The sequence below is a fragment of the Thamnophis sirtalis genome, unplaced genomic scaffold, assembly GCF_051295495.1.
Source record: "Thamnophis sirtalis isolate CommonGarterSnake01/CBP01778 unplaced genomic scaffold, rThaSir2_p1.2 scaffold_6, whole genome shotgun sequence".
In the NCBI taxonomy this organism is placed as follows: Eukaryota; Metazoa; Chordata; class Lepidosauria; order Squamata; family Natricidae; genus Thamnophis; species Thamnophis sirtalis.
Genome location: NW_028261386.1, coordinates 129,810,455 through 129,954,633, shown reverse-complemented (window position 1 = coordinate 129,954,633; position 144,179 = coordinate 129,810,455). Strand labels below are relative to the sequence as shown.

Genomic DNA, 144,179 nt, shown 5'->3' with positions numbered 1-144,179 from the left:
TGTTGAGGGCTCGGGGAGCAAAAAATGGCCTGTTTTTTGCTCATTTCTGCCCTCCACATCCCCCAGGAGCTTTCTGAAAGCCTCCATAAGGGTATGCATGGCCATTTTGGTGAAGGGGGCGGGGCTTCGGGTGGCAAAAAAATGCTGTATTCGATGTATAAGACGCACCCAGATTTTCAGCCTCTTTTTTTTGAGGAAAAAAGGTGCGTCTAATACTCAGAAAATAATATTCTGCTAAGTGTATGGCAGTAAGAATAGCAATAGCAATAGCAATAGCAGTTAGACTTATATACCGCTTCATAGGGCTTTCAGCCCTCTCTAAGCGGCTTACAGAGTCAGCATATTGCCCACAACAACAATCCGGGTCCTCATTTCACCCACCTCGGAAGGATGGAAGGATGAGTCAACCTTTGAGCCGGTGAGATTTGAACCTCTGAACTGCAGATAACAGTCAGCTGAAGTGGCTGCAGTACAGCACTCTAACCACTGCGCCACCTTGGCTCTTCGGCTAATCTAAGCCTGAATTCAGCAGCTATTACTTCCAAGAGAGCATGTTCCAAATCAGCCTGCAAAAATATCTATCCCATCTTCTTCTTCTCAGATGCTTTCCATGAGAGAAAATTGGTTTTTAGGTGAGATTTTGCATGTGGAAGTGACTCACTCATTCAGTTCCCGATATATGATGCAACCTAAGTGAAAGAACACAACTGAGGGGAGGGACTGAGTTGGAGAAATGAGGATTGGAACAGCAAAAGAGGCAAACGCATGAGGACATAGACACAGAGTCAGAAGAAGAGGGTGGAGTTCCTCCATGGAGATTTTTGGAAAGCCAAGAGTGCAATGAGGCAGCTGGTGTGGAGGCTGGCAATGAAAACAGAGTCTCCCTCAACAAGGAAGGACTATTTAATCACCACTTATTGCAAGCCCTCACAAAACCTTTTCTCAACCACAGAGCCATTCTGGGGGAAAAAATAGGTAGAGTACAATGTGCATTTGTTGAGTAATATGCACACTGTTTCGGTAACTATACTGTAAAATGGATGGGCAATCTTGACTCTACCATGAATTCACTAGGTGATCTTAGATATCCCACAGGGTGGGCCTTCTCCGGGTGCCGTCAACTAGACAATGTTGTTTGGCGGCTCCTCGGGGGAGGGCCTTCTCTGTGGCTGCCCCGGCCCTATGGAACGATCTACCCCCAGAGATCCGGACCCTCCCCACTCTCACGGCCATTAAGACCTGACTTTTCCGGCAGGCCTGGGGCTGTTGACCACTTGAATGAGGTCCAGCCCCATGAAGGTTGAGTGTATGTTGTATCTGTTTTAATTTGTCTTCTCCTCTACTTTTTAAACTTTTAGTATTCCTTTTATTGCTTTTATGTAAGCCGCCCGGATTCTTCGGGATTGGGCGGCATATAAATTTATTAAAACTTAAACTTAAACTAGATGGGCCACCCTCTTTGAGCCCCAATTTCTATTCCTTCTTCCACTGCTGCAATGTGCTCTACATGGGGCAGCCCTTGAAGAGCATTCGGAGACTTCCGCTTGTCCAGAATGCAGCCGCGCGAGCGATTGTGGGTGCACCTCGGTACACCCACGTTACACCTATCCTCCGCGAGCTGCACTGGCTGCCTATTGGTCTTTGGATACGCTTCAAGGCGCTAGTCATTACTTATAAAGCCCTTCATGGTATTGGACCTGGGTACTTGAGAGACCGCCTTCTGCCAATCTCCTCCAATAGACCGATTAGATCCCACAGATTAGGCCTCCTCCGAATTCCATCCGCCGGCCAGTGTCGACTGGCGACTACCCGGAGGAGAGCCTTCTCTGTGGCTGCTCCAGCCCTCTGGAACGAGCTCCCCGTGGAGATTCGGACCCTCACCACCCTCCAGGCTTTCCGCAAAGCCCTTAAAACCTGGCTGTTTCGACAGGCCTGGGGCTGATGAGTTCTTGTCCCCGCTCGAATGGTGTGGCTGTTGATTGTTTTTAAATTGTGGTATTGTTTTGTCCATGTCTTTTTTTCCTATTTGTATTCCCTCCCCACCCTGACTTGGTTTGTGAGCCGTCCTGAGTCCCTTCTGGGAATAGGGCGGCATAGAAATATAATAAATTCAATTCAATTCAATTCAATTGCAATTTTGTGATCTGTCCAAAAGCTACTTTTTGATTGCAGTTAGATAAATCTCTGATTGAAGTAATCTGAACGGCCACTAAATACAATTAATAAATTTGGATTATTCAGAATTTGTGGGCTGTGATGTAAGGATCATCTGGGTTTTTACAAATCTGATGTGTCTACTCACTGTTGGAATAGGGATGAGTGACAGTTGCCTTACTGAACCGTACGTTCCAGCATACCTATTAGCTAGGCAGTCTGAGACTGAAGAAGCTGTAATTCCGCAATGTCCTTAGGTCAAAAATTCCAAATCCTTGAGAACGTTAACATAAGTGAAAAGCTTTGAATTCTTGAAAATGCAACAAATATCTTCAGCATTTTTAAATAAGACGTTACCTTTCCAAGATATTCTCAAATGGTTCTGCAGAATTATCTATTGCTCCCCTGGCTAATCACATAATTCTGAACACTCAACCTAAAAAGAGATTCTTTCACCATAGCCCCATTTATGCTCTGATTATCACTGAAGAAGTGGCAATTAATATGATGTACTCGGGAAGAACCTCATGTGGAATACAGTGGGCCTTCTCCTTAAGTACTTTTAAAATTGCACCGTGGGCTACACATTGAACTCTGAAATAGCTCTGGGGGCAAAGTTTTGCTACAAAGACATGCATTTCAGTGGTGGGATTCAAAGTTTTTTTATTACTGGTTCTGTGGGCGTGGCTTTGTGGGCATGTGAGGTGGCGCAGTGGTTAAATGCAGCACTGCATTGCTGCATTTAACTGCAGGCTACTTCAGCTGACTGCAGTTCTGCAGTTCGGCTGTTCAAATCTCACCGGCTCAAGGTTGACTCAGCCTTCCATCCTTCCGAGGTGGGTAAAATGAGGACCCGGATTGTTGTTGGGGGCGATAGGCTGACTCTGTAAACCGCTTAGAGAGGGCTGAAAGCCCTATGAAGCGGTATATAAGTCTGACTGCTATTGCTATGTCAGGGGAAGGTTACAGCAAAATCCCCCTTCCTTCCCCACCCCACTAACCTGCTTTCCAGTTCTGTTCTCCTGTTCAGGGTAACAAAAGAAGATAGCAATAGCAATAGCAGTTAGACTTATATACCGCTTCATAGGGCTTTCAGCCCTCTCTAAGCGGTTTACAGAGAGTCAGCATATTGCCCCCAACAATCTGGGTCCTCATTTTACCCACCTCGGAAGGATGGAAGGCTGAGTCAACCCTGAGCCGGTGGGATTTGAACTGCTGAACTGCTGATCTAGCAGTAGCCTGCAGTGCTGCATTTAACCACTGCGCCACCTTGGCTCTGCTGGGAGAGCCAGCTGGGAGGCAGCAGGGGCGAGGCCAGCCTATTTCCTGATTCTCCGAACTACACAAAATTTCCGCTACCGGTTCTCCAGAACCTGTCAGAACTGGCTGAACACCACCTCTGATACATTCCACAAAACCCAGAGCCTGAACATTGGCCATATTGACAAGAAAAAAAAATGAACAATTATCCCTTTTTTCATATTCAAAAGTATAGAACTCATTTTTGGAAGAACTAGGGAAACCAGATTAAGGGCCATATTCAGCCCTGGGCTGTGCATGTCTATTATATATTTACTGTGCAGCAGTCCTACAATTTTAGGATCGATCATTCAGGACCAAACTATCTACAGGTAGTCCTCGACTTATAACAGTTCACTTAGTGATCGCTTAGTGATCATTCAAGTTACAACGGCACCGAAAAAGTGATTTATGACAATTGTTCACCCTTATGAGTGCTGCAGCATCTCTGTGGTCATCTGATTTACATTCAAATGCTTGGCAACTGACTCACATTTATGACGATTGCAATGTCCCAGGCTCATGTGATCCCCCTTTTGCAACCTTCTGACAAGCAAAGACAAGGGAAAAGCCAGATTCACTTAACGACCATGTTACTAACTTAACCACTGCAGTGATTCACTTAACAAATGTGGGGAGGAAAGTCACAAAATGGGGCAAACTCACTTAACAAATTTTTCACTCAGCAACATAAATTGTGAGCTCGTGTGGTTGTACGTTGAGGACTACCTGTATTTCATAGGGAAACCTATGCTAAAATTGTAGGGCTTTTGCATGGATATAGCAATAGCAATAGCAGTAGACTTATATACCGCTTCATAGGGCTTTCAGCCCTCTCTAAGCGGTTTACAGAGAGTCAGCATATTGCCCCCAACAATCCGGGTCCTCATTTTACCCACCTCGGAAGGATGGAAGGCTGAGTCAACCCTGAGCCGGTGAGATTTGAACCGCTGACCTGCTGATCTAGCAGTAGCCTGCAGTGCTGCATTTAACCACTGCGCCACCTTGGCTCTTATGTGCATGATTGTTGAACAGGGAATATGTGCTATTAGTTTTTGCAATATTTGTATCATAATTAGAAAGACCAAAATGCTACGAAAGCAAACTAAAAAAAAAAGGCATTGCAAAATGTATTAAATAGAGGTGAAGAAGTCAACAGCCATGACAGTTCAATAAAACAGTAAACCAAAGGAAATGTTGTAGGCAGGAAGGACATAGCTTTGCTGGGGGGAAAAAAATCTGTTTTTCAGGACTGTTTTTTCTTGGCTCAGAGGAGAAAGAAAATAGGTAAGTCATAAAAAAGATTTCTGTGAACTATTTATGGAAATAATGCCCACTGTTTCTGCCGATTCCCAGTAGCAGAAGATAGGGAAAATTCATGAGATTTATGGTAAACTAGATGGTTCATAAAACTAATTGCCATGACTGTATTGTCATTGTCTTGTGTGAATCCCACTGAGATTATTTTTTCTTACAAAAATAGTCTGTTCCCCCCTTGCTTTGAAAATATCCCAAGGAAAGGGGAAATGAAGTTCTTGGGTGATTGATCATTGAAGCACATTCCGAACTCCTTACAGCGGGGATGATATGCTCATGAGCTACCAATGCCTTTACTTTTGCAGAGTCTAGAAATGTTGCATGCTCCCACCCCCCCAATGGAAAGGCTTGTCGCATTGAAATAATCCCAGCAAATCCCAGAACTCCATATGATTTCATTGCTTTGCCCATTGGAACTGTTAGTGTCTAACAAAAACGAAAGATTTCCAACCCCTTTCCTCAAGTTAAAAAAAAACACACACTCAAAAGCCATGTGTGGAAATATTCAGTCACAAAGTGCTCCCAATTCATACTCGTATTTTCACGACATGGCAATTAAAGCCGGAATTCACGCAGGAGATAGTTCAAACAACCATATAACCAATAGCAGTAGCTGTCATTCTGGATCCAGCCAATTTTATCCATTCTGCAAATTCAATGCAACAGCCCACACAGTATCCGACAGCAGGAGACTGTGGAGCAATCCCCATAAGCATCTGAAATAATTTTGCTAGACAATACTTGGCTAGTTCTCTGGTGTTACAGACCTACAATTTCCAGCATTACTGCCGCTAAGGCTTTAAACTATGCTTGGTTGGATTTGGCATCTCTCTCTTCTGCTGCTAGAACTCCAGCTGGCTGCTTTGCAATGTTATTACCCAGAGCTCCTCAAAAAAGGAAGAGAAACCTCAACACCAATATATGTGGAGTATTGAAGAATAGCCACAACAAAACCTAGGATCTTTCATTCCAATCGTAAGCAGGCAAGAGAGGGGAGAGCCTATCTATCCAGCTTGGCTTTTTGGAAATAAATCTATCTCCACAGTGGGTAATCTGCACAGATTATGTGTCTCCGTGATTTTAGCTAGATCCAATACAGAGGTGGGTTCCTACCGGTTCGCACCGGTTCGGCAGAACCGGTTCGTCAAATCTACCGAACCGGTTAGAAGAGGTTCCACCAGTGGACCCGGAAAGCAGGCCACACCTACAGAAGAGGTTCCAAAAAATTTTGAAACCCACCACTGATGCAATAGTAGTCCATTTGTTCATAGCCATGGCTATTTTAAAAGAAAAGAAAAGAAGAAAGAAATAGCAATAGCAATAGCAGTAGACTTATATACCGCTTCATAGGGCTTTCAGCCCTCTCTAAGCGGTTGAAAGAAAGAAAGAAAGAAAGAAAGAAAGAAAGAAAGAAAGAAAGAAAGAAAGAAAGAAAGAAAGAAAGAAAATCACATATCATCTGGATTTAAATCCAGATTCACTTGAGCCAGACTGAATATCAGATTGCCCTTCTGCATGTGAAAAGATTTCTGGAAAGGCTCCACACTTGTCACGCGATACCAGCTGAATTTGATAGGCAAATTCAGAAGAAATGCTTCCAGGAAGAGATTTAGATACATCCCCAAATCAACTTTGTTTAGTCCCCAAATGAAGATACAGGAAACCTCCATGATTGCCATTGTTTTGAGAGCTGCTGCCACGACAGCTTGACTATTTAGACAGATCGGATTTAAAACACAACAGATGGCTACAATTACATGCTTGGAACCTTTATGTGTCTAGAATGCTGAGGAAAGCACAATAAAATAAACATATTTTTTTCCCAATGAATTTGTCTACAGTTTTAATGTATGTTAAATCCAAGAAATTTATGAATGAAGCATAAAGTAGCATTTGTGGAAACAGACTGCAGATAACTGGCAGTTTGGTGATTCGTATAGTTTGATGTGGATGTTAACATTTAGTGATTTGGTTTCATTTGTGTTTATTTACATACGTTCTCTGCCTCTCATCTAGAGGTGACAAGTTAAAATGCTAAGAAATTATTTCTAAAATAATGATTCACAGCCTTTCTCTGGAAATCATTGCCGATCCTATAGGGAAGGGCGTGTTATAGGGAGCCCCCCAAAATACAGACAATTTTGAGAGACATAAATAACACAAGCTTTTGCCACGTGACCCGTCAAAACCGCGGAGGATAAAATCGCGCTCGACGAAAGCGCGCATTTGACGTCATCACAGCGCGACGAATTTTTTTTTAAAAAAAAATACAATTAAAGCAAGCTGGTTCACATAAAGGTAAGGGTTAGGTTTAGGGTTAGGATTAGGGTTAGGTTAAGGGTTAGGGTTAGGTTTAGAGCGTTAGGGTTACGTTTAGCATTAGGTTAAGGGTTAGCGTTAGGTTTAGCGTTAGGTTAAGGGTTATGTTTAGGCTTACATTTAGGGTTAGGTTAAGGGTTAGGTTTAGGGTTAGGTTTGGGGGGGTTAGGGTAAGGTTTTTGCTTTATTTTTACATTTTTCGATCACAGCGCGATGTTTTCGTCACGCTGTGATGACGTCAAATGCGCGCTTTCGTCGAGCGCGATTTTGTCCTCCGCGATTTTGTGGTAGAACCCTTTTGCCATTCTAGCTTTTGGTAGTATTCCAATACAAGTATATTAAAAGTCCACAAAATCACCAAAAATCAAAAGATTCTCTGCTGTGACTATTGATACTGGGATAATGTCTGTAAAAATGTAAGATTTCACTGGAGTACCCTTTGGCCAAAAATTGACTTACATCTAATCTTTTAAAAAAAGAAAGGTCCAGGAAATTTAAAAGCTGGCCATCAATTTTTATTATCCTACTAAACGTGTTATTTTCCTCCATTTTCTCATTGTTGTTTAACTCAAAAATGTGCTTTGACTCTTTGAATCCTAAAATAGATTAGGATTCCTGAAAATAATTTAATTTCTACTGGCATGAGTGAAGAAAAATAACTTCTGCAAGAGACTGTTTCTCATAACAGTGGGATTGGTGTCCCCATGTCTTAGCATTGCAGTGAGCATCCATTTTGGACAAAATCTGAAAAACACACCCAAACTGCCTACTTTGGAGGAGCAAACTCTTTCCAAAAGGACTTGGATCTTTTTCAAAAGGATCTAAAGGGAAGTAAACTGTTCCCAAAACAGTAGGCAGCTTCAGATTTGCTTGGCTGCTAATTGCTTTTTTTTTTAATGCAAGCCTACACTTGATACATTTTCCCCAAGGAGACGCAATACAAAAATTCATTTTATGACAGACATCGCTACATTCCAATGAATCCTTCTCTCACCAACCAGTGAGAGCAATTTTAGAATAACTTATCCAAAACATTTCAGCATTTTCCACTGTTTTGCTAGACCTCTCTTTTGCATCCATAATTCACGAATAATTTGAGTTTGGATTAAAATTTTCTCTTGTTTTACTTGTGTTATATAAATGTATTCATCATCCCATTCCAGAGGGCTGCTCTCTCAAAATGCTTTCATAAAATCCAGACCTTAGCTCATGGTGAATTGTTTTTCTTATTTTTTTATGTTGTAAAAATATATGTAAGTCACTGCTTCTCAATTTATTATCCAACCTAGGTCTATTCCTTGTACCAAACTTGTCCACCAAATTGCTAAAAACTTTATTAACATAAACTTTTATACCAGTGGTGGGTTTCAAAAATTGTTGGAACCTACTCTGTGGGTGTGGCCTCCTTTGTGGGAGTGGCTTGCCACCCATGTGATCGAATGGGAGTGGCTTGCCGCCCATGTGACCGGATATGAAATTATGAATTAGTACTTAGGTCGGTCCGAGTAACTATTCAGAAACTCTGGCATTGAAGCATGCAAGTCTTAAAGCTGTCAAGTTACAAGATCCTTGCCAGTGGTGGGTTTCAAAAAAATTTGGAACCTCTTCTGTAGGTGTGGCCTGCTTTCCGGGTCCACTGGTGGAACCTCTTCTAACCGGTTCGGTAGATTTGACGAACCGGTTCTATCGAATAGGTACGAACTGGTAGGAACCAACCTCTGTTTTATACCCCACTGATGATCTCTACTTCCTTCAAGAATGATTCCGATTGCCCTTGTTTATAGGGCATAAGGGACATTAAAGGCAGGGATTGGTGGATTTCCCTGGTTTCATTTTCATTGCCTTCTCACTAATGTTATAATCCAGTAATCACTCTCATTAAGTGTGATGGGGCAGCCAGGGAAGAGTCAAGTTTCGACAGGTGGTTAAACCAACAAGTTTAGCAATGTATTTAATTTTTTACACTGTTTCTGTACAAGGCTTTGTGCAGATAAATAGCTTCTGCCAACAGCAATCCTCAAGCTCCATATGGACTAGAATAGGGGTCTCCAAACTTGCCTGCTTTAAGACTAATAGACTTCGCCCTGTGGAACGATCTACCCGTAGAGATCTGGACCCTTTCCACTCTCTCGGCTTTCCGAAAAGCCACCAAAACCTGGCTGTTCCGGCATGCCTGGGGCTGCTGAACAATGTCCAGCCCCATCTAGAGACAGAATGGATGGTGTGTTATTTTTAAAAACTGTATTTTTTTATTCCTAATTTTTAACTTTTTATCTTGTCTCTGTAGGCCGCCCAGAGTCCTACGGGATTGGGTGGCATACAAATTTATTAAATTTCAAATTTCAAGTCCCACAATTACTCAGTCAGCCATGCTAGTTGAGAAATTTTGTGAGTTGAAATCCACAAGCCATAAAGTGCCCAGGTTTGGATTTGGATTTGGATTTATTGCATTTATATGCCGCCCTATTCCCGGAGGGACTCAGGGCGGCTCACAAATCAAGGGAGGGAATACAGACAAGGGGGGATCTCTGGATTAGAATATGGAGTTAAGCAAGGACAGTCGCATATTTGTATACAAATTTCACTCAGTTCTTTCTACTTGTTTTGTTTTTGTTTTTGTCTTGTAATGCAGAAGCAGAAACAACAATACAAGAAGCAGAATGAAAACCAGAACAATTTCTTTCAATTTGTAAACATGTTTCCTTGTTCCATTAAAAAAAAAAAAAGTCCACTGAAGCTTTGGAATTCATGAAACTTTGGAATCCATAAATTCTTATCTTGAATCTAAACTGAAGGAGATAACACATTCAGATGGTAGACTGAAGCATCTTGGTATCTGGAGCACAGAATCGGATCCCAAAATTGTGTGTGGGGGGGGGTTGCCTTGTATTTTCACTGTAGGGAAGACTGGTTCCACCACAATACCGCGAAGCCCTTATCCGCGGAGACATAAGCGTGAGTGCTAATCCGCGCCATCCAAATTGCTAAAGCAAATGCGACCTTACCACCTGACATAAGGGCGGAGGGCAAATCCGCGCCTTCCGAAGCACCCTAAACCTAACCCTAAACCTAACCCTAAACCTAACCCTAAACCTAACCCTAAACCTAACCCTAACCCTAACCCTAACCCTAACCCTAACCCTAACCCTAACCCTAACCCTAAACCTAACCCTAACCCTAACCCTAACCCTAACCCTAACCCTAACCCTAACCCTAAACCTAAACCTAACCCTAAACCTAACCCTAACCCTAACCCTAAACCTAACCCTAAACCTAACCCTAAACCTAACCCTAAACCTAACCCCTAAACCTAATCCTAACCCTTACCTTAATTTAAATCGGCTTTCTGCCACCGCGCTGTTTTAAAGCGCCCTTCTGTCGCCGCGCTGTTGTCACGGCGGTGATGACATCGCGGCTTTAGCAATGCGGTTTTATCACCACTATTTTGATGAGCGCGGCTTTGTCGTGCCACGGGGAAGACTAGTAGATTCTGTGGGGGGGTTGGGGGAGGGGGGTAAATAAATCATAATGAATTTACCTTCGCTTGCTCAAGCCCTTCAGGAAAAGAGATTAGGTTTTTTTTTTTTTAAATTTAGCCAGCTAACTTGTGTGCTATTCCTGGAAATCACTTTTAAGTTTTTCAGTTCCTCTAATTAAGTCTAAATGTCTATGGATACTATATCACCTGAGACTATTAAATCTACTAACTTGGCAGATATGATGGTGTCTCCGCAGAAACTATTCATTTTGGTTTTTATATTCTATCCAGCGGTTGACTACTTATTAGGGAGAAGATCTTGGGGGATTAAATAAAGTTCTTATTCTTATGAATTTATTATAAGTTCTTATGAACTTATTCCCAGCATTATCAGAAGTCGTTAACACAAGAGAGATATAGTTTCGGTTTCCTTTGTTCTGCTCTTAAGTTAAACCAGGAAGCATGCACTTGATCCATTGGATCAGCTTGAGAGACCGCTTGCTGCCAATTACCTCCCAAAGACCCGTCAGATCTCACAGGATCGACCTCCTCCGGGTTCCGTCCACCAGCAATGCCATCTGGCTACCACCCGGGGGAGGGCCTTCTCTGTAGCAGCTCCGGCCCTTTGGAATGAACTCCCCGCGGAGATCCAGACCCTCACCTCTCTCCAGGCCTTCCGGAAAGCCGTCAAAACCTGGCTGTGCCGGCAGGCCTGGGGTTGATGAGTTCCCCTCCCCTCTCGACTGGTATGGCTGTGTGATTTTTGTGTATTTTAATTATGTGTACTGTTGTTTATGTTCCCTTTCCCCCCTGAGTTGTTCACCGCCCTGAGTCCCTCCTGGAGAAGGGCGGCATACAAATAAACCAAATACAATACAATACAATACAATAGTTTGTTGAGCTACTTCTGTTTTAGCCTTCCAGGAGAGAAGATGCATTTTTTGCTAGTATCCAGAAGAAAATCACAAGGTGACTCCACGCAACCCCTCCTCCATCACTAGCCCCACTTGATTTGTATTATATGCACCTGTTGATATGTATTGTAAATGGCAATGATGTGGAAGAAAATGCTGCTGTTAAATACTAGAATATTACAGGTAATCAAAATCAGATCTAAAGTATTACTGATAAAGGATTAGGAAAGGGATTTTTCTCTGTTCTTATATTCCTAGTCATGTGTTTTTATTCTGGGCTACAGAACATTTGTACTAGCTTGTTGGTTTTATATACCAACTATATGTAACCGATTAAACAGCGTGACCCGACAAATGCGCGCATGACAAAAGCGCACCGACGAAACTGCGGTGCAAAAACTGTGACGTCATCAACGCGCCCACAACAACGCACCGACAAAACCGCGCCCACAAAAGCGTGATTTAAATTAAGGTAAGGATTAGGTTTAGGGTTAGGTTTAGGGTTAGGTTTAGGGTTAGGGTTAGGGTTAGGGTTAGGGTTATTAGGTTGTTATTACTTGTTTGTTGAAGGCGCGCTTTTGTCGGTGCGCTGTTGTCGGTGCGCTTCTGCGCTCATTCGTTGGCGTGATTTCAAACTCACGGTTTTCTCGCCACGGTTTTTGTCGGTCGCGCTTTTGTCGAGCGCGGATTTGTTGGTGGACCATTAAACAGGACCATTACTAGTCATAGTGTGCCAAATATGCAAATACCTGTTGTTTATTTAAAAAGGAGTGGCAATTGTTTGCCTCATACTGATACTTTTGCAATACTTCACTAAGCAATTTTACCTTAACCCAGTTAAGATAGAAAAAAATCTGTTGCTCCTAGACAACAGCATTTCTGTCCCTTCTAGCTTTAACATTTTTAGTTGGTTGAATTAAACAAAAATAAAATAAGGAAGTTGGTTACAACAAAACAAAGTGGCAACCAATAGGATCATCTTTATTTCCAATAATGCCACTCAGCCCTACATGTGCCCTATAAACAGTCTTAGGAAGTACAAATGGTGCTTTGCTTGGATTCTTTGGAAAGAGGTGGTGCAGTGGTTAGAGTGCAGTACTGCAGGCCACTTCAGCTGACTGCTCTCTGCAGTTCGGCGGTTCAAATCTCACCGGCTCAAGGTTGACTCAGCCTTCCATCCTTCCGAGGTGGGTGAAATGAGGACCCAGACTGTTGGGGGCAATATGCTGACTCTGTAAACCGCTTAGAGAGGGCTGAAAGCCCTATGAAGCAGTATATAAGTCTAACTGCTATTGCTATTGCTATTGCCAAGTGTGTGCCCAACAAATATGCTGGAGTATTGAATGGGCTGAGTAGAACATACTGAATAAATAAGCAGTTCACTAATTTGCAGAGGGGAGGGGGAGAGAGGGGGGAGAGGTAGATGATTGATAGATGATAGACAGACAGACAGGCGTATTACATGCTTAATGACACCTTTTTGTAACAACTGCTATAAATACCCTCAAATTTCAAATGTCAAATCAATGTCCAAAGGTAGTCAATATAAAATATGATACTCTTGTGGATTTGCTATTATTATCTCACGTGTAGGCATTTTATACTTTAAGCATGAGCATCTGATTCATTTGAAGAGCTGAGGTGGAGCAGTGGTTAGGGTGCAGTACTGCAGGCCACTTCAGCTGACTGTTATCTGCAGTTCAGCGGTTCAAATCTCACCGGCTCAAGGTTGACTCAGCCTTCCATCCTTCCAAAGCCCTATGAAGCGGTATATAAGTCTAACTGCTATTGCTATATATGGAATTTGATAGGAACCCAAGTTATATTGATATGAGAATATTTGGTTTACTTATTGATTCTTTCAGGGGTTCTTTAAAATAATTAAAACAAAGTAATCAACATTGAATAAATAATTTTTTTTAAAAAGGATTCTTCTTTTTTTATTGAAAATTTTGAAAAAAAAAACTTTTACAAATATTTACCTACCTCCCTCTACCCTCCCCACCCAAACCCCAACCCCCCAACTCCCCCCCCCGACTTCCCAGAACCAATACAGGGTATAAATCTTTAACAAAGATATTCTAAGATAAACTTAAAAAAAGAAGTTAATATCATCTTTCATTTGAGCTTTAACTCCTCTTTGCTAGGCTAGCTCTAAACAGATTATATCATTCCTTGTTTCTTCAGTCGTAAACTATCTGGAATTTCTTAGTCCCGTATTTGTTTTGAGTATAGTCAATCCATCTTCTCCACTCCAGTTTATATCTCTCGTTTGAGTGATCCTTGAGATATGCTGATATTTTAGCCATCTCTGCTAGGTTTGTTACTTTCAATGTCCATTCTTGAATAGTAGGCAAATCTTCCTTCTTCCAGTATTGCGCCACCAACAGTCTTGCTGCGGTTATTAAATGCAAAATCAGGTTAGTCTCTATAACTGTACAATCAGTAAAATATTCTTCTTGTGGGAACAATGCCCCGCTTATTTGTACATACACCCGTCTAAAAGGGGATAAGCTTCACTTGATGGAGATGTCATGGAATTGTGTCTGGGTTTGAGCCACTGCAAGTAGATAACAAAATCAAGGCAATGTACTTTTCCCAAAGGTCTTTTGTGCTTTTTAAAAACAATTTCCAAAATAAATCAGCACAGAGGAATGACATTTCAATTCAGGAGCCCAGGCAGGGGATGACATGAAATATAAGAATCTGGGCACACAGTAGCAATTCAGTTTCTCTGATTTTCTCTTGGTATGACTTTGGATTTGCAAAATTGGCCCATCACCCTGAGTCTGTTAGTATCATTGCTACAGAGAGGGGAAATTGTCCTTCCATCCGTGTAACATGGTGTTTCAGTCCATTTTGGCATTTTGCCTCTTTGACACGGTAGAAGTAGAATGGGCTGGATTTTATTTTTCCCACCAGCCATCCATTTGTGCAGTTCCACTATAGAAGTTTTACACATCCTTCTGGGTTTTTAATTATTTACTTGGGGAAAAAATTCTTTCGTAGTCATTTTTTCATTTGCTATTCAGCTTTTCTAGAAGTGAATTTGGAATTCAGCTTTTCTAGAAGTGAATTTGGAATTCAGCTTTTCTAGAAGTGAATTTGGAATTCAGCTTTTCTAGAAGTGAATTTGGAATTCAGCTTTTCTAGAAGTGACACGGGCAGACTGAAATGCTTGGACAATTGGATTAAATCAGAGAAATGAATGGAGGGGGACTGCTTGATTTCCCCTTTTCTCTTCTCCTTTGGGAAGGGAGGAACATGGTTGCCAAACAGTGGTGGGTTTCAAAAATTGTTCAAACCTACTCTGTGGGTGTGGCCTCCTTTGTGGGAGTGGCTTGCCGCCCATGTGACCGGATGGGAGTGGCTTGCCGCCTATGTGACCAGATATGAAGATGCCGACGACACTTGTCAGAACCACCTTAAATCACCTCACACACAGCACTGGCATGCATAAGAATATGATGTAAACTTGTTTTTTAAAAGGCAGCTTTGGTTTGCGTTAAAACAACTTCAACACACGCAATGTTCTGATTGCACCACAAGCGCAGTAGTCATCCTTACCTTTCACAGAGGCACTGAGTTTTATAAATATGAGCATGATAGTGTCGAATAATCATATCCAAGGACCAGTGGTGGGTTTCAAAAAAAATTTGAACCTCTTCTGTAGGTGTGGCCTGCTTTCCGGGTCCACTGGTGGAACCTCTTCTAACCGGTTCGGTAGATTTGACGAACCGGTTCTACCGAATAGGTGTGAACTGGTAGGAACCCACCTCTGTATCCAAACCATATTTAAATTCAGGATTATTAATTATTTTTTAAAAATCAAGATAAAAAAGTCCAGTAGAGATGGCATAAAAATGTTACATAATAAAACAATTAAGCTGTTATCAATACTACATGCAGGATAGACTAATGTTGGGTTTGCCAGTATTGTAAATAGAAATAGCCAAGATACTAGTACATCTGTACTATAAACTTGAAATGATAATAAATTCTATTGTATTAAATGTAATTAAAAATTTATTGTTTAGATCAGTGGTAGTCAACCTGGTCCCTACCGCCCACTAGTGGGCATTCCAGCTTTCATGGTGAGCGGTAGGGGTTTTGTCCGATATTGAAGCACTTTCCTTTTTTTAAAATTTAATTGACTTTTTAAAACAATTTCATAGCATTATTTAAAAACATTTCCATTAGGTTTTCATAAAATCACCATGACTGTGGAACCGGTGGGCGGTTAGAAAATTTTACTACTAACAGAGATACAAAAGTGGGCAGTAGGTATGAAAAGGTTGACTAGCCCTGGTTTAGATGCTTAAAGTACATGGTTAGAATTGATAAAAACTGCTTGCTAGCCTTTAGAATAAATTTTAGGTCTTCTCAAAAGCCAATTCCACTAAGTTCCAACTGGATTTACTTCCACTTAAAAGTTTTATAGGATTTTACTTTTAATCCATGTGAGTGACTAGAATTTAGGGGGGAATAAACATAAATCAAGCTCTAATTCTAGTCCTAAGCATTTCTGCCATCTAGTGATAATTTTGGTGCTCTCTGAGTTTGGTTATTTTCTTGTAGACATCTGCTAACTTGAAAACATCCAAGCTTAGATGGATGTCACAGTTCAGCTGTAAGCTGCATCATATATTATCTTGAGCTATTAGCGATAGCTTTTTGTAGATTTAATCATCCTTTTCTTTGTCTTAAGTGTTCGTGTTGTTTTAAAGATTCAGTTATTGTCTCTGAAAGCAGAAACAAAATACTACCTATTTTTCTAAGGCATAATAGTTAAGTATATACCATAATGGCTACTATTCCTTTTTAATTCGTGGTAATGATGGGGAGAGAACCAATATGCTTCAGATATAAGAGTCAAGGATGCTGTGCATATCAAAGGCTAAAAAAGGAATCATTCACAATGAATAAATGTAATTACTATAAGATTGAAAGCACTTTTCATACTTCCACGTTGGTGTGAAAACTGATGGGACTTGGATCTGATTTTTCCCTCAGTAATACGGATTCTCGTGTTATTTCAAACCTTCCTTGCCTCAGTGGTGGGTTGCAGGCGGTATGCCCAGTTACGGTCGTACTGGAACCTGTCTGGAGCACTGGATACCGTTCCAGTACGATGTCCCGGAGGGCCCACCCGCCTGCCCAAGCTCCATACCGGTCTTTGGCGCTTCCGCGCATGCACACAACATATACAGCGCCTGCGCGATGCTCCACTGAGTAGCTGGAGCATCGTGGAGGCTCTCAGAGGCGCTAAGAACGTTCCAATCATATCGGTTGGAATGAGATCTGGAACCCACCACTGCCTTGCTTATATAACTTTACCTGTACAATGTTCCTTGTATACATTTTGTTGAGTTGTCATATACCTTGTCAACATGTGAACAATGGCCGATGTCCTATCCTTGCCTTGATGAATTTAATAAGTACATAGAGAGGAAGATTTGGAAATATTAGTGGTCCGATTGACATCAGGATAAGAAGTTTCCCATTTGTTGGGCACATAGTCAAAGTTAGAGTCAATTCAATTCAATTCAATTTATTAGATTTATAGGCCGCCCAATCCCGGAGGACTCCATGAGTCCTCCATGAACTCTGAATATCAGAGTTCATGGAGGAGTTATGGTGAGTCCCAAGCTGAATATAGCTTGGGACTCACCATAAACACTGGATTTTAACATGTGTATCCCACAGTCAATATGACTTGTTGTAATTGGAAATTATGGCGCTTGAAGTCAGACTCAACCAGATGGAAGAGGATTCGGTAACACTGTGCTTGTATTAAGAACTATGAAGGCAAATTCTTAACCGGAAACTAAATAAAATAGGATTTTGAACGTTTATCAGCTCCTGTAAAGCCTGTTTAATTTTTTTTTTTTGTTAAAACAGCCAATCGCAAGAAGTAGACCATTCATTCTCCAAAGATACTTCCTTGATCCTACCTTGTCTGTTGACCATATGCTGAACTCTATATAGGCAGAAATAAAGAACAGAAAAGCTCGTGAAATGAAGGTCGATAAATGTCCATCTTGCCATTGTTGTATGAATCATAGCCATTTTTCCTCTAGAGATGTCAGATTTCAAACAATTAGTTGAGATAAATGGCAGGTGAATAGTCTCCTACTTCAGCCAATTCAGGAGATATCTGGTTACTATCTTACTTTGAAAACAGGCAGCAGAAATTGAAATGGCTCGGTTAAGGAAACACAGATCAAAAGTAATAGGCCCATTTCACTACAGACATTAATTTTTTTGCTTCTCCTAACATGAAGAACTTTTGCATGTATTCTCTCCCTGCTTTAGCTATTTCCTTAGAAACCCTTTTGAAAAACATAGAAATTTCAGTGATGTCATTCTTGGTTCCATTAATTTACCAGATGCAGCTTTTTACAACATAATGTCTTCAATATAAGTATTTTCTTCTGGGATGGTCCAAAGAATGCTGGCAGTTAAATTTTATACATCCGTAAGGCAGCACAGGTCAAAAGATGCACCAGTTGATTTTATACCATTATGCCGAGAGTTCATATCTTAACTCACATGTTAATCTCTTAGCACATGAACTAGGATTTTAATTCTAACTTGCACAATTTGCACACAGCAAAAGTTTCATTCTCTAGATCTCTTAGTCACACAGCAGTCCTTACAACAGAGGTGGGTTCCTACCAGTTCGCACCTATTCGGTAGAACCGGTTTGTCAAATCTACCGAACCGGTTAGAAGAGGTTCCACCAGTGGACCCGGAAAGCAGGCCACACCTACAGAAGAGGTTCCAAAAAATTTTGAAACCCACCACTGGTCCTTGGATATGATTATTCTACACTATCCTGCTCATATTTATAAAACTCAGTGCCTCTGTGAAAGGTAAGGATGACTACTGCGTTTGTGGTGCAATCAGAACATTGCGTGTGTTGAAGTCGTTTTAACGCAAACCAAAGATGCCTTTTAAAAAACAAGTTTACATCATATTCTGATGTATGCCAGTGCTGTGTGTGAGGTAATTTAAGGTGGTTCTGACAAGTCCTTCTTTTAATTGAACTAGAAATTCCCAGTTCCTGCAACCGTTCTTCCTATGCTTTAGTCTCCAGTCCCCTAATCGCCTTTGTTGCTCTTCTCTGCATTCTTTCCAGAGTCTCCACTACACGTAGGCCCCTCAAGGTCCCATCAAGTAGACTTCCTTAATAGATGGGACCTTCAAAATACCCTGCTACCCTGCTCTTGAAGGCCAGGTAGATGTAACTGGGGAGATGTGGTCCTTCCAATAGTTTTAGAGACATAGATTTAGATTAAGATAGATTTAGAGACAGAAAAACAGTAATAAGGAACTGTTCCGAGGTGGTGCAGTGGTTAGGGTGCAGTACTGCAGCCACTTCAGCTGACTGCTAGTTCTGCAGCTCGGCAGTTCAAATCTCACCGGCTCAGGGTTGACTCAGCCTTCCATCCTTCCGAGGTGGGTAAAATGAGGACCCGGATTGTTGTTGGGAGCGATATGCCGACTCTGTAAACCGCTTAGAGAGGGCTGAAAGCCCTATGAAGCAGTATATAAGTCTAACTGCTATTGCTATTGCTATATTTGCACAGAAAGGAAAACTCCATGTCTGCTTGTGGGCTGTTCATGGAAAAACTAAAAACATATCCTGGTGCATGGGCTATTCCAGGGAGTATGGCTCAGAATCTGTGGCCAACCTATGCTAAATCCAGGTGTGTGTTTTTTTAAATGTGTGCTTTATTTAACAAGCCAATAGAGTCTACTTCACTCAGCATGCAATCCAGAGTTTGGATTTATAACCTGCTTATTAATATCAGAAGAACTGGGAAACTCTACTGGTAAGATTTGCTTTCTTCTGGACGACGTGATATACAGCGAAATCTTGTTTTAATAATAATGATTTATTAAATGTATAGTCCACCCAACTCCCAATATCTCTGGGCGATTTACAATGGTTAAACCATTCATAAGAAAACAGAGAACCATACAACAAATATGAAAACAATGCCAGACAAAGGAAAGAATGGAAAGAAAATAAATCTAGAGGAGAACAAAGAGGAAGAAATAGGTATCCATCATTTTCTACAAAGGGATGGTCTTTAAGTCCCTTTGGGGGGTAGGAACCATTTTCAATTTTGGAAGAAAACCTCATGTCAGAAAGCAAGTGGTGCTACAAAGATGGTGTATTTCCAGGGTCCAATAGGTGACATTGTTTAATTATTACCCTGGAGCTTAATAAACTCATTGGAGCAGCAGGAGGCTATTAGACTGGACTACTGCAACGTGCTCTACATGGGGCAGCCCTTGAAGAGTATTCGGAGACTTCAGCTTGTCCAGAATGCAGCCGCGCGAGCGATCGTGGGTTCACCTCGGTTCACCCACGTAACACCTATCCTCCGCAAGCTGCACTGGCTGCCTATTGGTCTCCGGATACGCTTCAAGACGCTAGTCGTCACTTATAAAGCCCTTCATGGTATTGGACCTGGGTACTTGAGAGACCGCCTGCTGCCAATTACCTCCACTAGACCGATCAGATCCCACAGATTAGGCCTCCTCCGAATTCCATCCGCCGGCCAGTGTCGACTGGTGACTACTCGGAGGAGAGCCTTCTCGGTAGCTGCTCCGACCCTCTGGAACGAACTCCCCATGGAGATTCGAACCCTCACCACCCTCCAGGCCTTCCGCAAGGCCCTTAAAACCTGGCTGTTCCGACAGGCCTGGGGCTAAAGAGCTGTTGCCCCCGTCTCGAATGGTATGACTGTTGTATGTTTTTAAATTATGTATGGTTATGTTTCGTCTTTTATTTTTTGTCTGTATCCCCCTTCCCTGGTTTGAATTGTGAGCCGCCCTGAGTCCCCTTCGGGGGGAAAGGGCGGCATATAAATGAAATAAACTGAACTGAACTATTGTCCATAATCTGGATAATAATATGTGTATGTAATACAAGTGACACAAATTGTGACATTTGTTCAGTGATGTCATAATATAAACCCAAAGGAGATACATTGCAATGGAATTTGGTCTATTGCTAGGAAAATCAACATTTCCCTGGCTCTACAATCATTGTTTATATTAACAGCCACTAACATTAGAAAAAGGATGTTAGATGAAATGGCTGTAAACTAGATGGATGATTCACGGTTAAAATGTTTTATTCTGTGGAATTGCAATTTTATTTTTTATTTTTTGGGAAATGGAAAGATTTATAACATTGGTCTAAACAACAAATTAATTGCTGGGGAAGAAGTCTTCTCCAGCAATTAATTTGTTGTTTAGACCAATGTAATAAATCTTCTCGAGTTTTTTTTTAGGTTTTTTTTAGTTGGAGTTTAAAAAAAAAGCTCAGTATCCTAGTGATCAATGTCAGCTTTATATTAATGTATCCAAAAATCATTTTACAATTTATAAACTAGGGGGCAATGTTTTCCTTAGGATATTTAGCAGAAAGAAATTTTCAGAGGCAAGTAATTCTTGCTTGGAATCCAAAACGTACAGTTATTTCGGTTTAGATTTATAAAGAACACACCCACTGCCCTATACAGACAATCCTTGACGTTCAATCATTGATTCATTGGGTTCCACCACAAAACCGCGGTAGACTAAAGCACGCTCGACGAAAGCGCGTACGTGACGTCATCACAGCGCGACGAAAACAGCACGCTGTGAGCGGTAAACTTAAAATTAACGCGTAAATCTAAACCTAACCCCCCCAAACCTAACCCTAAACCTAACCCTAAGCCTAACCTTTAACCTAACCCTAAACCTAACCCTATACCTAACCCTTAACCTAACGCTAAACCTAACGCTAACCCTTAACCTAACCCTAAACCTAACCCTAACGCTTAACGTGACCCTAAACCTAAACCTAACCCTTAACCTAACCCTAACCCTAACCCTAAACCTAACCCTTACCTTTATGTGAATCGGCTTGCTTTAAAAGCGCTTTTTAAAGCGCCCTTTTTTCTCCGCGGTCGTATTTGCTGATGATGTCAGGTACGCGCTTTAATCGGGCGCGCTTTAGTGGACCGTGGTTTTGACGGGTCATGGATTCATTGACCATTCAAGATCACAACAGCATTGAAAAAAGGGATTTATGACTGGTTTTCACACCATCGCAGTATCCCCATGGCCATGCGATCAAAATTCAGGCGCTTGGCAACTGACAACGATTTATGACAGTTGCTCTGTCCTGGGATCATGTGATCTCCATGTGTAACCTTCCCAGCCAGTTTCCAACAAGCAAAGTCAATGGGGGGAGCCAGATTCACTTAATGACCACACGTTTCACTTAACAGTGATTTGCTTAACAACCGTGGTAAAATGGGGCAAAACGCACTAAACAACTGCCTTGCTTACCAACATATATTTTTGGTTTAATTGTGGTTGTAAGCTAAGGACTACCTGTAGAGGCATGTTTCTCAACCCTTAGCATCTTTAAGATATGTAGATTTGCAGAATTCTTCAACCAGCCATGTTGGCTGACAAATTCTGGGAGTTAAAATCCACACATCTTAAAGTTCCCAAGGTTGAAACAAAATCTTTATAAAGTCAGGTGTATACAGCATTTTTACTCTCTTCGATCCCTCACCCTCAATTGACAATAATCTAGGATTCAAGAGTCAGACACAGGAAAAGTTCTCTTGTTCTTTAAGGCTGCCACCACCTGTATTTGCAAACACTGCCCGTGATGTGATATTCCATTGCAAAGCAGAGCAAGCTACTGTAGATACAGCAACAAATTATTGCTTTGTGCTGAAAGAAATAGGCTGCCCTTCCATCAAAGGATATGCCTGTCTCCCAACTCCTGTTGCAGTGGTAAGCCACTATGATCTGAACCAGAGGTGGGTTCCTACTAGTTCGCACCAGTTCGGTAGAACCAGTTCGTCAAATCTACCGAATCAGTTAGAAGAGGTTCCACCAGTGGACCCGGAAAGCGGGCCACACCTACAGAAGAGCTTCCAAAAAATTTTGAAACCCACCACTGACACACACACACAGAGAAAGAGAAAGAGAAAGAGAAAGAGAAAGAGAAAGAAAGGAAGAAAAAAGAAAGAAAGAAAGAGAGAGCTGAAAGAAAAAAAGGAAAAAGAGACAGAGAGACAAAAGGAAGGAAAGAGAGAGAGAGAGAGAGAGAGAGAGAGAGAGAGAGAGAGAGAGAGAGAGAGAGAGAGAGAGAGAGAGAACACGTGACCGGCAAGCCACTCCCACCAGGTCACATGGCCGGCAAGCCACTCCCACAAAGGAGGCCACACCCACAGAGTAGGTTCAAAAAATTTTTGAAACCCACCACTGATCTGAACATTCAATTGCTGCAATGCCTGCATTATAGTTCATAGGGATTTGGAAGACAATAAAGGTTTGTTGCTATGGCAAGTTTGTTTATTCATTTATTTATTCCTCGGATTTATATATCCACCCATCTCAGAGAGTGTGACTTTGGAAGCATACAATACAGAAGTCTGGAAGCTACTGAAGGTTTTTAATGCATTTAGAGGTGTGTAGTAGTAGTAGTAGTAGTAGTAGTAGTAGTAGTAGTAGTAGTAGTAGTAGTAGTAGTAGTATATGGAACTATATTTGCAGAGACCAGCCAAGTATGGTATATGTGTGTGTAGTAGTGGTGGTGCCATTACAATATAGATTATCTAAAATATTTAATCAACTTTAGGATTTTCTTTAAAAGAAACTGGTGAAGAGGGTAAAATTGATAATTGTGAAAGTATTCATAATTTAAAATATTCATTTACTTCAGATAACAATTGGATCAATCTTTATTATGGTCATATACCAGCACTAAAATACCAATCAAGATTTCTTAATGGATGAAAAATTTGTGAACCAGACTATAAAACCACATAGGAGGAGACACAACGTTGGGCAAACATTCCTGATGGGGCTGGTCTTCCTTCCCACCAATGGCTGATGGTAAAAGTTGCTGGAAATTGTCCACTTAGATCTGGACCTATTCTCAATACTGAAGAAAGAATCCCGTGCCTCGTTCTTCGGATTGTGCCACTCTCAGATGTATCCTGGCTTTTATTTTCACAAACTGTTATTTTATATAGAGAGATCTTTATTTGAAACACTGGCTGCTTTTAAGAGACAACAGGTCAATTATAGAAAGCATTTTCGGTTCACCAACAAAAGGGCGACCGACAAAAGCGCGCCCGACGAAACCACGGTGACAAAAAAGCGAGTTCTAAACCGCACCAACGAATGAGCACTGAAGTGCGCCGACAACAGCGCGCCGACAGAAGCGTACTCTAACCCTAACCCTAACCCTAACCCTAACCCTAACCCTAACCCTAACCCTAACCCTAACCCTAACCTGACCTAACCCTAACCCTAACCCTAACCCTAACCCTAACCATAACCATAACCATAACCCTAACCCTAACCCTAACCCTAACCCTAACCCTAACCCTAACCCTAACCCTAACCCTAACCCTAACCCTAACCCTAACCCTAAACCTGACCTAACCATAACCATAACCATAACCATAACCATAACCCTAACCCTAACCCTAACCCTAACCCTAACCCTAACCCTAAACCTGACCTAACCATAACCATAACCATAACCATAACCATAACCCTAACCCTAACCCTAAACCTAACCCTAAACCTAAACCTAAACCTGACCCTGACCCTGACCCTGACCCTAACCATAACCATAACCATAACCATAACCATAACCATAACCATAACCATAACCATAACCATAACCATAACCATAACCATAACCATAACCATAACCATAACCATAACCATAACCATAACCCTAACCCTAACCCTAACCCTAACCCTAACCCTAAACCTGACCTAACCCTAACCCTAACCCTAACCCTAACCCTAACCATAACCATAACCCTAAACCTGACCCTAAACCTGACCCTAACCCTAACCCTAACCCTAACCCTAACCCTGACCCTAACCCTAACCCTAACCCTAACCCTAACCCTAACCCTAAACCTAAACCTAAACCTGACCCTAACCCTAACCCTAAATCTGACCCTAACCCTAACCCTAAACCTGATCCTAACCCTAACCCTAAACCTGATCCTGACCCTAACCCTTATCTTAACTTAAATCGCGCTTCTGTTGGCGCGCTGTTGTCAGTGCGTTGATGACATCACGGTTTTAGCCCCACGGTTTTGTTGGCGCGCTTTTGTCATGCACGCATTTGTCGGGTCACGAGCATTTTCAGCCATGCCATAAACAAAAGAAAACTTCATCAAAGTGTGGCTAATTCTAATGGCAATACATGGCAATGTTTGACATTAAGCATAAGGAAGACAACAATAAAAGATTACTGGATTACTTCCAGGTTTTTCTGGCCTGGAAAACCATACAGGTTAAGTGCAAATTATTCCCTGTATTTTCCATCTGATTGTTTTATCTACTGTTTACAATTACCCGAAGGATTATTTTATTTAAACATAGGGCTTTGATGAAAAATGTTACTTAATTTCCAGATCAGCTGAAATTTTATTTAATTGTGGGATTTACTTTTACTTTAAATCTGGGGCAACACATGTTCTTTGTTACTGAATTAAGACTCCAGCTCCCATCCAGGCAAACCAGGGAAGAAAGAGGATTTGCTAGGAACACAATTGTCTGGAACAATCTTCTCTGAAAACCCATTGAAAGAAATACAAGGTTGTGCAACAAGATACTTCTGGCTTCGATCCACCTGGAAAATCTCTGCTCTTTGAAATTAATGGGAGGCAGGCAGGCACCAGGTCAATTAATTTTGTTGTTGTTGTTGTTTCTAGGAAAATGCCTGATGGTTTTTGCTAATTTTTGCTCTTTGTTCCTTTCTATTCGGGGGGATATAACAAATTGTGGTTCAAGGCAGAGCAGACAACATGGTGCCAGCCAGGCATTAATATGGACTATAACTCCCACAATAATTTCCTATTGATCATGCTAGTGAGCCTGCTGCTAATGTAAAGGCAAGCCATTGGGAGAGCATTGGGTGGTCTACATTTGTATTACCTGAACGAGAAGAAGCCTTTTGCAAACTCCTGTTTCCTTCATGTTAATTGTTCGAACCTACTCTGTGGGTGTGGCCTCCTTTGTGGGAGTGGCTTGCCACCCATGCAACCGGAGGGGAATGGCTTGCTGCCCATGTGACCGGATATGAAGATGCCGACGACATTTGTCAGAACCACCTTAAATTACCTCACACACAGCACTGGCATGCAGAAGAATATGATGTCAACTTGTTTTTTTAAAAGGCATCTTTGGTTTGCGTTAAAACAACTTCAACACACGCAATGTTCTGATTGCACCACAAACGCAGTAGTCATCCTTACCTTTCACAGAGGCACTGAGTTTTATAAATAGGAGCATGATAGTGTAGAATAATCATATCCAAGGACCAGTGGTGGGTTTCAAAAAATATTTGGAACCTCTTCTGTAGGAGTGGCCTGCTTTCCGGGTCCACTGGTAGAACCTCTTCTAACCGGTTCAGTAGATTTGATGAACCGGTTCTACCGAATAGGTGTGAACTGGTAGGAACCCACCTCTGTTTCTAACCCTAATCAGCTACTCTCCCATCAGCTGTCCATTGGGACCCTGCCTCTCTAGGCTCTCCTGCCTCTCTAGGCTTTGGGGGAAGGACCCTTGCACAAAAGGTAGCTTCAGAACAAGCATCCCAAAACCTTTCCCTTCCTTAACACTCCCTCAAAAAATCACATGTATGGGTGTAATATAAGGGAATTGGATGTAAATGGTAAACAGGGATTTGGAAAGGAGGATTACAAAATTTTGGTATTAAACATTATGGATGTTTAGCTAGAATAGGATAGGAGGATTTAATGTTAATGGAGGATTTTATAAATAAGTAAATGAAATGCCAGTAGGTGGTTATGGATTAAATCTTGGTATATTTTATGATGAAGGACGTTTAAATAATCAAAGTCAAATAAAAGTGGAGGTATGATGATGGTAATATAATAAATATCCGAGTAAAGAAATTAGAGTTAATATGAATTATATTTGATGACGGTGGAAGAGATGCACAAAAGCCTTTTGTAACCAACTGATAGCCTTTCTACAGTATGTAAAGAAGGAGGATTTGTATGTTTGTTTTGAAAATAAAATATATTTTTTTAAAAGTCACATTTCTTCAATTTCAAAAAGAAACTGAGAGGGACAGACTTGTTGGTCTCTCCTTCCCCTGCCCCAATTAGATGTTAAAATTAACTCTCCCTATGACCTCCAATCAATACCCCTTTTACACTGACACCTTAGTTTGACTTCAGGCTGAAGGGCAGAGGAACAAAGTGAACAGAGAGAGAAAGACTCTCTGCATTTCCCCCATCCCCCAAAATTGAAAATATAAATTTCTAAAAATTGTGCCAGAAAATGGAGGATGCTGGGTCTTTGCAACCTTTAGCTGACTGCCCGTAGAAGTCAATAGCAATAGCAGTAGACTTATATACCGCTTCATAGGCCTTTCAGGCCTCTCTAAGCGGTTTACAGAGAGTCAGCATATTGCCCCCAACAATCTGGGTCCTCATTTTACCCACCTCGGAAGGATGGAAGGCTGAGTCAACCCTGAGCCGGTGAGATTTGAACCGCTGACCTGCTGATCTAGCAGTAGCCTGCAGTGCTGCTTTTTAACCACTGCGCCACCTTGGCTCAATCTGAGTCTAGCCTTTATATCCTAGCTGGACTCCACAAGCAAGACAGATACCATTAGGGTCGTAACTTTGAGGAGTACTTGCAAATTAAAAAAAGAATGTTCACTTCTATATTCAAAATTTAGGTTATCTTTTCCTTTGAAGGCGTTGAGCAGATTTACAATCTAAACTATATCCATTTGGATGCAAAATTGAGATGGTGTTTATAGTGCTTAGAGAATAGGTGAAGATAGGACAGCAATAAATATTCTTGAAATCCCTGCATTCACAGCATGTGCTTTCAAATGAAAAATGATTCTGAAGCCAAAATGCAAATTTTTAAAACTCTTGAGTTTTCAAGATTTAGTGTTTTTGCATGTTACACCAAAACCTAAGGAGCAAGACTGCTGTGATTCAATTACCACTTCTTTCTCCGCAGCAAAGCATTCTAACCCCAAGCATCATGCTTTCCAGCTTTATTAAGAACTTGATAGGTCTCCATCATTGGTGGGTTTCAAAAAATTTTCAAACCTACTCTGTGGGTGTGGCCTCCTTTGGGGGAGTGGCTTGCTGACCATGTGACCTGGTGGGAGTGGCTTGCCGGCCATGTGTTTTCTTTCTCTCTCTCTTTCTCTCTCTCTCTCGCTCTCTCTCTCTCTGTCTCTCTCTCTCTTTCCTTCCTTTTGTCTCTCTATCCCTTTTTCCTTTTTTTCTTTCATCTCTCTCTCACTTTTTCGTTCTTTTTTCTTTTTTATTTATTTCTTCCTTTCTTTCTCTTTCTATCTTTGTGTGAGTGTGAGTGAGTGTGTGTGTGTATGTGTGTGTGCGTGTGTGTGTGTGTGTGTGTGTGTGTGTGTGTGTGTTTGTGTGTGTGTGGTGGGCTTCAAAAAATTTTGGAACCTCTTCTGTAGGTGTGGCCTGCTTTCCGGGTCCACTGGTGGAACCTCTTCTAACCGATTCGGTAGATTTGACGAACCGGTTCTACTGAACCGGTGCGAACCGGTAGGAACCCACCTCTGGTCTCCATATAGCATTGTTCAAGCATGGATTTTAACATTTCCTAAGAGTCAAGCCAATAAACTAACCTTTCATTTGCCACATTATTTTCTTAGCTGAATATTGTTGCAACAATACTATTTAATTAACAGGTCTTATCTAATTGATGTCCAACCAACATTTACCGTGATATAAAACCTAAGACTACATTAATGGCTTATCAGAAAAAGAGGTTTCCATTTTTACTTTCTTTGTTTATAGCAGAAACTGTCATGTTTTAACATTAAGCAGAGAAGTCAGTTTCCAAATGCAAAGCCCACAGCAGCAAGATGCCTTTTATTAGCCAAGACATATGGTCCTTCTATCACTACACAGGTTATCCTTCAAAATCAGCTGCGTCCAGAAGTTCCTTCGCTTCGTTTCAGCTACTAGTCTTTTATTTTCAGTTCCATCCTTAGTGCAAATAATTTGGCAACCCATGAGATGATTCCTGGAATTTAATATTCCTGGAACAATGTACATTAAAGCATCCCTTTTTTATCAATATGTTTGAACAATTAGGAAGAAAAGAAACCACAGAGAAAGTTAATATGTCAAAATGAAATTGAAGAGGGCTGGACCCATCCAAGAGAACTTTGCAGACTATTCCACAGAGGCAATTTACCATGAAATTTGGAGGCCTACGGTCTGACTGAACTCCATGCGGTTGCACATCATGAATTTAAACTTGTCCAAAGTCTTCTTTCTGCCTGGCATATACCAAGAGCCTACTCGGTTAACAAGGTTCAGGCCTTGGCACTGAAGGAATTCCTGGTCAGGATTTGACGAGCCTCGATTGTCAATCATACAGGGTGGTTTACACTGGGAATCTGCAAGTTAGACTCAGAGGCTCCAAATGCCCACACATACGCAAAGCATGAATCAATTGGGTTACATACCCTTATGTAGAGTCACAAAGCCAATGGAGGGGAAAAAATCTCCCTTCTACCAGAAAGGACACAGTTAAGCAATGGTCTTTGGAAGCATGGTCCTAGTACAGTTTTAACAAAATAAAAAATGATAATTCTTCCCACCAACGCACATTGTAGAGCAGTGGTGGGTTCCGGATCCCATTCCAACCGGTATGACTTGAATGGGCTCGACGATGTCTACATGGACGCACGCAGCGCATGCGCACATGCACACAGCATGCATCTTAACACCTCCGTGAGCCTCTGCGACGCTCCAGCTGCTCAGCGGAGTGTCGCGCAGGGGCTGTACATGCCATGCGCGTGCGCGGAAGTGCCAAAGACTTAAAAGACCAGTAAGAAGCTCGGGCGGGTGGATAGGCCTTCCGGAGCACTGTACCGGAACGGTATCCAGTGTTCCGGGCAGACTCCAGTACACCCGTACTGGGGCATACCGCCTGCAACCAATCACTGTTCATTTTCATTTTATACAATCACTTATATACTGTGCGATTAAGGAAACAATAAACACAACTCTTCTTATATTCCAAAATACAAAACCAACATGACACTTCAACCCTCCATACACCCTTTCTTTCTCGCCCTCCAACTTTCATTTCTCCCCTTCAGCATTCCCCTCTACTACTTCCCCTCCCCCTCTAACGTTCCTTTCTCCCCCTCCCTCCATCTCACCCTCCTTCCATTCCCCTCTCACTCCCTCTCTACTCCTCCCTCTTCTTTCCCTCTACTCCTCGCTCCGGTGTATTTCTACTATTCATTAATATATTCGGTTTGTTATTTTGTATACTGTTGCTTCCTATTTTTTATTTATTTTCTTTTTTTTCTTTTCTTTTAATTTTAGTATTAAAAAAAACCCAATCACTGTTGTAGTGGTTTATCGCATATATGCTTCCAGTGTTCCTAAAGGAGAATAGAGGAATAATTTAAACACTTTAAATTAAAGTATTCTCTTTTTTTTGCTTTTTTTTATTAAACATTTTTGGAAAAAAACCACAAACTTTTACAAATGTTTAGTTCCCCACCACCACCCTCCCCCCCCCAACCTTCCCCCTCCCACTGACTTCCCAGAACCAATACAGGGTATAAATCTTTAACAAAGAGAATCTAAGGTACAGTTTTTTAAAAAAACCAAAAACGATAGTTAACAACGTATATCCATTGAGCTCTAGCTCCTCCTTGCTGGACTAACTCTAGATAATTTATAATTCCTGATCTCTAATCATAAGCTATCTGGAGTTTCTTAGTCCCATATTTGCTTTGAGTATAGTCAATCCATCTTTTCCACTCCAGTTTATATCTCTCGTTTGAATGGTCCTTGAGATATGCAGATATTTTGGGCATCTCGGCTAGGTTTGTTACTTTCAATGTCCATTCTTGAATAGTAGGCAAATCTTCCTTCTTCCAGTATTGCGCCACCAACAATGTAGCTGCAGTTATTAAATGCAAAATCAGATTAAATGCAATTTAAATTAAAGTATTCTCCAATTCTCCTAACAATTATTCTATTAACTAAATTAGGTTGCAGCTGGGTTCTGTTAAAATTGAATCTGTTTTCACTGTGCCACAACTTTCCCCAATAGTAGAATAACAATTTTAGTAGACTAGTTCTCTTGTTCCTCTTGTATTAAGTCATTGGTATCACTAAAAATCACAGTTGGATTAACATATCTTGGTCCATGTTATCTCAGTGATTTAACTTTAATGGCTTTGAATTAGGTAGTCCTCAACTTAGGCCCACAATTGAACCTAAAACTTCCATGGCTAAGCAATACATTTCAGTGAGTTCTGCCTCATTTTATGACCTTTGCCATGGTTGTTAAATGAATCGCTGCAGTTGTGAAGTTACTGGCACAGTTGTTAAGTGGATCTCGCTTCTCCGTTGATTTTGCTTGTCAGGAAATTTCAAAATGAGACCCCAGGAGACTACTATGGTAACTATCATAAATACATGCCAGTTGCCAAGCATCCAAATTTTGATCAAAGGACCACTGCAATGTTTGTGAATGTGAAAAATAGTTATAAGTTACTTTTTTCAGTGCCGTTGTAACTTTGAATGGTCACTAAAGAATAGTTGTAAGTCAAGAACAGTGGTGGGATTCAGCCAGTTCGCACCTATTCGGGAGAACCGGTTGGTAACTTTCTAAGCAGTTCGGAGAACCGGTTGTTGGAAGAAATCTCCTTTTGTTTTTCCCCACTTACAGGGCTAATCCTGTAAGGAAGGCAGGAAGGAAACATTCTGGTGTTGTTTCTAGCTTAATCTTTATTGCCCTGCTTACAGAAACTGCCTCTCCGGTTAACCCTTATAACCATTGTAACAGCTAAGGTAAAGCGCCCATCGACCTGAGTGACATTGACTTGGCCACGCCCACATGATCACATGACCACTGAGCCCCGCCCACCCAACTGGTCATTACAGCAGAGAACTGGTTGGTAAATTATTTGAATCCCACCATTAGTCAAGAACTACCTGTAACATATTCAACATAATCCATAACCCTCTGCTATAAATGGTTGCTTCCACCATAATGTATTGCCAATCAAGAGCAAGAATCTGGAGTCCAGGCAGTTCAAATGAATATAAAAGTTATTGCACGTTAACATTCTCTTCAAGAATCTCAACTATTAATGGTCAAGGCAAATTGGCAGTAGATAAGAGTCAACGGAATTCAAGGTGGGCTTGACTTACAAGACCTCTTGTAGGCGTGAAGGGACTCAAGACTGATGATCTGCTACTCCTCCCTCAGGCTCAACCTGGTCATCTCCTACACAACTACATGAAGAAGCAAAACAAAAATATCTGCTATCCCAACTCATTGTTGTTATTATGAACTGTTGTGGCCCAGCAGGAGCCATTCGAGCTGCCACCAGACTCCGACAGTGAGGGGCCCTATGAGTCGGCTCTGGAGGATATGGAGGACCCTGGACAGGGTTCCAACTCCGAGCAGGGCGCAGAGAGACTGGTTGGCCACCAGGTGGCGCCTGAGCCTTGGACCAGTGGGGAGGAGACAAGGGAGAGTGATCCAGAAGCCAGCAGTGAGTTGTTCCTGGATGCACGCCATCGAAGAGCTACTAGGTGTCAGGAATAATTACACAATTACAGGAGGTGATTGTACTCAGCTGGTGGTCATTAGGCTCCTCTCCAGACTATAAAAGCTACTTGTGCACACACCCCTCTTTGTAGAAGTCAATGCAGGATTGAATGTCCGAGGACAGTTCTGTGAGCTTGGCAGGCTGGATTGCTGCCAAGCCTTATCTGTGTTTATTGCACAGATATTGTCTGAATTGCTGCCAAGGTCCTTATCTGTTTGTTCTGCTTGGCTTTCAGCCACCAAAGTTTTGGTGTCTTGCTATTAAAGTACATTCCAGTTAAGCTTGTCTCGGCATTCGTTACTGGATGGATGAGGGGGTCAGAACATGAACCTTGCTTTGGCTAGAATGATGAGATGATATCAGGTTCTAAGCACCAGAAGGCACAGCCCAGCCTCTAAGAATGCTTAACTGTATAATAGGCTCACTATTTCAAGTGCGCTGATAGCATTTTCACTATATCGTCATTCTAAGCTTGTTATGTCTTTTATCTACGTGATCTCAAAACCATTTTGTGAATTGGGCTGATGAATAGGATACTGCCACCGGTAGCCTCCCACCGTCCAGTGCGATTCCACAGAGCTGGCCTCCTCAGGGTGCCGTCGGCCAGACAGTGTGGGCTAGCAACCCCCAGGGGGAGACCCTTTTCTGTGGGAGCGCCCTTCCCTCTGGAATGAGCTGCCCCCGGAGCTTCGTATTATCTCCGACCTCCGGTCCTTCCGCCCTAAAAAGTTGGCTTTTCCAGCAAGCCAGCCTGGCCTGAACAAAACAAAACAAATTATTGATCACTGTTAATTTTAATTTTAATTTTTAAAAAAAACAAATGTCATTGTCAATTTTAATTGGGTTTGGGATATTCTATTTAATTTTTTTTAACTAGTATTATGTGTTACTTTTAATGTTGTACGCCACCCAGAGTCCTTGGGAGAAGGGCAGCATATAAATCGAATAAACCTAAACCTAGAAAAAAATGATATTGTATATATTAATTTTATTTACATAATGACTATAAAATCATTACTACAAATAAATAGAACATGTTGTGTGATAATGGTTAACAAATATTTCTTAACCCTTCAGAAGCTATTATATGTAATTGCAGTAATAATTTTTTTTCGAATGCGATACTCAAAGTTCCTTAATTTGTGCCCCTCTGTTCTTTGTTTTCACAAGGATGATTACAACAGTTAAATAAAATATTTGCAATTTTATATTTTTTAAAAATTCAATTATAGTTAACATGATTTTTTGGCCCTGATTAATATAAAGAGAAATTTAACAGTCTGGGGGGAAAATATGTTCCAAAACCTCATTAGTCAAGCATAATTATGCATGAAAATTATGTTTATAAAGAAATATTGGTGTATGTTGTTTAACAAGCTGTGGATTTGATTCACATTTAGTCAGAATTTGGAGACCTCTTTGTTAGCCAAAGTTCAGTATAATTCAGAGTCTTCTGATTTTATAGTATATCATCTATGGTCAACTTCTAGAAGGCTCAAGAATCAGAATCATAATAGATCTGGAAGGGGACCTTGGAGATCTTCTAGCCCAGCCCCCTGCTCAAGCAGGAGATCCTGTACCATTTCAGACAAGTAACATCTAGTTTCTTCTTAAAAACCTCCCGTAATGAAGCACCCACAACTTCTGAAGGCAAGTTGTTCCACTGGTTAATTGTTCTCACTGTTTTTCCTTAATTCCAGGTGTTGCTTCTCTCCTTGATTAGTTTCCATCCATTGTTTCTGGTGCTTTGGAAAATAAATTAGCAATAGCAATAGCACTTAGACTTATATACCGCTTCATAGGGCTTTCAGCCCTCTCTAAGCGGTTTACAGAGTCAGCATATTGCCCCCAACAACAATCCGGGTCCTCATTTTACCCACCTCGGAAGGATGGAAGGCTGAGTCAACCCTGAGCCGGTGAGATTTGAACTGCCGAACTGCAGCTAGCAGTCAGCTGAAGTCACCAAACACTGAACTAGGTCAGATTTTAATCAAATATATTGGTATCCAGATGAGCAACTTAAAACCTTTTAATTTAAGTGGATACTTACTAAGAATGGTTTTAATTCAATGGCTTATTTTACTAGCTATCCAAGGATTGGATAGTTAAGTGGACATAGGCCACATTGAATAGAATATAGGGAGTCTTTGACTTATGACTGTGAAGCCTGGAATTTCTGTCATAAGTTCTAAAGTGAATCCATTCATCCCTATTGCCCTTTTTGTCCATTGAAACCATTGAAAAGTCTAGAAATCAGCAAAAATGTAAATCGTGTTCACATGACTGTTGTGGCCCAGCAGGAGCCGTTGGAGCTGCCACCAGACTCCGACAGCGAGGGGTCCTATGAGTCAGCTCTGGAGGATGTGGAGGATCCTGGACAGGGTTCCGACTCTGAGCAGGGCACAGAGAGGCTGGTTGGCCACCAGGAAGCGCCTGAACCTTGGACCAGTGGGGAGGAGACAAGGGAGTGTACTCCTGATGTCATGCATTGGAGCAGTGGGGAGGAGAAAAGGGAGTTGGTCCTGGATGCCCGGCAACGGAGAGCTAATAGGCGTAAGGAACAGTTACGCAGTTACAGGAGATAATTGCACTCAGCTAGTGGTAATTAAACTCCTCTCAAGACTATAAAAGGAATGATTGTGCATACAACGCTCGTTGCAGGAGTCAACGTATTCACTAGAGCTGGAGAACTCTTGTGGCTATCTTGGCAGGCTATTTAGTCTTCCTTGAATAATAGTTGCTCCTGACCAAAGAGTAAACGACATTTCATTCACAAGACACTTTCTCAAGACACTTGGAAGCTTCCGTATTCTAAATATTGTGCATTCTGCAATACAGAATCAAACATAAAATTCAGCCATATCATCCACCTTGCTCTTTAAAATCCTGAAGATAATATCTTTAAGCAATACGTTTATTCCCTCCCGCCTTTTGCATCATTGCAATAGATAAATCTTTTCTAGCCAGAGCTGTAAATAGTCTAGGTGCTAAAGCCACTTCACATTTTAGGCCTCAAATTCAAGGAGCCAAAATCTTGTCTACTTGCACATCAAAGGGCATCAGCGCATAGCAAAATATATACCTTCTCTTTTTTTTAAAAAAAATATTATCTAGACAAATGCACATCCAGTTATGAATTCCAGCTGTAATCAGATACGGCTTCTATGTCCAGGAAGAAAACTTGATTTGTAATTCTTGTGTGCACAAAAGAGAAATTCCTTTGCTTGCTGCTTCCTGATCTCATTTTCTTTTTTTCTTTTTTTTATAAATGTGTTTTTATTTTTTTCCATTTTCATTTCGTACAGTCGCATATATACTGTGCATAACCGGGGCCATATAACATTAAACAATAAACACGGCCATTCCTCTTATCAGCAATACCCCCAAAAGTAAAAACCCAATGTACCACTTTGACCCTCCATACACCCTTTCTTTCGCCCCCCTCCAACTTTCCATCTTCCCTCCATCATTCCCCTCTACCCTACTTCCCCTCCCCCTCTACCACTCCTCTCTCCCGGTACACTCCCTCCCTTCCTTCTCACCCTCCCTCCCATCCTCTCTCCCACCCTCTCTACCCCTCTTTCTTCTATCCCTCTACTCCTCCCTTCAGTGTATTTCTACTATCTATTAATATATTCAGCTTGTCCCATTTTTACAGTGAAATTAAAGAGCAACAGTATACAAGTGCAATCACATTACCTTAAAATCTAACACATACTATGTATCCCCCCCTCCCCCCTAACACCCCACCTCCCTACCCCCCCCAACTTCCTAGAGCCCGTACACGGTATAGGTTTTTAACAAATACAGTCTAAAATATATTAAGACAAAGGAAATTTAAAAAAAGAAGTTAATAACATCTCTGCATTAAACTCAGCTTCTTCCTGTTGCACTAACATTTTCATTTTATAGCAATAGCAATAGCAGTTAGACTTATATACCGCTTCATAGGGCTTTCAGCCCTCTCTAAGCGGTTTACAGAGTCAGCATATATTGCCCCCAACAACAATCCGGGTCCTCATTTTACCCACCTCGGAAGGATGGAAGGCTGAGTCAACCCTGAGCCGGTGAGATTTGAACAGCCGAACTGCTGAACTGCAGTCAGCTGAAGTAGCCTGCAGTGCTGCATTTAACCACTGCGCCACCTTGGCTCTTTTCTTTTAAAAGTGCCTTGTTCATAAGCACCCATAGGAGCAGAAAGAGACAGGAACTGACATATCTTATGTGGGGACGTTGCAACACAAATGTCACAACATACTGTATGTCACAACATCATAATGGTTGGGGAAACAAGCCAGTTTGGTCTCGTGGTTAAGGCATCAGACTAAAAATTAGGAGACCATGCATTGTAGTTCTGCCTTAAGCATGAAAGCCAGCTGGGTGACACTCTCTCTCAGCCCAAACCACCTCACAGGATTCTTTGTGGGGAAATAGGAAGAAGAAAGAGTATTAGACATGTTTGCTTCCTTGAGATGTTTATTTTTAAAAAAATAGTAAAGGTAGATTATAAAATAAATAAATGAAGTAATCTCTCCCAAGGAAAAAATCAAGGACTCCAGCAAGGGTTAAGCTGATTTTATTTTAACAAAGATCATATTTCTCCACAAGGAAAAAAGGGCACTTAAGAAGAAACATGGACAGAACATGTATGACTCCTGTATACATATTCATTTTATTTCATTCATTTAAATCAGTGGCCTCCAACCTTGGCCACTTTAAGACCTGTGGACTTCAACTCCCAGAGTTCCTCAGCCAGCTTTGCTGGCTGAGGAACTCTGGGAGTTGAAGTCCACAGGTCTTAAAGTTGCCAAGGTTGGAGACCACTGATTTAAATTACTTTTCCTATAGATAAATTAATTTCCCTATGCATACAAAAGTCACTAAGCAAGGTTGTATCATATCATGCACACATTGCTTAGGTAGAAAATGCACCTGATAGATGTATGGACATTTTGACATTGAAAGGAGAAGGGCCGATTTTCAACCCCTTGCACAATGCCAACTCTCTTGGTTCAGCTGGAGTTAACTGCAGGAGATCTTTTGAAGGCCATCTCACCTAGGAATCTCCGGCTACTGTCTGCAGAATTTGCTTTCTTCATATTTTCCCTTTTGAGCCAAGCCCTCTTCAAATGACGCAAATGTGGAATTTTTAAGAGTCATAAGTGGAAATGCATTTTGCAAACTGTTGCGTAAACATTTTTCCTGTTTTTCATTAAAAAAAACACACAGTGAAAAATGTTGGGAAAAGCAGTAACAGTAATAGCAATAGCAGTTAGACTTATATACCACTTCATAGGGCTTTCAGGCCTCTCTAAGCGGTTTACAGAGTCAGCATATTGCCCCCAACAACAATCCGGGTCCTCATTTTACCCACCTCGGAAGGATGGAAGGCTGAGTCAACCCTGAGCCGGTGGGATTTGAACAGCCGAACTGCAGAACTGTTCAGTCAGCTGAAGTAGCCTGCAGTGCTGCATTTAACCACTGCGCCACCTCGGTAGTACTTTACATCAAGTCGAGCCTGCTTCACAACACCCTGATCAATTCACAATTGAAAACATCTTCTCTTACAGATATATTGAAACTAATGTGTGAAATGGCTTTTAATTTTTCAACACCTCCTGCCTCAAAGCCCCAAAGTAATTCTAATTAGTTCAAAAGTTTTCTTTAAGAATTTTCATGGAAGGACATTCCACTTACACATTCAAAAATTAGGTAAAGGATTCAAATATTTCTTTTGGCAACCTTCTCATTTCAATTTTTTTTTTTTTAACTGACATACTGGCCATGCAGCTGGAAGTCATATTTTGCTCTTCGCCTGGAAGAAAAATTATATTGCAGCTTTACTGGCTGCAGTTTTGCATAAGAAAAGGTTTACTTCTTTTAGTATCCACTTAGTATCATACACTCACCCAAAGCTCTAAAAAAATAAAATAATCAAAGACATGTTGCTAAAAACATGAGGAGGCTTAATCCCATTCTGGAAGTATGTGAAGTCTCAAAACATGGCCATCTCTTTTTAAAACTCACTTAGCTGAGGATGTTTCATTATTTGTTGCCCTACCTCAGTGGTTCCCAAACTTGGCAACTTTTCAGTTCCGTAGATTTGATGAACCGGTTCTACCGAATAGGTGCGAACTGGTAGGAACCCACCTCTGATCTACAGTACATACTTTCACATACAGTACATGTTTCACATTTTGGATTTTGCATTTTGTTGTGGTTTATTGTTTTACCTGACAGAGAACCTGTTGCGTAAGATTCCTCTACAGGAGAATAGATAATGGAAAATTTGGTGGGGGTGGGGGGATTGGAAGAAACCATATTTCTACTAAGAAGGCCAGCTTTTCTGTTTCTATTTCTTTTAAATGAATTATCGTTTTGTACCTCATCAAGCTATTATTATTTTGCCAATGCTGGGATTAGATTTCAGTCTGCACAAAATGTTTAATCCTATAAACTCTGTGGGTTCTTTAATTATAAAAAATATTTAAATTAACCAGAATAAATGCAAGGCAATTTAACATTCTGTTTATGCCCATTATTTTTGAGCTTTGGGGAAAACATTTAAATGACATAATTTCCAGCTTTTTTTTTTTAATACTAGTGGCAGTTATGTACATTATTAGAATGCAATTCCTTCCGTGACAATCTGCAAATAGACAATTAATAGCTTGGTCATTTAAGCCTGTCATGCTTGCTTGATGAAATATATATATATATACTATATTATGTGGTTCCTCATTTGTTTGAATGGCAGGGGTACAATATTTTGGTCATAAATGGTTAACAGCAATAAAAGTATTATCAATAAATCAACAATAGCAGAGCAGTACATTTATTTGTTTACTCACAGGCTGCGTATACATAGGCTTTTCCAATTTATTGACTCTAAATGGCATGCAAATGTCCAAGAATCTGTAATTCTTGGTGAAGCAAATACACAATAGTTGAGAATTAAAACCAAAATTTGCAGTATAAGCCTAATGTGCGTTGGGAATTAAACATCCTCAGAAACACCATTAAAACTTACTCATCTAGAGGGATCTTTATAACAGCCCTACCTCCCAAGATTTGTTGAAACACGCAAGTCTTCCCTGATTTCTAATAAGGTGTGATTGTGTGTGTTTGTGTGTGTGTGTGTGTGTGTGTGTGTGTGTGTGTGTGTGTGTGGAGGGGGGACAGACAAACTGAATTCCAGAGGTCAGAAAAGGCCCATGTTCATGGCTCCTGTAAGTGGCATTCTCTGATGTCTCTGATGTTAAAAGAAAAGTTGAGCCATTAAAAAGCATTATACAAGGGCAATGTAATACACGGTGAAGGCCGAAAGCTCCAAAGCTGAACATTAAACCCACAACCAGTCTACCTATTGTTGCATTCCAAACTTTTAAAGGTATGGTGATTGCTTTTAACTTGACTTGGGGTGGCAAATCTCTGACCCTGCAGAGGTTGGACATCAGCCCCCATGGGTCCCCCCCCCTTATTACTTATGGTTGTTGGGAGGATGGCAAGGGCATGTAAGTGATTCAAAGGGGAATGGGTGAACACATCTCACATCTAGAAAAACCTTCAGAGTTCACTAGTCTTCCAGTTGAGGCAGGTGGAGCAGGGTAATTTGAAGAGAGCATTTCTCTGACTGCTCTTTAGAAGGCCAGATCCTGAAAATGAAACTTAAATACTTTGGCCACCCAACGAGAAGGAAGGACTCACTGGAGAAGAGCTGGGAAAGATTGGGGACAAAAGAAGAAGGGGACGACAGAGAATGAGGTGACTGGATGGAGTCACTGAAGCAGTAGCCATGAGCTTAAATGGACTCCAGAGGATGGTAGAGGACAGGAAGGCCTGGAGGAATGTTGTCCATGGGGTTGTGATATGTCAGACCTGACTTTGCAACTAACAACAACAAATATACCTAGGAGCAAAGGTTGGTTCCTACCAGTTCGCACCTATTCGGTAGAACCGGTTCGTCAAATCTACCGAACCGGTTAGAAGAGGTTCCACCAGTGGGCCCGGAAAGCAGGCCACACCTACAGAAGAGGTTCCGAAATTCTTTGAAACCCACCACTGGTCCTTGGATATGATTATTCTACACTATCATGCTCCTATTTATAAAACTCAGTGCCTCTGTGAAAGGTAAGGATGACTACTGCGTTTGTGGAGCAATCAGAACATTGCGTGTGTTGAAGTTGTTTTAACGCAAACCAAAGATGCCTTTTAAAAAACAAGTTTCCATCATATTCTTATGCATGCCAGTGCTGTGTGTGAGGTAATTTAAGGTGGTTCTGACAAGTGTCGTCGGCATCTTCATATCCGGTCACATGGGCGGCAAGCCACACCCATCCGGTCACATGGGCGGCAAGCCACTCCCACAAAGGAGGCCACACCCACAGAGTAGGTTCGAACAATTTTTGAAACCCACCACTGCTGTAGATGTATATTATTTCACATCACACAAAACTTACTTTAGCAATTCATAATTAGAACTCAGAAGGACTAAAAGTAAAACAAATTGGAGTATCTCTAGATCGCAAGCTTTGCAACCGAACTCTTCTTTGTAGGTCTTTGTTAATTAAATGGTTAAAAATAGTTTCAGTGTACTTCGTTTCCAGATGATTACAGTAATGGTGGTGATGGAAGTAGAATCTTTTTGTAAAGTAATTCTTGCAATTAGGCTACACTCCAGTGGCCATAATTAGCTCATTGTTTTCCCAGCTTCCATGAGTTTTTCTCAGATAAAAAAACCCCCTACTTTGCTGATTATGAAAAACTGTAATCTGCTATGGCCATTTGTTACCGATAATGACAAAAGCTGCTAAAAGCCAAATAACACATTGCGCCCATCGAGCCTTTTAAACACATCAGTTTCAGCTGCTGCCTTATAGTGAGTGCAAAAGGGAAACAGCTGGAGAACTCCATTGAATAAAATGGACTTGGATCCAGCTCAGGAAAAGCCTAAAAACTGAAATGAGTTTGTTTCTGACTTAAAAGAGCCAATTTCTGCAGTTTTTTAAAAAAATATCCTGGTATTATTTAAATATGCAATTTTAAAAGCTTTTCCCAGTCTATTAAGTATTGTAAAATTCCTCTGTGTGTGGACAGCACTGCATGTATACAGGGTTTATTGTCAAATCTTGTGTTTTTATCCTGAAATCTCATTTCTCCAGTGCTTCATCCTCTCAAGCGAGCATACCAGCCATTGCAGCATTTTTTTAAAAAGCCAAATGCTGCTTCAAGGCTGTCAAGGTTTCTAACACATCTAATCCATCAATTTCTCTCTCAGGGGGCAGCAGCCAAGGAACCTACATATTAGCAGATGATATTTTCTACTTAACAGATAATCTAGACATAACACTTTTTTGCCACTGACAAGGCATCTATTTTTTTTTATTCCTCATGATTTTTAAAAATTAGAGAATTGTTACGTCTTCATCTTCCTTAGTCACCTTTGTACAGCATTAAGAGAAACAAAACAGAATGAAATTTCAGCACTCCGGGATTTTGCCTATATGCCCTTAAAGATGTCGTTTATTCCGAGTTTCTAAAGTGGTCGCCAGTTTACTTTTGGGAATGGGAATGAGAGTCCTAAGTAAGAATATCCACTTTACCTCTATTTAGGGTGAAAGAGAGTGGACCTTGACCCAAGGCAGTAACCTGCAGTGAGGTTTATGGCTGGTGAGGCAGCAATTTTTTTAGGCTTGGGGACTTCAACTCCCAGAATCCCACAGCCAGGCATGCTCAGTTCCGGTTTAAAGCGACAGCATTTGTTTTTCTCCTTTGCTAAATAAGTTTCCTTCTTTCTTTTTCTTTTTCTTCTCCCTTCCTCCCAGCAACTAGCTCAGCCTGACCTCAGCTCCTGCCTTTTTCCTTTTATTATCTTCCACTGAAAACAGAGATGTCAATTTGGCCTAGGGGGTCAAGGCATTAGGCTAGAAAGTTGGAGACCATGAGTTCTAGTCCTGCTTTAGCCATGAAAACCAGCTGACTGACCATAGACCAGCCATTTTCCCTAAGCCCAGCTCACTTCACAGGTTTGTTGTTGTGGAGGAAGAGTGAGGAATGTGAGATATGTTTATAATAAAATAAGGGCAGGATACAAATAAATAAAAGATACAAATGTAAACTGTGAGGGAACCTGCTAGATTTTGGTTCCAAAACAAATGCGCGAATGAAAAAAGCGCGCCTGACTAAACTGCGGTGACAAAACCGCGGTGAAAAAACCGCGCGATGAATGAGTGACGAATGAGCCCTGAAGCGCGCCGACAACAGCGCGCCGACAGAAGCGCGCTGTAACCTAACCCTAAACCTAACCCTAAACCTAACCCTAAACCTAACCCTAAACCTAATCCTAAACCTTACCTTAACTTAAATCGCGCTTCTATCGACGCGCTGTTGTCGGCGCACTGTTGTCGATGCGCTTTTGACATCGCGGTTTTAGCGCCGCGGTTTTGTCGGCGCGCTTATGACGTTCGCGCTTTTGTCGGGTCACGCTAGATTTTCTTTCTTGGTAACCCTTCCAGGATAGACCCTTTCTTGTTTTGTGTCCTCCTTCTTACAGTTATGCTGATTTACCTCTTTAAAAACTTATCCCTTTATTGGTAACTGAGATCAAATAATAGTTATTAATTTACCGAAGAATATTAATATTTTGAACGAAAAGAAAGAATTTGAACTGGATGACTTAATTTAAAGTGCTTTTGATTGCTGCACTCTGTTAAAAACTATTTGGCCACTATTATTAGAAATGTTATCTCCCTGGCTTATTTTCAAAGTAACAAAGAGTTTCAGCTTTTCCAATATGGAATACAAAAATTTTTTAAAGTTCTTTGCACACATCCAAAATTTCTTGAGTTTAATTCAGTCTTCTTCGAACCAGGGTCAATAGTCTACATTGGATTGCAAAGTTCAGGCCAAAAATCCATTAACACAATAAAGGTAGTCCAAATTCTGCAATTTTAAGAGGAATTACATTTCTCTGCTTTCTCACCAAGGCAGGTCTGTTCATTGTCTTTCTAGAACTGTCAACTAGATTGGTTTAATAGGAAGAACAATGTAGTAGTGTATAATACTGGTCTTGTGGTTTTATCAGAACAGGCTCCTAACATTATCAGTTGCTACAAGGAAGGGTCATTTCATTTTGTTTAGTGAGTATTTAAGTACTTACTAAAGTACTTGGGGTTGGGGAGCATGCGTGGGGGCGGGGAGCACGGGGGTTGCACGCGCATTGCATTATGGGTGTGCACTGTGGCACATGCGCACACGGACTTTCAGCACTCAATGACAAGGTTAACCATCACTTTGCTAGATGTTTATAAATAAACAAGGTCTACAAAACTGTAATTCTGAATTATACTTGTACAGCTTCCCATTTGAGGTTGAAATATGAACTCCTAAATATTTAACCTTTTTAACTATGTCACATCCTGTCATTCGTTCTAGTTCGTCCTTTTGTTTAGTATTCATATTTGTAGCTAATATCTTTGTTTTCCCTAAATTTATTTTAATACTTTACTTTGAATCAACCATTCCGGCATGATATAGTTTTATAAAAACAAAGACATCACACCAGTGGTGGGATTCAAATAATTTAACAACTGGTCCTCTGCCCTAATGACAGCTGGGTAGGCAGGGCTCGGTGGTCATGTGACTGGGTGGGCATGGCCAACTCAACGTCACTCACGTCGATGGCCGCTTCGTCTTAGCTGTTAGAATGTAATAAGGGTTAACCGGAGAGGCAAGGCAATACAAATTAGGCTAGAAACAACACCAGAATGTTTCCTTCCTGCCTTCCTTACAGGATTAGCCCTGAAAAGTGGAAAAAAACAAAATGAGATTTCTTCCAACAACCGGTTCTCCCAACTGCTTAGAAAGTTAACAACTGGTTCTCCCGAGTAGGCGCGAACTGGCTGAATCCCACCACTGCATCACACTTTTGATAACATTAGAGTATTAAATGATATTCTGGATATACGTTTAAAAATCAAAACAAATAGTAGTGCTTTCAATGAATGTGAAAGGGGAGTCTTGTGTGGTTGACTAGATATTTCCAAAAGAAGTTTAATGTAAATAATCAGTTTTTACCTTTTTATCAGTTGCATGCCTAAAATTACTAATATACAATAGGAGCTCTGAAATGAAATGTTTCTTAGATTAGTAATATTGTTCTGTATCCTGCCTAGCCATGAGACTCAATTAGAATACCCTGTATTGATAAAGTAATGGTTAAGAGACTTAAGGGATAATATACTATAAATTTGTGTTATGAATTATTTACACTCTGCACCTGTGTTTTTTTTTAATAATGACAATTAATTTCAGTATGTTGAAAGCAAAAAAGGGATGGAAGGATTCACATATAGATGTCTTATTACTGCATAGTTTTATTCTGATATCCATAACTATTATTATTACTAGATTTCTTTTTATCCTGCCCTATATTTGGTAAACTCAAGGCAGTGAACTTATCTAAAACGTCTGCCTCCCATTTGCTCCACAACAACAGCCCTGTGAGGTAGGTGGGGCTGAGAGAGAGAGAAAATGATTGACCAGAGTCACCCAGAGTCAGAGAGACAAAGAGGACTAGGTAGTGGCCCTTTAACTCCATTTCATTTGAACTTCCCTGAGGCTGGTGATTGGTGCTGTTTTAGCAATAGCAATAGCAGTTAGACTTATATACCGCTTCATAGGCCTCTAAGCGGTTTACAGAGTCAGCATATCGCCCCCAACAACAATCCGGGTCCTCATTTTACCCACCTCGGAAGGATGGAAGGCTGAGTCAACCTTGAGCCGGTGAGATTAGAACCGCTGAACTGCAGATAACATTCAGCTGAAGTGGCCTGCAGTACTGCACCCTAGCCACTGCGCCACCTTGACTCCTTTTCTACAACCAACACTCCAGAAGACAGGCTTAAGAAACAGAAGGATCTTGACAAACTTGAACATTGGGCACTATCTAATAAAATGAAATTCAATGGTGAAAAGAGTAAGGTTCTACATTTAGGCAAGAAAAATGAAATGCACAGGTACAGTATAGGTGGTAGCTTGCTCAATAGTAGTAACTGTGAGAGCGATCTTGGAGTCCTAGTGGACAACCATTTAAATATGAGCCAATCATGTGCAGCAGCTGCCAAAAAAGCCAACACAGTTCTAGGCTGCATAAACAGAGGGATAGAATCAAGATTCCGTGAAGGGTTGATACCACTTTATAATGACTTGGTAAGGCCACACTTGGAATTCTGCATTCACTTTTGGTCACCACAATGTAGAAAAGATGTGGAGACTCTAGAAAGAGTGCAGACAAGAGCAACAAACATGATTAGGGGACTGGAGACTAAAACATATGAAGAACGGTTGCAAGAACTGGGTATGTCTAGTTTAATGAAGAGAAGGACCAGGGGAGACAGGATAACAGTGTTCCAATATCTCAGGGGTTGCCACAAAGAAGAGGGAGTCAAACTATTCTCCAAGGCACCTGAGGGTAGAACAAGAAGCAATGGGTGGAAACTAATCAAGGAGAGAAGCAACTTAGAACTGAGGAGAAATTTCCTGACAGTTAGAACAATTAATCAGCGGAACAGAAGTTGCCTCCAGAAGTTGTAAAAGCCCCAACACTGGAAGTCTTTAAGAAGATGTTGGATAGCCATTTGTCTGGAATGGTATAGGGTTTCCTGCCTAGGCAGGGGATTGGACTAGAAGACCTTCCAACTCTGCTATTGTATTGTATTGTATTGTATTGTATTGTATTGTATTGTATTGTATTGTATTGTATTGTATTGTATTGTATTGTATTAAGCCAACTTTCATTTTTCCAGGCTTGATGGAGAAGAACAGGGATTGTCCTTCCTAACCACAAAGATTCAAAATGGCCGAAGACCCAATAGATCCCTTAGTTAAATCTTTGGGAAGCTTGGCTCACCTATAGCAGATTCTTCTCTTTGCTTTGCTGTAATGATCCTGTAGCATGCTATATAATGCACATATCCAAGAAGAGCAATTAATATTATAGCCAGTGAGTCTGCATTGACCACTGCAATGCAGTTGGCATGAATAAAAGCAGTTTTTTGTGCAGACCAAGAAGCTGATTAATCACAATGGCTTCTGTTCTCCTCTCACTGGTCATGTTTTTGATAATCTGAAAAAACGTCTGCTGATTCTACACTCAGTTGATTCTACTTTCAACTAGTGCAATAGTAGTTGAGAAAGAGTACCCAACTTTGGTCAAATCTGCTTGAATTTTTGCTGTTGTATCTGCAATAGTATCTAAGATAATCCCAACTTTTAGATAACTGAGCAGATATTGTTTCAACTTTCATTCTCATTTTTTTTAAGCCTAAAGGAGTTAATTGTTGTATCCTGGGAGGGTTTTTTCTTCTGATGTTTTTAAAGTCAATCAAGGATGAGTACCGATACTAGTTTGGTTCATTCTGTCTTTAGCTCATGGTGACATTTGGTTAAATAATGTTTGAATGTTTGAATGTTTATTTTATTTATATGCTGCCCTTTTCCCCCCGAAGGGGACTCAGGGCGGCTCACAACTCAACTAAGGGAGGGGGATACAGACAAAAATTAAAACAACGTGCAACAATACATAATTTAAAACACACAGCAGTCATACCATTCGAGGGGGGGGGGCAAAAGCTCTTTAGCCCCAGGCCTGTCGGAATAGCCAGGTTTTAAGGGCTTTGCGGAAGGCCTAGAGGGTGGTGAGGGTCCGAATCTCCACGGGGAGTTCGTTCCAGAGGGTCGGAGCGGCCACAGAGAAGGCTCTCCTCCGAGTAGTCGCCAGTCGACACTGGCCGGCGGATGGAATTCGGAGGAGGCCTAATCTGTGGGATCTAATCGGTCTAGAGGAGGTAATATTGTGATATCTACTGGAATACAGTAAGATGTATGTATTTTGTAAATTCACGGTAAATAATTTAGTTCTCTAGATTTCTAAAATGTGAAGCACAGCACTTAAAATATATCTTAACTCATGTTAACTTGCTACCAATTTTTCTTTAGTTTGACTTTTAATGTATATTCTATATGAATGAAATTTATATATTCTAATATAAAATTTAATTAGCTTTTACCTTTTTCTTATTTTAATTTTTGTAAGCCATTCCACGCGCTTTGAGTAGAAAGACAATATTTATACTAGCAACCTGCCTTCCTTCTTTTCCACTTTTCCTTCCACTAATATATTTTTAACAACTTATTTGCTAGTTGAGTTCAGCTTTAGTAAGAAGAAACTGCTAGAACAATTCCTGGCCTGAGCAGATTGAACTGGGATTAGACCTCACTGATTACAAGAAAACCACCTGGGCTCCAGTAGTGTCTTTCCTTGACCAGTTGACATGAAACTAGACACCCTGTGCCTATTCATTGATTTGGAAGTCCACTGAATTTTACTGGTGGAAATTATTTCCAGATAAGCCTGTCAGAATTGGAGCTTTCAAGTTTGCCTATTCAAAAACTTAATGTCGTAAGTGCCTTGTCTGTTAAGTGTGAAAATATAATGATGAAATTTCGATTTTATTTTATCATCTGTTAATATAAGAGAAGTGAATTTTTTTTAAAAAAATACTCCAGGCTATAGCTGGTTTGGGGGTAAATAACATTACTCATATTTCTAAATTACAACCAAGAGTGTATTATCTAAATTTTAAGAGATGGCTCCATTCAACGAGCATTATTAGTGCCAAAGTATTTTATTCTGCTGCCATCTGCTGGCTATTATATATTAAAGAAAGGAAGACATTTATCTAGAACCTTTTCAAGCAACCATATCAGTGGGGGAGAAAAAAGGGGGGGGGGAAGCCTTTTCCTGATGTTAAAATGAAAGTTTCGGTTTTATTAAACTGATCCTGGAGATTTTACAGCTTAAAGCTGCAATCAACAATAGCTGTTATTAGATTTAAGCCTTTGCTTCTTAAGTCTTAATCAAACGCCTTAACCACTAAACTACATCGACTCTAAAGTTATATTTTACCTTTTATTTTTTACTGTGCACATTTAATTATAGCCTGAAAGTCTAACCAAAAAGCAACTTGAAACCGTAGAGATTCAGCCTCCTGCTATTCACGATTATTGGGGTTTGCAATTCTTTCGTTCTTGCTCTACCATTGACTCACAAAGAGACCTTTTCACCCAGGCTCTTTGATAGCAAATGGATTGATTTTGCCCCCACAAGGGGCAGTGTCTCCACCAAGCCCCACTTTTGTTCTCAAGGAGACAGAGTGAAAAAGTTCCCCCAGAAATCTAGGCAGATTAACATTTTGGGGTAGCAGGCAGGGAAGATTGCCCATGGCGATCGCATGATCATCTAAGCCTGGAGGTATAATTGCTGTAGATTCAGGCATGGCTTTTAAGTCCCTTTGTTCAGTACTGTCATAATTTTTCACGTGAGAAATATCTTCATACTCTCGTTGGCATGAAATTAAACATGAAGCATGATGCAGCTGCTAAGAAGGCAAATACTATCTTCATGTGCATAACAGGTGCATAGAGTCCACAACACGAAATAATTACTTGACTCTACTCTGCCCTGGCGAGATCTTATTTGAAATATTATATTCAGCACCATTTTTTAAAAAAGCTTAGCGCCAAATTGAAGCAAGGGAGAGAAGGGATCAGGAGACCCTTTGAAGAACAATGAAAGGGTATGGGTATGTTTAGCACACAGAAAAGACCACTGTGGGGAGATAAGATAGTAGGTTATAAATAATTGGAGTATTATTACATAGAGAGGGAGTGGGCTTATTTTCTATTGCCCCAGAAGGGCAAAAATCAGAACTGACGAGTTAAAACCAAAAAAAAGCAGGCTGAAAGTGCAAGCTGTCAATCAGTGGAAGAGGATGCCACATTCCTTGGAGATTTTCAGAACAGTGGCTGGATTGTCATCATCATGCACTCTACATGGAGCTACCCTTGAAAAGCGTTCGGAGACTACAGTTAGTCCAGAATGCAGCCGCGCGAGTGATATTGGGTGTACCGAGGTACATCCATGTTACATCTGTCCTCCGTGAGCTGCACTGGCTACCAATTGGTCTCCGGACGCAATTCAAGGTGTTGGTCATTACCTTTAAAGCCCTAAATGGCTTAGGACCAGCGTACCTACGAGACCGTCTACTGCCACATACCTCCCAACGGCCGATAAGATCCCACAGGGTGGGCCTCCTTCGGATGCCGTCAGCCAGTCAGTGCTGGCTGGCGGGCCCCCGGAGAAGAGCCTTCTCTGTGGCTGCTCCGACCCTTTGGAATCAGCTACCCCCAGAGGTCCGGACTTTGCCCACTCTCATGGCCTTCAAGAAGGCTATTAAAACCTGGTTGTTCCAGCAGGCCTGGAGCTGTTGACCTTATTGAAAGGTCCAGCCCCAACTAGAACGAATCTGTGTTGTGAATTTTAAATTATTTTTTATTTTCCTTTTTGTTTCCTTTTTTCTTTTTCTTTCGCTTTATAAGCTGCCCAGAGTCCTGCGGGATTGGGCGGCCTATAAATTTAATAAATATAAATGTATAATATAAATATATATGATCTAATAGATCTAGAGGTAGGTTGCTAATCTTTTCACTACCAGTTCGGTTTCACTCCCACACGTGCATGCAACCCTTCTGCGCATGTGCAGAAGCATTTGGGTGGGCGGGCACAGCCTCCCGCTGCCGCTACTACCCGTTTGCCCAATCCGGGCTGAACCAGCTGCAACCCACCTCTAAATAGAGCCAACAATGAGCAAGGGTTGGATTACATTTCTCTACGTCCCTCCCATCTCCCCAGTTCTATGAAATGGAAATAAGACCCAATAAAATCAATTTTGTGACCAGAACCTCAACAAAAATTTATTTAACCTTGAATGTCAAGCATATTACAAATGAGACAGAAAAAAAACCAGCAACTGTAGCTAGTTAAATGCAGCTTACGCTTTGTGTAAATACAGTTTTACATGAGATCTTTGCACTAATATTTAACACCGATTCATTTTCTGATGGAAACTGTACAACTGAGTTGATTACGATGCCAGCACGTTTCTTGAATGCATCTCATTTTACAAAACGAACACTGGAAAAAAAAAGCAGCATCGCAGAGACTGTAATTATGAAGAAGCATCAGAGGTCTCTTGTAAACTTTTGGTTTTGACATTTACAATTCTATAGAAAAAAAAAATGGTAACCCCACGTTCCGTAATCCGGATGAACAGATTAAATAAGGTTATCCTTTACTCTGTGAAGATTTGCTTTTCAACAACAGAAAACCTTTGCCAGACTATACTTAGAAACCAGTATTTTAAATGCAAATTTTAGTCTATTTCTGAAGCTTCCAGAGATGTTTTTTTTCTTGTGGATAGAAGCATATAATTGAATATTTTGCATAAATTCATTAAGGTCAGCATAGCTAAAAAATACATTGCATCAAATTGCCCAATGATAAATTAAACATTGCGAAATGGGTAGTTCGCGCCTTTCTCAACACGAAAAACACAGAAATTGGGGAAATTCATCAGCATGTGAAATAACAACCAGCAATCCTCCATTAAAATTAAGATGTATGCTGTATATGCCGGCCGAATAGAAAAATCTTCACAGTGATTTTACACTTGATTACCAAGTGCCTCTGCAGGTTTGGAGCCTGCAGGATTGGAGCCCAATCCAGATTTGCTGGGCAAAAATAATTATCAAACTAAACTCATTGGAGAAAAGCATGGCACGACATAACCGCGAATGTCAAAAGCGCGGCAACACCGTGGCGCTAAAACTGCGATGTCAAAAGCGTGCCCACAACAGCGCGCCCACAACAGCGCGCCGACAGAAGCGCGATTTAACTTAAGGTAAGGTTTAGGGTTAGGTTTAGGGTTAGGTTTAGGGTTAGGTTTAGGGTAGGTTTAGCGTTAGGTTTAGGGTTAGGTTTAGGGTTATTTTTAGGGTTATGTTACAGCGCGCTTCTTTGGGCGCGCTGTTGTCAGCGTGCTGTTGTCGCGCGGTTTTGACGGTGCGGTTTTGTCACTGTGCTTTAGTCACACGCGCTTTAGTCTACTGCGGTTTTGTGGTGGAACCGGAGAAAAGAACTGGAATATAGAGAGTGAGTCACATTTGACAAAACAGTCCTGATTTAAGGTAAGGAGAAGATACCGCTGTCAATATTTTCTGGGATAACTAAATTCAACTGGATCAGAACCCCTAAATCCCATACGCTGGGATATTTTTTTACCATATTATTTTACACCGTAAGAGGTACTTTAGTTCCTAGGAATTGGAATTATTGCCAGTTTTCTTCCTGAGTCTTGATAGGTCATCAAGGGCAAGCACCAAAGCCAGTTTTGCCACCTCAGATTAATAATTTGGTCCCTTTCTAAATGGATCTCTCCGTACAATTGCACTGAAGCACAGAGATGGGTCACAAATTCCAGGCTGTCCAATTTGCCCTGGGATTCCAGGACTGCCACGTTCTCCGTCTTTCCCTGGCTCCCCACGTTGTCCAGGGCGTCCTTCTTTACCTATTCCCGGTGGGCCTTCAGGACCTAGGCAAAATATGGAAAATATAGATGAAGAGTGGTTAGCACCCATGCAATATTGTAGTTGGGTAAAGATCTGTAGCCTGAATTGTCCCATCTGGATAACCCTTACCCCCTACTGCTTAGTTCTGCTCTACAGCTTCAGAGCAATGAGGGAAATCATTCTAACAACTATACCGTTACAATACCCTTCCTCGGCCATCGGATTGGGATCATGTCCCAATTCTGTTCTTGTCAGTCTTTCAATCTAAAAATATATATAATTGCCTTCCCCAGAGGTGGGTTCCTACCAGTTCGCACCAGTTCGGTAGAACCGGTTCGTCAAATCTACCGAACCGGTTAGGAGAGGTTCCACCAGTGGACCCGGAAAGCAGGCCACACCTACAGAAGAGGTCCCAAAATTTTTTGAAACCCACCACACTCACACACACACACACACACACACACACAGATTCACACAGAGAGAGAAAGAGAAAGGAAGAAATAAATAAAGAAAAAAAGAAAGAAAGAAAGAAAGAAAGAAAAAGTGAGGGAGAGATGAAGTAAAAAAGGAAAAAGGGACAGAGAGACAAAAGGAAGGAGAGGGAGAGAGAGAGGGGGGGGAGACAAAACACATGGCCAGCAAGCCACTCCCACCAGGTCACATGGCCAGCAAGCCACTCCCACAAAGGAGGCCACACCCACAGAGTAGGTTCGAAATTTTTTTGAAACCCACCACTGGCCTTCCCTGAACAAAATAACTTTTCAAACCCTGCTCCCAATGGCAACTGCTACAGAAAGATGCCATTCAATCCAATTAAGCTTCAGGTAGTCCGCAATTTATGGTCGTAACTGGGACTGGGACTTTCATCACTAAGCAGTTTCTGCTTACAGAAACTGCCTCTCCGGTTAACCCTTATTACCATTGTAACAACTAAGGTGAAGTGCCCATCGACCTGAGTGACATTGACTTGGCTACGCCCACATGACCACTGAGCCCCACCTACCCAGCTGGTCATTAGGGCAGAGAACCGGTTGGTAAATTATTTGAATCCCTCCACTGGTGTGTGCGTGTTGAGACAGACAAGTGGGAGGATTTTAAGTGCCCTGTGGTCATAAGTGCAGATGGATGCAGAGTGCTGGGTTTTGATCATGTGACCATTGCAATAATAATAACTTTGGGGACCAGGCATTTTTTTTCACTGCTACTATAACTTTGAATATTCACTGAATAAAAGATTGTAACTTGAGGACTCCCTGTATACAGAAGTAAATTAAGGGTAATATATTCACTAGAAAAACCAACAAGAAGGTCTGCCTTCCCAAACAATACCTGGAAGTCCCTGAGGGCCTTGAATTCCGGGAACTCCAATACCTTGGTTTCCTTTAGCTCCATTTTTTCCTGGTAGTCCTACAAGATAGGAAGTACAGGATATCATTTATTCTCAAACAGTATATATTAAGGCATATTTCTACAATAGGTTACTGTTGTGGCCCAGCAGGAGCCATTGGAGCTGCCACCAGACTCTGACAGCAAAGGGCCCTATGAGTCAGCTTTGGATGATGTGGAGGACCCTGGACAGGGTTCCGACTCAGAGCAGGGCGCAGAGAGGCTGGTTGGCCACCAGGAGGCGCCTGAGTCTTGGACCAGTGGGGAGGAGACAAGGGAGAGTGATCCGGACGTCAGCAGTGGGGAGGAGCCAAGGGAGTTGTTCCTAGATGCCCGGCACCGGAGAACTAATAGGCGTAAGGAACAATTACGCAGTTACAGGAGGTAATTGCACTCAGCTGGTGGTAATTAGGCTCCTTTCAAGACTATAAAAAAAATGCTTGTGCACATACCCCTTTTGCAGAAGTCAACGCATTAACTACTGTTGGAGAACAGTATTGTGAGCTTGGCAGGCTGGATTGCTGCCATGGCTTGTCTGTGCCGGTTTACTGCCAAGGACCTGTCTGTCTGTTAATAAATTCCATAAAGTATCTTTGGCTTGGAGTGCGCTGTTGTGGGCGTGATTTCAACATCGCGGTTTTCTCGCCGCGGTTTTGTCGGCACGCATTTGCCGGGTCACGCTGCTTTAGTAAGTAATTGCTGATGTGTTGTTATTTTGGTTTGCTCTTTATTGTTGCAGGGCGTGGGGTGGGGGGTTTTTTGCTGCTAATTTTTACAACTGGAGTTCAAAAAGCTTTGTGCAGATTGCAAGCGGTTTTTCTAGTGCATTAGCCTTCTATTTATGACAGACATTTTCCACATAATTGCTCTCTCTCTTGGCTCAGGACAACCCTGAAGGAAAAGTGGCAATTTTCCCAGTCTCCCAATTTGAAGCTCACAACTGTCCACTCCGTTTCTTAAGCAGGCAAAGAAACCACTTTTTTAAGGGGGAGTTCATGAACCAACCGGATTCCCAGGCCTACATTTTGCCTTAGAAAACTACTGTTAGGAACTTGTCTTAACATTAGAAACAATTAAATCAAGTACAATTGGACAATGGCTTTAGCAATGATATGAAAACAATTTTAAAAGTACAGGCTTATATATATATATATATTTTTAAAGTCACAACCCCTGGTATGCCCAAATATGGGAGGAAGGTCACACTTCCACTCTCTGTCCTTCGGCTCGTCACAATACCTTTCACCCTGGCCTGGCTGATAAGGAGTCGAGCTCTGTAGCTCAATGGTTAACACATCTGCCTAAGAGGCAATAGAGCACAGGTTCGATTCCCAACAAGGGTATGGCTAGCTGATGAGAGCTAAATAGCTTGAAATAGATCTATACTAGTCTCCCTTTATTTATTTATCAGCATAAATATAACATACATACATACATACATACATACATACATACATACGTGTGTGTGTGTGTGTGTGTGTGTGTGTGTGTGTGTGTGTATCACAGGGAAAACTCCCTAATGAAGGCAAAAGAAAACTCCTGAACCCTTCGGGTCTGTGAACTATTTAGATGTTGGGTGGCTCTTAGGGAGATTTTGAGGGAAGAAAGATATCCTGAATCAATAATCAAGAAAAACATACAAGAGCATTTGCTTCAGGACTGACCGAATGCCATGTTTAGGGAGGGCTGTGGCCTATTTATTTATTTTATTTACTTTTTTATTAAATTTATTGGCCACCCATCTTGCTTTGAACTGACTCTCAGCAGCTTACAGCATTAAAAATATCAAAACCATCAACAATAAATATTCCTAACCCAATAAAATGACATTACCATCAAACTATTGTCAAATATTTTTTAAAAGCATCTTTTCTTTATCAAAAAAAAAGCTCAAAATTCTGGCAGACTTTATCAATAGAAAATCTTAATTCTTGAATCCCTTTATCTCTCCTTGCTTAGTTAAGAGCCTTCCTTGAATTCTTTTTCTAGCCATTTCATTACTTCTTTTGTGTCCTCCCTGCATTCGCCCTCTGTCATGCCTGCAAGCCATCTTTTCTTTTGGACTTCAGGCCTGGCAAACTTTCGACTGTCTACTTTCTAATGTGGGGAAATGGGAGGGGGGATTATAAGAGTTGGGTGATATGTAGCCATAACAACATTCTTCTTAGAAAGTCAAGGTCATCTTTGTCTCTGCACCTGAACCGGAACTAGATAGGAGGAATCTGTCTTCGTGGCAGTGGAAGATTGGACCATGTGATGAACTTGTGGGTGTTGGGGGCAGGACCTTGAACTTTCAACTAGGTGGGGAAAAACTGGAAGCTTTCAGATTCGGGTTTTCCCAGATGTGCCAACAGAGCTCTTTTAATAAATTGTAACTTTGAGGAATCCTTTGCCTCAGACTCTGATTTAATTTTGGATGCTATTTGGAACCCTGACACCTTCCCTGTTAAATAAAAACTTTCATTTGTTATTTTTTTTGTATCCTATGACAACCCATGAGGTTTGAATGACACACCCACATTCACTAAGAACTGACAATGATTCTCAAAAGCACGCCCATTCTCACAAGATTTTTGGAGGCTTGTGTGGAGATCACACAAGAATAGTGTGTGCTCTTGCGCAGCCTCCGGCCCTCTAAAAATTGTGTGAGGACAAAGCATGCCTTTGAGAGCCTTTCTGAGAAGATGGAGGTGATAATCTCAGGCTGGAATGAGGAAAGTTTGTTAAAGGAATTGCTGAGGCAGGAAGTTGCAGCTGCGTTGAGTCAACAAATGGTGAGACACGACTGCCTAGCAACAAAAATGTTGCAGGTTAGAAGGACACGCTAGAAGGATGCTAGCTAAGGTACACAGACATATAAACTTTGGTAACCTCTAGCTTATTATAATAGTAAAAGACACACCTCTTTGGATAAGAAAGCTTAGTAACATAAACATGTGATGTATGAAGAAGGAGGGTAAAGTAGAAAGATCCAATCAAAAGAAACATTGATTCTTAGAGTTTTAACTTCCTTAATCATAACGGTATAAAATTTGTGCACGTGCATTGTTCGAGGTCACAGGTCCTTTGAGGCTGGTACCCTTTTGCTGGAGTACTCCAATAAAAGAAGCTGAAAGTGCCATTCCTCGTGTCTTTATTCGCTTTGACGCCAGGCTAGGACCCATTTTGGGGTCAACGGAAGAGCATTCTCTGAAAAAAAAAGACTTCAAGAACAAAGGCCTTGGGCGAGCTGGAGCATGACCCGTCAAATGCGCACCCGACAAAAGCGCGCCGACAAAACCGTGGAGAGAAAACCGCGAGATCAAAAGCGCTCCCACAAAAGAGTACCCACAAAAGCGCGATTAGGGTTACGGTAACGGTTAGGGTTAGGGTTAGGGTTACTGTTGTTACATTGTTTTCATTGCTTTTTTAATGGCATGCTTTCATTGGCGCACATTTGTCGGCGTGCTTCTGCATGTATTCGTCGGCGCAATTTCGACCTTGCGGTTTTCTCACCGCGGTTTTGTCGGCGCGCTTTTGTCTGTGCCTTAAAAGAAGCAATTATCTTTGCTAAGAAATCATTGAAATAGCTATTTCTCCTTTAAAAAAAAATAATTTACACATGAAGGTGCAAAGGACAAATAACTCTATTTTGGTGAGGAGGAGTTTGGCAGTTTTCATCCATTTATAAAATATCAGGATGGAGTAGTGGTCGAATTGTTAGAGTCTAATACATCCAGACAGCAATGAATTGGAGAAAGCTGCCTGATCAAAAACAGATTAGAAGCAGAACAGTTTACGGACAGAAGTGGGTTTGTACAATTACCTTTTGGGCCACGAGATCCAGGACGCCCAGGAACTCCTGCCAGACCTGGAGCCCCATCATTTCCTGGCAAACCAGGAAATCCTCGAGAACCTTGTGGACCAGTTGGGCCTGGTGGACCAGGAGGTCCGGAGATGGCATCCTGAGTTTGGCAATGATCGCAATGCTGAAACCTTCTGTCCCTAAGTATAGTAGGCAACTGGGCTAAGAAGAATTCAGACAACAAATATTTAGATCAAATATAAACATCTCATTATCAAAGCATAACATCTACTGACCTCAACCTTTGGGGGGGTTAAATTTAGATCTAGATCAGTTAAACAATTTTAAGTTTCTCAACTTTGGCAAGAAAGCTTTATGCACAGCACGTTTCACTTCAAAATCTATTTTCCACAATCCCTTTCTCGATGTTGAAAAACTAAGGCTTAGTACGCCATGAACCTGGAGCAGGAAACACTTTAGGCACTTCTATACCTGAAATCTGACCCATCAATTTGGCCCGCGAAACTGTGCCATCACAAGAATCCTGAACAGTTCCCGCTCAGTGGCTATCACTTCTTCCAATAGGTAGGCTAAAGTATGTCTCATCTACATTTTTTGAACTTCATGAAGTTTAAAAGATCTAGATGAAATATTTTCTTTTTTTTTTTAATAAATAAATTTTTATTAAAGGTTGTAAAAAAGGCAAGGTTTACAAAATACAAAAAGAGAAATAGAACTCATTACATGTTTACAACGCAAATGGCAAAAATTCATACATATATATCCATAGTTCATCTCACCTTGCCTATCTACATATCTACCTAAGGTAAGTAAGTAAAGGAAAAGGAAAAGAAAAGAGGGAGGAAAAAGGGGGGGAAAAATCACTAAGAAGGAAACAGTATGAAGCTAGATTACTAATTCTATGCAGGTATTCATAACAGATTTTTCCTATCAGATCGTCAAAAGTTTTTTCAACACTGTAGTCTATTAATATTACTTGTAGGTGAATTCTCACCTCTAATATATATCTTATCTCATTTGTTACTTAGTCTTTGTATATCATAATTTCATTTTAAATTGTTCCTTAAGTTATTTTAAGTTAATAAAATATCTCATTTATATATCTTAATCCTCATTGTCTTTCTTATCAAACCATTTATATAGTTTCTCCCAGACTTTATAGAAGTCTGTGTCTTCTTTTTCATTAATCAGCATTGTTAGTCTATTCATTTCCGCTATTTCTAAAATTTTATTCATAACCATTGTACTAGTGGGGGCATTTTCTTTCTTCCAGCACTGCGCATATGAGATTCTTGCTGCCGTCAGGATATGGACAAGTAGATATTGATTGGTTTTAATTATTTTTGGATCTATGATCCCTAATAGAAACATTTCCGGATTGAGGTTTAATTTAGTTGACCTAATTTCGTTTAACCATTTTCATTTTCGTCAAGGTTTGTCCACAGCAAGGTAGCAAACAAAAGGAATGTGGGGAAGTAGCAGAGGTGGGTTCCTACCAGTTCGCACCTATTCGGTAGAACCGGTTCGTCAAATCTACCGAACCGGTTAGAAGAGGTTCCACCAGTGGACCCAGAAAGCAGGCCACACCTACAGAAGAGGATCCAAAAATTTTTGAAACCCACCGCTGGTCCTTGGATAGGATTATTCTACACCATCAAGCTCATATTTATAAAACTCAGTGCCTCTGTGAAAGGTAAGGATGACTACTGCGTTTGTGGTGCAATCAGAACATTGCGTGTGTTGAAGTTGTTTTAACGCAAACCAAAGATGCCTTTTAAAAAAAAAGTTTACATCCTATTCTTATGCATGCCAGTGCTGTGTGTGAGGTAATTTAAGGTGGTTCTGACAAGTGTCATCGGCATCCTCATATCCGGTCACATGGGCGGCAAGCCACTCCCATCCGGTCACATGGGTGGCAAGCCACTCCCACAAAGGAGGCCACACCCACAGAGTAGGTTCAAACAATTTTTGAAACCCACCACTGGGAAGTAGCAAAGTTCATCACTGAAACCAGTCAGAAAATATCAGGGGACTGGGAGAATGATCAGCCACTCCACACAAGTACTGCCCCTTCAGTTATAACCCTAAGGATCCAGCATGATGGGACAATAGTATCCTTTATTTCATTTATTTGCTTTAAAGTGGTGAGGCAGAAAATTATGGTGTATTGTGAACTGCTAAGACATAATAAAGCAATCCAAAGGTGGGGAAACATTTCATTTACAAATAGGAGTTATTAATTTTTTTAAAAGAAGTATGCCAATTAGGGGTATAATTCATAGGGTTCAGACAATTAGTCAGTTAAAATAAATCAGTTATTTTTATGTAAATATGAAACCGGGATTCCTTGAATCCCGCCCCAAAAATCCATCAGAGTGAAGAAGAAAATAAGCAAATGCAACAACGGAAGGAGGGAGAAAGACAGGGGTGGGTTCCTGCCAGTTCTAATCTCTTCTATAGAAGAAGTTCCACAAATCTACAGTGCCGTTTAGAACCGGTTCCAGCTCCCTCCCCCCGCCCGTCCGCACATCATCAAGCTGAAGAGCGAGAGGAGGAATTCTGGGAGTTGAAGTCCACAAGTCTTAAAACTGTCAAGTTTGAACACCCCTGTGGGTTTTTTTCTAAAGGGTTAGGGGTGGAAGGGTCTTGTAACTTGACAGCTTTAAGACTTGCACACTTCAATGCCAGAGTTTCTGAGCCAACATTTTGGTTGCTAAGCAAGAGCATTGTTAAGTGAGTTTCACCATATTTTAAAAGTTGGCCATGCCCACCCAATCACATGGCTGGCAAGCCACTCCCGCCCAGTCACATGGCTGGCAAGCCACTCCCACCCAGTCACATGGCTGGCAAGCCACTCCCACCTGGTCACATGGCCAGCGAGCCACTCCCACAAAGCAGGCCACACCCACAGAAGAGGTTCTTAAAAAATTGAAACCCACCACTGGAGAAAGAGGAGGGAAAAGGAGAAAGGGAAAAGGAGAGGAAGTAAGGGAGGGGTAGTAAGAGTAGGATAGAGGGCAGGAAGGAGAAGAAGAGAGGAGGAGTGGGGGAGAGGGAAGGGAAGAAGAAAAGAGAAAGGAGAGGAGGAAAGAAGAAGGGAGAAAAGGGATGTTTGGAGGATGAAAGAAGAAGTGGGATTGTTGTAAAATAAGATGGATGTGCGGGGTGGCATGAAAGCGACCCCAATTATATTTTTAAATGTTTAAATGGATTGTGATAAATGTTAAAAGACAACGTATAAATATTAATAGTATTTATGAGAATGTATATTTGTGGAGGTATATATGAGAAGGAACAATGAAACTTTAAAAATGACATGAGTAGGATATCATAAGACTGCATACTTGTAGATAGGAAAGTTGATATTAGAGATTTTTAAATTGAGTAGTTAATTTTATTGGGGCCTGGCTTGCTTTTTAAAGTGTGGAACAAGCCATCCATTTGGTTATGTGATTATGCTGTTCTTATGAATGACCACGCCCAACGGTAACCAATTTTCAGGGTGCTTTGACGCTTCCTAAAATTTTAAGAGTGCCCTTGATCTCAAAACAGATTGCCTTGCCTGCCTCTACTGAAAATCAGTTCTCTTGACCATGGACTCACTTCTCATCACATCTGCACAAACTTGCCGAATAAATTCTTCTGAGAAACTTCTTCCCTGCATTGAACAAAGGTATTTTAGAAAGTTTCCACACGTTGATTGTAGCATGAAACGAACAGTAGTTGTAGGTTTTTTTTAAAACCTATCCACTGATATACGCACAGGTTTTCCATCTGAACCAGGGATTCCTGGAAAGCCTCTCTCTCCTTGTATTCCCCGGGATCCTGGAGAACCCATCAAGCCATTCGCCCCTGGTTCCCCCTTCTGACCATGGATGCCATGGAAGCCGGGATTTCCTTTCTCACCTATCTGAAATTCACACAAAAAAAGCAGTACTAAGCAACAGCAGAGTTTGCGACCAGCATATTAACATTCTCAGCAATGTCTGTGGCCATTTCGCAAATAAAGAACAAAACGACGTACTGTTATGAATCAGTTGTGCTATTTACTGCTACAGTCTTAGTCTTAATATTTACCTACCGTATATACTCAAGTATAAGCCGAGTTTTTCAGCCCACTTTTGGGGCTGAAAAAAGCCGCCTCGGCTTATACTCGAGTCAGTGAAAAATTTGGCCAAAATGGAGGAGAAAAAGGGGTGGGGCCATGCCGCTGGGTGACGCTCGTGAATGGCCCGGCGCCCCTGTGAGTTTCCCCTCCCTCTGTGTCAGTTTGCCGCACAGCGCGCACCGCACCATCTCCCCTCCTCAGGTTCTAATGTAATGCAGGGCTGTCTTACGATTCCCCTTCCTCCCCCTCCTGCCGCTCTGCAACGATGTCCCACCTCCTCCTTGTTATGGCAAGCAGCCACATAACGATGTCCCAGAGCTAGTTTACTGTTTTTCTTTGAAATAAATATTCAAAAACATTATTGGTATCTATTTTTATTTTTGAAATTTACCGGTAGCTGCTGCATTTCCCACCCTAGGCTTATACTCGAGTCAATAACTTTTCCAGTTTTTTTGTGGTAAAATTAGGTGCCTCGGCTTATATTCGGGCCGGCCTATACTCGAGTATATATGGTATATCAGTGTTTCTCAACCTTGGTGACTTTAAAGTCCTGTGGACTTCAACTCCCAGAATCCCCCAGCCAGCACAGCTGAAGTCCACAGGACTTTAAAGTCGCCACGGTTGAGAAACACTGACCTATATAGTATTAAAACTCTAATTTTTGTAACCTTTTAACCGGATGAAACAGTGCATCACAGGGCAACAATTCTTGAACTAAGATTCCACCAATGACCGAACTTAAGAGTCTCTGTACAAAATCTGAGACCGATGACTCAGGAGGGGATAAAATTTGGGGAGGTTGAAGCTGCTTCGGTGCTGCTGGGCTGCTACTGCTTTGGCTCTGCCAAACTGCTGCTGTGCTCATATGATGCTCGCTTTGAATATTCTGTGACAGTTTCCCAGCCATTCGCGCAATTACTCTCTCCCTCACTCAGCAGCAGTCACTTACATGCCTGCTGGAAAGGGAAGGAAGGCAGGATTTGGAAGAAAGGAACCTGTTGTGGCCCAGCAGGAGCTGTTGGCGCTGCCACTAGACTCCAACAGCAAGGGGCCCTATGAGTCGGCTCTGGAGGATGTGGAGGACCCTGGACAGGGTTCCGACTCCGAGCAGGGTGCAGAGAGGCTGGTTAGCCACCAGGAGGCGCCTTGGACCAGTGGGGAGGAGACAAGGGAGAGTGATCCAGACATCATGCATTGGAGCAGTGGGGAGGAGCCAAGGGAGTTGTTCCTGGATGCCAGGCAACGAAGAGCTAATAGGCGTAAGGAACAGTTACGCAGTTACAGGAGATAATTGCACTCAGCTGGTGGTAATTAGGCTCCTCTCAAGACTATAAAAGGAATGATTGTGCACACGCCCCTTTTCAGGAGTCAACGTATTCACTAAAGTTGGAGAACTTTCGTGGCTAGCTTGGCAGGCTGGATTGCTGCCAAGGTTAGTCTGTGCTGGATTGCTGTCAATGTCTTGTCTGTGCTGGATTTCTGCCAATGCCTTGTCTGTGCTGCATTGTTGCCAAGGTCCTGTCTGTCTGTTAATAAATCCTTGCAGTATCTTTGTCTCGGCGTCCTTTGGTGTAGGACAAGGAGGGTCAGAACAGGAACCCATGCGTACCCTTCCCAGTGCATATCACCCCATGAGCTCCCCCAACTGCTCCTCCTTCATGCACACCTTTCCCAATCCATGGCACCTCTTACATAGCCTCACACATCAACCTCTCTGAATTTTCTCCAATCTGTGTGGCATCTCTTCTGCATTCTTCCTGAGCCACACCACTTTGCACATGCCTTATCTGACCCACACGGTACCTCTTGCACGTCCCTACACACTATTCCACATCTCGCACATCCTGTCGCTCTCTCCCCTACCCGACAGCAGCCACTTACCTGTCTGCTGGCCTTGTACTTGCAACTTTCTGCTGGCTTCCCCAGTGATTTTCTCCTTGCAAGCTTCCCACAAGCAAAGTAAATGGAGAAGCTGGCAGGGAAGGAAGGAAGGAAGGAAGGAAGGAAGGAAGGAAGGAAGGAAGGAAGGAAGGAAGGAAGGAAGGAAGGAAGGAAGGAAGGAAGTCTTCTGCCACATACCTCCCTCAGACCAATAAGATCGCACAGGATGGGCCTTCTCCGGGTACCTTCAGCGGAACAATGCCGGCTGGCGACGCCTAGCAGTAGGGCCTTCTCTGTTGCCACTCCGGCCCTATGGAATGAGCTGCCCCCGGAGATCCGGGCCCTACCCACTCTCATGGCCTTTCGCAAAGCCATTAAAACCTGGCTTTTCCGGCAGGCCTGGGGCTGTTGACCCCTTGATGGTGGTCCAGCCCCGTCTGATTGGGTGTCTGTTGTGTTCCTTTTTAACTTGTTGTGTCCCATTGTTTTAATAATTCTTTTTAATTCTTTTTTTCATTTCTGTAAGCCGCCCGGAGTCCTCCGGGATTGGGCAGCATAGAAATTCAATAAATGAAAATGAAATAAATGAAGGAAGGAAGGAAGGAAGGAAGGAAGGAAGGAAGGAAGGAAGGAAGGAAGGAAGGATGGATGGATGTTTGATGCTCCCTGCCATTTTCCCGCAAGGAAACTCAATAGGGAAGCTGGCAGAAACTCAGAAGTTGCTTCCATGCAACTGTTTTGCCCATGCGTGGTCATTTTGCTTCTCTGTTTAAGTAAGGAAATATCTCCGAAATGATGCCCAATGAGGCATAGATTGTCTAATGCTTTACACAATAGTTAAAGTCCGATGCAAGGATAATCCCTTTCTCTCCCCCATCCCTTTCATGGTAAACAGCTGAAATGCTGCTTAGACTGTTATTAAAACTGAAAAATATGAAATTCCAGAGTCAAAGGTGATATAAAAGAGAGAGAGAGAGAAGCAAAGAAAACTGTATTTTGTTCCAGATAGTTAACTGATGTAACTATTAAATCAGCCTTTCCTATCTATTTATTTATTTCCTTCCCGATGTTTGGGAGTTGGAGACTTGGTTGGGAATTGGGCAAGGGTGGGTTTCTCGCCCCGTTCCAACCAGTTCGGTTGGAACAGGGCCGGCGGCGTCCTCATGCACGCACGCGGCGCACGCATGTGTACTAGCGTCTGTGCGATGCTCCAGCTGCTCCTGGAGGATCGCGCAGGCACTGTATGCATCCTGCGCATGCGTGGAAGCGCAGAATTCGTCAAAACCGGGGAAGGAGCGCGGGCAGGCGGGTGGGCCCTTCGCCATTCCCGGAAGTTACTTACTTCCGGGTTCGCCGACCAACCGGTTCGCAGGGACCGCCGCGAACTGGTTGAAACCCACCCCTGGAATTGGGGGAAGAATGCACTGAATGATATGTAAATATAGGAGTCAACATTTTGAAGCCTCAGTTATTCTTCTTACAAGAGGTCGCTGCGGGTGCGATCTAATGCAGATCTTCAGTGAACTTCAGTTCATGTATTTCAATGGCTCCAAAATACAGTTAAGCCTTTGCTGGAAAATCAGCCAGGAGCGACATATTTTTTATAAACAGAAAGCCAAATCCACCTCAACCGCAATGGAACAAACACTTGGGCAGACCTGTTCTCTTTTACTATTGTGACGGTGATTAGTAGTACACCCTAATCCTGTTTTAACGTCCTTGCAAAATGAAATAATTCCAAAGCCACGGACAAATCTGCAGGCCTGAGATGGTCCTTAACAAACTGAAATCATTTCTCTCATAAGATGTTCCTTCCTCTTGTCTTCTGCCAGTCTTAGATACAGTGGTGGGATTCAGCCGGTTCGCACCTATTCAGGAGAACCAGTTGGTAACTTTCTAAACAGTTGGGAGAACCGGTTGTTAGAAGAAATCTTTTGGTTTTTTCCACTTTACAGGGCTAATCCTGTAAGGAAGGCAGGAAGGAAACATACTAGTGTTCTTTCTAGCCTAATCTCTATTGCCCTGCTTACAGAAACTGCCTCTCCGGTTAACCCTTATTACATTGTAACAGCTAAGGCGAAGCGCCCATCGACCTGAGTAACATTGAGTTGGCCACGCCCACCCAGTCACATGACCATCGAGCCCCACCTACCCAGATGGTCATTAGGGCAGAGAACCGGTTGTTAAATTATTTGAATCCCACCCATGATATTAGATAATATCATGTTAAACTAAAATAGCAATTGGAGCGGTAGCTAAGCGCAATATACTGTAGATTGTGACATTCTGACCTAGGCCATTCTTTCTTCTTGCCTATTTATTAGCAGGTTTTTGAACTTTTGAAATTCTGACAAAATGCTAACTTTGAAAAACAGAGAAGGCTGATGAAGTTGGCAACACTCACTCTAACAGAACTGGAGTTTAGCAGCCTTCTGAGCCGAGGTGGCGCAGTGGTTAGGGTGCAGTACTGCAGGCCACTTCAGCTGACTTTTATCTGCAGTTCAGCGGTTCTAATCTCACCGGCTCAAGGTTGACTCAGCCTTCCATCCTTCCGAGGTGGGTGAAATGAGGACCCAGACTGTGGGGGGCGATATGCTGACTCTGTAAACCGCTTAGAGAGGGCTGAAAGCCCTATGAATCGGTATATAAGTCTAACTGCTATTGCTATTGCTATTCTGAAAGCCGCTATCCTCCTATTTATGATCTTTAGTGCCGACCCTCAATTTCTGGCTCAAATAGTTTTAAATGGATAAAAATGCTAATCTTGTGATTGGAAAAAAAAAACCTCTTCTCGTATTCAAAGAATATAATATAGATTACTAGAAGAAAAAGAAAGCCAAGTAAAATAATTATACCGTATGCATTTCATAAATTAAAATAGTAGATTTAAAATACCTATGAGGCATTCATTAATAACGTATGGGCGCAGCTTTGGCCTAGCCGTGAGGAGATTGCTTCTCCGCTGATCAAATCTTTCTCAAATATTTAAAGCTACCAATTGGGTCAGAAGAATAAATTAAAAAGAGGGGAAGCAAAAGATGATTCAAGCCCTGCGCTTCTTGGGACAAAAAATAAGAGTCGAAGTACAATAACTGAAGTTGAATGCAAATAGAGATTTTTTTTAAAAAAATGGAAAAAAAATTGATATCAAAACTACAAAGAAGATAATAAATCTTTTCTGCAAAAAGACATACGGAATCAAAGGAAAAGAAATGTGCTTGTTAAATAAATTTGCAATGCAGTTGAAACTAAAGAAAACCAATTATTTAGCATTCTTCTTACTTTTTGAGAATCGTTAATACGGGTAGATGGCCTTTTCTAAGCCTGAAAGTTAAGCAGAATAGTGCTTGGCTAGTCGTTGCAAGGAAATACCAAATCTGTAGGCTAAATTGGGAAGTGAAAAAGCATCCCAGAAGACAAAGGTAAATTTCTTCTTTGTGAGCCAAGAAAATGAGGCTAATCAGGAGTCAAGATCAAACTTAAGGTGGTGCAGTGGTTAGGATGCAGTACTGCAGGCCACTTCAGCTGACTGTTATCTGCAGTTTAGCGGTTCTAATCTCACCGGCTCAAGGTTGACTCAGCCTTCCATCCTTCCGAGGTGGGTGAAATGAGGACCCAGACTGTGGGGGACAATATGCTGACTCTGTAAACCGCTTAGAGAGGGCTGAAAGCCCTATGAAGTGGTATATAAGTCTAACTGCTATTGCTATAGCTTTTCCTTGTAGTGGTGGGTTAGCCAGAATTTCATTTTTAGGTAAATATGATTGCTGTTTCGATAGGACTTTTTGATCGATGGAGTGATTGATCAAGCCTGTTTCAAATCTTACAGGCCACATAAATAGACCTTCTAGATCAGACTAGACCATTCAATTCCAATAGTGATAAATTTATGCTAGTTTTCTATTTATTTATTTATAAATCAGTCCATTTCAAAAATGAAGAGAGGCCTTCCAAGCTTCGACTCCGATTATTTCAAGCAAAATGGATGGAGAAGACTTGCTGACTCTGTAAACTGCTTAGAGAGGGCTGAAAGCCCTATGAAGCGGTATATAAGTCTAACTGCTATTGCTATTAAGGAGACTGATGTATCGAAACATTCCTGAAAGGCTGTAATTACAGTTCCCAATAAGAATGTTGATCACTGGCTGCACTAGTTACGAATTCTAGGGTAGACTGTAGTAATTAAATACACCACACAACTAATGCTTGAGACTGACTGATATTTGAGTCTTTATTTAAGCTCTAAGTTTAAGTTATGATTATACTAAGCAAAATCAAAATGATGTTGTTGTTGTTAGTTGCGAAGTCATATCCAACCCATCGCAACTCCATAGACAACGTTCCTCCAGGCCTTCCTGTCCTCTACCATCCCCTGGAGTCCATTTAAGGTCACGTCTACTGCTTCGGTGACTCTATCCAGCCACCTCATTTTCTGTCGTCCCCTTCTTCTTTTGCCCTCAATCTTTCCCAGCATGAGGCTCTTCTCCAGTGAGTCCTTCCTTCTCATTAGGTGGCCAAAGTATTTGAGTTTCATCTTCAGGATCTGGCCTTCTAAAGAGCCGTCAGGATTGATCTCCTCTAGGACTGACCGGTTTGATCGCCTTGCAGTCCAAGGGACTCTCATTTATCAAAATGATAAATTTACAAAATGCAACATAAAATCCATGCTCAAACTAGCAGTTGAAAATACTCAGAACAACAGAATAGAAATGCGTACGAAACAAAAACAGCACGTACCTCTCCTTTATCTCCTTTAAATCCCACCGATCCCTTTTGGAATCAAAATTGTAAAACACATAATGAGTTATTGTGAAAATGTACTATTTCTACTGACACATAGTTAAATTTACTTACATTAAAATGTACACTTGAAAAAAGAAAACCACCGAGTTTCCACGCAACTACAGTTGCAAACTATCTTTTTCATCTTGACATCTAACAGCTTGAAGTATTATTTTTTTCCAGCAAGGAAAAAATTCACTCTGCAAGATTAAGATGGGGAAAAAAAATATACTCTTTTAAAACTACACATATAGACTTGGATCCAAAACTCTTCTCAGAAAAAAATTCAGCTAATAAAATAATCTCACTTTGTGGATGTAAGCGAGAGAGGCAAGGAATTGTAGCTGAATCCTCCTCTCTGAAATCACACAAAGATGCTCCAGGTCAGGAAAAAAAGGGACTAAGATGTCCAATATAGTTACCATGGAAAATGTGTCCATTGGTCCAGTCAGGCTCTCTGCTTTACCCTTCTTTAAACAAAATATTTTAATTAAAAATAAAACAACGGGGAGTATGAAAAAGGGGCAGGCCTCCACCATCATTTTTTAGTTTTAAAAATAAAAATAAAAGTGGTAAACTTCGTTTACCAAAAGTAAGTTGGGTTTCTGGCACAGAACATCCCGAGGGAGGAAATGGGGTCTAAGTGTTGAGGAGAGGAGCACATCAGTTTGTTTTGATCACCTACACCAGGGGTGAGATTCAGCCGGTTCGCACCTATTCAGGAGAACCGGTTGGTAACTTTCTAAGCAGTTGGGAGAATTGTTTGTTGGAAGAAATCTTGCTTTCTTTTTCCCACTTTACAGGGCTAATCCTGTAAGGAAGGCAGGAAGGAAACATTCTGGTGGTGTTTCTAGCCTAATCTTTATTGATCTGCTTACAGAAACTGCCTCTCTGGTTAACCCTTATTACATTGTAACAGCTAAGGTGAAGCGCCCATCAACTTGAGTGATGTTGAGTTGGCCACGCCCACCCAGTCACATGACCACCAAGCCCCACCTACCCTGCTGGTCATTAGGGCAGAGAACCAGTTGTTAAATTATTTGACAGAGCCGAGGTGGCGAAGTGGTTAAATGCAGCACTGCAGGCTATTTCAGCTGACTGCAGTTCTGCAGTTCGGCAGTTCAAATCTCACCGGCTCAGGGTTGACTCAGCCTTCCATCCTTCTGAGGTGGGTAATATGAGGACCCGGATTGTTGGGGGCAATATGCTGACTCTGTAAACCGCTTAGAGAGGGCTGAAAGCCCTATGAAGCGGTATATAAGTCCAACTGCTATTTGAATCCCACCACTGACTTACACCATGACAGCTATTTATGAGAATCTGTGTACATGCTATCAGCACAGGTAGTCCTCAACTTACGTTCAGTGACCATTCAAAGTTATAATGGCCCTTGGAAAAGTGACCTATGACCTTTTTCCACACTTACAACCATAGCAGCATGGTCACATGAACAAAATTTGGACACTTGGCAACTGGCTCATATTTACGATGGTTGCATTATCCCGGGGCTATGCGATTGTCTTCTGTAACCTTCTCACAAAGAAAGTCAATAGGAAAGCCAGATTCACTTAATAGCCATGTCAGTAACTGAACATCTGTGGTGATTCACTTAACAACAGGGGCAAGAAGGATGTGGCAAAAATGTGGCAAAGCTCGCTTAACAAGTGTCTCACTTAGCAAAAGAAGTTTAGGGGACGTCAATTGTGGTTGTAAATTGAAGATTACTGGCATATTCCTAACATATCCATCAATCCAAATATTTCTAGTGTCTGGTGTGAGAAATTAGCCATAGCCTCATGAGAAGGGCCAAAACCAATCTGTGACAAGCTGTGTTTGAGGATAAAAGAATAGGAAAAAAACACATTACCCGCAAATATGTCCTGTAAGAAATTGTGGGATTCAAAAAGGACTTGATAATCTCTCCTTCTCACCTTTTGGCCTGGAATACCGGTTTTGCCTCCTTCACCCTTATGACCCTTAAGAGGGAAAAAAAACCCAAATTGGTTATTGATGTGAAATGGGAAATCCACACGATTATATTTAGGTTGGATCCTAACAAACCTATTCATTTATTTCAATATAACTGCTTTAAGGATGATTTAAGGACATGTAGACTTCACAGATTGCTTGAATTTATGTTGTCCAAATTTCAGTATATTGTTTTATATCACATTTATATTGATTCAAACAGTACACACATCACATCTGATTTATAAACCTGAAGCAAAACAATAGGAAATTTATTTTGGATCTTAATTTTAAAAGATCTTAATTTTAAAGAATATTTAAACCAAAGATGTAAAAATAGCTTAAGAAAAGTTTAAAAAAAAAAAAAAGCATCGGAAAAGATTTTCCACAGGTGTAACATCAGACAGAACTTTCAGTAACACACACAGACACAGACACAGACACAGACACACACACACACACACACACACACACACACACACACATATATTGGAAGCAGTGGACTTCCTCCCATATTTGGGCATACCAGGGGTTGTGACTCTAAATACATACCTATTTCCCTGGCTCAGCTGATAAGGAGGAGAACCTTGTGGCTTAATGGTTAACACATCTGCCTAAGATGCAATACAGCACAGGTTCTAATCCCAGTAAGGGTATGGCTAGCTGATGAGAGCTAAATAGCTTGAAATAGATCTATACTAGTCTCCCTTTATTTATTTATCAGCACAAATGAAACATATATATGTTTTATTTGTGCTGATAAATAAATATTGTGTGTGTGTGTGTATAATACCACTGAAAAACCAAGGGGGTGGGATTAGGGAACTGAGAAAGAGTCTTAATTAGTTTGAAATAGTCGGTAGCTCTACCATGCTTTGATGTAACTTGTTCATATTTTATTGTGTTAAAACCTTAATAAAACACAATGCGAATGTGTTATATTAACTTTAGATTGTGTCTTAAATAACAAAGGTGCCAATCTGTACCAATTGGATCCTCCACATACTCTCAACTACCAAGCCGACCAGCTTAAAAACTCTACAAGATCACATTTATTGATCCTGGGATGGTAGTTTATTCGGTCTAGCACAGGACAGAGAACGAAACCTGAAACAATCTATGGCTTCTCTGATTGAACAAAAGAAGAACAGTTTCACACGTAATGCAAAGTTTCACAGCTTACATTCTTTTCATCAAGCAAGCATTATTCCAAGTTAGATCATAACTAGAAAAAAGGAAAAAGCAGCATACCTGGATACCTTTTTCACCTTGATTTCCTTTCTCTCCCTGAAAAGTAAAAATCAATTTCTTGTTAAACTGTTGCTTGTATCGGTAATGGTGAAATGGTTAAACTAAAACAAATTAAAAACAATTACAGACAGCCCTTGACCTACAAACCACAATTGAGCCCCAAATTCCCATCGCTAAGCAAGTTGTCAAATGAGTTTTGTCTCCTTTTATGACCTTTCTTGCAGCAGTTATTAAGTGAATCACGGCAGTTATTAAGTGAATCATGTGGTGGTTAAGCGAATCTGGCTTCCTCAATTGACTGCTTGTTGGAAGCCAGCTGGGAAAGTTACAAAAGGTGATCACATGAACCTCGGACACTGCAACTGTCATAAATACATGTCAGCTCAAAGAGCCAAGGTGGTGCAGTGGTTAAATGCAGCACTGCAGGCTACTTCAGCTGACTTCAGTTCTGCAGTTCGGCTGTTCAAATCTCACCGGCTCAAGGTTGACTCAGCCTTCCATCCTTCCGAGGTGGGTAAAATGAGGACCCGGATTGTTGTTGGGGGCAAAATGCTGACTCTGTAAACCGCTTAGAGAGGGCTGAAAGCCCTATGAAGCGGTAGATAAGTCTAACTGCTATTGCTATGTCAGTGCCAAGTGCCCAAATTTTGATCAAATGCCCGTTGGGATGCTACAACAGTTGTAAGTGGGAAAAGTGGTCACAAGTCACTTTTTCAATGCTGTTGTAATTTAAAATGGTCACTAGTGAATGATTGTAAGTCAAGGATTATCTGCGGTTGTATTTGTAGAAATGTTTTGTACGTATGGAATGGTTTTTCCTGATAACATGGCAACGTGTGATCTCTTGAACAATAGTTTGGACAACTTAAAGCCATGCTAGTACATGGCATTACACAATTTCCATTTTTAATTTCACATCTCCAGTCATTCTTGGCATGCCAGTTCATTACACCCCATCATCGTTAGTCTTTCTTTTGCACCGAAATTTCTAGATCTTACTTATTCGCTTAAACAATTTTGAACAAAGATTCTCAAGGCAGCCACAAGTGTTTCAATGTATCTTTCTTCTTTGATGAAGGAGCCAATGATATAAGAAAAATGGATGTACTTACCGGCAGTGATGGGATTCAAAAAAAAATTTACTACTGGTTCTGTGGGCGTGGCTTGGTGGGCGTGGCAGGGGAAGGATAATGTAAAATCTCAATTCCCTCTCCACTCTAGGAGAAGGTTACTGCAATCCCCAATTCCTCCCAATCAGCTGGGACTCAGGAGGCAGAGAATAGATGGGGGCGGAGCCAGCCAGAAGTGGTATTTACCGGTTCTCCGAACTACTCAAAATTTCCGCTACCGGTTCTCTAGAACTGGTCAGAACCTGCTGAATACCACCTCTGGATACAAGTGGATGCGTGTTTAGCATTCAAGACATGGTACAAGTGTGGCAGGGCCAGGGATAGCTTCTGCCAGGTGTACAAGGTATCATGAGCTCCCATCAAGGTGCGCTATAAGCACAAGAGAGACAGAGGTGCTGTGGGTGCCATCTGGGCATCTCAGTGGAAAAAACACTGGAGTGCAAGGGACTTACCAGTGTGAATTCCAACCTTCCCTGCCAGCTTTCCTATCAACTTTGCTTGTCTGAAGGCAACAAGGAACGTTGCAAATGATGATCACATTATTGTTGGGACATTATTGTCCCAAATGTGCTTTTTTAAAAGGCAATTGGACTTCCGTCTTCAATTCTGAAGAAGAATTAAAGAAACTTCTTGGATGAAAAGTGAAATGTCTTTAAGGAAAAACACACAAAAGGCCAGTTGCCTACTGAAAAACCATGATCTGGATGACTGAGAATCTCCATAGACATGATCCCATATGTGGGATACTGCAACCATCGTAAGGAAGATGGTTGCTAGTAGCAATAGCAATAGCAATAGCAGTTAGACTTATATACCGCTTCATAGGGCTTTCATCCCTCTCTAAGCGGTTTACAGAATCAGCGTATCGCCCCCAACAATCCGGGTCCTCATTTTACCCACCTCGGAAGGATGGAAGGCTGAGTCAACCCTGAGCCGGTGAGATTTGAACCGCTGAACTGCTGAACTAGCAGTCAGCTGAAGTGGCCTGCAGTACTGCACTCTACCCACTGCGCCACCTCGGCTCAATACCCGGGTAATCAATACTGGGTACTCAGTACCCAGATCACGATCACAAGACTGCAGGAATAAATTCTGCTGAAATGACTAGCACTCTAAGGACCTTCCTTTAAGTACCATTGTTATAACTTCCAACCCAAAATTATTGGTTGGGTTTTTTTCTTAAGTTTTGTGGCATTTCCACACACGAGAGTCCCCAAAGCATTAGGATTATAGGGGCACCAAAGCTGTCTAAATTAAACAAATAAATATTAACTAGAGTTTCTTCTTGTCTAAGGAAGGCCAAGCATGGGATTTAATCCACTAATCTCTATCTTTGTACTGATATTACATGGGCAAAACAAATGATTCTAGCTAGATAGTCATCTGTCAAAAGATAAGTTGAAAATTAAAAACAACATCATCCGAGGTTAAGGAGATTGTCTGCACTAGATGTACTTTGGATTGATAGCAGTTAGCAGGGCCACCATATATTCTGAGAAGAGTCCTGCAATTTCTGGTTCTGATTGGGAGAAATGTAGCTACAAAGTTAACTGGGAGATCTGGGTACTTGAGAGACCGCCTACTGCCAATCACCTCCACTCGACCTATTAGATCCCATCGATTAGGCCTCCTCCGAGTCCCATCTGCCGGTCAATGTCGACTGGCAACTACGCGGAGGAGAGCCTTCTCGGTGGCAGCTCCGACCCTATGGAACGATCTCCCTGTGGAGATTCGTACCCTTACCACCCTCCAGACCTTCCGCACAGCCCTCAAAATCTGGCTATCCCGTCAGGCCTGGGGCTAAAGACTGTAACCCACCCGAATGGTATGAACGTTGTGTTTTTTAATGATGTACTGTCCTACGTGTTAAATGTTTGTTCCCCCCCCCTTTTTGAGTTGTAAGCCGCCCTGAGTCCCCCCAGGGAAAAGGGTGGCATATAAATAAACTTCTCAATCTCTCAATCTCAATCTCAACTTTTTGTCTAATGGTCTTAAGTATTATGTTTGTAAGGGTAATATACAACTAAAGGCTCACTCATTCTTCGGGCTTTGTTATAAAAGGAAACACAGGTCCATAATAATAAATAAATAAATAACAGGCATACCTTCAAACCAGGTGTACCAGGAATTCCGGGGTAGCCTGGTTCACCTGAATCACCCAGTCTTCCTTGTTCTCCCTGAGAAACCAAAAAGAACTCCATAAATAGGAAACTACACATTCTGGAAATGCATTGTTCTTCTGAAGCTGTGGACAGAATTCTGCGAACACCTGATTTCAAAGCACCTGGGTGGTAATGACTTTGGACTTCTTTTTTCCTAAGCCTTCACATTGCAGTTGTGCAAAATCTTAAGAAGAGGTTCTTCACAATAGGAGGGTGCATGAATCAAATGAGTCTTTAAACTCGTCATGTGGTGTTAAAGTTGCCATATTGTTTATAGGGCATGCTGTATGTAGCTGTCTCACTTCCACAGCGAAGTATTTCTTTCATATCCTTATTTCCCAGCACTTGTTGGAGAAGAAATTTCCTGAGAAATTTCCTGACAGTTGGAACAATTAATCAGTGGAACAGAAGTTGCCTCCAGAAGTTGTGAATGCCCCAACACTGGAAGTCTTTAAGAAGATGTTGGATAGACATTTGTCTGGAACGGTATAAGGTTTCCTGCCTAGGCAGGGGGTGGGACTAGAAGACCTCCAAGGTCCCTTCCAACTCTGCTATTGTATCGTATTGTAAGAAGACTCATATCTTTTAGGAGTTTTTCCCCCCTGAATATTTCCACTACAGAATAAATCCCGGTGATATTTTGGCATCAAATGAGCTGTAAACATAAAAAGCTTGATAAAAACTCATAAGCACATTCATTATTCTTGGCTTTGCTCAGAACCCTGAAAATATCCATCAACATTAAGAAAATTGAACTACACAACTCTTCTATCACAATCCTGATAAAATGATTTCAGAACTTGATTTATGCAAACGTTTAAAAGAACTGCAGTGGTAAATCATTATTTTTTTTAAATCACCTCGTTTCTAATTGCTACTAGCGTTTAGCCAACAGTTTCCCCACCAGTCCATGACAGACAGAAGAGAGAAATGTACACTGAACACAAAGTAAGCATAGTGTTTGTGTGAACCGAAGAATCTAGTTCCTTGCTTCATGACACACGAAAACTTAGCCAAATTTACCTTGGTACCTGGAATTCCTGATTTCCCTTGTGGTCCTTGTTCACCCTTGTTGCCCTGTGAATACAAGACTTTAATTAGTTAATGGGGTTACTAAAACAAATTGTACAAAATGTTTAGACAGACAAAATTAAATGAATAATTTTCAACGATTCCTCTTGGGAGCTACCCCTTTTCTGAAATTCCCCTATTGTAAGGAGTAATTTAGAGTAGTATCAAGAATTGTGGCTGTATCTGAGTGAGTGTGCTTATGTGTGTGAGAGAGAACGGAGGAACGAAAGGGGAATAGTTACATTTCGGTTTTACAACTTTATCTGTTTTCATTTCTTACATACATGAAGGAGATGCATTGAAAGACTGCAGTACTAGTCTTATGGGAGTTACAAAATCCCAAACAATGAGCATGGATATAGATTAGAAGCTTCAATAAACAGACTTCTATGTTCCGAGATTTCTACAAGAAGCACATAGACTTCTCCTACTCAGACGTGCGACCTCTTGCTCCCCCTTCCAATTTAAGGAAAGGACTGTTGTTTCAACTTTGGACAGAATGAAACAATCTTAAAAAGTCCTGTATTTCCCGCACGTATTGAGCTTCCTGTGGTCCCAAATATCGACTTCACTGTGCTAGAGTTCAGGAGAGTTTTCATATATTTGCATTGTTTCTTGTTTACTTATAATGTTTTTTTTAAGATTTTATTTTTTACAAGTCAAGGCAGAAAATATACCTTAGGACCAGACCCTCCAGGTAAACCTGATGATCCCTCAGGTCCAGGAAGGCCCTGAAGAATAAAAACAAAAAATAAACAACCCCCATGATTTATTTATTTTTTAAATAAGAAAGTTGGAACATTAGCAATACAGACTGTGTTACAATTTCTTCTAACATGAAACTGTTTTCGCTCTACATGGGGCTGCCCTTGAAGAGTGTTCGAAGACTCCAATTAGTCCAGGACGCAGCCGCGCGAGCGATTGTGGGTGCACCAAGGTACACCCACGTTACACCTATCCTCCGCGAGCTGCACTGGCTACCTATTGGTCTCCGAATCCGCTTCAAGGTGCTGGTCGCTACCTATAAAGCCCTACATGGCATCGGACCTGGGTACCTGAGAGACCGCCTCCTGCTGATTACCTCCCTCAGACCGATAAGATCGCACAGGTTAGGTCTCCTCCGGATTCCATCTGCCAGCCAATGTCGGCTGCTGACTCCCCGGGGGGAGAGTCTTCTCTGTTGCAGCTCCGGCCCTCTGGAACGAGCTCCCTGTTGAGATCCGGACCCTTACTACCCTCCCGGCCTTCCGCAAAGCCACCAAGTCCTGGCTGTTCCAGCAGGCTGGGGGGGGGGGCTGAGAAGCATTTACCTTCACGGAAATTGTGAATGTTGGTTTTGTTTTTAATATGTTGTCTTTGTCTCATTTTCCCCCTTTCCCTTGTCTTTTGTGAGCCACCCGGAGTCCTCCGGGAGTGGGCGGCATACAAGACAAATAAATAATAATAATAATAATAATAATAATAATAATAATAATAATAATAATAATAATAATAACCCTTTCATTTCTTACATTTGAATAACACAAACTAAAAATTTATATATATTGCAGTGTGTTACTGCGTTCCACCTCTTTTTGCCTTAATTTTTTTACTCGCAACTGAACATTTATCATTAATTCTTTCCCAATGCAAATAAATAGAAGGTTTACATGTTTATTATTTAGAGAATGATAATCTGTTTTCCTAACAGCCTTTCCAAAATAGAAAGTGCTCTTTCAGAGACAATGTCACTGCTTTTAAAACCAGGCCATTTCTACTGCTCCACCAGTCCACATCCATCTGAATCCATTCTGCCTTATATGTATACAATTTCAATTTATTCAGTACTGTGGAAGATTTTTTCCCTCACAATGGAAAAGAGAAATAAGAGATGGATGAGGGGAACCAGTTGAGTAAACAGCATTGTCATCTTAAACTTAAAACCTGACACTGAAACCAAATTAAACGACAAAGGGCAGAGCGATTCAAAAATATACTGTGTGAAGTGCTTGACCAGGAAAAATGCTGAGAGGGTTCTCCAAGATAAGCAGCAACGGTGAAATCCTGCTTGGACTTTGTCAACCGCAAGAGAAACTTGGGCTTAACTCCACTAAGCCATTATTAATTTTATCTCTTCTCCTCTGCAAGTGCCAATTAAAGCTACATAGTTGTTAGTGCCTCCTAAGTGCAATGATCTATTAGTTAAAGAAGGTTAGAACATAAATATTTGATATTACCAACAGTTCTTAAAATGTACAAATGATAAACTAGCACATGGGATGCACACTGGCTCCTTCCCTTGCTTTCATTCCCATTCCTTTCCCATCATCAGTGTTTACATTATATTTGCCCAAGCATGAAGTACAACGAATTCAAACTGGCTTCCGGCCAGTCAAGGTTTGTAAGCCTGTTTCAAACCTCTACTTGAAAAATCCTCTGTTTATAATTGATCAAGTGTGCGTGTAACTAGTACTTTATGTATGGCTCAGGTTCAAACCAGACGTAATACTAAACAGATTATCAAAACTACATTCTCACATTTAACTACAAGCACAAAGTGCTCAAATAATTCTGTTTTCACTGGAATCACAGAGCGATTTAACCTTTTTTTGGCATAGCCATGATGCCTGTGAAACATGCCATTCTAAGATAGTTTTTTTTTTTTTTGGTTCATTTGAAAAGCCTGATACCAAATGTGTAAATATCTTGTAATATGCCTTATCATAAACCAAGAAGCACTTAGTTTGACATAAACTAGAGGCAGAGCCAACAATAGAGAGAAAGAATTAAAGCAGGAAATAGAACAAGAATTTTCCAAGCTTGGTTTCATTGCTAGCCATGACTAAAATGGTTCACCGACAAAAGGGCGAATGACAAAACCGCGCCCGACTAAACCGTGGTGACAAAACCGCGTGTTCTAAAGCGCTCCGATGAATGAGTGCTGAATCGCGGCGACAGAAGCGCGCTGTAAAACTAAACCTAACCCTAAACCTAAACCTAACCCTAAACGTAATGCTAACCCTAACGCTAAACCTTACCCTAAACCTAACCCTAACCCTAACCCTAAACCTAACCCTAAACCTAACCCTAACACTAACACTAACACTAACACTAACCCTAACCCTAACCCTAACCCTAAACCTAACCTTAAACCTAACCCTTACCTTAACTTAAATCGCCTTTCTGCCGACACGCTGTTGTAAATCGCCCTTCTGTCGACGCGCTGATGTCGACGCGCTGTTGTCGGCGCATTGATGACGTCGTGGTTTTAGCGACGTGGTTTAGTCGGGCGCGGTTTTGTCGTTCGCCCTTTTGTCGGGTCACGGACTAAAATGCCTGTCTCCCCCACCCAAAAAAAACCCCAAACCTTGCAGAATCCATAAAACTAATAGAAGAATCGCTACATGTTCACTGCAAAATCAAAAGAGCCAATCCCGTTTTCTGCATCTAAGTTTAAGGAGAGTCTTTTTTTAAGGATATACATTCTTTGCAAATAGGCTTTTCTGACGCAGTTATGGATCACTGACACGATGATCCCGAACCCTTTCAAATGCTACTAAATCCCAATTCCCATCAGCCCTAGCCAGCACTGCAAAACACAAGAGATGCTAGGAGATATAATGGAGCCACATCTGAAAGTCCCCTGGCTCCCCACTCATAATGTAGCAGTTTTACAACATTAGCCAAAATTCCAGGCAGCAAAAATGAAGCAAGTATTTAAAATACAGTATGACAAACAATTTGCTGCTTCTTCCTCCAGAACTGGAGTTACTAATGGCAAATAAAACAATATATGATTGAAGTTGGCAACTGTAATAGGAATATTTTTTTCCCTTATTTCTGATGAAATCTCCCTCAGGTATTACACATGAGTTATCCACAAGGTTTTCGTCCATTCTCTTCTGGAACAACTACTGTAACTAACAGCAAATAAATTTGACTTTATATTCTGGCTGGTTTCTCTTCAGCCACTCTAAATATTTAAATCTTCCCCACACTTGCAAGTAAATGGCTCCTATCAGGGAAAGAATAGAATGAAACCTTAACATAATAAATGGCCTGGAAAATGTACTATTCAAACTGATAGTATGCTGCCTGTACATGCAGAAACCATCTTGGAGGAACCATAACCAGCATGTTGCAAAGGAACTCTCCTTGAAGTATTGCAGTACTTCCTGAGATGAAACCTAAGGCTGAAAGATGAAGTGTCTTGAAAAACCCTTCCCTATTAAAATGTATAACTTTCAAATAAGAGGGGGAAAAAAGAGAACCAGGTCATCCCCTGAAGAGGAGAATATGTAAACACAACAACGGATAGAGTAGATGGAGAGAGGAGTAGAAGGAAAGATAGGAAGGAGAGGAGAAAGGAGAGGAATAGGAGAAAGGGAAAGGCAGAGGAAGAATGGGAGGGAATGTAAGAGTAGGAAAGAGGGGAGGAAAGGGAAGAAGAGGGGAAGGGTAAAGGGGAGGAAGGGGAAGGAGAGAAGGGAAAGGAGAGGAGGAAGGAAGGAGAGAAGAAAGAGAAGAAAGGTGGGTAGGAAAGAGGGAGGGAAGGAGGGAGGGAAGCAAGGAGGGAAGGAAGGAGGGAGAGAAGGAGGGAAGGAAGGAGGGAAGGAAGGAGAGAAGGAGAGAAGAAAGGAGGGAAGGAAGGAGGGAATGTAGGAGAGAAGGAAGGGGGGAAGGAAGGAGGAAAGGAAGGGGGAAAGGAAGGAGAGAAGGAGAAAAGAAAGGAGGAAAGGAGGGAAGGAGGGAAAGAAGGAGGGAAGGAGAGAAGGAGGGAAGGGGAAGGAGGGAGGGAAGGAAGGAGGGAAGGAAGGGGAGTAGGAGAGAAGAAACGAGGGAAGGAAAGAGGGAGGGAGGGAAGAAGAAGTAGGACCGTTGTAAGATAAGATGGATCTATGGGATGTTAAAAAAGCAATCTTCAAGTATATTGTCAACTGTAGGGAAAAATTGTTATAAATACATATTATTAATAACAATTATGAGATCATATAATTGTGAATGTATATATGAAAATTAAAAAAAATGGAGCTATGTCTACACGAAGAATTCCCATCACTTTGAATTTACATTAGTGACAGTTGCCATCTGTTCAAAATTAGCGTACCATCCATTCTGGAAAGAGAATCCTTCTGTGGAAGCTATTAACAGGTCAGAACAGAGGCGCCTCCTTGTTATAAAAACAGTTCAATGTGATGGAAAGAATCATAATTCTCAACTTCCCTACTAAGTGCACGACACGACACGTGTCCCGTTAAGAAGTCACGCAGAACATTTGAAAGGATCCTTAAGGCAGCGAATAATCCCCCCAAAAGCGTTTAACTTCAATTTCCATGCAGTTATTCAATATGCATTCATTCAGGAGAGTGCCATCTGCAGCATAATTAATTTGTTTTCATGATGTTATACTGGTTTTCTTCTCTGTTTTAAAACTAGCATCTTAAGTCTTTTCAAGTCCAGCCATTGTCAAAGAAATTAGTTTTGATATCATTTCATTCAGATATATTTGGAGTTTACATTGAAAATCTGGATTTTACAATTGCTGTCAAAGTATACTACAGAACCGGATAGCATAATTTTCTTCGGTCCATGGATTCCTATAACCATGGCATTTTGCCACATCCACTTCCCAAAAAAATGGAATAGCAAAAACTTACAGGTAACCCTGACGGTCCTTTTTCTCCTTCTTGACCTGGCAGCCCACTTTCACCCTATGATATATTTTGAAAACAAAACAAAGCATTATTTATTATGGAATGCACTGTGGCAGTAGTACTTTAAAGCTAATAATAATAATGAAATGTCTCTATATTCAATCTACATCCTGATAAATACCTTATCTCCTTTTATTCCTTGAACTCCTGGGATCCCTGGCATTCCCTTGGGAAAAATAAATTTAAACATATTAAATAGATAAACACCGCTGTGTTTCTCACTTGAAGTTCTTTATTCATTCTCCAATTATTGGAGATAATGATGCACTCGTATCCAGTGGTGGGATTCAAATAATTTAACAACCGGTTCTCTGCCCTAATGACCATCTGGGTAGGTGGGGCTCAGTGGTCATGTGACTGGGTGGGCGTGGCCAACTCAAGGTCACTCATGTCGATGGACGCTTCGCCTTAGCTGTTACAATGTCATAAGGAGAGGCAGTTTCTGTAAGCAGGGCAATCAAAATTAGGCTAGAAACAACACCAGAATGTTTCCTTCCTGCCTTCCTTACAGGATTAGCCCTGTAAAGTGGGAAAAAACAAAAGGAGATTTCTTCCAATAATCAGTTCTCTGAACTACTTAGAAAGTTACCAACCAGTTCTCTAATAGGTGTGAATTGGCTGAATCCCACCACTGTTCATATCCCACTGTGATATTAAACTTGAAACAGAAGCTGTAAATTTATGTTTATGTGTGAACAACTAGCCATTATGAGGCAACACAGTCATGAACATTGGTTAGAAATAGATGCATGTTGGCAGTATTTGTATATGTGTCCACCTCTCCATTCCAGATTGCACGGTCTATAATCTTTGAGCTGTGAATCAACAGAGGAAATGAGTCAACATTTGAATTCTTGATTGATTCTTAAGCATGACTCAACAATGTACAGAGGGAGGCATCTAAAAATATATTGATCTGGATCTTTAACCACATACACAATTGTTCTTCTGATGAATTAAACTAACATTTAAAAAAAACTATGGAATCACCGTGCATAATGTATCTTCAAAAGTATTTTTGGGCTGATGTTCATTCTTTTCTCATTCTAACAATGTCCCGTGTGTCTGCAAGAGACTAATCTTTGTTTCAAGGGAATGCTTTCCAATGAAACTTTCTCTGTTTTCTTTTTTTTTTTTCTGTTTTATTTTGGGGATACTGTAAAATATTAAGAAAAATATGTTTCATCTCAAAAACAGCTGGGTTATCTTATTTTTGGATTGAGATATTTTCTGGGAAACCAACAAAAAAACAATGAGGTCTTTATTAAAAAAAAGAAAATCTAATTTCCATCCTCATTGTAGCAAGGTTTGGGTTATGACCCTTTCCTCCTACACCATAAAAAGCATTGGCAACAAAACACTCAGAAAAGTATTTGGTATCTCCACTGGAAAACCTTCTAAATACAGTTGTGCTTTTTGGCTTGATTTGGCTTGAGTCTATGGAACTCCTCACATTCACAGTGGCTGTGACCACCATCTAATGACCACCAATGCTCATGGCACCCACAATCATTTAATCCTAGCAGAAGTGACTTCATCACACAACTTGCATACCACAAACAGAAGCTGCCAGTTTTCTTTGCTACTGGAGGCCACAGGGAAACAGCCCAACCGTTCTTGCCAGGGGTGAGCATATCATATGATGTATTTGCTAGGAGCCAAGAAGAGCCACATACTGAATTTTACAAGGGCCTCTTCAACTTAGATCTCACCCATCACATTGTGATGACCATAAGAAGCAAAGAAAATACATTTGTGCACAGAGTTTACAAACACACTTTGCCTCCAAATGTCTAACACCAAAAGTAATTAAATTCTGAAGGCAACGTTCTTAAAAGGGCAACACAGAATTAATTTTAATTAAAATGTATAGTATACTTGGATGCAATAAAATTGGCACCCCTACTATCAATTGAACCATTCGGGAACAAAGGCCATATATGGTGTAACTTTTGCTTGTGCACATATATTTCAAATGCTGTACTGCTAAATATATTGATTTCTTATGAGACTGCTGTTGGAGAGACCCACACTGCACTGAAAGCAACTAGATTCGCAATAGAAATAGCAGACAGGAATAATGTGACTGATGGGCATTCTTCCATATATCGGGGGTCCCAAGACTTCTCCATCCATTTTGCTTGAAATAATCGGAGTCGAAGCTTGGAAGGCCTCTCTTCATTTTTGAAATGGACTGATTTATAAATAAATAGAAAACTAGCATAAATTTATCACTATTAGAATTGAGTGGTCTAGTCTGATCTAGAAGGTCTATTTATGTGGCCTGTAAGATTTGAAACAGGCTTGATCAATCACTCCATCGATCAAAAAGTCCTATCGAAACAGCAATCATATTTACCTAAAAATGAAATTCTGGCTAACTCACCACTACAAGGAAAAGCTATAGCAATAGCAATAGCAGTTAGACTTATATACCGCTTCACAGGGCTTTCAGCCCTCTCTAAGCGGTTTACAGAGTCAGCATATCGCCCCCACAGTCTGGGTCCTCATTTCACCCACCTCGGAAGGATGGATGGCTGAGTCAACCTTGAACCAGTGAGATTAGAACCGCCGAACTGCAGATAACAGTCAGCTGAAGTGGCCTGCAGTACTGCACCCTAACCACTGCGTCACCTCGGCTCAGCTATGCTTTGGCTCAAACAGGCAGTCTTCTAATATTGTTTTTCATGAAGGCACTTTTAGATTTTTTTTTTCATTCTTTTTGAGTTTTACAAAAAAAAATGCACATTTGGTTTCTGTAATATTTTTTGTATTAACAATGACTGAATTTAGTTTGTCTTTAGTTACAGATATGCCAAAACAGGCAAAGCCCATATTATATATTAATTATTTATACATATATAAAATAGAGTTCTGCCATACAAAGACAGTTTTCCCCCCTCCATGCTATCACTTCATTAAACAATAGCAATAGCAATAGCAGTTAGACTTATATACCGCTTCATAGGGCTTTCAGCCCTCTCTAAGCGGTTTACAGAGTCAGCATATCGCCCCCCACAGTCTGGGTCCTCATTTTACCCACCTCGGAAGGATGGAAGGCTGAGTCAACCCTGAGCCGGTGAGATTTGAACAGCCGAACTGCAGAACTGCAGTCAGCTGAAGAAGCCTGCAGTGCTGCATTTAACCACTGCGCCACCTCGGCTCTACAACTAATTTCCATAACACTGTCTAACTCGCCATGCCATGTTGCCGTCACGTGATGTATTACCTTTTTTCCCTTTGCGGAATTTGGGTGGGCGTGGCCTGCAAGTGATGCTTCCGGCCTGTGAGCTGTCAGTTTGACACCCCTTGTATGCCCTGGGATGGCAAACCACTCAGTAGGTCTGTATTACTTATTATCCTTCTCATCTGTCCTATTTCCTAATTGCTTAGTTTCTTCTGACTATAACTTGTTCTACTCATGGTTTATGTTGATTGCCTTTATCTAGTATCTTATTATGATTTATGTTGATTGCTTCAGTATCCTATTATGATCACGGAGTGTTGCATCTATGGTTTATGGTTATTGTATTTTAGGGTTATGGTTATCACTTGTTGCTTGTAGGTACACTAAGAGCTTATGCACCAGAGACAAATTCCTTCAGTAACACTTGGTCAATAAAGTATTACATTTCTATTTCTAATAGGTTTTGTTAGACTTCAAGTTGGCAGATGATTCTTGTTGCTGCTAAACCTGCCTCTCAGGATAGCTGAAGAATTATTAGCAATCACGTTCAGTTTCAGCTTAAAAATAATATGTTTTCACCAAAACTGTGCTCAAAAGTAGCCTTTACTTTGATTCTTGTTATGGCATCTCCACATGAGAGTTCACTGTGGCTGACACCTACATTTTTACGAGCAAAAATTAAAGAGGGAAGACTCACTCAGCATCTGAGTGGATCTTATTAGCTGGAAAACCCATTTATTTTCGGTTCAAAATTAAATTTCCTTGTTACATAACATTTATTCCTTGATACGTAGAGAGCTGCCAGGAGAATAACTAGAGCACAGAGCATTTGGCAAAGATTACAGCTGAAAATTTTAAACAGAGAATGCTCTGAGAAGTCACAGAGAAGAAAGGCATAGAATTCTAGGAAGAAATGTTATTCTGAAGTAGATTTGAGTATTTTCTTCTCTAGTCTTTCTAAAACCATCTGGTGTAAGAGGTCCCTGGCAGAGGCTGGATATTTGGTCAAATACTGGCAAACGAGTTCATGGTTTTTAAATTCTTTTTTTAGAATAATAAATACAAAATACTTCAGCATAGTTATGAAATTGTTGCTTAATTTCAAAAGTTAACTACCTTTTCATATGAATGAATTAACAATGTAGGTTGCAGCCCGAGTGAATTTTTTCACTGTTCTAAAGCAGACACAAGGAATTTTGTGGAGTGGTTAGGTACAGTATATCTGCTTTGTGATATACCACCCAGATGTCTATGAAGATTCTCAGTCATTCGGGTGATGGTTTTCCCAAAAGTACTTTTTCAAAGGGCAACAGGACTTCGTTTGTCCTTGAGGATGATTTGCTTCTCATCCAAGAAGGTTCTTCAGCTCTGACCAAATGGTGGAGAATGGAAGGAAGACACACTTCAAACCCAAAAGTATACTAAGGCTTGTCCACTCCAAGGGGAAAACACCCAGACCAGTGGTGGGATTCAGCCAGTTCGCACCTATTCGGGAGAACCGGTTGGTAACTTTCCAGGCAGTTCAGAGAACCAGTTGTTGGAGGAAATCTTTTGTTTTTCCCCACTTTACAGGGCTAATCCTGTATGGAAGGCAGGAAGGAAACATTCTGGTGTTGTTTCTAGCCTCATCTTTGTTGATCTCCTTACAGAAACTGCCTCTCCGGTAAACCCTGATTACATTGTAAGAGCTAAGGTGAATCACCCATCAACGGGAGTGACGTTGAGTTAGCCACACCCACCCAGTCACGTGACCACTGAGCCCCGCCTACCCAGCTGGCCATTAGGGCAGAGAACCGGCTGTTAAATTATTTGAATCCCACCACTGACCCAGACACAAGCTGAGCAACGTGATACAGTACAATGCAGCAAGACATGTCCTTAGATCTGTACATTGGAGGAACAAAAAATTTCTTCACAAATGCATGGCACAACATAGGAGAGCAAACCCATCAGGACAATGGGTCAGCAATCCATTCGCATTTGTAAGACAAAGGTCACTCTTTTGAAGATATTCAAAAGATATTCAAAAGATATTCCGGACAGAGGACCACTAGTTTGAAAAGGGGGTCAGAAAGGCCATCTGCAGCCTTCTCTTAACAGAAGTGAGTGGATGACACCAACTATCTTCTGTTTATAATACCAGCATTTCTGTGACCCGTCAAAACCGCGCTCGACTAAACCGCGCCCAATTAAACCGCGTTGCTGACGTCATCAACAGGGCGACAACAGCCAGCACGGAGAAAGAAGGGCGCTTTAAATAGTGCTTTGAAAGCAAGCCAATTCCACTTAAGGTAAGGGTTAGGTTTAGGGTTAGGTTTAGGGTTAGGTTAAGGGTTAGGGTTAGGGTTAGGGTTAGGTTAAGGGTTAGGATTAGGTTTAGGGTTAGGTTAAGGGTTAGCGTTAGGTTTAGGGTTAGGTTAAGGGTTAGGATTAGGTTTAGGGTTAGGTTAAGGGTTAGGTTTAGGGTTAGGTTTAGGGTTAGGTTAAGGGTTAGGTTAAGGGTTAGCTTTAGGGTTAGGTTTAGGATTAGGTTTAGGGGGGTTAGGTTTAGGTTTAGGTGTTAATTTTAGGTTTAGGGTTTACAGCGTGCTTCTGTCTCCATGCTGTTGTCGCCCTGTTGATGACGTCAGTGACGTGGTTTAGTTGGGCGCGGTTTTGTGGTGGAACCATCATTTCAGCAGTTCCACGCAAGTTCCATTCCTCTTTAGGGCACCCTAACAACACCGAAAAACCTTCAAGTGGCTTCAACAACTCTCAGAAAGAGTGCTAACAAGACAACTGCAAATAATATATAGAAATACATTTGCAGCAGGTATGAATCTTCATGTATTTTTCGTTTTGTTTTCCTTATGATGCTATGCTATTGGCTGACAACCCAAGTGAGGCGTATGGTGATTTTTAGACTCTATAGCTTCTCCATGAAGAAAATCAATCTGAAAATCAGTGTGTCAAAGACCAAGACAGTTATTAAATCCCTGATATTTTGTTGTGGGTGTAAGTAATATTTTCAATACTGCCTAGTTCCAATGCTAGCACTGATGATGTTACCTAATTAGATAATAAAAGATCAGCAAGAAAACCACCAAGGACCCCACAACTGTATATCTGTCCAAATGATGGGATCAAGAAACAATGGGGTGGTAATTTAAACAACTGCATAGGAAATTAAACATGAAATATAAGTTTCAATATAATGTTTCTAAATAATGAAAACTTCTGGCTTTATTCAATGTAATCTGTACCATATAACATCTAGTTTTTTGTGAGCATTACATTCACTGAAATGATAAAGAATGTCTGTCTCTGATCAAACCCTAACTCAAAGCAGATTATCCATACAATGGTTGAATAACCGAGGGAAACAGAATGTTTGGATGCTGTACAAATGGGAAAAGTGCCACTCTCTGGGAGTATTGTAAAAGTTGTATGGAGCATTTCATGAATCATTGCCTGTAGGAAAGGCAATCTTAGGGGAAGACCTTTGTGGAATTAACAGGGTATATCCTCCATTGGCATATGAGTGAAGAATTTTAATTTGCAATCCAGTTCTTCTCTCCTGGTCTAGAAAAAATGTTTTCTGTAAAACATGCAGAGGTGGGTTCCGACCAGTTCGCACCTATTCGGTAGAACCGGTTTGTCAAATCTACCGAACCGGTTAGAAGAGGTTCCACCAGTGGACCCGGAAAGCAGGCCACACCTACAGAAGAGGTTCCAAAGTTTTTTGAAACCCACCACTGGTCCTTGGATATGATTATTCTACACTATCATGATCCTATTTATAAAACTCAGGGCCTCTGTGAAAGGTAAGGATGACTACTGCGTTTGTGGTGCAATCAGAACATTGCGTGTGTTGAAGTTGTTTTAACGCAAACCAAAGATGCCTTTTAAAAAACAAGTTTACATCCTATTCTTATGCATGCCAATGCTGTGTGTGAGGTAATTTAAGGTGGTTCTGACAAGTGTCGTCGGCATCTTCATATCCGGTCACATGGGCGGCAAGCCACTCCCATTCTGGTCACATGGGCGGCAAGCCACTCCCATCCGGTCACATGGGTGGCAAGCCACTCCCACAAAGGAGGCCACACCCACAGAGTAGGTTCGAACAATTTTTGAAAACCACCAATGAAAACATGCTTTCTGCTATATGGTAAAATGATAATCAAAGCAGTGTAGGGTAAGACTACAAGTAGTTCCTGGGCTGTGACTGTAATTCAGCCTGGCAAATATGGTCATAATTTGTGACAGTTGTAAAGTGGGTGACGAACCCAATTTTATGACCTTTTTGGCAGCAATCATTAAGCAAACACTACAGTCTTTGTGACAGTCATTAAGTGAACACTGCAATCATTAAGTAAACCCATTGTTCACTATGAGACAGGTTTTTTTTTGCCAGAAATAGGAAGTAAATGTCTATTTCTTGCAAAACCATTGTAAATTGAAGTCACATGACTACAAATGGCCATAAATGTAGATCAGTTGCTAAGCACCCAAAATGTGGTCACGTGACCATGGCAGCGTTGAAGTTTTGAAACAAGGTCATAAGTAGATTCTGGAGGTCTATCGTGTTTCATCATGTGTTGAGGACAAAATGCACTAAAAAGGTATTGAAAAATCAGAGACTAAAGTAAATTGATAAAATGTTGAGAGTCCCTAAAGAAAGGAAGAAATGAAAACATGGAGCAGAAAAATGGGAGGCTCCAGGAAATTCTGGATCATGGGCTCAGCCGGCAGGGTTTAGGAAGAAGAATACTGGCAAGTTAGAATTTTGAATTACTTGCAATTATGGTAAAAAAAAAAAAAGCATGCATCTCAAAGGCTCAAAGATGTTTGAGTCATTTTTTTTAGTTCCTGACAAATATCACTTTATTGTTCATTTGTTCTCTCTTTCTCTTTCTCTTTCTCTTTCTCTTTCTCTTTCTCTTTCTCTTTCTGTCTGTCTGTCTGTCTATCTATCATCTATCTATCATCTATCTATCTATCTATCATCTATATCATCTATCTATCTATCTATCTATCTATCTATCTATCTATCTATCATCTATCTATCTATCATCTATCTATCTATCATCTGTCTATCTATCTATCTATCATCTATCTATCTATCTATCTATCATCTATCTATCTATCATCTTTCCATCTATCATCTATCTATCTATCATCTGTCTATCATCTATCTACTATCTATCATCTATCTATCTATCTATCTATCTATCTATCATCTATCTATCTATCTATCTATCTATCATCTATCTATCTATCATCTATATCATCTATCTATCTATCTATCTATCTATCTATCTATCTATCATCTATCTATCTATCTATCTATCTATCTATCTATCTATCATCTATGTATCATCTATCTATCTATCTATCTATCTATCTATCATCTATCTATCATCTATCTATCTATCTATCTATCATCTATCTATCTATCTATCTATCTATCTATCTATCTATCTATCTATCTATCTATCTATCTATCTGCGAGCCATGGTGGCACAGTGGCTAGAATGCAGTACTGCAGGCTACTTCTGCTGACTGCTGGTTGACTGCAATTTGGCAGTTCAAATCTCACCAGGCTCAAGGTTGACTCAGCCTTCCATCCTACCGAGGTGAATAAAATGAGGATCCACAATTGTTGGGGGCAATGTGCTGACTCTCTAAACCACTTAGAGAGAGCTGCAAAGCCTTGTAAAGTGGTATATAAGTCTAATTGCTATTGCTATTGTTATCTATCTATCTAACTATCATGTCTCACCACTCACTTTTGGAAATAGATGGAGATGCAGATCTTACTGATACTTACTGGGATGAGGGTGGGAATGATGAAAGCAGCATTGTGAATACAAGCTCTGTTCCTTTAATATGTGTGCTAAGATGTCACAGGCATGTATGAAAGTGTTGTAACTGGCACGATGTCTCTTTTCCTCACTTTAATGAAGGTGGTGGGTCCTGCAGATACCTACCTCAGCTTCCATTCCTTAGCATTTTGACTTCAGAATGCCCCCAAATATTAATCATAAACCATTTTGAGTCTTCTTCTACTGGAAGCAGCAGAAAGTTGTTTTAAATAAATAAACAATATGAAACATTATGTGAACAAGCTCCCTGTGAAAACACTACTTTTCTAAGAGGGAAAGGAAGAAAGAGTCATGTTGATGAATGTCATTAATTGCTGTCCAAAAGGGAAAGCACAGTAGTAACACAAAGAAGAAAATCCTCCTTAATCTCTTAAAAAACACATTAAAAGATCAGCTGCCAGGTTTCGGTGTGTGGTTGTGTTCTGTTTGACACCCAATTTTTTAAAAATAGATTTTAACAAAGAAAAATGAACGTCAGTAAACAACTTAAAAACTGAAAAACTTACTGGATTCCCCCGTCTTCCTTCTGGTCCTTGAGAACCCTGTTGTCCAACTTCTCCCTTAATGTTGATGACAGAGAAATAATCAAGAAACTATTAAATTTCCAGTAGCACACTGGGAACTGAACAGTCTGAACTTAACTCCACCAATATATGGGAAATATCTAAAATCTGCCAGTAAAATACACCAAGCTAAATCTTTGCTGCTACACAGCATGTTTCTTCAAGCTGTTTTTTTTTTAATTTTTCCACTTGCATTTAGGTTTCAGACCTTGCCAATGCTGTAAAATCTATGTTCGGGCCTGTTCCCCTATGAAATCAATCTCTGGAACACACCAAGAGTCCATCCACGTTCTGATTTAGCCGAACATAAAAACTGTGCTGATGTGAGCTGCTCTATTGGTTTCTGCCTCCAGAGGGCACAGCTAACTAAATATGGATATCTTTCCAAAAGAGTCAGGACAGAGGTGGGTTCCTACCAGTTCGCACCTATTCGGTAGAACCGGTTCGTCAAATCTACCGAACCGGTTAGAAGATGTTCCACCAGTGGACCCAGAAAGCAGGCCACGCCTACAGAAGAGGTTCCAAAAAATTTTGAAACCCACCACTGGTCCTTGGATATGATTATTCTACACTATCATGCTCCTATTTATAAAACTCAGTGCCTCTGTGAAAGGTAAGGATGACTACTGCGTTTGTGGTGCAATCAGAACATTGCGTGTGTTGAAGTTGTTTTAACGCAAACCAAAGATGCCTTTTAAAAAACAAGTTTACATCATATTCTTATGCATGCCAGTGCTGTGTGTGAGGTCATTTAAGGTGGTTCTGACAAGTGTCGTCGGCGTCTTCATATCCGGTCACATGGGTGGCAAGCCACTCCCATCTGGTCACATGGGCAGCAAGCCACTCCCACAAAGGAGGCCACACCCACAGAGTAGGTTCAAACAATTTTTGAACCCCACTACTGGGTAGGAGGCATGATTTATCCTCCTTTGTTCGTGGCTAATTTCAACCAGTGTTGACAGATGGGGAGAGATTTCACTCAGAGGCCCACTCAATTTTATGACCTTTTTATTTTAACCATAATTAAGCAACTCACTGTAGTTGTTAAGTCAATCCTGCAGTCATTACATCAATCTGGCTTTTCCCATTGACTTTGCTTATCAGAACACCTAACCACAGGATGCTGCAACCATGGTAAGTATATTCCAGTTGCCAATGCCCAAATTTTGAACATGTGACCCTGGGGATGCTGCAGTTGTCATAAGTGCAAGGACCGGTCGTAACTCCCTTTTTTCAGTTCCATTGCAACTGCAAAAAGTCACACAAATGGTTGCAAGTCAACCGATAGTCATCAGCTCACAACAGTTGATTCGGCGACTGTTCAATGTTACAATCGCACTTAATGAGTGAATGACTCTTTTTTCACACTTAAGGCCATTGCAGCATCCCCATGGTCACATCAATCAAAATCCAGAAGTTCTGGTTCGTACTTATGACCATCGCAATGTCCCGGGGTCATGTGGCCCACCTCGGGGGAGGGCCTTCTCTGTAGCTGCTCCGGCCCTATGGAACGATCTTCCTGTAGAGATCTGGACCCTAACCACTCTTCCGTCCTTCCATAAAGCCACTAAGACCTGGCCGTTCCGGCAGGCCTGGGGCTGTTGATTAGTATCCAGCCCCACTCCAACTGTATGCATGTTGTTGTAATTTTAATACTTGTATCCTTATTTTAAATTTTTTTAATATATGTTTCTTGTCTTGTCTGTAAGCCGCCCAGAGTCCCAAGGGAGTGGGCGGCATACAAATGTTAATAAATCTAAAATCTAAATCAAATCTTTGGAGGCTTTCTGACAAGCAAAGTCAATGGGGAAGCCAGATTCACTTAACAACCGTGTTACTAATTTAACAGTTGCAGTGATTTCACTTAACAACTGTGGCAGGAAAGGTCATAAAATGGGGCAAAACTCACTTAACAAATATCGCTTAGGAACAGAAATTTTGGGCACAATTGTGGTTGAAAGTCGAGAACCACTTATATTCTTACGATTCATTCTGGCTGGGAATTTAAAGACTGGTGTAACCTGTGCATGTGATAAATACATAACCTCCATTCGCTACATTTTGAAGAATACCAGGTTGCAAGACACTTAGCGGCGTCTTTAAGAAAGTCTAACTCTGAAATACTCATGCTCTGAGTTTCTTAAAGAGGTGGGGGGGGGTTATGAATAGTGGGGAAATTGGTAAATATAACTTTTTCCATCCAATGGAAAAAGTTCCCCAAACTCTTCCACAAAGAAGGGTGGGACACTAATTATTCCACAGCAGAGAGTTTGCAAACATATGGGTCTGCAAAGGCCAATTTATAGAGCTCATGATTTTGATGTGTACCGAAATATTTATAGCAATAGCAATAGCAGTTAGACTTATATACCGCTTCATAGGGCTTTCAGCCCCCTCGAAGCGGTTTACAGAGTCAGCAAATTGCCCCCAACAACAATACGGGTCCTCATTTTACCCACCTCGGAAGGATGGAAGGCTGAGCCAACCCTGAGCCAGTGAGATTTGAACAGCCGAACTGCAGATAACAGTCAGCTGAAGTAGCCTGCAGTGCTGCATTTAACCACTGCGCCACCTCGGCTCTTTATTTATTTATTGTTTTGGGGAGGGGGGGGGACTATTTCTGAATTTTTGGAAGAAAATTCCAGAAGCAATTTTCAAAGATGCTTTTCTTGTTGAAATATTCTGACTTTTGATTGCAAAAAAAAAATCCAAGTGAAACAATGTTTTATAGCCAGCAGATGTTAAAAAGGCAAAATGGGAGCATTTTAATCTGCCAGAAACACAAGGCCATTGCTTTTTTTTAATTTCAAACTATTCAGAAATAGATACTATACTTCTTCCTCTTGCTCTGTATTCTAATCTAAGAACGAAAGAATGCAGTGAACTTAAACAAAAGCATATATTGAAAGTTGGATTTTTTTTAATTAAAAAAAATCAGACATCAAGAAGGAAATCCAGACAACGTACTTACGTTGTTCTTCAAATTTCCTACACTCTCTATTTATTGCTGCCAGAGCAAAACTACAGTACATGCCAGAAAGAGCAATTTAACTTGATTAGACAATTCCCAAGGTATGTAGCAAGGGAAGGGATGGAAAAAGCTGCAGCAAAAACTTCCTAAGAATTCCATATGCAATAAATATCACATGGAAGAGAGAAAAATCATGTAGTTGACCAAGTTGCAATAATCTCACTTCTTATACTACCAATATCTGCATGCCAATAAGCATGGATCAGCTTTAATGTATGGAACAGTCCAGTGGTGGGTTTCAAAAATTGTTCGAACCTACTCTGTGGGTGTGGCCTCCTTTGTGGGAGTGGCTTGCCGCCCATGTGACCGGATGGGAGTGGCTTGCCGCCCATGTGACTGGATATGAAGATGCCGACGACACTTGTCAGAACCACCTTAAATTACCTCACACACAGCACTGGCATGCATAAGAACATGATGCAAACTTGTTTTTTAAAAGGCATCTTTGGTTTTCGTTAAAACAACTTCAACACCCGCAATGTTCTGATTGCACCACAAACGCAGTAGTCATCCTTACCTTTCACAGAGGCACTGAGTTTTATAAATAGGAGCATGATAGTGTAGAATAATCACATCCAAGGACCAGTGGTGGGTTTCAAAAAAATTTGGAACCTCTTCTGTAGGTGTGGCCTGCTTTCCGGGTCCACTGGTGGAACCTCTTCTAACAGGTTCGGTAGATTTGACAAACCGGTTCTACCGAATAGGTGCGAACTGGTCGGAACCCACCTCTGGAACAGTCCTAATTAGGCCAGTTCCTCCCTTCCATGCAGCAACCCTATGAGCACAAACACATGTCTGGAACCCTTGCAGGATGCTACCAGACAGTCAAGAAGATGTGCAGTGAAAGTCAGTGGTTGTTTGATCCTCCTTTTTATGTTATGAATTGTTTCCTTGATCCCCGTGCCAGATGGACTCCTACTCCACTGAGTCCATTGGTATCATGTCATTATTCACAGCTTCTCTTAAACAGCACATATGTTTAAAAGAAATGTAAGCACACAAGAATAAGATTAATAAAATAAGAATCCATTAATACAATCGAAAGAAGTATAGGAATACAGGTAGGTAGTCCTCAACGTACGACCACAATTGAGCCCAAGGTTTCTGTTGCTAAGCGAGACCCCTTGTTAAGTGACTTTTGCCCCCATTTTACGACCTTTCCTGCTAGAATTGTTAAGTGAAAATCACCGCCGTTGTAAATAGCAATAGCAGTTAGACTTATATACCGCTTCATAGGGCTTTCAGCCCTCTCTAAGCCGTTTACAGAGTCAGCAATCCAGGGTCCTCATTTTACCCACCTCGGAAGGATGGAAGGCTGAGCCGGTGAGATTTGAATCGCCGAAGTGCTGAACTAGCAGTCAGCTAAAGTAGCCTGCAGTACTGCACTTGTGACGCGAATTTGGCTTCCCCAATGACTTTGCTTGTCACTAAAAGGTGATCACATTACTCTGGAAAGCTGCAACAGTCATAAGGTCATGCCAGTTGCCAAGCGTCCTAATTCTGATCACGTGACCATGGGGATATAAGTGTGAAAAACGGTCATAAGTCACTTCTTTTATTGCCCCTGCAACTTTAACCCAGCCTATGGGAAACCATAGCCGGTCACAAGCCCAGATAAATGGGGAGTGTTGGTTCCCGTGGCGACGGAACCGTGAAACAAGCTGAGAATCCAATGGCAGGACAACACACGGATAAACAACTCTGTAATCTGTGACGTTCTGCCTTTGGCCTTCACAATGCAACGGTCACTGCCTTGTGGACGTTGACATTTACGAAGATTAAGTCCAAAGTCCAAGTCCCCTGTAACTTTGAACGAATGGCTGTGAGTGGAGAACTACCTGTATACGTCATGCATATACACATGAAGTTAATTTGAATTCTAGTTATGAGTACAATAGTTGAACAAAATCAATATGTTGGGTACCTTAAAACCTGGAATTCCAGGTACGCCGTCCTTCCCATTCCTCCCAGGTTCTCCCTGTTTTTATAAATAAAGTTAGAATTACTCACCAGCTGTAATAAGGCAGAAAAAGGAAAAACAAAGAGAATCCCCCCCCCCCCAATATTTGTCAGAAACTTACAACCCGTCCAGGAATTCCAGGAAATCCAGAAGAACCTTTTTCTCCTTTTGCGCCCTGGTAAAAGAATAGGACAAAGCTAAATAAGAGAAGCAGTCAATCAAACTGTCAGCACCCTCTAAAGGCTGACAGAATACATGGTGAGTTGAAGATGGCTCATTAGTCCTACTCATCAAGTGCTAATTATGCTTGACCAGTTGTGGAAAAATCTAAACTTAGCACTGTGAAGAAAAATTATCTCTCTTTTTTTTTTCTTTTAGTACTTATTCAAGGTGATAATATTCTTATGGGTGAAGTGTTGTGTTCTGGCTCTTGTTTTAAGTTACAGACAAAGAGATTTGTGGAAATGGTTTATCTTTCCTTATACATTGCACAATAATTTCTCCCGGGATTGAACTAAAATTGCAAAGGCAGATCCCCTAAGGGAACTCTTCCCATTGGATTTTTTTTTAATCTCTAGATAAATTTTATTAAAAGTTTTAAAAAGAACATGAAACCTACAAATAGTTTTGCTATGTATTCTTTTGTATTCTGTAAGCTAGTATGGAATAAAAAAATGAAAAACAGAAAAGATAAAAAGCAACCAATTCTCTTTGCAACAAATATAAGCATAATTACAAAATTAACTCTTACTCTATGATTACAAAAGAAAGCTCTCTTTTTTCTATTATTTACTTTTTCCCCCCTAATCATCAAAACTACAGGTAATAAATGCATTTTTCTGTTTCATACAATATATATATAAGGGGCTTCCAGTCAGCCATAAATGTAGATATTGTATTTTCTCTAATCAAGGATAGATAGATAGATAGATAGATAGATAGATGGATGGATGGATGGATGGATGGATGGATGGATGGATGGATGGATGGATGGATGGATGGATAGATAGATAGATAGATAGATAGATAGATAGATAGATAGATAGATAGATAGATAGATAGATAGATAGAGATAGATAGATAGATAGATAGATAGATAGATAGATAGATAGATGATAGATAGATAGATAGATATGATAGATAGATAGATAGATAGATATGATAGATAGATGGATGGATGGATGGATGGATGGATGGATGGATGGATGGATGGATAGATAGATAGATAGATAGATAGATAGAGAGAGAGAGAGAGAGAGAGAGAGAGAGATAGAGAGAGAGAGATAGATAGATAGATAGATAGATGATAGATAGATAGATAGATAGATAGATAGATAGATAGATAGATAGATATGATAGATAGATAGATAGATAGATATGATAGATAGATAGATAGATAGATAGATAGATAGATAGATAGATAGATAGATGAAAGATGGATGGATGGATGGATAGATGATAGATAGATAGATAATAGATAGATAGATAGATAGATAGATAGATAGATAGATAGATAGATAGATAGATAGATAGATAGATAGATAGATAATAGATAGAGATGATAGATAGATAGATAGATAGATAGATAGATAGATAGATAGATAGATAGATAGATAGATAGATAGATAGATAGATAGATAGACAGATAGATATATTCCAATAGTCTTTCACAGATCTATAATAACAGGATAAATTGTCCATGTTGTTCACATTTCCAACATACATTTGTAGCACCTATATACATTTTATAAATTTCTTTGGTGATAAATACAAAAGATATATCATTTTTATAAAAAAAATTAAAAAAAATTCCCATTGAACTATTTGTATATTGTAGCCAAACATTTTAGCCCATTTTATCATACATTGTTTCACTTAGTCTCTCTAATATTTCAACAAAAGTTTATATATTTTGGCAATAACATGTTCATAGTTTGTATATAATTTTATTTCAAACTCACTTATATTGTTCAAAATCATAAATGTTTTTATCCATTTTAAACCTTTTTGAGATTTGTGTATAAGAAAATCATTGACAAGTATAACCTTTTGTTGATAAATCTTCCCTTGATTTTGTTTTACAACTACTTGGAGAGAAATCTAGTGCATTGTGATAAGCTAACCATTTGTGTTAACTTTTATTTCTTGCCTATAACAACCTAGATTTATGTTTAGTCCGGCTCACCTGACATATGGTTTTTTATCAAACTAAATCATTTGATCTTATATTAAGTTTAAACTTGCCTTTTTCCCATAAATTCCTGGTATGCCTTGATCTCCTTTAGGTCCTCTGTCCCCCTTAATAAAATAAATAGATAACTTTATTTTTATATGCAAAGAGGCAAATTAAATAGAATAAAGCAAGAAAACATTCGCTCACAATATCTAAGGTGATAGTAGCCATACCTTTTAGCATAGTGCAAATGTGGTTTAAAATTAATACTTATTTACACACCAGAAATAAAATGTCTTCATAACTGTGTATTTAGACCACCTGCCTATCATGACTTTTTACAGCCATTATCAGACGCAAAAGACTAATGGCATGCATTAAGTTCCATTTAAACTGATTTATTTCTTATGCCTATGCACAGGAATCTAGTCAACTAACTAATAGTTAGGACTACTTTGGCACTAGATAAGATTTAGACTTCATTAGATTGCTTGTGGGAACATAGAGATTCTAGGCTGATTCCTCTGACTCCACCCCCAGGCTCCTTCTTCTACACAATGCTATAAAACATATAGTAATAACATAAAAACATATAAAAACAGCAATGTGAAAGAATAACAACTCTAATTTACCTCTATTACAGTTCCAATTTGCAATATTATAGGAGGTCTATTGTATAAAATAATGAATTAAAAATTCAAAAACAAATCCATCTATTAGGAGGTAGCGTCTATGGAAAGATGAACAATATTTCATCTAAGACAAACTTTGCACTAATGTTGAGGTGATAAATAGACTAAATAGTCCAGACCTTCAGAGCAGGCTAGTTTCAATTATCAGAAAAGAGGAAATGATAATATTCAAAAATACTTCCCCTAATAGAATAGAATAGAATAGAATAACAGAGTTGGAAGGGACCGTGGAGGTCTTCTAGTCCAACCCCCTGCCTAGGCAGGAAAGCCTATACCATTTCAGACAGATGGCTAGCCAACATCTTCTTAAAGACTTCCAGTGTTGGGGCATTCACAACTTCTGGAGGCAACTTCTGTTCCACTGATGAGCCGAGGTGGCGCAGTGGTTAAATGCAGCACTACAGGCTACTTCAGCTGACTGCAGTTCAGCAGTTCGGCTGTTCAAATCCCACCAGGCTCAAGGTTGACTCAGCCTTCCATCCTTCTGAGGTGGGTAAAATGAGGACCTGGATTGTTGGGGGCGATATGCTGACTCTGTAAACCGCTTAGAGAGGGCTGAAAGCCCTATGAAGCGGTATATAAGTCTAACTATTGATTAATTGTTCTAACTGTCAGGAAATTTCTCCTCAGTTCTAAGTTGCTTCTCTCCTTGATTAGTCTCCACCCAATGCTTCTTGTTCTACCCTCAGGTGCTTTGGAGAATAGCTTGACTCCCTCTTCTTTGTGGCAACCCCTGAGATATTGAAAGACTGCTATCATGTCTCCCCTGGTCCTTCTTTTCATTAAACTAGACATACTCAGTTCCTGCAACTGTTCTTCATATGTTTTAGTTTCCAGTCCCCTAATCATCTTTGTTGCTCTTCTCTGCACTCTTTCTAGAGTCTCAACATCTTTTTTACATTGTGGCGACCAAAACTGAATGCAGGATTCCAAGTGTGGCCTTACCAAGGCATTATAAAGTGGTATTAACACTTCACATGGTCTTGATTCTATCCCTCTGTTTATGCAGCTTAGAACTGTGTTGGTTTTTTTGGCAGCTGCTGCCAAATATTTAAATAAATTGTCCTCTAGGACTCCAAGATCCCTCTCTCAGTTTACTACTATTGAGCAAAGTTAGATTAGGTAAGGGCAAATGATTTAAAACTGGATAAACAAGTCAGCCTATGTGATATCACCACTTCCATAAATATGGATATCTACCTTTACTTATTTGACAATATTCTGAACTAAAAGTTGCGTCCTTTAGACAGAAAAGAAAACATGGAATAATAACTCCTGTTGTTTTTTTTTTACTCTGAATGAGATAAGAAGGGCGGGATTTTTATTATTTTGACAATCCCTTGATTTTTTTTTTAACATCCTACCCCTTGTTACAAGAAGCATTTGGTTTGAACCTTAGATGCTGGCATTCCGTGTAATCCAGGGAAACCTGAAACTCCACGTTCACCCTAGAGGGGGGGAAAGGGAAATCTCTGTGAAGCATGTTAAGTAAATAAATAAGTATCAAAAGGCATCATTTCATAAATGAGACAAAGATATTTTTTCTCCAATGGGCTTGCTTTCTAAATAAGAATTACACCACTGCTTTCTTCATTAGATAGCCATGAATTCTTAGGCCTGGTCAGGATGCCAAGGCACCCTTGAGCTAACATTTAGCCACTGAATCTTAGGACATGAAGAAATGATGTGCAAAAACAAATGGAAAGGGCATTGCTTTGGCTAGAAAAAATAGGAAACTAGGGAATAATTAGCCATCAGCCAGAAGCTCCCAGCATCCGCATTTTGAAATAATTAAGAATTGAACTATCTGGAATGCACAAAACATAAGAAGCAAACTATCTATGATGTTCTTTCTAGAACCAGCCCCCATCAAAATTCTTGTGTTGAGAAATACCTTCTGACAACAGATACTCCGCACAGAAACATTAAAAAGCAAGAAGCTGAGTTCAATGTAGAGATATTTTAGACTGTGATTGTCAAGAAGTTATACCATGTACGGGCTCTGGGAAGTCGGGGGGAGGGAAGGGAGGTGGGGATCTAGGGGGAGGGGGGGGAAATATAATATGTGTTAAATTTTAAAGCATGATTGCACTTGTATACTGTGGCTTTTTAATGTTAGTGTCAAAACAGAACAAACTGAATATATTGGAAGGTAATAGAAGTATACCGAAGGGAGGAGTTGAGTGAAAGAAGAAGGAGAGTAGAGAGGGTGAGAGAGAGGAGGAGGAGAAGGAAGGGAGGGAATGGATTAAGAGAGGGAGTGATAAGGTTAGGGTTAGATGGAGGGGGAGGGGAAGTAGGTGTAGAGGGGTATGAGAGAAGGAAGAATGAAAGTTGGAGGGGGATGAAAGAGGGTGTATGGTGGGCCGAGGTGGTATATTGGGTTTGTATTGTAGGGGGCATTTTCTATAAAAGTGAGGGCTGTGTTTATTACCCAATGTTATATGCCTCGGTTGCACAGTAAACATGTGATTGTATAGAATGAAATGGAAATAAAAAAGACTTGTGGAAGCAAAAACAAAACAAAACAAAACATATTTACTATGTAGAATTACGGATAGTAAAAACATGTCCTTATTTCAGAGAATTCAGTCAACAATATGTGTCTGTATGGCATTATTCATGAAGTTAGTTTAGCAGGTAATTTTATTTATGGCTTCATACTCTGCTGTTCTCTATCACTGCCAGAAATGACCTTTCCCTCCCTGTTTTATATTTAACTGCCGATGATTTATTTGCAAGCTCATCTTAATCTATTCCAATAAGACAACTGAATGGTATATTGCCAGTATGTGGAACAGTAAATCTGTACCAGCGGATATAAATCAGCATCTGGACAATAAATTAAAGTCTTGGTTATTCGCAACTTCTGAAACGCTTCAAAATAATATCTACCCTCAAACAACTGAACATGAGTGATAGTCATCAATTTTTGTTTTGAAGAAGTGGGAAAATGTTCTTAACTGTCGGAAACTGACATTTTGCAAAACCATTAGTTTGTGTAAAAACAAGCGTAAGCAGCTTGACCTCAAGTGACTCAAATTTAACTCAAATATACATTTTAAGATAACTTTTCAGCTAAATCACAATGACATCTAATCTAGGTTTCTATAGCTCAGTATATTCTATAATCTTTTCTTCTTTCGCCCGTCACCTGATTTTCCATTTCTTTACTTATAATAATCTATGTGGCTGCCCAACTCACTCAGTGACTCCACTGTGGAGTGGATGGCGTACAAAGATTTTTAAAAAATCAATATTAAAACAATAAAAAGAAATACACTCATCCTGGCAACAATAGTCAGATCAACCATTACATCTTGCCCATGTTGCAATTGGGTTGGATCATAATTGCCTTAATCTCCATAATCTTTAGTAGGTAACCACAAGTATTCGGTTCAACATTTTCACAGTGTTTTATGAACCCTAATACTTCTTATGTCTTTATCTACAGTTATCTAAATTAGTTTTTATATATATATATATATATATATATATATATATATATATATATATATATATATATATATATATATATATATATATATATATATATATATATATATATATATATATATATATATATATATATATATATAGCGTTCCAATTGTAACTTTATAGGTCTTTTATATGACTCAAGGGTTTGATTCCCTTGCAATTTTACATTAACAGTTTTTATTTTTGCTTCTACTTTAGAGCGATTGTTGTATTATTAGTTTTATGGTGTTCCACAAGCAAAATAAACAACAAGAACTAATCTTACAATGAATGAAGATATTAAACATGTGGCTCAAACGCTTATTGCATGCCTTAGAGCATTAGCGCTCATTAAGGGCCACAGTGTACATTTCATTATTCATTATTCCTCTTGGGCTCACTGCCAAATTCATTCTTAACCACAGCTGACTTTGATATTATAAAGAATGGAAAATCATTGGTCGCTGGGAGCTTTCTGAATACTACATAGAATACAAAGTAATTTGGTCAAGATGAATTTTCACATAGTTATATGACAGTGATGGCTATAGAGAAGCTTTGACATATACAGTGTAAGTATACTATATGCCATAAAAAAAAACATTCAATTCAATTCTAAATGCTTGGATTTTTCATATGTGCAGAATGATTCCCAAAAAAGGAAAGAAGACTTGAATAATCGCATATAAGATTATGTTATTGTGAACTTTTCAAAAATCCTGGTGTTTTATACAGTAGGATCATAAATATATACAAAGCTTAACCTCCAAATACGTTGTACTTAAACTTGCATAAATTGTACAGGTTCACACAAATGAAGCCAATTTTTTTGCATTTGGCTGGACATCCAGACTTGTTGGGAAAATTCAAATATAGGAGAAAAAACAGCAAATCATGTCAGAAGGTATCTCTAAACCAAGAAGTATTCGGAAGCAATTTGAAATAAACCATACATTTCTACAGGCAATCAAGTATATTTTAAAAAGATAATGTATATTTTAGTAACTATCTTTCGAATATTTTGAGTATTATGTGGTGCCGCATTTATTGATTAAAATGAATTATAGGCATTTGATTAGCCTCACCTTTGCCCCATCTCTCCCAGGTTCGCCTTTCACACCTGGAAGGCCATGCGGACCCTTGTAAAAAAAAATTAATCTAGATTAGGAACCTTGTTGGATTTTATGAGTTTCATTTATAATTATAATAACCATTATGTAAAATGTAAAATGTTGTCTCACAGAGGTTCTTAGAACAGCTTATCCCATTTTTGGCCAATTTTGGCCAGTTAAGAATGTTGCAATTCTCCCCAAAACATGAAAGCACTTAAAGAAGCATTTTCTAGTGTTAAAAAGAAACAAGAAAAATATCTTTAAAAGAAGGATAAAGTTTACTCCTCAGTTATTCTTACTAGGTATATGTACTGACTTTACAGTGGTAGAGACTAACTTGATTCTGCACCTAATAACGGCAGCAAGACTGTTGGTGGCGCAATACTGGAAGAAGGAAGACTTGCCTACAACTCAAGAATGGACATTGAAAGTTACAAACTTAGCCGCGATGGCTAAAATATCGGCATATATTAAAGATCACTCAAATGAGAGATATAAACGAGACTGGAAAAAATGGATTGACTATATACAAAATAAATACGGGGCCAAGAAATTCCAGTTAGCCTATGCTTAAGATCAGAAATGATTTAAATTGTTTAAAGTTAGCTCAGCAAGAAGAAGCTAAGATCAATGTAGAGATGTCATTAATTTCTTTATTTCTTTTTTCTCAATAGATTTTAGACTGTGTTTGTTAAAAATCCATACCGTGTACGGGTTCTGGGAAGTCGGGGGGGGAGGAAGAGGGGGGTTGGGGGGTGGAGGGAGGGAGGGAGGGGTATACATTAGGCTAGACAAGAATTTGGTGGTAAACTAGAACTATTTTGACACACAAAATAATGTACTCCGATGTCTTACTGATTGAGGAATGATGAAATGTTTGTTTTAAAAGAAATAAAACTTTTGAACGGGGAAAAAAAAGAAAAAGATTAAAAAGAAAGAAACAAGAAAAAAGACATTGTGAGCTTACTTGAATCCCTGGTGATCCTGGAGTACCAGCTACTCCTTGATAACCCTAAAAAGAAAAACCCAAAAGTAATACTATTGCATGTTTGAGCACTTTGCTTTCGATGATTTACAACAACATTTTCATGGCTCAGCCTTGAGGGTTTTGGAATTTCTGTCAGGTGCACAGAACTGGAAATAATCGCCATTAGAACTTTGGAAAAAAAATAATGCATTTCAGGCCAACTTCTCCATCAGAACAGCAAAGTAGTCATTAAGGATATAGTATCATCCAAATAGATTGAATTAGATGTATTCTAGAGCCGAGGTGGCGCAGTGGTTAGGGTGCAGTACTGCAGGCCACTTAAGCTGACTGCTATCTGCAGTTCGGCGGTTCAAATCTCATTGGCTCAAGGTTGACTCAGCCTTCCATCCTTCCGAGGTGGGTGAAATGAGGACCCAGACTGTGGGGGCGATATGCTGACTCTGTAAACCGCTTAGAGAGGGCTGAAAGCCCTATGAAGCGGTATATAAGTCTAACTTCTATTGCTATTGCTATTTGGCAGATTGAATGTCACCAGACTCAAGGTTGACTCATCCTTCCATCCTTCCAAGGTGGGTAACTTGCCATTATGGTAAAAAAAAAATATGCACCTCAAAGGCTCAAGGATGTTTGAGTCAAAAAAAATTAGTTCGTGAGAGACCTCACTTTATTCTTCTTTCTTTCTTTCTCTTTCTATCTATCTATCAACTATCTGTCTATCTATCTATCTTTCTATCTATCATCATACTGTATGTTGAGGACAAAATGCACTAAAAGGGTATTGAAAAATCAGAGACTAAGGTAAATTGATAAAATGTTGACAGTCCCTAAAGTAAGGAAAAAAATGGAAACGTGGAGCAGAAAAATGGGAAACATTTCAGGAAATTCTGGATCATGGGCTCAGCCAGCAGGGTTTAGGAAGAAGAATACTGGCAAGTTAGAATTCTGAATTACTTGCAATTATGGTAAAAAAACATGCATCTCAAAGGCTCAAAGCTGTTTGAGTCAATTTTTTTTAGTTCCTGACAAATATCACTATTGTTCATTCGTTCTTTCTTTCTCTTTCTCTTTCTCTTTCTCTTTCTCTTTCTCTTTCTCTTTCTCTTTCTCTTTCTATCTATCTATCTATCTATCTATCTATCTATCTATCTATCTATCTATCTATCTATCTATCTATCTATCTATCTATGAGCCATGGTAGTGCAGTGATTAGGGTGCTGTACTTAAGGCTACTTCTGCTGACTGCTGGCTGACTGCAATTTGTTCAAATCTCATCAGGCTCAAGGTTGACTCACCCTTCCATTGTTCCAAGGTGGATAAAATGAGAACCTAGATTGTTGTGGGCAATATGCTGACTCTCTAAACCACTTAGAGAGGGCTGTGAAAGCTCTAGGAAGCAGTATATAAGTCTAAGTGCTATTGTTATTCCATCCATTAATTTCAGATGACAGAGAGATTGAACTTTACACAGTTTGCCCCATTTTAAATCAGAACTACATGGAAGGCAACCTCCTGGGAGGAATTCCCACCTACATTCATATCAGTGAACATATTGGTACATTTTTCATGAATGGTTGATAGAAGAGGAGCAGAAATCTAGTTCCTAATAAACAGATACAGTAGAACCTCTGGTCACAACCATAATTAGTTCCATAACTTTGGTCACAACTCGATTTGGTCATGACCCGAACCTAACCAAAATTAATGCAGTTAGCTCTTGCAAAAAAAAATGGTGCAGAAGGGGAACTTGGCTATGGCCATGTTTGATCACCACCAGGGTGTTGTGGCCCAGCAGGTGCCGTTGGAGCTGCCACCAGACTCCGACAGCGAGGGGCCCTCTGAGTCGGCTCTGGAGGATGGGGAGGACCCTGGACAGGGTTCCGACTCCGAGCAGGGCACAGAGAGGCTGTTGGCCACCAGGAGGCGCCTGAGCTTTGGACCAGTGGGGAGGAGACAAGGGAGAGTGAGCCTGAGTCCAGCAGTGAGTTGTTCCTGGATGCACGCCATCGAAGAGCTACTAGGCGTCAGGAACAATTATGCAATTACAGGAAGTGATTGTATTCAGGTAGTGGTCATTAGGCTCCTCTCCAGACTATAAAAAGCTACTTGTGCACATGGCCCTCTTTGTAGAAGTCAACGCAGGATTGAATGTCAGAGGACATTACTGTGAGCTTGATAGGCTGGATTGCTGCCAAGCCTTATCTGTGTTTATTGCTGCCTGAGTTTGTCTGAGTTGCTGTCAAGGTCCTTATCTGTTTGTTATGCTTGGCTTTCAGCCGCCGAGGGCTTGGTGTCTTGCTATTAAAGTACATTCCAGTTAAGCTTGTCTCGGTATTCATTACTGGACGGAGGGAGGTGTCTGTTTGTGAGCAGATTCAAAAATTTGGTGAATTTTTTGGTCGGAACCCAATTTGGTCATGGTCAGAAGCATTGATAACCAGAGGTTCTACTGTATCTTTATGTTTTATGTTCCTTCTGCAAGTCTAAATCCTATTTTATAGAATAGCAATATGACACACCATAGAATATACAAACTCACATATGCCCCTTTGAGCAATTCTGATTTTAAAAGGGCTTCAACGATTATGTGGCTATTTAAATCAGTTCTGTGTCTCAGTGGAGGAAATGGGTTGAATGTCCCCTTTGTCTTCATTAACAAAACCATTATGAATGACATAAAGTTCATTTTGCCCATGGAATCATTAAGTACACGCCACAAAAATTAATTCAAATTTGAAAGTTGTTGGCAATAAGTAATAAATAGTAGTTGATCACATTTTGTCCAAAAAAACCAAAAAGGTCAAGAAAAGAGACAAGTTGCCAGGGAAAAAAAATCCCCTAACTGCATGGCATTCAGGGAATATAAAAATTTGATGACTGAGTTGTGGTCCAAAGACATCCAGCCAGATTTCCTGCCTAGGGCAGGCCTAGAACTCACAGTCTCCTGGTGGTTTCAAACTCCAACTCTTCAATACTTTACTGTATCCCCGTTTCAACCATACTGAATGACAACTAATAGAGCCGAGGTGACAGCCAGAACTCCAAGGATCGGTCATAAATCTCCTCCATTCAGCACAATTGTAACTTGAACGGTTGCTTGAACGAGTGTTTGTAACTCGAGGACTGAAATCTACCTATTATCTTTATTGCATATATTTGGAGGTTAAATTGGGATCATTTGACACATACCATTGTTCTTGTTAAGTCGCGGTTCTTGGTTTGACTATCATATACCTTGTTCTGAATGATTTTCCTAGTTGGGCAGCTTAAATATTATTACAATTACCCCAGCAAAATATCTTTCTATTTTAGTTATATTTATTGTGCGGTCCAGGCTATTTAGCTATCAATACATTCCAAGCAATCTTCAGTAGGCATTCTAAGACTTTATCCTAAATCAACATTCTTCAGTTTCATTTTCTTGATACATTTAATATTTGTTCATTTTCCCCGTAAGACCAAGGAACACTTCAGTGGAAATTTGGATTAGGAAAGTTCTCTCGTTCTATGGCAATATTTATCTTTAAAGGGTTTTTTTTGGAAAAATCAAGATATTGAGAGTCAGCTTGGTCTACTAGTGAAGGGTAGAAACTAGGAGACCATTTTAGTCCCATTTTAGGCATGAAAACCAGCCGGTGACCATGGGCCAGTCACTCGCTCTCTCACATCCCAGCCCACCTGACAGGGTTTTGTTGTTCAAAAATAGGAGGAAGAAGAAATACCGTGTATTTGACTGGCTTGATTTATTCGTAAAAATAATAAAAGTGAAATATAAATAAACAGATAAGGCCTCCAATAACACACATTCTGATGTTCCATCTGCTACTTACGTAAGAATTCAAAATTCATTAGAAAAATAGCACAGAATTGTATCCAGTTATGATTAATTTCAAAATCAAGCAAACATTCCCAAAATTTTCTGTATAAACAGTCTCAGAATTACTGCTGACTACATTTATAATCCCGCAGTTCATGTGTCCCACGGATCATGAATGCCTGTGGAAATTTTGGTTTCTGTGCAATGAAGGGATATGGCTCTAACTCAAACTATCCATGATATTTAAAGCTTTATTACGAACGGCCTCTATGCTTTAATAGGCCTGCCCGCAGAGCAAATTTTCATTAAAAGAAGCATATGACTTTGGGATGCAAGGTTTTGTTTCGAGGGTGGGTTTCAGGCGGTTCGTGGCGGTCCCCGCAAACCGGTTGGTCGGCAAACCCGGAAGTAAGTAACTTCCGGGAACGCCGAAGGATCCACCTGCCCACCCGCGTTTCTTACCCGGTTTTGACAAGTTCTGCTCTTCCACGCATGCGCAGAATGCATACAGCACCTGCGCGATCCTCCAGGAGCAGCTGGAGCATCGCACAGGCGCTAGTACGCATGCGTGCACTGCGCGTGTGCACGAGGACGCCGCCGGCCCCGTTCCAACCGAACCGGTTGGAACGTGGCGAGAAACCCACCCCTATTTTGTATTATTATATTCCAGACCATTTTACTCTATACTAATTTCCATTATGGCTAAGGAATATTCAAAGATTGTTTCGTTTACAGCTCAATTACTAACCGAAAGATGACAAAAACAAGTTAGGAATATGTTCCAATGAGTTTAAGAAGTATTGTATAGGGGCTGGCATTTAGGCAGACCCAGAGCTGCATCATGATTTTAATACTCCTTCTTAACAGCCCTAAATTCCTAAATTAGCCAATTCCTAAAATAACTTTTCCAAAAAAAAATTCCATACTGTGAAAAATGTTCAACTTGAAAAACTGACTCATCTGGGGAAAACATGTAGAACTGCCAGATTATAAATCTACAAGAATGGTTGGGTTTTTTTTTCCCTTGCATGGTCCATTATAATGTTATTTATATCATTACTAAGAAGCTTTGTCCACAGCTAGAATAAAATCAACAACAAGGATGTGGTTCTCTCTTCTAAAAATACTAGCAGCATAACTTCCCACTTACTATTGATAGCATCAAGTCTTTTTATCACTAATCCGGAGGCTATACTACATTATGGAGGCTATATGAGCAGTAACAGTATCTACCTTTAGATGAAATCATGATGAATTATATTAAGTTTCTGTATTTCTTATAACCAAAGTGCACACCGCATCTATTTCCTCAGGCATGAATCTGATTCTTCTAAAAGTTATAAAAAGTCTGCTCTCAGGATATAACAGAATAACAGAGTTGGAAGGGATCCTGGAGTCTTCTAGTCCAACCCCCTGATCAAGCAGGACATCCTATATCATTTCAGACAAATGGTGGTCCAATATCTTCTTAAAAACCTCTAGTGATGGCGCATCAGTGGTGGGTTTCTGCCGGTTCACACTGGATTGGGAGAACCAGATGGTGAAATTTACCGATCCGGTGAAAAGGGGGTTTGACTGGTGGACCCAGAAGTAACTTCTGGAACAGCTGCCCTGGCCCTGTCACTCCTCGCTCACCCCCGCCCGTCCAGAAGCCGCTCCATCGCTCGGTCCCCCCACCCGCCTGCACTATCCTAGCCCAATTCGGTGTCAAGTCCCATACCTGGGAGTGAAGGTGGTGAATGGAGAAGCATGGAGAGGTCCAGCGGCACAATCCACCAGACAGCAGTGGCAAGCTCAGGAGTTTTCTACTGGATTCCTATCTGTCATGCCTCCTCCAATCTCCCAAAGTTCTTTCCCCAGCGTGTGATAGCTTTCTACTGGATTCCTATCTGTCATGCCTCCTCCGTTCTCCCAAAGTTCTTTTCCCAATGTGTGATAGCTTTCTACTGGATTCCTTACTGCCTGCCTTCTCCGATCTCCCTAATTCCGGCCCTTAATGCTCCAGTTGTCTATTTTTGGGAGGTTTTTTTATATACATTTCTTTATTTATTTATACTTAGCTACTTATGACCAAGTATTATTTACCTATATTATGCTTTATATTTTTACTGTCATTTATTCTCTTACATACAGTTATAGGTATACATTCACATAGTTATTCTTTTTCTTTGCCATTCTTATATTATTATTATTCCATTTAAAAGGTTATAAGGTATAGTTTGGAATGTATTATTTACCATCCTTCACACCTGCTATGACACCACCTTATTTTCCCTTTCTTTTCTTTTCTCCCTCCCTTCCTTCTCTACTTCCTTCCTTCCTCCTCTCCATCCCCTTCTTCCTTCCCTTACTTCTCCCCTACTCCTACCCTCTGTCTTCTCCTTCCTATCCTCTCGCCTTCTCCTTTTCTCTCTTCCTCCCTCCTCTCCTTTTCTTTCTCTCCCTCCCGCTCACCTCTCCTTACTTCTTTCTTCTTCCCCTACCTCTCCTCTTCTTCCTTCCCTTACTTCTCCCCTCCTACCCTCTGTCTTCTCCTTCCTACCCTCTCGCCTTCTCCTTTTCTCTCTTTCTCCCTCCTCTCCTTTTCTTTCTCTCCCTCCCACTCACCTCTCCTTACCTCTTTCTTCTTCCCCTACCTCTCCTCTTCTTCCTTCCCTTACTTCTCCCCTCCTACCCTCTGTCTTCTCCTTCCTACCCTCTCGCCTTCTCCTTTTCTCTCTACCTCCCTCCTCTCTTTTTCTTTCTCTCCCTCCCGCTCACCTCTCCTTACCTCTTTCTTCTTCCCCTACCTCTCCTCCACATCTCACCTTATTTTCTCTTTCTTTTCTTTTCTCCCTCCCTTCCTAGAATTTCTAGTCTTTAGTTCCCCTCATTTTTCTGCATTAATCTCTGTCTGCAGTATTATTCAGAACTGTTCAAAATGCAAATAGTCCTCAACTTACAACTCAACTCAATTTGTTTAGCGACCCTTCACAGTTACAATGGCAGTGAAAACAGTGGCTTATGCCTGTTTTTCACATTTACAATTGTGGCAGCATCCCCATGATCACATGATCAGAATGGGCATGTGTTTATGATGGCGGCAGTTGTACCCTTGAGCCTTCTCATGAGCAAAGTCAACGGCAAAGTTAGATTCACTTAGCAATTGTATTACTAACATAATAACTGCAGAGATTCACTTAACAACCATGGCAAGAAAGGTTGTAAATTTGGGCAAAAACCCATTTAACTATATTTTGGGTTCAAATTGTGGTTGTAAGTTGAGGACTACCCTATACCGTCTCTACTGGGAATTCCGATCTGAGAAAATTTAGGCTCAGGTTGCTAGTTAATCACAGAGTTTAGTTTTAGTTTAGTTTAGTTTTCCCTTTATTTGTATGCCGCCCTTTTCCCTGGGGGGACTCAGGGCGGCTCACAGTTCAAAAAGGGGGGGGGGGGGGGGAAGGACAGACAATTTCCAACATAAGACAATACAACATATTAAAAAGAAGGCACAACAGTCACACAATTCGGGTGGGGCCAGAATCCTAACCCCAGGCCAGCCGGGACAGCCAGATCTTTAAAGCGGTGCGGAAGGACTGGAGGGTGGTGAGGGTCCGAATCTCCACGGGGAGTTCATTCCAGAGGGTCGGAGCAGCCACCGAGAAGGCTCTCCTCCGGGTAGTTGCCAGTCTGCACTGGCTGGAAGATGGAATTCGGAGGAGGCCTAATCGATGCGATCTTATCGGTCTAGTGGAGGTAATTGGCAGTAGGCGGTCTCTCAAGTACCCAGGCCCACTACCATGAAGGGCTTTGTAGGTGATAAGTAGCATTTATTGGGAATATTAACAAATGGTTACTCTGAACTACGGGGTGACATCATGTAATCTACTACAGTTTCTTACAATAGGCTTTGCCAACCTGCCCCCTCCTCTTCCTCTTCAGACAAGAGAGTTAAATGGAATCTATATGAAGTACTTTTCTTTTTCTGTTGAAGAGTTCAGCATTTGGGCAAAATCATAGCTTTATAACTAACTGAACTATTGACGTAAATCCTCCCTCATAAAAAATAAGCAACGCTTTTCTAAAAAGATCTTGATTCTACTAGCTGTTGGTCCTCTCTGAACATTATACTAGGATTTCTTTATGCTTGGACTCTCTCCCATTACACTCTTCAATACATGGAAATGTGTATTTTTGGTGCTGCTATTCATAACAGAACAGTGTCAGCCTCCAAAGGGAACCACCATAATAATTTCAACCATCTGTTGTACTTACGCGCATGGCCAAAATGTAACTAAGAAACCAAAATAAGGAAAATTTGGACATCTTATAACATGGAACTCCTCGAGCAATTGGCAATGTCCCTAAAATTTATAGTTTCCAGCAAACATTTATCTCAGATTTTCCATGTAGAACTGATACAGAAACCAAATATTCTTTGACCACCACAAAGAGGCAACAGCCTTATAGAAATAAAGAAGTATTAATCGGGGGGGGGGGACATATTGTGAGCAAGAAAAGTTCACCCAAAGTAGCATTAAAATAATAAAGACCATGCTGTTTTATTATTATTTATTAATTAAGACTAATTTCATTGACTATATTACAAGGAATTGAATTTTCTGGAGAAAGATCTTCACTTTGAAGAGACTCCATTTCAGTATTCCATTTCATTCATTTTATGGGATGGAGTTTTGCTACACTGCAAGTGTCTTTAATAACAGTAGAATTAACTTTGGGGAAAATGATACAAAAAGCTGAGCTAAATTTTAAGGAAAATATTAATACTTATTTTTGGCATACCAAACCCTTTCAAGGCAAAGTAATCTTAATTCTTTGCATTTAGGAATATGTCTAGGCTGAATTATTATTATTTTATTCACAGTAACATTCCGATCCATTTTATTATCAGTTTTGCATTAAAAAACTACTGAAGAGGACTAAGTTTGTAGTACTCACAGGCTTACCATCTGGACCAGATTCTCCAGGGAAGCCATGAATCCCGGGTTGTCCTGGATCACCCTAAAAATAAGACAAAGTACAGAATAAGGTGAGACTCACAAAACATTTCCCCAGTCTCTAGAAAGGATCCTTCATTGCAAACTGAATTTCTACCTACCCTGAAGTGCTTACAGGATGAAGGGAATAGCAATAGCAATAGCAGTTATATACCGCTTCATAGGGCTTTCAGCCCTCTCTAAGCAGTTTACAGAGTCGGAATATCGCCCCCAACAATCCGATAGATGATAGATAGATAGATAGATAGATAGATAGATAGATAGATAGAGAGAGAGAGAGAGAGAGAGAGAGAGAGAGAGAGAGAGAGACAGACAGACAGACAGACAGACAGACAGACAGAGATATAGAGATAGATAGATAGATAGATAGATAGATAGATAGATAGATAGATAGATAGATAGATAGATAGATAGATAGATAGATAGATAGATAGATAGCAATAGCAGTTAGACTTATATACCGCTTCCTAGGGCTTTCAGCCCTCTCTAAGCGGTTTACAGAGTCGGAATATCGCCCCCAACAATCCGATAGATGATAGATAGATAGATAGATAGATAGATAGATAGATAGATAGATAGATAGATAGATAGATAGATAGATATAGACAGACAGACAGACAGACAGACAGAGATATAGAGATAGATAGATAGATAGATAGATAGATAGATAGATAGATAGATAGATAGATAGATAGATAGATGATAGATAGATAGATAGATAGATAGATAGATAGATAGATAGATAGATAGATAGACAGATAGATAGATAGATAGATAGATAGCAATAGCAGTTAGACTTATATACCGCTTCCTAGGACTTTCAGCCCCCTCTAAGCAGTTTACAGAGTCGGAATATTGACCACCACAATCTGGGTCCTCATTTTACCCATCTCGGAAGGATGGAAGGCTGAGCCGGTGAGATTTGAACCGCCGAGCTGCAGAATTAGCAGTCAGCTGAAGTGGCTGCAGTACTGCACCCTAACCACTGTGCCACCCTCACCTCGGAAAGGTCAATGTTTTGGTTTTTTTAGATGGGGGTTGTCCTCACCGTATCCTAAAACATTCCCCCCCAAATTATAAAACGGTTGAGACTGGAGCTATTTAGAGAACTGCTTTATTTCTCTATTATGTGGACTTACCTAATTTAAAGAAATTTAAGAAAAATACAACATATTCTAACACATTCTTAAAACTGTAAAATTTTGGAAGTAAATCAAAGACGTATTATGCAGGATTTGTTTTTACAATCCTTAATTTTTCCGTGGGAAACATTTCCATCAATTGCTCTTGCTTTCACAGGAGGTGGCCTTATTCTTGATATTTAAGCTGTTACAAACTTTCCTAACATGCATAACTAAATAAATAAAAAATTTTGTAAGTATTATATTAAAAGGGCATAATAGTTGGCTGAGGCCTCAGAGAGTTGGCCAGATTATTATTATTTTAATATTCTGATATATATGAGACTGTAAGACATTCAGCATCAAATCAAAGATGGTAGAATTTTCTTAGCTGCCATGTAAGTAATATGAACCAAACCCTAGGAAAGCTTAAACATGTTAATTAAACATTAAAATGGGGGGGGGGTTTGCTATATTTCTAACAAATAATACAGCAATGGACCAGTTTACTAAAAAGCCTCATTTACAATGTCAGTCTTTCCTGCTACATATCACAGAATCAATAATTCCATTTTTTTAGTACAGCAAAGGTTTCCACATGACAAATCATAATGTAGACATTTCACTGATTTTTCTACAATTTAGTCTTCTAAAGGAGGACTGCTAAATTCTGAACTGACTATTTAAGCATAAATCTGTGAAGCATCTTATCTATTATTTCAACTACCTCTAGAGCGATTAATTCCATTGTAAACTCAAGTCCTACGTAGTGGCCATTAAGACTTCCGTGAAGACATAGATGGTAAAAATGTGAGGAAAGCAAACAATATGAAGGGCAAAATGGTTGAATTGTGGTTTTTAAATGAAGTTCCTATTATTGAAAAAGTTCAGTTCTTGACAACTTGACTAGCCAGTGGTGCATTAATCCACAAACACTTCTATTATCTCAACCATATATGTAAAACACCACCTATATTAGGTTCAACGTCTACTCACTTTGGGGCCTGGGGGTCCTTGTTTTCCTGGAGGACAAATACAAGGAGGAGGTGTAGCTCCTACATCGCTAGGTCCATTCTTGCACTATTAAAGAAAAAATATATATTTACAAATACCAACTCCAGTACAGTTTTTACACTTTGCTCCACTAAAATCCCCAAAGATAATCAAGCCAGCTTTGATGATCAATAGCAATTTCATAATCCTAACACAAACTTTGCTCAGTCTCAGAGGGCAGCTTTAGTTTCTTAGGCGATAACTTAATTATTCCTACAGATTTACTATGCAAAAAAAAATTATCATTTAAAAGTATGGGTCCCTTTCACAGAATGTCGACCGCCCATCTTCTCCCATCTGGGGAGGGATGGATAATTCTGAAGGATCCATGAATCAGATATAGAAAAATTATGACAAAACGAGGCAATCACTGGCAAAACATTTTCTTTATATTCAAAAGTTCCCAGGCTTAACCTTTGGCATTGCCTAACGAAATTTAAAAGATCAACCATCCCCTGGTGATTAGCTGCAATTCAGACGCTATGGACTGGAACAAGGTTACATTAAGTGCACCCCTGTGTGTAAGCCTCTTGGACCATAATTCTTGAAACCAGAAGGCATGGTTTCTTCTTATCTTGAGGAAGGGGGTAGTTGATTTCTATAAGTATTAAAGCGGCACATCACAATTAAAAAAATGAAGACCCTCTTCGAATGTAATCCTTTTCACCTGTGTAAAATTTCCCCACCTACATAGTAGCTCTCTCATCCCATTCCTGGGTCAGATGAAGAAACAGTCTGGGTTCACCAGACAAAGAATTCTGATTGTTTGATCTTAACAAAAACAATTACACCACTAAATCATACAGACCATGCCCAGGGGATGGTCTTCTGATACAAACAATTCTTCCTTGCACTGTCTATTCAAATAAATATTTTTAGCCCTCACAACTGTATTAGGGTGAAAAAAGTACCCCTGCTTTCAGAATGTTTCACATAGAAGTGCTCAAATATTATCTGTTTATTGCAAAGAACAAAGTTACAAGTTCACACTTTTTTTAAAACGTAAGGATTATCTATCAAGGATTTTCTCCTGGGCCTGTAATTAGAGAGATTTCCACTGAATCATTCCTTATATTTTCCAAATTCTATGTAATTTCTCCTTTCATGTATAATTGAAATGTCACCAAAATTAACTTATGACTGCCAAAAACTGAACACTTTCTAGCACTTTATTTGCCTTAAAAGCAGAATATATCCTTCTATATTTTATATGTATTTATGTACATGTGCATTTGCAAATATAAATATGAATTAAATATGTGTGTGTATAGTTTACATACATAGTATATTTCATCAATGTGAACATGGAATGTTCCTAATAATATAAAAATAGCTTAGTAATAATGGAAGATAGTCTGTATGTCAGGCCTGCAATTATATTCCTTTTAGAATTTTGGCCTGCCACACTTTCTCTTATTTCATTATGCTGTTTCATTAGTATAGTTGTTGGGAGGGGGGAATAGACAGGAGTAGGATTGTGGAATGTATTGTTTTTCATTCTTTTCTAGAAACTCAAGGTCATCTTTTGTCTCCGCACCAGTACACCTGACCAGAAGCAACTGGGTGTGGATGCCAGCGTGGAAGAAGAAGATTGGACCATGTGATGGATTGTGGGTGTGGGGACAAGATCACGAACTTTTAACTGGGTGGGATCGTGACGTCATTTCCAGAATTGGGATTAACACATACGTGCCAAAGATGTCTGCTTTATTAAATTGGAAGATAAAGGATCGTTTTGCCTTGGACTCTGATTTAATTCTACATGATACTTGGAACGCTGACACTGTACACCAAATAAAAATCAAGATAACATAAAAATTGAAACAAACATCAATTGAATTATTTACTTAAGGAAGAATTCCTCAGCGTGGAGGTAAAAAAAAAAGTTTGCAAACAGCAAAACCCCACATTTCCTTCTATCCCGTATTCCAAACCCACAAAACATTCCTACCTCACCTGGTTAATAGTAAGTTTACTAGAAATGTAAGAAATGTTACCTTACATTTGTACGAATGTGCATTGTTTGCCCTACCTCTCCATTCTGAAAGAAAAAAAAGAAAAGAATGATGGAATTAAAACTTCTTTTAAAACCTGCACACACAAGCAAGCTTTTCTTTTGCGTCCTCCTGAAAACAGCCAAAAAAGTCACAAAACTAAATTCTGACCATGGTCTCTCTGGATCTCCAACAGCTCAGCAAAGAGATCTGTAAATACTCATCTTAGTCAGGGGCAATCACACACATTTTGGAGAGAGAGAGAGAGAGAGAAATCATCCCTGTGGAATTTTAGACAAGTTGTCTGATGGAGAGAAGCCTAAATTCCTAGATTATTGCTTATGTTAACATAATTTTAGCACAAGCACAAACCCACTCTCAGAATCTCTTTCCTAGGCTCTTTCCCCCAGCTTTTTATTGAGAAATATAAATAAATATCCAACAGTTCTTAGTAATCTTCTATAATACTCACAACGCCAGGTATCTCACAGGCTGTTTCACGGCTGTTTTGTTCCGGGCTGCAATAAATCCTTAGCTTTTGGATGTCAAACTGTAAAGCAGAAGTTAACAGATTCTTTAGACAAGTATTTCTTATGACATCTTATGAAGAGGTCTTTATACAACCAAAAAGTTCATCATTATCTGGTCCTCCCCATGGTCAGTGTCAGAATACACTGTTGGGGTTTCAATGGGCTTCATGGGGAGGTGATCAGTGGTGGGATTCAGCCGGTTCACACCTATTTGGGAGAACCAGTTGTTAACTTTCTAAGCAGTACGGAGAACTGGTTGTTGGAAGAAATCTCCTTTTGATTTTTTTTTCCCACTTTGCAGGGCTAATCCTGTAAGGAAGGCAGGAAGGAAACATTCTGGTGTTTCTAGCCTAATCTTTAGGTACTGGTATTAACTTGAATAAAAGTACCCCTTACTAAATCTTAAGAAAAGAGTTTCTTAGGGCAATCTTCTAAAAGAAAAGAAAAGAAAAAACCTCACCAGGTAGAAACACTTTCATTCTCTCTTCCTGGAGCCGTCTCCAACTATGTCAGCCGGGGGGGGTGGCTGCCTGTTTGCCGCCGGTTGGAAGCACTCCCCTTGGGTCGATCAGGGACTTTGTGATGTCCCTGCGACCAGCAAGGTCTTGTCTTCTCAGTCGCCGTCTCTTCGGGACGGTTTAGGTCCTGCCGGACCATCCAGGGGCAAAAGTGTCATCGGTGGATTCGGACAGCCGAATCCGCACAATGTATCGTCGCAACATTGGCTCCTCCCCTCCAAAAGTACCCCTTACTAAATCAAAGCCACCAATGTAACTCATTCGTTGCAGAGTCCATTAAATTTAACTGCCCTAATTTTAAGCTATGAGATCAGGTTATTATTATACTAATGCGCATATATTTATTTCTGTTTCATAAAACGCTGCAATCTGAACAAGAGCATACCTGTACCGTCTCTTCTTTTCCTGTATATTTTCCTATCTGAGTCACTCCGCTAATATAGATTCCTGCGACGGGATGCAATGGCTTCGTTTCCGTTTCTTGGTCATCTATGTACAATGTTACATCAGCTTCAGTTACTAAGAGACGAATTTGATGCCAGCCTTGATCAAACAATGTCTAGAAACAGAGAATGGTAAGTGTACGTAGGTATGTTTGTCTGTCTGTATAGAACAGTCATTTTCCTATTCCTTAATGGATTCACACGCTATTGAGACATACGCTGTCATTCATCTAACCTTAAACAGGCATTAGTAATTAGTAATTTAGTAATTTAATAAATTTATATGCCGCCCAATCCCGTAGGACTCCGGGTGGCTTACAAAAACAAGATTAAAGAGTTAAAAATAGAAAAAGAGAAACAAATTTAAAAACGACACACCATACATTCAGTCTAGGTGGGGCTGGACCTCGTTCATGAAGTCAACAGCCCCAGGCCTGCCGGAATAGCCAGGTTTTAGTGGCTTTTCGGAAGGCTGAGAGAGTGGGAAGGGTCTGGATCTCTACGGGTAGATCGTTCCACAGGGTCGGAGCAGCTACAGAGAAGGCCCTCCCCCGAGGGGCCGCCAGCCGGCATTGTCCGGTCAACGGCACCCGAAGAAGGCCCAGCCTGTGAAATCTTATCGGCCTTTGGGAGGTATGTGGCAGGAGGTGGTCTCTCAGATATCCATCCATATATTAATTGCAACAACTTAATATTATAGCCCAATATTCATGGTGAAAACCACACAGAGGGATTCAAAATCTTTTTTCTTTCCTAAAAAATGCAATCTTAATATTGGCAATCAATTTATTGCAGTTGTGCCAAGCGGTGCCTATGTGGAAAAGAGAATAGGCAGACCATAACATAATCCATCTTCTTTAGAAAATGTTTGTATATCGGGTTTGAAAGAGTAGCCTGCCATTCTTTGCTAAAGGCCTTCAGGGACCATAGAATATTTATTTATTTATTTATTCTCATTAAATATATTTGCCACCCATCGTGCCCTAGGCTAGAAAGAGCCGAGGTGGCGCAGTGGTTAGGGTGCAGTACTGCAGGCCACTTCAGCTGACTGTTATCTGCAGTTCAGCGGTTCTAATCTCACCGGCTCAAGGTTGACTCAGCCTTCCATCCTTCCGAGGTGGGTGAAATGAGGACCCAGACTGTGGGGGCGATATGCTGACTCTGTAAACCGCTTAGAGAGGGCTGAAAGCCCTATGAAGCGGTATATAAGTCTAACTGCTATTGCTATTGCTATTACCCTGGGCTTACAATAAGGAGAATTTAATACTTTCCAAACGTTACACTACTACCCCTCCCAGTATTCCAAGCCAGGGCAGGCAATAGGGAGGGAGTGCTAGGAAATGTGATTCAATACTATCTGGAGGATGCTGTCCACGCCCATTCGGAGTCCATCTTCCAAAAACAGACAGGAAAAGAAAGCTGATCTTTTGGTTCTGAAAAAAGCCGCATGAAAGCATCACTTTTTCAATGACCTAACCCATTGAAACTTGAATCTAGGTCCTAGTCCAATATGTTAAACCAAAGTTAAACTATGTTACCAAAATGCCTGGGTAAAGACTGCTGCATCAGCCTGGAATGAAGAAGATATCCATGTCACATCAAACATGCCTCCAATTACAAGTGGCACTGACCTATCTTTGTTTAGCCAATAAATAAAAGTGTTCTACAGATGGACAATGCTCCCAGTCTGGAGGCACCATTCATGTATATACTTTAGTCTCAAACCATTAAGGCTTTTATCTGCGAGACCACCTCCTGCCACATACTTCCCAACAGCCGATAAGATCTTATAGGCTGGGCCTCCTCCAGGTACCGTCGACCGGGCAATGCTGGCTGGCGACCCCCCGGGGGAGGGCCTTCTCTGTAGCTGCTCCAGCCCTGTGGAACGATCTACCTGCAGAGACCCGGACCCTTCCCACTCTCTCGGCCTTCTGAAAAGCCACCAAAACCTGGCTGTTCCGGCAGGCCTGGGGCTGTTGACCCCATAAATGAGGTCCAGCCCCATCTAGGTTTGAGTGCATGGTGTGTTGTTTTTAAATCTGTTTTTCTCTTTTCCCAATATTTTAGTTTTTATTTTATTCTTGTATTTGTAAGCCGCCCGGGTTTGGGCGGCATATAAATTTATTAAATTACAATTACAATTAAATATGTACGAATAGTTAAGATTAGGTCTGGAAATGGACGTTTGGACAAAGGAAAAGCAAATTTTGGACGAAGTAAAATTTCCAATCCCCCTTCAAAAATAGCTGTTGCATAAATTCCAAATGAGAATTACTAATGCAGTCAATACAGTCAACAGATGTTACGAATTAGCCATCTGACCATATCAAAGTGCTATTTAAAAACTACAGAAAAACATGGAACTTTTTCATAATAAATTGCCACTCCTGTAGTCAGTCCCATTCTGTTCTAGGTAGCCTCTTCTTTTCAGAAGGGTCTTTTAATTTAAAACCAATCTATATTTATAACTAGTGCTAAAGTATCACCTTAACGCTATTCGGATTGGTTGAATAATCCAACCGCAATCCTAAATCCATGAGAAGTGTTAGGCAGTCATTGTGCCTTTAATAAAAAGAAGAGTATGCTTTACCTGATCCCATAAGATTGCACAATATCTTCCAGAATGCAATTGCAAACATGGGCCTAAATTTAGGTTGAACTGGATCTGAAATATTGGATCTCCTGGCATTTAAACACATAATATGAACCAGGTTATCTGAGGGTGCATCTCCTGCCGGTCACATCTACCTGACCCACCAGAACGGGGAGTCAAGAATGTTGAGGGTCCCATCCCCTAGGGAGATACACCTGGTGGGACTCAAAAGAAGGACCTTCTCCGTGGTGGCTCCCTCTCTCTGGAATATTTCCCCAGAGATTAGAATGGCCCCCACTCTAACACTCTTCCGCAAGGCGCTGAAGACCTGGTTCTGCCAGCAGACCTGGGGATTGCAGAGCGGGATAGAGCCCATTAAATGGCTCCTGTGAGGTGTTATCACCGGGGTGATGGATGGGGAGATTATTATATGTGATTTATTTTATCTTTTATACGTTTTTTTGCTTTATATATGAAAGCCTAGATGGCGCAGTGGTTAGAGTGCAGCACTGCAGGCTACTTCAGCTGACTGCAGGTCTGCAGTTCGGCTGTTCAAATCTCACCGGCTCAAGGTTGACTCAGCCTTCCATCCTTCCGAGATGGGTAAAATGAGGACCCGGATTGTTGTTGGGGGCGATATGCTGACTCTGTAAACCGCTTAGAGAGGGCTGAAAGCCCTATGAAGCGGTATATAAGTCTAACTGCTATTGCTATTTATATATGAGGTTTTTACATTCCTGTGAGCTGTCTTGCGTCTCCATGTATACATAGCCAGCAATATAAATTTCCTAAAATAAATAAATAATATAGTTGTAGATTTTTTCCAATTGACACATGATGTGCTCTTTACCTTTACACGGGGTGCAGTAAAAGTAACAACCTGACTGCCGTTGACTAGGTTTGTTGTAGTAAAGGATAATGTTTTCTTTTCTCCGATTACAGTAACAGCTATTTGTGGTGTTCCATCTTGGCTTAGAATCCTCCACAAATCCCATGTTTTTTTTACTTTAAATCGCTGTGTAGATACAAATACATATGATGGAGGAAGGCCTTCTGGAAATACATTTCTGAAAAACATTTTTTTTTCCAAAAATTAAACATGAAATAATTTTAGAATTGCAAAAAAAAAAGTATAATAAATACACACAGAGAGAGAAAGAGAGAGAGAGAGAGAGAATGTGACAAACTTTCATAAGAACTTTCAGCTGAGAAGAAAGAAATACCTTGTCAATTCTGTCAGATCAATCCGGGAAATGATTTCATAAGCTTTTACATTAGTGCTTGGAATCTGAATTCTTTTCTTCACCTTTTTTTTAACATCTAAACCTAAAAGGATATCAAATCCTTTTTCATCCCGAGATGCCACTGGAATTTTTGTTGGGCAAACTGATTCTAGAAAGAATACACAGAACAAATAACTCGCAAATGAAGTAATAAAGTGGTATAAAACATTAAAGACAAAATGGGAAAACTTTTTGTCTTGCTTCACTAATTGCCTTTTTTTTTTGGACTGCATGGCTGAGAAAGAACCTAAAACACCTTTTTAAATATGAAAAGTTCATTAATGATAATCATGTTCTTATATTACATTTTTCCCTAACAATTACAATTGGACACATCTGGCAACTCTCTCAGTATTTCAGTATCTAGAGCAATCTCAAGCTAAAAGAAACATAACCATCATTTACACTGTAATATGTAAACCAATACCAGCTGAAACTTAAATGTGTGTTCAAAGTACAATAATAAGACATCTTGCAAACTAAATGCCACTATTACTTGTATGATACAAAGTATTTTTAATCTCAGAAGCAAAACTTTGCTTTTAGATCGAATATCTACAAGGTGAAGGACTTTGCCCCATCATCATATAAATATTTTTAATATCTTACTTTGTTCATATAAATATTTTAAAACAATAGAATAAACAAGAGGATTTTGTTTCCATTAAATCTTTTTTTTTAAAGGGAAAACTGGAAACAGTTTCTACATACAAACAGAATGGGACTGGCAAATTATATGCATGTTATTCATGGACAGTCTCTCAAGAATAAATCATAACAATAATAATTAGATACCATCTATATCCACATCACTTTTCATAGGAATGTAAGCCACAACAAAAGAGTTGGAGGAAGATTCTGCTCTAAACGGCAATCATCACAGCCCTCCAAGAAATACAAAACAGAACTTCACAATTACATCTTCTATGGTTTCTTAAAAGTATCAATATATTGGCAAGAAGGAGGCAGTTATATTTGCACTATAGAATATTGTACTTAATACTAATCGGCAGGGGACTATTACTGTATATACTCGAGTATAAGCCTAGTTTTTCAGCCCACTTTTTGGGCTGAAAAAAGCCGCCTCGGCTTATACTCGAGTCAGTGAAAAATTTGCCCGAAATGGAGGAGAAAAAGGGGCGGGGCCATGCCGCTGGGTGACACTCGTGAATGGCCCAGTGCCCCTGTGAGTTTCCCCTCCCTCTGTGTCAGTTTGCCGCGCAGCGCGCACCGCACCATCCCCCCTCCTCACGTTCTAATGTAATGCAGGGCTGTCTTACGATTCCCCTTCCTCCCCCTCCTGCCGCTCTGCAACGATGTCCCACCTCCTCCTTGTTATGGCAAGCAGCCACATAGCGATGTCCCACCTCCTCTGGTACAGTGATCCAATGATAGGAATCACTGTGCCGTGTGTCATAGGAGGCGGGACATCGCTCCCGCGGCTGCACGGGACATCATCATCACAGCGGGACATCAGCATCATGAGGTGAGTGAAGTATTTCATTGAATACACCGCTAGTTTACTGTTTTTCTTTGAAATAAATATTCAAAAACATTATTGGTATCTATTTTTATTTTTGAAATTTACCGGTAGCTGCTGCATTTCCCACCCTAGGCTTATACTCGAGTCAATAACTTTTCCAGTTTTTTGTGGTAAAATTAGGTGCCTCGGCTTATATTCGGGTCGGCCTATACTCGAGTATATACGGTATCTTAAGGAATAATACAGGAGAGAAAAGAATTTACTTTGACCAAAATCTAAGCTGATCAGATGATTCTGTTTATCTTTTTTAAAAAATATATGCAAGCTGCAAATTCTGAGCACCCTCCATGTTGACTTTCATATCTTGAATTCATTTCTGTACATTTGAGATTATTTTTGCCAATAGCACAGCACAGCTCCCGAATCATTTGAAAAGATGTCGCATGTTCAAGGAACCCCCTAAAGATTTCTTATATGCCGCGTACAATTCAGAGAGGGTTTCTTTCGTGAATAGAATGGAATCTCTGTGGCCCACCCAACATCTATTGTCTTTGACAAATAGGAAAGAATAAATTTTGAATGCTGGGGATTAGATTTAATTTCACAACGATCAAGAACAACTGCTATATAATTTAATTCACTGATTAGTCTCTGCAGCACCAGAAATGGATGCAGAGCCCAGAGTGAATCATATTTTGCCTATCTCTGCCCCTGGCTTCAGCATCCTTTCAGCAGTGGGACTCTACAGCAGAAAAAAACGAACAAGAGATGTGGCACAAAAGATTATGAAGAGGTTTTTTCAGCTCCAGAAGCTCATCCGAGATCCCAACACCTTCCCCGTCATCTTCTCAGATTAGGATAAACCATTCTTTGTTGCCATTCAGTTCAACTACTGTACCCCATACGATGCTGTTTATCTACAGTTTATCATTGTGGCTTCCTGCATATTTTTATTCTCGTAGGGGTATAAGGCACATGTAATCTATAGAGCAGGCATACAAATGGCTGGATTTTAAAAAACACGGACAATGTAATTTGGGAATTGCTGTTTATTTTTTTTTTGCAAAAATCACAAGCCAAGTAATGCGATTAGCTTCCATCGGGCTTAATCCCTTAAAATTTCTTTCCTAAACTACTGAAGAAGCAAAATAATTAAGAGCCGAGGTGGCGCAGTGGTTAAATGCAGCACTGCAGGCTACTTCAGCTCTGCAGTTCAGCTGTTCAAATCTCACCAGCTCAGGGTTGACTCAGCCTTCCATCCTTCCGAGGTGGGTAAAATGAGGACCCGGATTGTTGTTGGGGGCGATATGCTGACTCTGTAAACCGCTTAGAGAGGGCTGAAAGCCCTATGAAGCGGTATATAAGTCTAACTGCTATTGCTAAAAGTTATATTACCACACAACAGCACCTCATGCATTTAAAAAAGAAGTGCTCTACGAAGAATGATTAATATTTACCTTCACAGAGTTTCTGCTTTATGACTTCCCTTATTCTGGATATTGCCATATAATCTGCAACATGGAACACATATGTGGAAGAGGGCTTGTTGGCAATCGCTTTCAATTCATCCTCTTCGGTTTCAGAACCAACGCCAATGGCAAACAGTGTGATCTTGTTTCTCCTGGCTTCAGCTGCCACCTCTTTGACCTCATCCTGGGACTTACCATCAGTCAGAACAATTGCGATTCGCGTAAGGAACCTTTCTGATTTACCAAATAGATGGTCCATTGCAAACTGAATGGCTTTGCCCGTCTGCGTGTTTCCACCCAAATACTGCACATATGCCATTTCTCTGATTAGGTTTTCATTGGAGTCATAAAAACCCAGAGGAATTTCAAGTACAGGATAATCGCTGTACTGCACTACTCCAACCTGAATGAATTTTGGTCCTATGTTAAAGTTACTTGTTATATTGAACAGCCATCTTTTGATTATTTCGAAGTTTTCTGGGCCAACACTGTAGGAGCCATCTAAGATGAAAACTAAATCAGCTGGAGCTGTTCGGCAACCTAAAATAAATAAAGAGAAAAAATGTTTTTACTTGTATCTTTATCATCGTAATCCAAGATCACTAGCATTCTTTAGACTGTAAACTAGGATGGAAACCTCATCAAATGTAACTGGACTTAATTTCTAGATACAATTATATTGGGGTTGTTGTTGGTGTTTTGAATCTCGTGTCTAGATAAGATAAGCTACAATCTAACCAAGTTAGTTAATCAGAAGTGACTTGAAGACATTAGTCATTTCAATCCCTATTGTGGATTTCAAACAGTCAGTCTTTTAAAAAATATATATATAATTATTTTATTTTCCATTTTCATAACATATAATCACATGTATACTATTACAGAGCCAATATTATGTTGTGTTAATTAATAATTACATCAGTTCATCTTGCCATCAACTCCCAGAAAGGAAAAATAAATAAATAAAAAGAAAAACCAATTTTGGCTCTTCTGCTCTCCATACACCGTATTTATGCCTTATCCAACACTTTCTTCTGCCTCTCTCCTCCCCCTCCCTACCTCCTTTCTTCCCTCCATCATCCTTTTCTACTCTACTTCCCCTTCCTTTCTCCTTTTCCTCTCTCCCATTTCCACTCCTCCTCATTCTCCTCATCTTTCCCCCCCCCCACTGCTTACCCTCTCTCCTATCCCTCTCTTCCTATCTTTCTTCTCTCCTCTGTTTCCCACTCTTCCTCTCATTCACTTGGTGTATTTCAGCTTCTGAGCAAACTCCATTCTGTGTTGATGGTATTTATACTTCCATTTCAATATACATAACGTATCTTTGTTTGAAAAAATAATAAGAGAAGACAGTATACATGTAGAATCATATTACTTTAAAACCTAACATCCCTCCTCGAGCTTAATATACTTCCCTCCCTCCCACCCTCCCCCCCCCACTTTCCCTCCCCAGTCTTAAAATGTGATAAAAATGGCATAAACCTGTACTCTATTCTCAACTTCTTTTGCGTAGAATGGTACACTGAATTAACTTTGAAAGAAACTTACAGTAAATATAGGATTAGAAAAATAGCTCCATATCAGTAAAATAAATAGAAAGGAATTTATAATTCATATACTTCATATATGAGAGTACAGTTTTAAAGGATGTTTAATGAGCTCAGTTTTGGGGGGAAAGCTCCATATTTGTCGATTTCTATACCTTATAGTCATAATCTATGCCACACATCAGTCACAAATTGTTTTATTTACTCTTAGAAAAAAATGGATATTGTTGCTAGATTTATTAGCTAACTAAACTAGTAGACTAACTAATCTAACTTTTAATTAATCTAACTTTTTAGTTAGATTTATTAGCTAACTAAACTAGTAGAATCATGCTTTATCCATGTTTTAAACTTTTATTTTAAAAAATTACTAAAAAAGATAGGGACTTAAATAATAATACTTAAATTAACAAGTATGTGAATTCTTAATGGGTGTACGTTGTTGAGAGAAGAAAAATATGAAGATAGAAATGGAATGAAATGGTTAGGCCTGAACCCAGATTTCCTTCCATACGGTAGTATTTTATTGTAGCTTTAATTCACATATATCACTCATTTGCAGCTTCACATTATGTAACCAATTGGAATAACTTATTGTGAATGAAAGATTATTGGTTTAGAGATAACTAACGTGCTATGTTCCTGCAGCTCACCTAATCATAATTTTTTTCAACAGGAGACTTGATATTCCCAGTGGATCAAATAGAAAAAAACAGACAGAGCAGACTCTTGAAAGTTTTCTAGCATGGATCTACATACCGATGAGATCATACAGAAATATAAAATTCTAGAGCAGTGATTCTCAAACTGTGGGTCAGGACCCCTTTGGGGGTCGAATTAGCCTTACAAAAGGGGCACCTAAGACCATTGGAAAACACATATTTTTGATGGTCTTAGGAACCGAGACACCAATTTTATGGTTGGGGGCAGTGCCGGATTTTCCTATAGGCTAACTAGGCTTCAGCCTAGGGCCTCAAGATCAAGAGGGGCCTACATTCAAATTATTAGCAAAATTAAAGTTACACTATTCTAAAAACAGTGAACACTAAAACACTGAACCGAAAATAAGGAGAAATTCTACGCATATGACTAATAAACAAACATAAACATGTATTGGTTAAGATCGTTCCAGCGCCGCGGCAGTTGGGGAGCCCGCCCACATTCCCGGCACCGGCGGTCGGGCGAGAGGCGCGGCCGCTCCCAGTCGACGCGGAGCCCACCAGCGGCCAGGCAGATGAGGGCGAGGGGGCCGAGCCGGGCAGCTGAGCGCAGCAGGGGAGGCGGCTGGCCTCACTGCCTTTGCCGCAGAGCAGAGCCGCCCTCCGTCGGGAGGCCAGCTATATATATTGATATATATTGATATATATCACAGTAATGATGTATTTTATTGTCTCTCATGTAATTTACAAACTTAAAAATGGGAGGTGAAAGGGCCTCATAAGTGGAATAGCCTAGGGCCTCTTTTCATCTAAATCCGGCCCTGGTTGGGGGTCACCACAACATGAGGAACTGTATTAAAGGGTCGCGGCATTGGGAAGGTCGAGAACCACTGTTCTAGAGGCTTCTGTTTCACTTAGAACTATCCCTAACATTATAATCAGACAACTTCAAAAACTGAAAGTTTCTATATTTTATTAAGTATCTCTGGTTAGCAAAACTCTTACTTGCTCTTGTATCGCCGCTTGCAGCCAGTATGCAACCATGTAGAAAGAACATTAAAACTGTCTGAAGAAATGTTCTGTTCGTTGCCATGTATACAGTGAATTGTGTCCTTCAAATCCTAAAATAGACTGGGGAAAGTACAAAATATTTTAAAATGATATTACAACAATAGGAAAACAATGATATAGGAAAATAGGAAAGCAATGTCTATAAATGGTTATGGCTTCCTGTAAGATTAATCGGTGTAACAGATTGGTTCAGCTAGTTGTATTATCTAACTAAATTAACTCCAGGACCAGTGACGTGCGGTGAGGTTTATGGCTGGTGAGGCAGTCTTCTCCCCCGAAAGCGCTTTCTTTCTTTCACCCGCCTGAGTTCTGGCAGGCGGGCGGAAAAAAAGCAGCAGCCCGCCATTAGAGAAAGAAAGCTGGCGGGCTGCCCTCCCTGCTTCTCCTATCCCCGGCCCTTCCCTCTCTTCACACACACACACACACACACAACACACACACACAAATTACTTACAATTACTTACAAATTACATTAATTTTGAATTCCTCCCCCTCCCTCCGACCCACATACGTTTTCTAGCTGTTTCACAATCACAGAGCATTTCAACTCTGCTCTTGCCTGCCATGATGAAAATGTAAAAGGAAAAAGGCAAGAGCTGCTGAGGTCAGGCTGGGCTAGCTGCTGCCAGAGTCCCCAATGGATGACTCTGCTTAACTGTTTAAAAAAGCCTCTAAAAAAACGCCCTCTACAGGACGAGGCGAGAGAACCACAGGCCTCATCTACATAAGGAATTTTTCGGCTTTTAACCCTTGCTTAACTCTGCTCGAGTGATCATAAAGTCAGACTAAATGAGGCACGTGATTCTTCCGCCTCTTCCTGTAGAGGGCACTTTTTAAGAGACTTTTTAAAACAGTTAAGCACCAAGCAGAGTCATCCACTGTGACTCTGGCAGCAACTAGCTCAGCCTTTTTCCTTTTACATTTTTTTTTCTTTTCATGATTCTAGTGGTGAGGCTCTGCCTCCCCTGCCTCCCCTGACTGCACGTCACTGTCCAGGACTGATGATAGATCATACTAGTTTTTAATCTGAAGAGCCTTAATCATAAGAAACTAGTGTCAATAGGGTCCTCTACCACTAAGTGCCACAACAGTCAAAACTTCAACAAAGAAAGACCTCCGTGGGATACTATTTCAGTGACTTGCCTTGGATTTGGATTTGGATTTAGTTTATTTGTATTCCGCCCTTCTCCGGGAGGGACTCAGGGCGGCAAACAACTCAGGGGGGGGAAGGGGACATAAATACAGTACACATGATTAAAATACACGAGAGCCACACAACCATACAAGTCAAGAGGGGAACTCATCAACCCCAGGCCTGCCGACACAGCCAGGTTTTGATGGCTTTCCGGAAGGCCAGGAGAGAGGTGAGGGTCCGAATCTCCGCGGGAGTTCATTCCAAAGGGCCGGAGCTGCAACAGAGAAGGCCCTCCCCCAGGTGGTAGCCAGATGGCATTGGCTGGTGGACGGAACCCAGAGGAGGCCGACCCTGTGAGATCTAACGGGTCTTTGGGAGGTAATTGGCAGCAGGCGGTCTCTCAAGTACCCAAGTACCTTGAGACCACCTGCCAAAATTCCCAGGTATATCAGATGTTTAGTGACCATACAATGAGTTGCATGGAATAAAAGCCTGGATATATACAAGGCACTATGGAACTATTGCACATTCTTCCTCTGTTAAATACTTATTATTAGAAATTAGTATCACAAAGGCCAGCATTCCAAAACTTAAAATAGACCAGAATACAAAAATTGCCTCGAGTATACAGAAATATGTGCACATTTTATCCTACTGTGCAGTAGACTTCCTACATGAGATAAAATCATATGAAGAATCCAGTAGAGATTGAGCTCCAAGACATTCTTTCAACAAACTGGTACCTTCTAGAGATTTTGGATTTGAGTTCATCTGTTATGTAAGTGTAGGATAAGTAAGAAGGCTAATCCGACACAGTCCCACAAAAATGTAAAAAATATGAAACAGCCTTCTGCAATTCACTAGAAACAGGCTTACCTTGACCAGTTCAAAAGATTAGATAAAAATCTGATCAAATAATTATAGTATATAAAAGCAAAACAAGCTGCTATATAAATCCAATTTACAGAAGAGGTGTGCAGAATATTTCAAATTAAGTATAGTTCTTTGAAGTCTGATATAGTTTTACTGACTATTCTAGAACTGTTTTCAATACAAAAGTTCTTTTCTAGCTCAAAACTGATGGGGTTTGACCTTGACATACTTCTGAACAATTTGAAACTAGTGTTATAAATTCAAAACATTTTGTATATCTCCATTTATATGCAGATGACAGGTACAGAGAATCAGGACCATCCACATAGACTGTAGCATAAACCATTTATTGAAGCCTATCCACAAGAATCGGGTCAACTAACAGCATTAAATTGACGGTAGGTAAGGGTCAAAAGAATTCAAGGGGGGTGGGTTGGACTGATCTCTTGTAGCAATGCAAAAATTCTAAACTGATAATGCATTTTATTTCATCCTCCACCCCTACCTGCTGTTTTCCTACAGTAACTATCGTGAAGCATTTTTCCCACTCTTATCTGCTAAGTCACTTTAAAATTTATGATTAGGCCCTGACCAGATTGCAAAGAATTATTCTGCCAATCAGTGCTAGCTTCAGGATTCTGCAAGAGAGCTAGGATAAGATATTCTAGGTCAGGGGTAGTCAACCTTTTTATACCTACCGCCCACTTTTGTATCTCTGTTAGTAGTAAAATTTTCTAACCGCCCACCGGTTTGTTTGTTTGTTTGTTTGTTTATTTGACTTATATACCGCTTCATAGGGCTTTCAGCCCTCTCTAAGCGGTTTACAAATTTTTTTTTAGTAAATTGAGTCAGCAACTTGCCCCCACAGTCCGGGTCCTCATTTCACCCACCTCGGAAGGATGGAAGGCTGAGTCGACCTTGAGCCGGTGAGATTTGAACCGCTGAACTGCAGATCACAGTCAGCTAAAGTGGCCTGCAGTACTGCACCCTAACCACTGCGCCACCTCGGTTCCACAGTAATGGTGATTTATAAAGTAGGGAAGTAACTTTACTTTATAAAATTTATAAAGCAGAGTTACAGCAAACCCCTACCGCCCACCATGAAAGCTGGAACGCCCACTAGTGGGCGGTAGGGAGCAGGTTGACTGCCAGTGCTCTAGGTGAATTATTCAGGCTCGCATAGTAGAAAGGTATTCAAAACCATTGATGCTACTTCAGTTTGATATGGCTTATCATTCTTTAATCTGTTCATTTTCTCATAAACTGCCAAAGATCTCAATTTAGTCAAGCCTGGCACTCAGACAAATCAACCATCAACAGGAACATAGATATAAAGGACAACTAGATGTCATTCAAAAGAGACAATCAAAAAGCCAAAAAGGAAACAAAAGGACCAAAACACCTCCTTCCCAACAATCAACATCCAAATAAGCAGAGATTAATACTAAGCCAACAATCAAGCAGTAAACAATACTCCAATTAAGGAACCACCACCACTCAGAGAAACACTCGAACAGTAAACAAGAACCACCAAGACCACTCCCACAAACACTGATAGGGCAAACCACTTGTATATAAACAGAGAGTTGCCCCACTCCCCTCTAGCTCTCATGGTGTTACTTAGTTGGGTAATGAAACAACTACAAGTAAACAGCCAAGCATTCTGCATTAGTTATTAGTTATTAGTTATGCATTCTGGACTAGCTGAAGTCTTCGAACACTCTTCAAGGGCAGCCCCATGTAGAGCGCATTGCAGTAATCCAGTCTTGAGGTGACGAGGGCGTGAGTGACTATCTGAAGGGTCTCCCGGTCCAGATAGGGTCGCAAATGGCAGTGGTGTGGGCCTTTGAGTCTAGATTTGGTCCCACTACTAAGCTGCAGTTTGGTGAATCTACTCAAAAATCACTATATGTGATTACAGAAATACTGTCTCTTACTGAATTTTGATTCAGAGCAAAAAGTTAATGTACTTGGTATTTGTCCTGCCACATACCTCCCAACGACCAACAAGATCTCACAGGTTGGGCCTCCTCTGGGTACCGTCGGCCGGACAATGCCAGCTGGCGACCCCTTGGGGGAGGGCCTTCTCTGTAGCTGCGCCAGCCCTGTGGAACGATCTACCCGTGGAGATCCGGACCATTCCCACTCTCTCGGCCTTCCGAAAAGCCACCAAAACCTGGCTGTTCCAGCAGGCCTGGGGCTGTTGATCAATGTCCAGCCCCACCTAGACAAAATGTGGTGGTGTGTAATTTTAATAATTGTATTTTTATTTTTTATTTTTAAATGTTTTTATCTTGTCTCTGTAAGCCGCCCAGAGTCCTACGGGATTGGGCGGCATGCAAATTTTATTAAATTTCAAATTAAATTTGTAAGTGTTTTGAAAAACATCAGAAATTATGCATTTTTAATTTTCTTTTTCCCTTTTTTTGCCTTGCACTTCCTCCCCTCAATTTTTTTCAACATTGTTGTTTTTTCTTTTTGGGGGGTAGAATTTTAATAAAATATTTTTTAAAAAAAATAGGGCTACAATGACAAACCAAATAAATATAGCTGTGTAAGCTTATCCATTTTTTTTCCTTTCGTCATCATCAATATTATGAACATTAGTTTCTTGAAGCCCATCTATAAAATGCCAAGTTCAACATTGGTTCGCTAAAATAGTCTTCAGTATTTGTGGCATTTGACCTAAATACAGAAAACAAACATTTATCCAAATCTACAAAACAGAAATGTAACACAAGATATTTCTGGAAACGTGTCACTATTTATCCGGGACCTGGTACCAATAACTCTGCCAATGGCCTGTTACGAAACTTCACAAGCACTATAAAAATGTGCAGACCTGCTTTGCAATATGCCAAATTTTAATCTAGCCTGCATAAATTTCCTGAGGGATGTAGTTCTATGCAACTAAATAGTCATTTCCTTTCTTCTACAAAGAGCAGCCAAGGGAACACAAAGGATAAGAGCAATCAGTCATTATACGCTATAGCGTCATCTAGCACAGTATGCATCAGGGGTGGGTTCCTGCCAGTTCTAACCTCTTCCATAGAAGAGGTTCCACAAATCTACAGTGCCGTTTAGAACCGGTTCCAGTTCTCTCCCCCCCCGCCCGTCCACACATCAAGATTAAGAGTGAGAGGAGGAATTCTGGGAGTTGAAGTCCACAAGTCTTAAAGGTGTCAAGTTTGAACACCCCTGGGTTTTTTTTTCTAAAGGGTTAGGGATTCAAGAGTCTTGTAACTTGACAGCTTTAAGACTTGCACACTTAAATGCCAGGAATTCTGGGAGTTGAAGTCCACAAGTCTTAAAGCTGTCAAGTTTGAACACCCCTGGGGTTTTTTTTCTAAAGGGTTAGGGGTTCAAAAGTCTTGTAACTTGACAGCTTCAATGCCAGAGTTCCTGAGCCAACATGACTGGAGGAGGAATTCTGGGAGCTGAAGTCCACAAGTTTTAAAACTGTCAAGTGTGAACACCCCTGGGGTTTTTTTTTCTAAAGGGTTAGGGGTGCAAAGGTCTTGTAACTTGACAGCTTTAAGACTTGCACACTTAAATGCCAGGAATTCTGGGAGTTGAAGTCCACAAGTCTTAAAGCTGTCAAGTTTGAACACCCCTGGGTTTTTTTCCCCTAAAGATTAGGAGTGCAAAGGTCTTGTAACTTGACAGCTTTAAGACTTGGGTGCTTCAAATGCCAGAGTTTCTGAGCCAACATTTTGGTTGCTAAGCAAGAGCTTTATTAAGTGAGTTTCACCACATGTTACAAGTTGGCCACACCCACCCAGTCACATGACTGCCAAGCCTCTCCTACTCAGTCACATGGCTGATAAGCCACTCCCAATCGGTCACATGGCTGGCAAGTCACTCCCACCCAGTCACATGGACAGCAATCCATTCCCACCCAGTCACATGGACAGCAAGTCACTCCCACAAAGCAAGCCACACCTACAGAAGAGGTTCTAAAAGAATTTGAAACCCACCACTGGTATGCATGTTATAGTAACAAAGATTATAACACAACAAAAAAGCCACTTTTGACAAGCTTTTGATTTCACAAACAGCAAGCCAAGTATTCAGAATTTGATAATGAGTGGATAACATTGTCTGAGGAAAGAGTGATGGAAGATACAAATAAAATTAATACAAGTCCTTAACTTACACCCATTTATTGAAGAAATGTTCAAGGTTACAGCTGTCTTTGAAAAAGTTATTTATAATCCCTCCTTGAAGTTAGGACCTTATCAGTACCCCAATGGTCACATCACAATTCAGATATTTAGCAATCCGCTTGCATTTACAATAATTGAAGCTTTGTGTGGTCACATGATCACAATTTGTGATCTTCCCAATTGGCTTTGAACAAACAAAGTAAATTCGCGAAGCTGGATTCACTTAACAGCCACGTGATCCATTTAATGACCTTGACCATGGTGAATTGCTTAATGACTGTGGCAAAAAATGATGGTAAAAATCAGATCTTGTCATGTAAGGATTTGTTTTATGACCAAACTGACTTACAATGGACATTCCAATCCCAATTGTGGTTGTAAGTCAAAGACTATCTGTAACAGCTGTATTGTGTGAATTTAATGTGCAAGTTGGCGAGTTTAAACAACCCAGTTATTATATGCAAAATATAGCTGGAATATGTTTCATCTTAAGCATCAAGGGGGCATGATCGATGTCATTCATTTGCATATTTTTATACTAAAATACTGTTTAGAGTTTATGCTTGCAAGTCAGTGAAATGCTGAATCTTGGATTTCACCCAAAAAAAAACCACTGTAATAATGATTGATTGATTGAGTGCAGACTGAGAGCAATCCAATGATCACACACTGTTACCCATTTTTAAAATTCTTAATAAATTAAGATTTGATCATTTTAGACCTGAATTAGTATAGACCTAAGGTCATTATTAATTAATTATATTATTAATTATAACTGAGGGCACCATAACAGACATGATGAGGGGGCCAGAGATTCCTGTAGGAACAGAGATTTTTGCCTTTATTATGCTCCCTGCCCACCCCAGTAGCTCTACTAGAGAGCCATACTTCAAATCTATCATATTTTTCTTATTATTTAGACTATATGTATGTAGGAGCCTTTAAGGAGCCGAGGTGGCGCAGTGGTTAAATGCAGCACTGCAGGCTACTTCAGCTGACTGCAGTTCTGCAGTTCGGCTGTTCAAATCTCACCGGCTCAGGGTTGACTCAGCCTTCCATCCTTCCGAGGTGGGTGAAATGAGGACCCGGATTGTTGTTGGGGGCGATATGCTGACTCTGTAAACCGCTTAGAGGGGGCTGAAAGCCCTATGAAGCGGTATATAAGTCTAACTGCTATTGCTATTGCTAATTTGTATTCCTAGCAAATGTTAACAGGGACAATATTCAGGCTCTATTTGCTTGCTATTTTTCTGATTAATAATATACAATAATGAAAATATTCAGAATAATATTCTCCGGGGGGAGGGGGAAAATAAATGCCATTATTTACTATATCAGTCCCCAGTATGACTAATTCATTTAGGTGAAGTGCTTGAATTCAGTTAAGCAGTTCTTACAAGAAGAAATCATCGGCCATCCACTTTCCCATAAGCCAGTGTCCCAATCAAAACTCATGCTAGTTCAGTTTATACTATCCGGTTATGAAACCTTGCAAACAAACTTGTTATGGCCCCATAAGTTTTAAAATAGGAAGCGTTAGGGGCTATAGCAGCAGAACCTAAGAAATATTTGGCATCAAAAATATTATTCAGCAAATTTCGCAAACTGGTAGATTCCTAGGCATCTGGGAAGATTTAAACTCTAATTCTTATATCAACTTGAGGGAAGTAGGAATGAATTATGAAAGACATTTGCCCTTTGGTTTCCTGTTATTTCAGCAACAGGTGTTCTGCGTTATTCCCAAGTTATGTTATCTTGAAAATAATTAAAGCCCCAGCATGAAGGAATAAAAAATTCCGTACTGTATTCATAGACAAAATTGTTGTTGTTGTTGTTGTTGTTGTTATTATTATTATTATACAATTGTATCATAGCGGCCAGTTGTTTCGCCGGATTTGGCATTGGTTACTAGTCGGGCCCCACCCAGGGGCTTAGGACGTCGTAACGTATTTTCGTAATATGCGTGCAGATCCAAGCAGTGTGGCTTTTTCCATTTGACTGATGGTGATTTTGTCAATTTTTAACTGTTTTAAATGTAATTCCAGTGCTTTTGGAATAGCACCCAGTGTGCCAATTACCACTGGAATTACCACTGCTGGTTTGTGCCATAGTTGTTGAATTTTGATTTTTAAGTCCTGGTATTTTGCTATTTTTTTCATGTTCCTGCTCATCAACCCTGCTATCACCTGGTATTGCGATGTCTATGATTGTCACCTTGTTTTTCTCAACCAGTGTGATGTCTGGTGTATTATGAGTCCATTTGTATGCGAAAAACCCACAAGATCTTGACCATTTGATTTTCGGTGACTTTTTTAGGCTTATGTTCCCACCAGTTTGTTGTTGTTTTAATATTATAATTTTTGCACAAATTCCAATGGATCATTTGTGCTACTGAATTGTGCCGCAATTTATAATCAGTCTGCGCGATTTTTTTTACAGCAGCTGAGTATGTGATCAACAGTTTCATCAGCTTCTTTGCAAAGTCTGCATTTGGCACTACTACTACTACTACTACTACTACTACTACTACTACTACTACTGTGGATCTGTTAATGGATCTCTTAAATGCAGGTGAAATTCTGAAATTCAGTCAATTCCATGAACCCAGCCCACCTCACCCGTAAGAAATCCAGGTAATGTTCAGAAGTTCTTAACTACAGCTAAGAAATTCTGAATCCTCCATACAGCCCGATTCAAAATCCACTTGTTATTTATGAATTTTACCAAAGTCAATCACAGAATCCAATTCTTTATTGCTGCCCTAAGAGGCAGTGTCAGCGACACGTGTCACCTGGGAATCATCGAGTTGTTAAATTCAATGCCCCTCTTCCAGCCAACAAGAGGGGACCTTTCTCCAGGACGCAAAGAAATGTTCACATATAGTTGAGGACAAACAAGCCCAGAAACGAGATACTCACTGTACAAGTTGTTCATCAACAGCAATCAGTGAAGTTTCTTCAATTAATCTTCGGGGACTTTCTCCTTATATATCTAGGAGCCAACTGGTTTCCTGAACACAAAGTGCATGTGTACCGAATCTCACTGAACGTATAGTGAGGGAAGAAACAGCAAATTTCTATCAACTGCACATTAAAGCAAGATTGTGACATTAAGTCATTCTGGCAGGAGCTTCAGTCTTCATGAGAAAAGACTCTCAAAGGATATTTATGTAAAGGAACTGTGAGCGGTTCCCCAAAGCCCAACACGTTTATTTGCAGTTTAGAAGAAACTTCTAGGGCCATTCCTATCGATGCCCTAAACCACAAATATCTCCAAAACGAAAAGCAAAACATCCTTCTCAATTATGAAGAGTGCAAAAATCAAACAGCTCACACGCAGCCAGTCTTCCAGGTAGCAAATCTTCTTTGCATCTAAATCTCCTTTTCCAGCCCCAGATTTGTATTTAGCGGATCGGCAAGCCCCCAAACGGTACTGTGTTGGATATCCTTACTGTCCTTTTGCTAGCCTGCTTTCTTCATTTTAAAACCAAAGCCGTATGATTTCAGCCTTTTTTTCCCCCAGTCTTCCAGAAAATAAGTTAAAAGGTCATCCAGAGCAGCCTGCATCCCCAGAGAACATTAACACTTCTCTCATGTTGCACTGGGATGTGGAGAGCTTTCAAAAAACCGAGCCATTACATTGCACTTGGCAGACTTGTTGGGAACCTATTTAAAAGAGCACCGAGCAGTTGATGAAAAGGCATACAAGATCTTGAGGATCAGGCCTCAGTAATACTTCATTTATTTCTCTGCACAGAATGAAAGAGTTTGCGCTAAGAAAAGCAGTCCTCCTTTCTCGTTTCCCCACTACGACAGCCCTGTGATCCCGTCAGCCAGCTTTCACGCCTAAGGCCGGACTAGAACACACAATCTCCTGGTTTCTAAACTGGCGCCTTAACCACCCAGAGGACACCGAAGGCAGATAAAAGTAAGATAAATAAACAGTTAACCTCTAATAAAAATCACCTCTCAGCATAGCCCAACTGGGGTACGGAGGGGGGGGGGAGAGAGACGACGAGAAATAAAGGATTTGACTCCTTTCCTAAATCTAGGAAATTCCTGGAAGAAGACGTATCATAGATTCAGCACAACACAAGGCAAGGTCTTTCCAATGCATCCCAGAAGATGAGGGCATCTTTAAGAGGGTATTCCTTCCCCCAACTTAATTGTCAGGAATCTTCCTATTAAGATAGGCATATATTAGGTTGAAGCCTCCCAGATGTTGAAGATTCAAGCCATCAATTTAAGATTGTTCCCTTACAACCACTGGCAACCAATGTGTATTTTCAGCAGTGGAATAATATGTCACCCAGTATGATGTGCGTATCTCTTAGCAATCCGGCTGCTGCATTTTACATCAATGGAAGCTTCTAGGTGTTCCTCAAAGCAAAACCCCACATGGGGCACGCTGTAGTAGCCAAGGCATAACATAACTAAGGAAGGAATAACTGCTGTCAAACCTGAACCACTCTCAGACAGACCTCCATAGGTGCTGTACTAGAAGTAGGTGTTGCAAACTTATTCTTTAATACTACTGCCCATCCCTAAATCCCAAGGAAAATCAAAGACAATTTCTAAGCTAAAAACTTGCTATTTCAGATGAACTGAAATTCCATCCAGAAGAGATTGAATCTCAAGCCAAGGTGGCGCAGTGGTTAAAAGCAGCACTGCAGGCTACTGCTAGATCAGCAGGTCAGCGGTTCAAATCCCACCGGCTCAGGGTTGACTCAGCCTTCCATCCTTCCGAGGTGGGTAAAATGAGGACCCAGATTGTTGGGGGCAATATGCTGACTCTCTGTAAACCGCTTAGAGAGGCCTGAAAGGCCTATGAAGCGGTATATAAGTCTACTGCTATTGCTATTGCTCAAATTCTAGGGCAAGCTTTTTTTTTTAACTATACAGTCTGTGTGTGTGCGTGTGTGTGTTTGTGTGTGTGTGTACACAAACACACAGTTCATGGTGTGTTTAAGACAAAGAATATGTAAATAAACCACATGGCATGTGAAAATCTGAAGGGGAACAAAAAATGCAAGGCCTCGTATTATGAGAAATGGAAAGGAACCTGTCCAAAATTATTTTTCTCAGCGGAATGGCTTTAAAAATATAGATTGCTACCTTTTCATTTGCTTTGATCAAGATTAGAAGCAGTGACTTAAAGGGGGGAGGAAAGCATGCAGAAAGGGTGTCAAAAATTTAATTGATGTTTATTTCAGGAACGCTGTTTATTTTTGTATGACTTATCCTCAACGTACAACCATTCGTTTAGTATAACTCTCCAAAGTTTCACTGAAAAAGTAACCATAGGACCGTTTTCACACTTACAACCACTGCAGAATCCTCATGGCCACATGATCAACATTTGGGGGCTTGACAGCTGGAATGTGTTTATAAGGATCACAGTGTACTGTGGTCATGTGATCATCCTTTTTTTATTTAACATACAATCACATGTATACTATTACATAGCCAATATCCTATTGTATTAAGTAGTAATTACATCAGTTCCTCTTGTCATCAATGCCCCCCAAAAATAAAAACCCATTATTAGCTCTTCTGCTCTCCATACACCTCTTTCTTCTACCTCTCTCCTACCTCCTTTCTTCCCTCCATCATCCTTTCCTACTCTACTTCCCCTTCCTTTCTCCTTCTCCTCTCTCTTCATTCCACTCCTCCTTATCCTCCTCATCTTCCACCCTTACCCTCTCTCCGATCCCTCTCTTCCTATCTTTCTTCTCTCCTCTGTTTCCCATTCTTCCTCTCCTTGGTGTATTTCCGCTTCCATATCAATATACTTAACATATCCTAGTTTTAAAGAAAAAATAAGAGAAGACAGTATACATGTGGAATCAAATTACATTAAAATCTAACACCTCTCGTCAAACCTAATATTCATCCTTCCCTCCCACTCTCCCCGGTCATGTGATCATCTTGTGCAACTGTTGGACAAGCAAAGTCAATGAGATTCACTTAACAACTGTGTGACTAACTTAACAACTGCAGTGATTCAGTTAACTGCTTTGTCAAGGAAGGTCATGAAATGGGGCAAATCTCACTCACTTAGCAACAGAAATGTTGGATTCAGTTGTGGTCATAAGCCGAGGACTATCTGCATGTCATTACAGGTTGACTATTCTGAATTCTCTAAGTATTTTTCACAACTTTTGACTTGATTCAAAATGTTATTGACTGCATTTTGCTGAAGTCAAACTAGTTGAAAATGAACTATTTGAACTGAGCCTAAGAGCTCCTTGTTAATAATTTTCGTTTGTAGTTTCAAGTTTATTCTCGGAATACAACAAAGTCAAATGTATTGCTTTGGCTATGTAACAGCTAAATTCCTTTATTTTAAGAAAAAGGGGATGGATGACTAAGAGCATTTAAAACTGAAGGGCACATAAAGTTCTTAAAACACTGAAGACTTTCTATCAAAGATGGAACTTAGGGATATACAGATTCATCTAAATTCCGTTCATTTCAGTTTTATATTTCATTTTCATTTCATTTATTAAATTTATAGGCCGCCCAATCCCGGAGGACTCCGGATGGCTTACAATGAAAGAAGAAAAAAAGAAAAGCAAAATAAATTAAAAAATAGTTTAAAATACACAACACGCATACGTTCTAATCGGGGCTGGACCTTAACACTAAGGTCAACAGCCCCAGGCCTGCCAGAACAGCCAGGTTTTAACGGCTTTCCTGAAGGCCATGAGAGTGGGTAAGGTCCGGACCTCTGGGGGTAGCTGATTCCACAGGGTCAGAGCAGCCACAGAGAAGGCTCTCTCCGGGGGCCCGCCAGCTGATACTGACCGGCTGACGGTATCCGAAGGAGGCCCACCCTGTGGGATCTTATCGGCCATTGGGAGGTGTATGGCAGTAGGCGGTCTCGCAGATAGGCTGGTCCTAAGCCATGTAGGGCTTTAAAGGTAATAACCAACACCTTGAATTGTGTCCGGAGATCAATTGGCAGCCAGTGCAGCTCGCGGAGGACAACTGTACTATGGGTGTATCTCGGTACACCCAATATCGCTCGCGCGGCTGCATTCTGGACTAGCTGTAGTCTCCGAACGCTTTTCAAGGGTAGCCCCATGTAGAGAGCATTGCAATAATCGAGCCTTGAGGTGACAAGGGCCTGCGTGACCGTCTGATATATGAACTCCATCATGCTTCTGTTTCATCAAACGTCTACCTTATTCTGTGATTTCTTTTTTTTTTAAAAAGCAAAACAGTTCTATGTGTTTGCTTGCACAGATAATCTTCCTTAACACATGCATGCTGTTGTAACTTTCCTAATGCATTCAATTTGGTCTGCAAATGTTGTTGCCGAAAACTGCATCCCAAAATTTGGCAAAGTGCGAAATCCAGATGAAAAGTTATGTTCCAATGTACACAGCAGTTCTGGAAAGTGTAAATGAGAGCTCGTTTACATAAAAATAGGATCTGAATGAAGTTCTCCGACATCTCTAGTGGAGCCAAAAGAACCACAATAAAAAGTTTTTTTTTTAAAGTTGGGAACAGCTCAACTTCAATTTTTCTTTATGACTCAACAGAGGCCCTTGAACCTACAGACTCCTTGTCTACAAGAGAAGTTGTTCCTGTTTTGTGCTCCAGGATTTGATGCAAGGCAGAAGGACTGTGCCGCTAAATGCAATTTGTTCTGGCAAGCTGTACTGAACTGCTAAATTTGACCCACTTTTAAGATTACGCCAGATAACATGAAGAATAAACCATTAAGAAGCAAGTGGGGAAAAGCTTTGACCACAGCCCAGAACGCTTCTGACTTGATATGCGTGATTTGTTGGAAGCCATGTGTAAGATTGGGTAAATGGATTGTGTGGCATGCCCAGACTGGCTCATTTAAAACATTGAGCATAAGAACCAACTAGATCAGTGGCTTATGGAGACCTAGAATCTCATACCTTCTATGGAAAAAAGCTTACTTTTTTTTAACCCAATGCTAAGAGATTCTACAGGACTTTATAGAGCCGAGGTGGCGCAGTGGTTAGAGTGCAGCACTGCAGGCTACTTCAGCTGACTGCAGTTCTGCAGTTCGGCTGTTCAAATCTCACCGGCTCAGGGTTGACTCAGCCTTCCATCCTTCCGAGGTGGGTAAAATGAGGACCCGGATTGTTGCTGGGGGCAATATGCTGACTCTGTAAACCGCTTAGAGAGGGCTGAAAGCCCTATGAAGCGGTATATAAGTCTAACTGCTATTGCTATTTCCTGAATGTAAGACAAATAAGGCAAGCTCATCAATACATGGGAAAGAAGGCACTTCGCCCTTCCAAGAGACCTGAATGCTGACTTGAACAGCAGAAGTATTTAATCTAAACCAATATATTCAGTATATATTTGTATTTGTATTTGTATTTGTTTGTATTTTGTATTTGTTTATTATTTATAGGCCGCCCTTTTCCCTGAGGGGACTCAGGGCGGCTTACAATTTATGGGGAGGGGAATACAAAACAATGAGACATAAACAACACATAAGTAAAAATAGAACACAACATTCATTCATCATTCGGGTGGGGGCAGATTACAATCTTTATCCCCAGGCCTGACGGGATAGCCAGGTCTTAAGGGCTGTACGGAAGGTCTGGAGGGTGGTGAGGGTGCGAATCTCCACGGGGAGATCGTTCCAAAGGGTCGGAGCTACTACTGAAAAGGCTCTCCTCCGCATAGTTGCCAGTCGACACTGACTGGCAGATGGAACTCGGAGGAGGCCTAATCTGTGTGATCTGATAGGTCTTAGGGAGGTAATTGGCAGGAGGCGGTCTCTCAAGTATACAGTATACAGTATATAATCAGCAATGTTTTCATTGAGCTGAAAAATTTCACTGTATCAGTAGAACTACACCTTTTGATCCATCCCCATCGCACAAAAACATATTTACAGATTGTCCTTGATTTATAACCATCAAAATTTGAACACTTAGCAACTGGTTCATATTTATGATGATGCCTCAAAGTCATATGATCCTCTTTTGTGAGCTCCTGTCAAAATCAATGGGGAAGCCAGATCCATTCAACAACCATGTTAAGTAACTTGACAACTGCGGCAATTCACTTAACAATTGTGGCACACAAGGTCGTAAAATGGGGCAAAACTCACCTAACAACCGTCACAATTAGCAACAGAAAATTTGGATTCAGTTGTGGTGGTTAAGTTGAGGTATATTTAAAAGTATTTGATCCACTTGCAATAAACGTCTCCATGGGAGTTGCTCGTAAGAACATCAAGGCTATTGTAAAAAGGTTAAAGCATTTTGGGTAAAAATATGGTGGATTATGCAAAATGTTCTTAAAAAGAGGATAAAGTTTACTCCTCGGTTATTCCTGTTAGGTGTAATTACTGATTGTACAGTTATAGAGACTAACTTGATTTTGCATTTTATAACGGCAGCAAGACTGTTGGTGGCGCAATACTGGAAGAAGGAAGATTTGCCTACTATTCAAGAATGCGGAATGGTCGATGCCCCGTGTGCCAAGCAACATGGCTTCACATGCCACTTCAGGCA

The 144,179-nt window shown here is 40.6% G+C and overlaps 1 protein-coding gene across 1 annotated transcript; it reads right to left on the bottom strand.

Annotated features, from left to right (window-relative positions):
- Positions 1-51,158: 51,158 nt before the first annotated feature.
- COL21A1 (collagen type XXI alpha 1 chain) lies at positions 51,159-128,513 on the bottom strand. Its single transcript, XM_087719170.1, has 28 exons — positions 128,426-128,513; positions 125,203-125,754; positions 122,203-122,371; positions 121,830-122,046; positions 118,329-118,502; positions 117,368-117,445; positions 114,845-114,928; positions 112,669-112,731; positions 103,893-103,937; positions 102,899-102,952; positions 99,730-99,783; positions 97,715-97,768; positions 95,592-95,645; positions 95,435-95,488; positions 90,423-90,476; positions 80,987-81,031; positions 80,809-80,862; positions 75,850-75,903; positions 75,125-75,178; positions 74,045-74,116; positions 70,810-70,845; positions 69,522-69,566; positions 67,546-67,578; positions 60,583-60,729; positions 60,423-60,477; positions 56,820-57,020; positions 52,958-53,035; positions 51,159-51,651 (listed from the first exon to the last, which is right to left on the bottom strand). The coding sequence occupies exons 1-28, from the start codon at positions 128,511-128,513 to the stop codon at positions 51,464-51,466; spliced, it is 2,856 nt and encodes a 951-aa protein (XP_087575296.1). The 3' UTR covers positions 51,159-51,463.
- Positions 128,514-144,179: the final 15,666 nt, after the last annotated feature.

Excerpts from the sequence above, each read along its gene's own strand:
- COL21A1 (XM_087719170.1), bottom strand. The coding sequence starts at position 128,513 with ATGGCAACGAACAGAACATTTCTTCAGACAGTTTTAATGTTCTTTCTA. Across the intron at positions 99,784-102,898 it reads CTGGGAGAGATGGGGCAAAG|GGTGAACGTGGAGTTTCAGG; the intron begins GTGAGGCTAATC and ends CCCCCCCTCTAG. Across the intron at positions 53,036-56,819 it reads TGGATCTCGTGGCCCAAAAG|GACTACCAGGAAAAAATGGA; the intron begins GTAATTGTACAA and ends CCTATCTTGTAG.